The sequence below is a fragment of the Tiliqua scincoides genome, chromosome 5 (assembly GCF_035046505.1).
Source record: "Tiliqua scincoides isolate rTilSci1 chromosome 5, rTilSci1.hap2, whole genome shotgun sequence".
NCBI classification, from domain to species: domain Eukaryota; kingdom Metazoa; phylum Chordata; class Lepidosauria; order Squamata; family Scincidae; genus Tiliqua; species Tiliqua scincoides.
In genome coordinates this window covers 137,942,622-138,082,217 of record NC_089825.1, presented here as the reverse complement: position 1 = coordinate 138,082,217, position 139,596 = coordinate 137,942,622, and the positions used below count along the sequence as shown (strand labels likewise).

General features: G+C 46.3%; 5 protein-coding genes and 1 pseudogene across 9 annotated transcripts; 4 read left to right on the top strand and 2 right to left on the bottom strand.

Annotated features, from left to right (window-relative positions):
* Positions 1–12,758: 12,758 nt before the first annotated feature.
* On the top strand, positions 12,759–42,490 carry LPCAT4 (lysophosphatidylcholine acyltransferase 4). Its single transcript, XM_066631131.1, has 14 exons — positions 12,759–13,000; positions 29,328–29,470; positions 29,575–29,795; positions 33,196–33,308; positions 33,412–33,472; positions 34,784–34,842; positions 34,983–35,017; positions 35,146–35,200; positions 35,345–35,427; positions 36,734–36,859; positions 37,566–37,707; positions 38,700–38,798; positions 39,288–39,444; positions 41,867–42,490. The coding sequence occupies exons 1-14, from the start codon at positions 12,896–12,898 to the stop codon at positions 42,022–42,024; spliced, it is 1,557 nt and encodes a 518-aa protein (XP_066487228.1). The 5' UTR covers positions 12,759–12,895; the 3' UTR covers positions 42,025–42,490.
* A 13,817-nt stretch (positions 42,491–56,307) lies between these two features.
* Positions 56,308–58,887, top strand: NOP10 (NOP10 ribonucleoprotein). The gene is made up of 2 exons (XM_066631087.1): positions 56,308–56,432; positions 58,491–58,887. Exons 1-2 carry the CDS (start codon positions 56,379–56,381, stop codon positions 58,629–58,631), a joined length of 195 nt encoding a protein of 64 aa, XP_066487184.1. The 5' UTR covers positions 56,308–56,378; the 3' UTR covers positions 58,632–58,887.
* Positions 58,888–65,157: 6,270 nt separating this feature from the next.
* SLC12A6 (solute carrier family 12 member 6) lies at positions 65,158–123,464 on the top strand. Of its 2 annotated transcripts, XM_066626924.1 has the most exons (26): positions 65,158–65,349; positions 66,735–67,710; positions 102,317–102,361; positions 110,497–110,591; positions 111,278–111,409; positions 112,451–112,597; positions 113,093–113,147; positions 113,549–113,679; positions 113,901–114,142; positions 114,444–114,658; positions 114,792–114,950; positions 115,365–115,463; positions 115,644–115,701; positions 116,354–116,528; positions 116,663–116,781; positions 116,858–116,956; positions 117,861–117,980; positions 118,979–119,083; positions 119,252–119,420; positions 119,843–120,038; positions 120,145–120,314; positions 120,410–120,541; positions 120,958–121,065; positions 121,163–121,347; positions 121,769–121,902; positions 122,011–123,464. In XM_066626924.1, the coding sequence occupies exons 2-26, from the start codon at positions 67,464–67,466 to the stop codon at positions 122,100–122,102; spliced, it is 3,429 nt and encodes a 1,142-aa protein (XP_066483021.1). In that variant the 5' UTR covers positions 65,158–65,349; positions 66,735–67,463; the 3' UTR covers positions 122,103–123,464. The 2 variants fall into 2 exon arrangements, with proteins under 2 accessions (XP_066483021.1, XP_066483022.1); XM_066626925.1 differs by lacking the exon at positions 102,317–102,361.
* Positions 103,630–103,746, bottom strand: LOC136654781 (5S ribosomal RNA; annotated as a pseudogene).
* A 743-nt stretch (positions 123,465–124,207) lies between the features above and the next one.
* Positions 124,208–130,181, bottom strand: EMC4 (ER membrane protein complex subunit 4). Of its 4 annotated transcripts, none has more exons than XM_066627586.1 (6): positions 130,120–130,181; positions 127,881–127,972; positions 126,892–127,006; positions 126,559–126,712; positions 124,907–125,067; positions 124,208–124,494 (listed from the first exon to the last, which is right to left on the bottom strand). In XM_066627586.1, the coding sequence occupies exons 1-6, from the start codon at positions 130,123–130,125 to the stop codon at positions 124,459–124,461; spliced, it is 564 nt and encodes a 187-aa protein (XP_066483683.1). In that variant the 5' UTR covers positions 130,126–130,181; the 3' UTR covers positions 124,208–124,458. The 4 variants fall into 4 exon arrangements, with proteins under 4 accessions (XP_066483683.1, XP_066483685.1, XP_066483684.1 ...); XM_066627588.1 differs by having other exon boundaries at positions 130,140–130,158; XM_066627587.1 differs by lacking the exon at positions 130,120–130,181 and adding an exon at positions 130,015–130,110.
* Positions 130,179–137,646, top strand: SDR39U1 (short chain dehydrogenase/reductase family 39U member 1). The gene is made up of 6 exons (XM_066627585.1): positions 130,179–130,306; positions 132,246–132,352; positions 133,596–133,678; positions 134,770–134,891; positions 135,340–135,483; positions 136,974–137,646. The coding sequence occupies exons 1-6, from the start codon at positions 130,291–130,293 to the stop codon at positions 137,387–137,389; spliced, it is 888 nt and encodes a 295-aa protein (XP_066483682.1). The 5' UTR covers positions 130,179–130,290; the 3' UTR covers positions 137,390–137,646.
* The last annotated feature ends 1,950 nt before the right edge of the window (positions 137,647–139,596 follow it).

Genomic DNA, 139,596 nt, shown 5'->3' with positions numbered 1-139,596 from the left:
CTTCTTCTTGGCCAACCTAGCCTTCCTGGACATCTGCTATTGCTCCATCACCTCTCCAAAGATGCTGGCAGACTTCTTCTCCGGTTGCAAGACCATCTCCTACCATGGCTGCATGGCCCAGATCTTCTTCATACACTTCCTTGGGAGCGCCGAGCTTCTCCTCATCAACATGGCTTTTGACCATTTATGGCCAACTGTCAGCCCTTACGCTACACCAGACTGGTGAACAGGAAGCTCTGCTGGGCTTTGGTAGTGGCAGCCTGGGCAGCTGGCTTGGTCCATGCAGTGACCTTAACAGACTTCATTGTACGGCTCCCATTCTGCAGCCCGAATGTCCTGAACAGCTTCTACTGTGACATCCCCCAAGTGCTTGCGTTGGCCTGTGTCGACATTCATGCAATGGGAATCTTGACCTTTGCCAACAATGTGGGAGTCATCCTTCCCTGTTTCTTCCTGCTCCTTGCCTCTTACTGCTTCCTTTTATTCAAGCTCAGGAACAGCTCCTCGAAGGGAAGGAATAAGGTTGCTTCCAGCTGCATCACCCACATGTATTGGCAACCTTCAGTCTCGAAAGACTATGGTATCGGGCTCTGAAAGGTGGTTCTGGCACAGCGTCTAGTGTGGCTGAAAAGGCCAATCCAGGAGTGACAATCCCTTCCACACCGGGAGCAAGTGCAGTCTGTCCCTGGTCTATCTCCCTGGCTATGGGCCTTCCTTCTTTGCCTCTTTGCCTCAGACTGTTGGCAAAGTGTCTCTTCAAACTGGGAAAGGCCATTCTGCACAGCCTGCCTCCAAGCAGGCCGCTCAGAGGCCAGGGTTTCCCACTTGTTGAGGTCCATTCCTAAGGCCTTCAGATCCCTCTTGCAGATGTCCTTGTATCGCAGCTGTGGTCTACCTGTAGGGCGCTTTCCTTGTACGAGTTCACCATAGAGGAGATCCTTTGGGATCCACCCATCATCCAATCTCACGACATGACCAAGCCAACTCAGGCGTCTCTGTTTCAGCAGTGCATACATGCTAGGGATTCCAGCACGTTCCAGGACTGTGTTGTTAGGAACTTTGTCCTGCCAGGTGATGCCGAGAATGTGTTGGAGGCAGCGCATGTGGAAAGCGTTCAGTTTCCTCTCCTATTGTGAGTGGAGAGTCCATGACTCGCTGCTATACAGAAGTGTACTCCACATGATGGTCATTGTGTTCATGTTCTGCCCAGCAATCTACATTTACTGGTACCCATTCCGCCACATCTCTGTGGACAAATCGGTTACTGTTCTACACACTCTGATCTTCCCCCTCACCAACCCTGTGATCTACACCCTGAGGAACAAGGAAGTGGCCAGCTCCATGAAGAGAATTCTCCAGAGGTGCTTTCCCTCGCAGGTGAAAGACTTGGGCAGACAGAAACAGCCTCTGGAATCCGTCCAACTTTGAATTTAAAGGAAAACTGCAAATGGTTCAGTACGCCCAAGGGGGCTTTAGGTCTGTGTTTCTCATTCAGGAGCCCCCCATTACACATGGCACACACCCCCTTTGGATACTGAGGGGTGTTATTTCAAAAGTGATTTGTGATACGGCATGGGGGAGAACTCTGTTTTCTTGGGGGGGAAAATTATATCTGATTCCTGGTGTATCTCAGAACTCCATTGTTTTAGGATGGAATTGTTTATTATTATTTATTGCCTTCCTACAAGTAGAAAGCCCCATTTTTTTCTCTTGCAACTGTCGATAAACTGGTTAATCAATTAAAAGCATTGTGATAGATTCAAACATTGCCCTAATTCAGGGGTGCCCAAACACCAGCCCTGGGGCCATTTGTGGCCCTTGGAGATCCCCAATCTGGCCCACAGGGAGACCCCAGTCTCTAATGAGCCTCTGGCCCTCTGGAGACTTGCTGGAACCCATGCCGACTCAACGCTCTCAGCTTGAAGGCAACTCATATGAGCTGAAGGTTGAGGGCTCCCTCCACTGCTTGCTGTTTCACGTCTGTGATGCAGCAGTGGCAGCAAAGGAAAGGCTGGCCTTGCTTTGTGCAAGGCCTTCTATAGGCCTTGAGCTAGTGTGAGACCTTCAGTGCCATCCCTAATATAGTCATTTATGTAAATTTATTCAAATTTTAAATATAAATTATTTTTTTCCCCCGGACCTTGACAGAATGTCAGAGAGATGATGTGGCCCTCCTGTCAAACAGTTTGGACACCCTTGTCCTAATTAGTCAGGTGACAGACTTAATTTTAATAGAAATGCTTATTAAAAATGGGGGGGGGGGTAAAAAGTGTCATTTTAGAAGAGGCACCCCCTCCCATCTGTGAGAGGAAAGGCAATGCCTCTTCTCTGTGACATGTGAGTGTATCATCTAAAACCAATTAACAGGACGATCATATGCATGTCTATTCAGATGTAAGCGCTATTGAGTTCAATGGGATGTAGCCCCAGGCCAGCTTGAATAAGTTTGCAGCCTAAGGGCCCAATCCTATCCAACTTCTAGTGCCAATGCAGCCTTGATGCAGCCCCAAGGTAAGTGAACAAATGCTCCTTCTCCCTGAGGTTACTGCCCCCTCACCACCGGATGCAGCACATACCCCATTGGCATGGACAGATCAGTGCTGGAAAGTTGGATAGGATTGAAGCCTAAGCCTTCTTGTAACAGGTGGGTTTTAAAAAGGAACTCAAATTGAAAAAAGTGAAAAAAACAGATGCTTCAGGAGGCAATGTCAAGCAGAAGGGGCAACAAGGGAGGAAGGATGGATTCATCACAGAGAACAGGAGTCCTTTGGATAGCTATTGGTCTGCAATCACCTTCCAAGCAACCCTGAGCAAAACTGTCACCAAAAAGGAATGCAGAGATAGCAGCATTGCTTGGGGGCAGAAACCTGGAAGCAAGTGTTTTATTTATCAAGCATTATTGTCATCACTGAAAGATTTTTTTAAAAATCAAACATTACAAAGAAATCTTAAGAACATAAGAACAGCCCCACTGGATCAGGCCATAGGCCCATCTAGTCCAGCTTCCTGTATCTCACAGCGGCCCACCAAATGCCCCAGGGAGCACACCAGATAACAAGAGACCTCATTCTGGTGCCCTCCCTTGCATCTGGCATTCTGACATAGCCCATTTCTAAAATCAGAAGCTTGCACATACACATCATGGCTTGTAACCCGTAATTCTATAATCTTCAGAATGCAAGTATGCCTTGCCTTAATTCCAGGAAATAATTGATTTATTTCAGGAATTTAAAAGAAAAATGTTGATACACAGTTCTTTGAGGCAGGGGTGCCCAAACCCCGGCCCGTGGGCCATTTGTGGCACTTAGGGACTCATAATCCGTCCCGCGGGGAACCCCTAGTCTTCAATGAGCCTCTGGCCCTCCAGAGATTTGCTGGAGTCCTTGTTGGCCAAACGCAACTGCTCTTAGCATGAGGGCCACTGTTCAACCTCTCACATGAGTTGTGGGATGAGGGCTCCCTCCATTGCTTGCTGTTTCACGTCTGTGATGCAGCAGCAATAGTGACGGAAAGGCCGACCTTGCTTTGTGCAAGGCCTTTTATAGACCTTGAACCATTGCAAGATCTTCATTCATTCAAATAAATTCCATCTCTAATATATTCGTGTATGTAAATTTATTCAAATTTGAAATGTTAATTAATTCTTTTTCCCCCAGGCCCCGACACAGTGTCAGAGGGATGATGTGGCCCTCCTGCCAAAAAGTTTGGACACCGCTGCTTTAAGGCAGCAGAAAGATGCACCTGGTACCACTTGGGCAATAGCAACAGGAGCAGTGCACTGTAAGAATTGTAGAGACATGGCATATAATGGACACCAGAGGGCAGCAAATTACCTTGCAACATATTTTGAAATCAAAAATGAAAAAAAATCTGCATACTGTGACCTTCCAAGATTTTTTGTTTGGGCATTTGGAGATCCTGACATCTCCAAGGAGGAAAAGTTCTCATCTGAAATCCTGGAGAGGGGCATTGTCCGTGTAGTCAACGTTGAGCAACAACCCTATTCAAAGATAGAACAGACAAGGGGCAAAGAAGGTCAGGCAGAGAAGAAAACCAGGCGGGGGGGGGGGATTCCCAACTGTCCCTGGATTCGGAAGCCCAGAACCAGAATAAGCTTGAGGCTGACATTATCTTGCCTTACTGCAGATACTGCTCTCAAAGAAGACAGTGAGCTCAGCGCAGAAGCTCCCCATGGTTTATTAAAAAAATAAGCAATCTTTCCTTTATTCATGGGTAAAGTGCTGTATAAGTTGAGACATAGGTTCAAATCGCATAAACCTTAGGCCAGCCACTATCTCTAGGCAGTGGCATAGCTAGAAGGGGTGCAAAGCGCTAAGTTTTGCAGCCGCCTGAATGGGCCATGCAAGAGGCCCCTCCCCTTCAGAGCCACTCTGGGTGGTGGGTGCAAAATAGAGGTGTGACATCATCAAGCAGGAAAATAACAACCCTAGGCTACAATCCTACCCCTACTTACCCAGGAGTATGTCCCATTGACTATCATGGTTAAAAGCATGCTTGGTTGCATAGTTAAAAGCATGCAAGCATAGAGGTTACAGAGTAGCCTGTTAAAAGTACAGATGTGTCACATTTCCCCAAGTGCAGTCACGTACCATTGGAGTATCAAATCTGATATATTAAAAATACAATATTGAAATGAATGGGGACCCACCTGGACTTGGCTCACGACCCACCTAGTTTGAGAAACACTGCCCTAGGCTTCTTTAGGAGGCTGTTTGTTTTTGACATAGGGCCAAACTATACATTAGCAAAGGCCCATCTAGTCCAGCTTCCTGCATCTCACAGTGGCCCACCAGATTCTTCAAGGAACACATAAGACTAGAGACCTGCATCCTGGTGCCACTGCCTTGCATCTGGCATTCAGAAGTTGGCAACTTCTAGAACCCAGAAGTTGCACACAGTCATCATGGCTAGTAACCTGGGATGGAATTTTCCTCCATAAAATTGTCCAATCCTGTTTTAAAGGAATCTAGGCTAGGTGCTATCATCACATCCTGTGGCAAGGAGTTCCACAGATTAATTGCATGCTGGGAAAAGAAATATTTTCTAAGGACATGGATGAGAGTAGCCTTTCCACCCTCACGTCCGTCCACCTTACCTCACTTTCCCCGCCTATGTATACATAAAACACAAATAATATTGGAATGGAAGATGGGACAATGGACTCAACCCAACGACCAGATGTTGCCCAGCAGGAAAAACCAGTTGCTCCGGTTAGAATAACCAAAGTCCAACTGCAAGTCGTCATGCCGCCCCTCCCATCCTCCACCCAGGAAGGTGCTCCAATGTCAAGAATTGGGCTCAGCCCCTGTACAGAATAGCAATAACAAACAGGCATGCCCACAGAGCCTGGCCCTTCCTGCTGAGTCATGTGCCATGCTTATAGATTCCCATACAGATCAAAGAGAGGGAATCTCTCACCCCATCTGCCATGCATTTGGGATTGTCCTGTTTGATGATGGGCATATAACAGGGTGACACACTGAGGCAAGCATGCAAATCAACTATATCCCTTTTGAATGTGGTTTTGAAGAGCAGGCGCTGACTGCCCCTGGGGCTCCAGAACAGGGCGCTTGAATAAATAAAGAAGCATTTAGTCCTCATATTTCCTCCTGCTACTGCATCAGCAATGCCCACATGCAAAAACAGGCAGGCTTGTTCACATTCCTATTCCCATAACAAGGGAGGTTGCCTGAGAGCCCCTCACCCTTATAATGTGTTGCCCACAGCTCTGTTATACCTGATGTACTCTGTTCCTGGGCAATACTCCGTCCTCCGCTAATTAAAAGGAGGATTTTTGTTCTCTTTCTCTTCAAGAATAGTTTTTGGACATTAGGCGAATTCATGGAGGTCATTCTAACACTGGACATTAGTCATGGTGGCTGTGTGGAACCTCCATGATCAAAGGCAGTGTACCTTTGGATACTGGGTGCTGGAGGGGAAAACAGCAAGACAGGATTGCTACCCATCTCCGCTTGTGGACTTTCAGAGGCATCTATTGGACTGCTGCAGGAACAAGATGGTGGGCTGGATAGCAGGGCAGTAAGACGCTTCTTATGCTATATTCTTAATTATGATGTAGGTCAGGGGTGGGCAACCTATGGCCTGCCGTCAGGATCCAGCCTGCGATCCAGTCTGTGCAGAGCTCAGCTTGGGAGGTGCCTCCCGCCCAATTTGCAGCATGTTGGACAGGAATGGCAGAGCTGCCTGCCTAGGTTTGCAAAGTCCCTGTGCCACAGTGATAGGCACTTCCAGGAGCTTGGCAACCTGAAAGTCCGGTGATTATGTGATGACATCATCATTGCCCAAAAAGGCTGCCGACCCCTGGTGTAGGCAAAATGGTTCAGCAAAATGTCTGAACCTTGATTGAACAGAACCTTGGTATTTATGGCTCCTAACAAAAAAAAGATTTGACCATTATGAAGATGGCTTGTGTGGGATCAAACCCAAAGGTTAATCTCAGTCCACATTCTGCTTCCAGCAGTGACCAATGTCCCCTGGAAAACTTGTTTGATCTGCCATCTTATCCTGGAGACTGTTTGCCTTCTGTGACCTCCAGGGCCATTTTTCCAGGGAAACCCTTTTTTCATATATCATCTGTAATAAAACAACAACAATTAATGGGAGCAATAGCCATCAAGTTCAGATTATTTTTAACTTGGATGAGAATTCTTGTATAACTTTGTTAACTGCCAGGGATGCTCCTCTGGGGCCAGAAAGGGAGATGTCTCTCTAACATGAATTATATTTAAATTGCTGTTTATTAAGGGCCAGGGGAGGTTTTGTTCCAGATCTCACTTGTGGCTGCTTTATAAATAGGTCCACATTTGGCCCAAACCAGCATTTAGAATGTCTTTGTGTGTGTGTGTGTGGGGGGGGGGGTTCTCTAAAGTTAACCCTTTGCTGTCTTACTTGGGGAGTAAGCACCACTGAAATGTGTAGGGTTTTCTTCTGAGTAAACATGCCTAGGCTCCTCTAGCTGCAGGGTTCTAGGCCAGATACATTAATAGCTTGGGTTGAGCAGTACTCATAAAACTTAATGTATATTTATAAGCTCTTCCTCCAGGACATTCATCGTGATTTCCTGTTAGTCTCGAACACTCTGTAGTTGCATCACGTGCCCTCAGGCCATTCCTGGAAGACTCCTTTTTATTCCTGTATTGATCCAACAATACTTCCTCTCTGTATGTGCAAAAAAGATGCTTTCATTCCATTATGCCTTTTGTCTGAGACAACACAGTTAACAGTATCATTTGGGTGACCCCAAGGAGCAGCATCAAGAGAGAGCAGTCTTGAGGTACAGTCTTGAGACTGTGGATCACACCAGTTTAACTTAAAGATGGGAGCTGCCATTTTTAACTGCTACTTCTTATAAGAACAAAAACATACCTCCTTACAAGTAAAACCCTAGCCTCTCAAGGAAAAAGATCTCAGGTCTCTGCAGTGCTAGTTTTCTACCTGTGGGGATATTTTAAAGCAAGGGGCCATTTAAACAAAACAAAATAATTTCCCCACCATGCAGGTGGTGCAGTCCATTCTGTACATGCTGACTGATGTCTGAAGTGGTTTGAGAGAGGAAAAGGATCTAGTGGCAAGGGCAATGCATAAAAAGGTGTGCATAAAATCATTGCTTAATTTCTAAAAAGAGAAATGAATGACCCTGAAAGTTCCTGATCTGCTGATGAAAAAGGTCAGGCTGCCACCACTGTGACTGATGGACATTCACTCTGCATGTGCACAGAGACACAGTCGTGGTTGTTTTTTTTACTGCTTCACACATTTGTCTCAGGGCTGAGTCCTGCTATGAAAACAGCCTCTGGCTCTCGTGTGGACAGAAACAAACCAAATCCTGACCAGAACAGGAGATATGACTCACTTAGGGGTTTGAACAGGCTTCCTGTTCAAGCAGAAGGGTAATGGGGTGGAAGTGAGATGCAGACCAACCAGGGAGGAGACCTGGGTGTTGTAAGAAAGAATTTAATTTGAAACCAGGGCTCATCAGCACTTTGCCCAGAAACCTGTCCAAGCGCCAAGGCTAGGCCAATTGTGATGAAGGTACCTCAGAGTGTGTGACAAGTGTTTTTCTTAATTAATCACATCTACTCCCTTCTTCATGTACATACACAGATTTAAACTCAGGGGTCAGTCTTTCTTCCAAGAAAGAATGAGCCTTCCTGTTAGTCTTCTTTGGGGGAGGGGACACTGCCACTTGCTTTGAAGCGGGCGGTGGTTCGCCCCCTCCTGAAGAAGCCCTCCCTGGATTCCAATGTGTTGAACAACTATCGACCAGTCTCCAACATCCCGTTTCTGGGCAAGGTAATTGAGCGGGTGGTGGCGGCCCAACTCCAGAGGGTCTTGGATGAAGCGGATTATCTGGATCCTTTTCAATCTGGTTTCAGGCCGGTCTTTGGGATGGAAACTGCCTTGGTCGCCTTGGTGGATGACCTACGCCGGGGACTGGACAGGGGGAGTGCATCCCTGTTGGTCCTGCTGGACCTCTCGGCGGCTTTCGATACCATCGACCATGGTATCCTTCTGGGCCGATTGGCCGAGTTGGGAGTTGGAGGCACTGTTTTGCGGTGGTTCCGCTCCTACTTGGAAGGTCGGTCCCAGATGGTGGTGCTGGGGGATGCCTGTTCGACACCCTGGCCATTGAGGTGCGGGGTGCTGCAGGGCTCAATTCTGTCCCCCATGCTATTTAATATCTACATGAAACTGCTGGGAGAGGTCATCCGGGGGTTTGGAGTGGGGTGTCATCAATATGCTGATGACACCCAGCTTTATCTCTCCTTTCCTCCAGACTCCAGGGTGGCGGTTGAGGGCCTGGAGTGCTGTCTGGAAGCAGTGAGGATCTGGATGGGGGCTAACAAGCTGAAATTAAATCCAGATAAGACAGAGGCTCTCCTGGTTCGGAAATCCTCGATGCAGGTGCTGGATTATCAGCTTGCTCTGAATGGGGTTGCACTTCCTCTGAAGGAGCAGGTCCGCAGCTTGGGGGTCCACCTAGACTCGCAGCTGCTCCTGGATTCCCAGGTGGCGGCTGTGGCTAGGGGGGCCTTTGCTCAGCTTCGGCTGGTGTGCCAGCTGCGTCCGTACTTGGATCGTGCAGACCTGGCCACGGTGATCCATGCTACGGTGACATCGAGGTTAGATTATTGTAACGCGCTTTATGTGGGGCTGCCCCTGAAGACAGTTCGGAAACTGCAATTAGTGCAGAATGCGGCGGCCCGTGTGGTCACTGGAGCTAGGCGGTTCGACTCTGTCAGCCCGCTTCTCTGGGGGCTACATTGGCTGCCCATTCGTTTCCGGGCCCAATTCAAGGTGCTGGTTTTGACCTTTAAAGCCCTATACTGCTCTGGGCCAGGTTATCTTAGAGATCGCCTACTCCCGTACAATCCGGCTCGTCCTCTCAGGTCATCAGAGAAGGCCTTTTTACAAGTGCCGCCGCCTAAGGAGGTACGTGGGGCGGCGGCAAGAAATAGGGCCTTCTCAGTAGTGGCACCAACGTTGTGGAACTCCCTTCCCCTTGACTTGAGAATGGCTCCCTCTCTTGAGTCCTTTCAGCGAGGCCTGAAGACCTTGTTGTTTAACCAAGCCTTCTGACGTTCTGGCCTTTTTAACATCTTTTATATATCTTTTAGTTGCTTTTTTACAGGCCCGATTCCTCTAAGAACTGCTGTTTTATGCTCTTTTATTCTGACTCTTCTGACTACTGTTTTTATGGGTTCTGCTAATGTGTTTTTTTAATATGTTTTTATCTGTGAAATTATGTTTTAATTTGTTTTATATGTTGTTAGCCGCCCTGGGTCCCTTTTTGGGAGAAGGGCGGGATAAAAATAAAGTTTTATTATTATTATTATTATTAGTCCTGCTGCTTCTCAGCTTAGAACAGGGGTGCCCAAACCCTGACCCTGGGGCCACTTGTGGCCCTCGAGGACTCCTAAGCTGGCCCGCAGGGAGCCCCTAGTCTCCAAGGAGCCACTGGCCCTCTAGAAACTTGCTGGAGCCCACACTGGCCTGATACAACTGCTCTCAGCGTGACGGACAACTGTTCGACTTCCTGTGTGAGCTGCGGGACGAGGGCTCCCTCTGCTGCTTACTGTTTCACATCTGTGATGCAGCAGTGGCAGCAAAGGAAAGGCTGGCCTTCCTTTGTGCAACTCCTTTTATAGGCCTTGATCTATTGCAAGATTTCATATAAGTTCCATCTCTAATATATTCATTTATGTAAATTTATTCAAATTTGAAATGTGAATTAATTCTTTTTTCCCCTAAGAAAAAAATCTTTTTTTTTTTTTTCAGAGAGATGATGTGGCCCTCCTGCCAAAATGTTTGGACACCCCTGGTTTAGAACATAAACAATGACGGTCACTTGTTAAGAAAATTGCTATAAAAAATTATCTAGAATCTAGATATTTCTATGACTTTAGAACCATTTACAGGTATTACTATACAGCAGTGTTTCTCACACTGTGGGTCAGGACCCACTAGGTGGGCCATGAGCCAATTTCAGGTGGGTCCCCATTCATTTCAATATTTTATTTTTAATATATTAGACTTGATGCTACCAAGGTATTTGACTGCATTTGGGGAAATGTTACAGACTTGTACTTTTAACAAGCTACTATGTATATTCTTTTAACAATGATAGTAAAAGGACTTCTGGGTAATTGTGAGTAGGATTGCAGCCTAGGATTGTTAAAAATTTTCCTGCTTGATGATGTCACTTCCGATCATGACATCACTTCCAGTGGGTCCTGAAAGATTCTCATTCTACAAAGTGGGTCCCGCTGCTAACTTGTGAGAACCACAGCTGTACAGCATTTGCAATACAATCAATAAAAATCACAAATAATGGCAGGGTCATTATCCATCTAGCACATACTAGCTCCAGTGGGGGGGGGGGATTTTGTTTTGTCCAGTAAAGTAAATCAGATTAACAACCTTAAAACAATCCCCCCCCCCCAAAAAAAAGAACTTCATATAACATCCCTCAGCCTCAGTTCTCCCATCTGGAAATAGGACCAATAATTAAACTTAACTGCAATTGATGCATAATTCAGCAAGCTAACAGCAAGCTAATCATTTGCTCACTGTAAGTAAGGACATTGGTACGGCAATCCTATCGCACTTACCTAAGAGTAAGCCCCATTGACTTGCTTCTGAATAGACTTGCGCAGGATTGGGCTGTCAGTAACATGTTCTTCTTTTTTAAGAGTCTAGCTCTCAAGACCCAGCCGCAATGCGGCTTGTCCGTTCTGCGGGCCAAGGCCTCCCAAAAATCTGAGAAGCCAAAGGGGTGGGGTGGGAGCTTCAGCACCCTTCCCCATCACTAGACTCAGCAGAATGAAGGCCACCCGTGCACAGATCTAGGCGTTCAGCATCCCTTGGCCCAGAATTTTAAGCTACCAGCTGCCAAGGAATGCCTCTGGTTTTAACAGAGGCATCAGAGCTTCACTTTGCAGTGGCATAGCTAGAGGGGAGGCAAAGCACTAAGCTTTGCAGGGAACCTCACTGTGGTGTACAAGCAGCCCTCCCTCCCCTTAGGAGCCATTCCGGGTGGGGGAGCAAAACGGAGGCATACACCTCCTTTTTGGTCCCCCACCCAGAATGGCTCTGAAGGGGAGGGGCCGCTTGGAGGCTCCCTGCAGAACTTAGTGCTTTGCCCCCCCTCTAGCTACGCCACTGTCACTTAGCATCATATATCCTGTATGACATTATGCTTCCTGTCTGCAATTATGATTTACTATGTTGACTAATCACAAGATAGACATCATTATTATTTCTAATTACTTAAACATCTATTCTTCTCGAACAAAGGGCAAGCGGTTCTGCTCAGCCTACCTCATAGGGCTGTTGTGAGAGTGGTGGGGTGTATATTATTATTGTTGTTGTTTTTGTTGTTGTTGTTGTTAAACATGCAGGCTGCTGTGGCAAAATAACCCACAGTGACGACACACTTCTGTGTTGTGCCTGAGCATCTCTGAAGCCACAGTGGGCAGATCTCTGCAGCGTAGGGATGTCAAGCAGGAATCTCCTGAGTCACCCAGCAGCGGTGGTGCTCAGTCCCATCCGTCCGTGTGTCCCCCCCCCCCACCCCACAGACCCCTCCCGCCCTGATCTCCTTCTCTGCATCGTACCATGTAAGGCGCGAAGCCAAGCCTGGGTGCGAGACTGCAGTGCCCGGTGGCGTAGCTAGAGGGGGAAATGCTAAGTTTGGCAGGGAGCCTCCAAGCAGCGCCCCCCCCCCTCTTCGGAGCTATTCCGGGCGAGGGGGAGCCAAAGGGAGGCGGATGGCTCCGAAGGGGCGGGACCGCTTGGAGGATCCCTGCAGAACTTAGTGCTTTTCCCCCCTTCAGCTACGCCACTGGCAGTGCCAGAGAATGATGGAGAGAGGCAGGGAGGGAGGCAGGGGGGTGCTTTGCCCCCCAGCTACGCCACTGGCAGTGCCAGAGAATGATGGAGGGAGGCAGGGCGGGGGGAGGCAGGGGGATGCTTTGCCCCCCAGCTGCGCCACTGGCAGCCTCAGAGAATGATGGAGAGGACAGGGATGGGGGGAGGGAGGCAGAGCCAGGCGCTCCGGCCGGGTGGACCGACGGCTGCGGGCAGGGCCGGCTGGCTGCTCAGCCTCGCCCCTCCTGCCTCGGCGGCTCCTCCGAAGCGCCAGCCCGCCCCCCGCCCTGGTGTCGCCGTGACGACCGCGCCGTGATCCCGCCTCCGCCTCCCTCCCTGCCCGAGCCCAGCAGCATCCTGGCTGCCTCCCGCCGCGGTCCGCTGCCGGCCCGTCCGTCCAGCCCGCGCCTCCCCGCCCAGCGCCTCGCCTCTCCTTCTCGCGCCCCGGGCTGGAAGGAGGGCAGCCTGGAAGGGGGGCACGGCCATGGAGGGGGGCTGCAGCCGGGGGGGCCTGGAGGAGGAGGAGGCTGCCGCCGCCCCCAACCCCTTCGTCCACCAGCTGCAGCTGTCCCGCCTGCAGAAAGTCAAGGTGAGCCGCCTGCGGGGGGCGGGAGCTCTGGATGGACTCAAGAACTGGGGGGCTCCAGCCCTAGGGAGTGGAGGGGGCCCTGGAGCAAGAGGCAGGGGTTTCTGTAGGGTGGCCTTGGGAGGCAGAGGGGGCAGCTCTGCACTGGGGGGCTCCAGCCCTAGGGAGTGGAGGGGGCCCTGGAGCAAGAGGCAGGGGTTTCTGTAGGGTGGCCTTGGGAGGCAGAGGGGGCAGCTCTGCACTGGGGGGCTTCAGCCCTAGGGGGTGGAGGGGGCCCTGGGGCAAGAGGCAGGGGTTTATGTAGGGTGGCCTTGAGAGGCAGAGGGGGCAGCTCTGCACTGGGGGGCTTCAGCCCTAGGGGGTGGAGGGGGCCCTGGGGCAAGAGGCAGGGGTTTATGTAGGGTGGCCTTGAGAGGCAGAGGGGGCAGCTCTGCACTTGGGGGGGCTCCAGCCCTAGAAGGTGGAGGGGGGCCCTGCAGCAAGTTCTGGGGGTTTCTGTAGGGGCCTTGGGAAGCAGGGTGGGTCTTTTCTGGGTTGGGGGTTTCTGAGCAGCCAAGGGGGGCTGTAAGGGGGCTGCTGGAGGGGCCTGGATGGAGTCCTGCTGGGGTTTCTGGAAGAGTTTGGGGGCAATGCATGGGGAGGGGGCTGGGATTTCTGGACCGCTGAAGCTCTCTTGACTTGTCTCCCAGGGGGGCTTTTGTAAGGCTCTGTGGTTTTAGCAGGACTAAAGGGGTTGAAGTGTGTGTATGGGGGGCAGCGGCTTTATGTCTCTGGGCTTCAATGGAAAGGATGAGTGGGTTTTGTTGTCAAGCTGTAGGTTGCCTGATCTGGGCTTGGAATGCATCGATGGGATTCTGGGAATGGGGGGGGCAGTCTGGGGTGTGATGGGTGACATACTTATTGGTGGGCTGTGGATTTTTTGTCATTGGGCCTGCATGGGGCATGGCACTTCAGGGGAAAGCTGTAGGGTGGGTTGGGGGGAGGACTCCATATGTTGTGGGGTTTTTGCAGAAGCTGTGATGTTCCAGCAGAACTGGATTTTCCTTTGAGTTGTGGGCTTCTGCAGGTCCCCTAGACAGCCTCTATAGGCCTTAGAAATTCTTCAGGAGCTTCTGTAAGGGGAAGCTATCAAGAAGTGGGTGACCAATGTGACTCCTAGAGGTAGAGGAGTTTCTGCATGGCCAGACTGGAGGAGGATGTGGGAGGGGGCGGGGGGGGAATATTGGGTTTGTATGGCCAGGGAGTGTCAGGACTGAATGGGAGGTCCTGGAAGGATCAAGAGTATTACAAGGTCTTTCTGAACCTCTTGAATTTCTGCAGAGGCTATAGGGTTTCAGACAGCATTTGAAAGTTGCCGTTGATGGAGGGTGTTGCAAGATTTATAGGATCAGTGTGGGGCAGGAGCCCTGTAGGGCCCCACTGCAGTGTATTGTAGGTTCTTCTGCAGTCCTTGGTGAGTGGTGATATTTCTGGAGGTTCTGTGGGGTTTCAATAGGGCAGAATGAGTAAAAAGAGGGACTACAAACTGGATGCTTGTAGGGTGGATGCAAATGCCCTGTTTGGCAAGGGTCACTTGAGGAGAGTTTGCTGAGAAGGTCCCCCTTGGCCTCCAGTTTGAGGAAGGCTTTGTAGTGTGGCAAAGGGGGGGGGAAGTGAGGCTAATGAGTCTGTAATACTTTTGCGTTAGCCATGCTGCAGTGCTCAGTGTTGTGGGGGGGGGGGGGAGAGCAGCACAGGCCAGTCAATGCAAAGCCAATGTGTGTTTCCAGGTTGATTGTGCCTGGTCCTGGGGTCTATGGGAAGGGAAGCCTAGTGGTTAGAACAAGAGCTGGCATTGGCGAAGCTACAGAGCAGAGGGCTGGCTCAGAAGACTGGGCTGTCAGTTGCTCATGCTGTATGGCTCTCTGCTTCCTTCCCCCTGTGTTTGGTCTTGCGGTTGCTAGACTCTCCCTCTCTGTGGCAACGGCAGAGGACAAAGGTGCCTCTTTGACACTTCCAACCCAGTGGCTTTCACTTCATCATGGCATGCAAACCACTGCCACCCTGGCCCTGGGACCTTCTCCCCAATTCACCGGGTCCCCACCATCCTGCCCTGCAGTAACTGTGCTTTCTAAATCCTCCCTTCCTCTCCCTCCCCTCTGCACTTCATGCTGAATATTTTTGTTTATGTTTCTCAGCTCCATGGATCTCAGCTGAGCACTTTGCTCTTGCCCTGCTGGGGATGGAAGCAGCTCAGGTTGGAAGCAACAGAGATTTCAGTGTGCATCCATGTTTTGTCCCAAATGACAATCAATGTATTTATTGATGAGCGATCTGTTTATGATGATGAATGGGAACAGAGAGATCTCTTGGCTTTCAAAATCTGGCTTGACTAAGTTGCATAAGGAATACACGGACATTTCCTGATTAGTCACAGCCAGTTTAGATCCCATTCCAGAGGGGCAGCTGTGGTGTGACCTGGAAGCAACCCTCCAGGAAAGAGATGTTGGGGTTATCTTCTGAATTGCTCTATGAAAACTTGGACACAGTGTGGAGCAGCAGTGAAAAGGGCAAATTCCATGCTAGGGATTATTAGAGAAGGGATTGGAAATAAAATGGGCAGTGTCCTAATGCCCTTATGTAAATTTGTGGTGAGGTTGCATTTGAAACATTGCAATCCGCAATTTTGGTTGCCCCCAACCCCAAAGGAATGTCATAGCAGTGGTGTAGCTAGAGGGGGTGCAAAGTACTAAGTTTTGCAGGGAGCCTCACTGCAGCATGCAAGGGGCCTCTCCCCTTCCCCTTAGGAGTCATTCCAGGCAGTGAGAGCAAAACAGAGGTGTACACCTGGAATGGCTCCGAGGGCGAGGGGCCCCTTGATGCAGTGAGGCTCCCTGAAAAACTTAGTGCTTTGCACCCCCTCTAGCTATGCCACTGTGTCACAGAGCTGAGAAAGGCAGAGGAAAGGCAAACCTAAAGGCTGGAGCACCTTCCTTTTGAGAAAAGGCTTGAGTTATGGGGCTATTCCATTTTTACAGAAAAAATAACTGGCTAAAGGGGTGAAAGCTTTCCTCCTTCTGAACAGCTAAATAAAGTCCTTCTATGTGCCTAAGGAATCATTAAGTGGTGGAGTTCACTGCTGTAAGATGTGGGTATGACTCCTGACTTAGGTAGTATTGAGAGGGGACTAGGCAAATTCATGGAGCAAAGGCCGACCACTGGCTGTTAGTCCTGATGGTTGTGTAGAACCTCCATGTTCAGTGGCATTGTATTGCTGAAATGTCTATCACTTGGGATAAAACAACCATGAAAAACTGCTGCATTCCTGTCCTGCTTGCGGGTTTCCCTGGAGGCATCTGGTTGGGAAGCAGGAGGCAGGACTAGGTGGTCTGACCCAACTGGGCTCTTCCTAAGGATCAAGAACTGTTGTATTTCTCACCTACCCTATCTCAAGAATCTGTTAACATGGTTTAATTTCCCCAGTGAGAGCATACTGCCACTCAGATCTGCTTGGAGGCCAAACATTCTGCCCTGCGAGGTTTACATCCAAAGCCCCAATGGCTCAGGTCCAGTTTTAGCAGTGAGTGGTAGTATGATGGCCTGATCTAAACCAGGGCTTGAAATCATGATGTGAAGAAAGCAAGGTCAAATAAGTCCAGTGAAAATCTACTGGTGCTTTGCATATTTTCAAGACATGATGCATCCTCTAGCCCCCTAAGCACGATGGCATCACAGCTATACAGTTCCACAAGCTAGAAAGCTCCTTCCACTGTTGCAGCTATTTCTTTTACCTCTCTTGCCTTGTGCCAATCCCGCCACCACCACCACCAGAAATACCAAGTATCAAACAAATGAAAACTTTCCTCGCTGCGGCCGTTGGGTCTTTTGTCTGTTTGGAGACGACTAAGATGTTCCAGAGACAAGAATCAAACTGTTTCTTTTTGATACAGGGAAAGAGACGTGGCCTCATTTGCTTAGAGTGAGAGTAAATATTCATAATTGGATTGCTTGGCAGGCAGGACAGAAACAGGAGCATGCAAGATTACTCCAGGCGGCATCTCATAAGAACAGAACATAAGAACAGCCCCACTGGATCAGGCCATAGGCCCATCTAGTCCAGCTTCCTGTATCCCACAGCGGCCCACCAAATGCTCCAGGGAGCACACCAGATAACAAGAGACCTCATCCTGGTGCCCTCCCTTGCATCTGGCATTCTGACATAACCCATTTCTAAAATCAGGAGGTTGCGCATACACATCATGGCTTGTAACCCGTAATGGATTTTTCCTCCAGAAACTTGTCCAATCCCCTTTTAAAGGCGTCCAGGCTAGATGCCATCACCACATACTGTGGCAAGGAGTTCCACAGACCAACCACACGCTGAGTAAAGAAATATTTTCTTTTGTCTGTCCTAACTCTCCCAACACTCAATTTTAGTGGATGTCCCCTGGTTCTGGTGTTATGTGAGAGTGTAAAGAGCATCTCCCTATCCACTCTGTGTAAAGAGCATCTCCCTATCCATCTCCCTATCCACTCATAGCTAAGGCAAGATCCCAGTCGCTATGATGGCTTGCCAACCCCTGGCACCTAGTATCGAGCTCAGAAGAGCAATATATTCGATGACCTATTATGTATTGTGCTACATTTATAACGCTTGTCCTCCAAAATGTGTGTTTTGTGAGATTTTTTTTGTTCCTGTCCAGTGTTTCTTAACTTTCACTGAAAAAGCAGCTCCCAGTACAATTCAGTTTGAAGAGATCATAAATCTCTTGGTTTGACGTGCTGGTAGTGAGATGAAAGTCCCAATCCTATCCAATTTTCCAGCACCGGTGCAACCACAATGCAGCCCCAAGGCCCTCTGTGACCACCTCCCCACCACAGGATGCAGTGCATTCCCTACTGGCATGGCATTGTAGGCCCTAAGTCTACAATCCTATCCACACTGTCCTGGGAGTAAGCCACCCACCCACCAACTCACCCCCCCCCCCACACACACAGAATCTTAAGGAGTTGTATCCAAAGAAAGTTAGTCATGACTAAATCCCACTGAAATGAATGGGCTTGTCAGGACGAGCTTATCATGACTGACTTCATTGGAGCTTAACCCTAACTTTTAGCCCAGTCCTAACCAACTTCCCAGGGCTGATGTAGCCATGCCAGTGGGGCAGGTTTGCCGGGAGGGCAGCAGTCATATAGGCCTCCTCAAGGTAAGGGAAAGTTAGTTCCCTTACCTCAGGGCTGCAGTGAGGCTGCATCAGCCCAGGAAAGCTGGTTAGGATTGGGCTGTAGAGTTCTTGGCATACATCCCAAAATCTGCATTAAACAGTTGAAGAAATACAGTTTAAATAAAAAAAAAATCTGATTAAAAAAATTCTTAAATAAATTTTAAACAGAATTCAAGATCTCGTGAATTGTCAGCCTGTCCGTTTTGTAGCTAAACCTTCTGTTACGCTTCACTGAAGGATTAGTCACACAATTCGGATGTGGTGGCTACAGGAAGTCTTGGGTTGGTTCTCAGTTATTTCCACTCATTGTAGTCTGTTATCTATACCTGCCACTGGCTGCAGCATTAGGCCCTGGGCATGCTCCTGCAAATGGAGGTTTGAGCCACGAGGCTATTTTCAAGGTCTGATTCTTTTAAATAAGTGGAACTTCCAAGCTTGGAGATAGCAGGACACTGAATGCCCACTTCCGGGGACAAGCAAGGGAGAGCTCTTACCCACTTTTGCTGCTAAGTTGTAGTGATGGACTTCTTGGGCTCTTCATAAATGATGTGATTTTATTTCTGAAAGGTCTTCTGATCTGATTGGAGCAATGGCTTCCTGAACATCTGTTGACAGGGCAGATGCAAAATCCAAAATCCTTGCATGGATGAGCAGTCACAAAGGCATTTCAGACTGAAGGGTGACTTCTGACTGTCAGTGTTGCTGATATCAGCCAGTACTGTGATGAGGGGCACAGTCAAACAGCAGCAAACAACATCAATGAATTTAAATAAGTTCATGTTTAAAGCCTGATGAAAAGATGAGAAGTGTTGTGAATTTGGGTGTTGAGTGTGTGTGTGTGTGTCCCCTTAACTTTTAAAATAAAACTTTAGAATAATTTCATGTGATAAATATGTCATACTTCAGTACATTGACATTCCATTTTGTTGCAGTTATTCCTGTCTAGATGTTATGTGAACAGTGCTGTATTTTATACCATACTAGAGAACACTTTCCATGTGGAGTTTGGATATCCTTTCCATATTGCAAAGGATTCTGGGGCATGCTGTAGGAGCCACACTCAGTTCATGCAGGGCACTGACCTAGCATCTTGAACCTCAGTATTCCTGAGTGTACACCCTACAGCAGCGATTTTCAACCAGTGTACCGTGGCACATTGCTGTGTCGTGTAAGGTCCACATGTGTGCTGTGGGAATTTGGGGGGGGGATCATCCAGAGGTGGATGTGAGCCCCCCACCAGCAGCATGGTGTGCCTTGTCAATTATCAAAAAAACTAATGGTGTGCCTTGACAATTTTAGTGCCTTGTCAGTGAGATATAAAAGGTTGAAAATCGTTGTCCTACAGCATGCTCCAAGGTGTTTCAGGCATGCACGAATCTGGATGCATTGATCTCAGACTTGTGCAGAGCAATTCTAAGCCAGGATTTGAGCTTGATTTGCTGTTCTGATTTGCAGGACAAGCAGAAACCTTGGTGTTGTCACTTGAACTAGCAAACTGTAGTTTGCCCCAAACAAGGCAAAAAGGTGGGGAATTGTCGTGCATGAGGAAGGAGCGTGCAAGCTGGGGCCCACTCCAGGTTCACACACGTGATTCCAAATCCTGCATTGTGTTTATGGAACCTGACGCTTGCTGAGACTCCTGACAATGGGAATTTGAATCCAGCTCTCCCTGGTCTTAATTTGAGCCTCTACTCACCACTCCAGCCTGTTTATTTCACTATCCCTCCCCTTTGTCATCTTACATCATGCACATGTGCTGATGTGGTTACAGCCTCCCTCGATCTCTTCGTTTCTCCTGTTCCTGACTTGCGTGCAGAGGAGGAAACAGTCAATGCAAAGGCATGCAGAAGCCAAAGATGGAGGTTGTGTCCTGCCTCCTCTTTTGACCTCTCTGCAATCCAAACAGAAATAGGATCTCCCCGGCCTTCTCTCTGCCCCACCCCCATTCATCTTTTGCCAGGGCCTCGGAGACCACATACAATGCTATCTGAGCTCAGGATCTGTGCAGCGCCAGAAGGCAGGAGAGGACACGTTCTTTGCCACTGGGAAGCCGCTCGAGTCCCGGTTTTCAGGCTGTTCTGACATTTTCAGCTTAGAGACGGAGGGCAAAGCAAGGTCATGCCATGCTTAGCTCATTATAGGACTGAGCCAACAGTGCCCCCTCTCCGTTTTTGCCACCCTGTTTTCAGGTGGCATCAATGAAGGGGGGCATTTCAGAGATTTGGAGGGGGGTGCGGGGTATTACCGGCAACTGTAACAACTGTGGTCCTCCCATAGCTGCTGGTCTGCAGCCAACGTTTTTTCTTGTTCTTGCCGTAATCCTGGATCACTGGGATTTTTTATTATTGAAATGAAATTATATACAAATATTCTTAATATTATGATCTTAGGAATTAATGTTGGAGGCCTCCTTTTTTAGAGTAAGAGTGTTGGTCCATCTATGGGAAAGCATCCTCCTTGCACCTGTAGGCTATCCCAGGTAATATTTGTCTATCAGAGCTCAGGAACTTGCCTGTGTTTTCTTGGGATGTTTCTGGAACTCTCCTGTACCTCTCTGCCTAAATTGCATCAAGCAGACCCTGGCTATCCTTAGGTCCGCCGTAGGATGTTGTCCCTGCTCATGTATTTGGCAGAGAGAGGGGGATTAATGTGCAGCAGGGTATCCCCACCCCCCAGTGATCACAGCTGAATGACCCACTCTCAGAAGAGGCTGCTTGTTGCTACCCTTCCTGAGTCACTAGGAAACCCACTCAGGACGCAGACTCATTCAGAAGCCCGTTAGGCATGCTCCTCTGCAAGAGATCTAGCAGGAAAAAAAGGACTTCTCTAGGTTGTGTGTGATTGCCCTGCTCCCTCTTCTTCCCGCATTCCATGTTTACCTGCAGAGGCAGATCTGTTTGTCCCATGATGCAGGCTTATTTGTGATAGGGAATGGGGCTGCAGTTCAGGAGCAGAACACGTGCACAAGGTTAATCTGACATCTCCAGGTAGGGATGAGAAAGACCCCTGCGTGGAGCCCTGGAGAGATGCTGTTGACCAGTGTAGACAATCCTCAGCTAGCTGGCCCAAGAGTTATACTCAATATAAAGCAACCATCTCTCCACCTCTCTTTCACACACACACACACATGAGGGTCCACTGAGTTTCTCACCAGGTTTACCACTGCAGTTTTCCACCCTGCAATACTGGCAGTGTTCCAAGGTTATTGATATCAATATGCCCAGCTCACAATATGGAAATATCCCAAGATGCTCAGTTCACCCATAAGGCTCTTCTCTGACCAAAAGCCAGCATCTAAAATCCCTCTTAGAGAACAAGCTAGCTGTAGGTATGGGTTCACAAGGGTAAGACAGAAAGTCATAAATAAGAGCCATAAACAAATAAAAGGGATGCATAGAGTACCAGATCCTTTGTAACGGATATCTCTGTAAACAAATTGCCGATGCGAATCGAATTGCCCTCCAAGATGTTGATCTGATAACAATGCCAATTGTTGTTTGTGGGCCTGTTGGTCTGTTATCCTGTTCTCCTTCCCATGAATGCTATACTCTTTGTGTCCTCTCGCCCCCCCTACCTAGACTACCCTATAAAACCTGCACCATTGTAATTGTTCGGGGTCCCCCAAGTGTGTGGGGGTCCCGTTTGCAAACGAGTAAACGTAAGACGTCCTTTGAATTCTCCTGTCGCCTGTTTGTTTGCCTCTCCAAAAATCCAAAGAATCGTGTGTGTGTTCATTCGGGATCGTTATCTTCCCCAGAGCCTTTCCCCATAGCTCCCGTTTAGCATCCCCTCACTCCCCCTCCCTCCCCGCACTGCATCCTGAGGCCCTCCCTTGTCTCAGGGATTGGTCCCTCCTCCCTTTCCTCCCATAAACAGTGCAGGCGTCTCCAGGCCAGCCACTTCCCAGGGGAAGGGTTACTACCGGTCAATGCCCACGCTACTTCATGGGGTATTTATGGCCAGAGAGGCCCTTCAGGGGAGTCCCAAGCGGACCCAGCATCTCGCCAGCAGGCATTCCAGGGCAGCAGCCAGCAGATCATGACAACGGGTTGCTTCCTTCTGGTGCTGGCTAAGATGGAGCCAGCAACTCTGGAGGAGACAGAACAACAGCTGCTGCTTTTGAGACACAAGACTAGCTTCATTGTTTCAGTGTCGGGTGGTGAGCTCGGATCAATGCAAGTGAATAATCAGTCCATGCATCCATCAGTCTGTGGCATGTTTTAAATGGTGGGGCTGCCAGTTAAGGCTCTCCCTCTTGTTGCTTTTACAATTTTCTCTTTTTTGGGGGGCGGGGGGGTGGTAATCACGATTGCACAGCCCTGTAATAAGGAATGAAAGAAGATATTGCTAACTCAGTCTTTTCCTATAACAGTGGCACAATGAAATGATGACCTTCTGCACAAAACCAGCCCAAAGGCAGATGTACTGAGACTTTGTTATTATGTACAATGAATTTATCCAAAAGAAAAAGAGAAACAACCCAAGTGATTCATCAACTTAAAAAAAACTTCAGTCGCAAACAATTCTGCATTCATTCTTTCTCACAAACAATAGGGGAGAGCAGATGGAGAAAGTATCAGTGGGCATGGGGGCAGTGCCCAGCTGGGCTCTTGCTGGGCACACAGAGCCATGGTCCATGACCCACATTCATGCAAGGACCCATGCAGGGCTGGATCTGGCCATGTAGCTACCGTAGGAGCCATAGTAGCGGAGATCTAGTCTGTAGGCCATGTGGTGACTCTGTTTTCTTGTCTCTCTGTGTGACTCAGGATCCCATATGGGGTACGAAAATGTAGAGTTGCTATTCAGCTTTTGATTTTCATATGGATTATTATTATAGGTACATTTCATCCCAGCCTATGCTGGACTAGTTATAGTCTGCAATTCAGGATCTAGCCAAGATCCTGGGAATCACAGAGATATCGCTGTAGGATTCATGCTGTTCTAAGCAATGTTTTCTGTTGTTATTTTTAAGAATATTTACATGCTGCTTTTCAACAAGAGTAATTCACAAAGTGGTTTACCTAGTAAAATCAATCAAATGGTTCCCTGTCCCCAAAGGATTCACATTATGCCTGGGGAAGGGCACTTGGAAAGTGTACAGGCCCTTCTTCTTCCCTCTTGTACACCATCACTAGTCATGTTCTCCAAAGTAGCATAGGAAGACCTGAGACAGGAGGCACATGCACCTACCAGGTAGGGAGGGAGTGGGGGAGAAGCTGCACCATGGAGAAGTGTCCGTGTGCTCTGTGCTCAAAGACCCTAACCCAACCACTGTGTCAGGACCTGGTGCAACATGACTCTGGCCCTATATACACATGTTGAAAGTGAGTCGTCGTCCCCCAAGGAGCTCAAAGCAGCAGGTATGATTAGTGGCATAGCTAGAGGGGCTACAAAACACTTAAGTTTTCAGGTGCCTTAACGGGCCATGCAAGCAGTCCCTCCCCCTCCGCCTCGGAGCCATTCCAGGTGCAGGGAGCAAAACGGAGGCAAATACCTCTGTTTTGCTCCCACTGCCTGGAATGGCTCCGAAGCAGAGGGGAAGGGACTGCTTGCATGGCCCGTTAAGGAACCTGAAAAACTTAGTTCTTTGCACCCCCTCTAGTTATGCCATTGAGTATGATTCTTCCCCCACTTTTATCCTGATGGCAGCCCTCTTCAGTCGGCTAGGCTGACAGCACAAGAGGTCCAAGCTTGCTCAGAGAGCATCATGGCGAGGCCAGAATTTGAACCTGTGCTTCCCTATTCCTAATTCAGAACCCTACCCATTACACCATACAGGCAGGCATGGGGGGGGGAGCAATAAGATGGGCTGGATTCAGTAGCAATGGCATACTCTGGATCCTATCCTCTTTTTCAAACCCTTCTTGGATTTGCACCAGCTAAAGAGCTGGTGCAGGTCCGAGGAGACCCATTGCAGAGCGGGATTCATGAATCCTTTAATTGTGCCATGGAATTGTGGTATGGAATTTGCTCTTTTTCTTGGCACACCTTTTGGATTCATTGATTTTTTTTTTTGAGTGTCAGCTAGACACAGTCCTGACTATGTGGTTGAAAGCGACTGGACAGCGCTGTCGTCAGCAGGCCCTGAATCACATCAAAGGTGAGCAAGGCTCTGAATGCATCGTTAGGTTGTACAAGGGCAGATGGCAACAGGACTGTGCATTTTGCTAACAATCAGGGAGGCTGTAATAAGCCTACAGTGTGCCTTGGCAGATGCTCGACTCACACCCAGGCTATAATCTGGGTAAATAGGGGCTGTGGCCCTTTTGAGTACACGTGACTGACCTAATGTGATGCCAACTGTCTGCCCTGGCCAATTGTCGAAGCCTAATTTTGTTTGGCACTCCGACCACAGAAGGTTTGCAAACTGAACACAGTGATGATTTAGCAGGCGAGCTACTGAGCATTGACCATGTAGCAGCTATATTGATTTCTGATCACAGTGGGACCATTGCTCTTTATCGCCTCTCCGATTCTCCAGTTTCATTTCTCGGACTGTCTCACTTGGACCACCTCTAGCAAGCGGCATAGCTAGAAGGGGTGCAAAGTTTGGCACGGAGCCTCACCGCAGCATGCAGGGGGCCCCACTCCCTGATCCGTGTATGCCTCCGTTTTGCTCCCTCCTCCTGGAATGGCTCCGAAGGGGAGGGAAACAGGCCCCTTGCACGCTTCAGTGCAGCCCCTGCAAACCTTAGTGCTTTGCACCCCCTCTAGCTACACCACTGCCTCCAGCCATCCTTTCTTGGGCTGTTTTGCTTCCTGTGATTTTCTCAGCCTGCTGCCTTATCTTTACCCAGACTATGAACCTCCCTGCCTTCCCTTTCAGCCTATCTTGCTTCTCTCTAGGAATTCAATCAATGGCAAAGAATTACTTTAAATGTATCTTGCAATGTTTCACAGTAACATTTAACTGATGGGCAGACCAGTCCCACTGAAATTCCGCTGTGCTGATGTAAGTGGGGCCAGCGTGGCTCGTGCTGTATCCTGCAGGAGGAATTTGCAATCTGGAGGTCTCCTCAGGTTAAGGGGACCCTTTGCCCTGGGGAACGTCCAGCCACTAGAACTGGGGTCGGCAACCTGTGTTTTCAGAGCCTCATGCGGCTCTTTCAGTGGTCTGATGCGGCTCTCGAGTGGGGGCTGGAAGCGGGGCGCCTTCCCCCGCGGCCGCCGCCCAGCCAGCTCAGCCCCAAGGTTGAGCTCGCTGCAGGGCGAAGGAAGGGCGCAAGGAAGAGGGGGGTGGAGAGCAGGTCTGGGAGAGCCGCTGGTGGTGGGCGCGGGGGTGCCTTGCATCTCTTCCCTGTGCCCTTCCTTCGCCCTACAGCGAGCTCAACCTCGGGACAGAGCCTCTGGTGGCGGGGGCGGGCAGGCGGGGGGTGCCTTGCAGCGATGTGCTGCGGGCGCTGGCTGCTGAGTGCGGGGCTGGGCGCTGCCTTCACCCACAGCAGCTCCTTCCTTGGCAGGCAGGGGCAGCGGTGCTCTCCCGGACCTGCTCTCCACCCCCCACTGTGAGCAAGCACCCTGCTGGGCAAGGGGGCAGAGACCCTGCCGCACAGGGCAGCCGGGCATCTCTTCCTTGCGCCCTTCCTTCCTTCGCCCTGCAGCGAGCTCAACCTCGGGGCTGAGCTGGCTGGGCGGCGGCCGCAGGGGAAGGCGCCCTGCTTCCAGCCCCCACTCGAGAGCCGCGTTGTGAAAAAACCGCAGATGGCCAGATGAACAGTGGGATGCGTTCACCGAGTAGCACTGGTGAGGCCCATGACTGGTGAACATTTGGGAACTGGCTGGCAACATCGCACATGCTGTCCAAACGTCCCTGTGCAGACCGATGGCCATGTGCCAAACTCATATTCCTGTGAAGCTGGAGCCTTCTAAGGAACTTCCTCACATGTGAAAAATGGAATTGTGAAATGGCCCATAAACTTCTTTATGACTCACCAAGATCAACCTGCATGTTAGTGAGTTTTATGCTGGCTAAATGCCAGTGTGCAGCTGAGCACAGCTGATAACCACACCATGCCACAGACCATGCGCCGCCTTCGCCCACAGCAGCTCCTTCCTTGGCAGGAAGATCCAGGGACCGGGACAACAGTAGAGCAAAGGTAAGTAAATAGTAAATAAAAAAAATATTTTCTTGGTGCTGCATAATAAAAGGACATAAGAACAGCCCCACTGGATCAGGCCATAGGCCCATCTAGTCCAGCTTCCTGTATCCCACAGCGGCCCACCGAATGCCCCAGGGAGCACACAAGATAATAAGAGACCTCATCCTGGTGCCCTCCCCTGCATCTGGCATTCTGACATAGCCCATTTCTAAAATCAGGAGGTTGCATATACACATCATGGCTTGTTTCCCGTAATGGATTTTTCCTCCAGAAACTTGTCCAATCCCTTTTTAAAGGCGTCCAGGCCAGATGCCATCACCACATCCTGTGGCAAGGAGTTCCACAGACCAACCACACGCTGAGTAAAGAAATATTTTCTTTTGTCTGTCCTAACTCTCCCAGCACTCAACTTTAGTGTATGTCCCCTGGTTCTGGTGTTATACGAGAGTGTAAAGAGCATCTCTAGTCTATCCACTCTGTCCATCCCCTGCATAATTTTTTATGTCTCAATCATGTCCCCCCTCAGGCGCCTCTTTTCTAGGCTGAAGAGGCCCAAACGCCATGGCCTTTCCTCATAAGGAAGGTGCCCCAGCACCTACAAGGGACCTACAAGAGGGGGCTACATTATAAAAATGGGACTTATAAGAGCATAAAGGTAAAAAAAAACAAAAAACTATATATGCAGTGTTATCTTCATTTTAGATGTCAAAAGGGTTTTGTGGCTCCCAAGGTTTGCTTTTCTCCGGAAAACGGGTCCAAATGGCTCTTTGAATTTTTAAGGTTGCCGACCCCTGCACTAGAACGAGACCACTCAGACCCGCACCTGCCAAACTGCCGGCGCAAGTCTGTGTGGATCTGCATCAGCATGCCTTGCACTGCTGCCACAGATCCTGCCCAGTGATCTGCCCACCCTCTGCGCCACCCTCCCCCAGCCCCTACACCCTTCCCTGCCCTTCCCCCACCCCTGTGCTGCTCGGAGCACCTCTTATCTGCTGCGGCACACTTCTGGCCTTCCTGCTAACTCCTATGCTATCATAATATGCTTTATGGCACATTCGCTGCAGCTGGTGTTGGTCATAGGATTGCGCTGTTATTTTTGCATCAGTATCAAAGCTGTTAATGGTTACTTTGGTGTTTTCCTTTTTTATAAATAGCAATAATAAACAATGTTTTTAAAATACTTGGCCTCTATTTAACAACATTTGATTGGTCAATGGAATGAATAATTTTTGATTGGTTAACAGCCCAATTCTATCTGGGGCCAATACTGACGGATCCCGTGATCCGTCAGCCTAAGGGCACAATCCTAACCAGGTCTACTCAGAAGTAAGTCCTAGTTTGTTCAATGGGGCTTACTCTCAGGAATGTGTGGTTAGGATTGCAGCCTTAGTCTTGGGAAAGCTGCTTTACCATTTGGTGGGCCGCCACCACCAAGGCAAATGACCAGAGGCCATATGCCAGCAACAGCAGCCTGCTGAACTTCCTCCATTGCTGTCATCGCTGGTCAGTCGGCAGTGGGGTAGATCCAGGGTGGGTCAGGGAAGGGAGTGGGCCAGGCAGGAGGGGAGAATCTCAGCAGTAGCCATGCATACCTAGATCCTATCCCCCCTTTTTCAAGTAGTCTCTTCAGCTAAGAAGCTGGTGTAGGTCAGGAGACCTATTGGAGGCCAAGCGGCCTATTGAGAAGTAGGTAAAAACCATTTTTACATACCTGTCATGTGCCATCTGGTTCCCCCCTGCCACACATAGCATGCTGTGCATGCTCCATCATGATTGCCGCTGGAGGGCGATAGGGTTGGGCCCTAAATGTCCAACCCCATACTTAGGTTGCAATCCTATACACAATTACCTGTGCGTTGGCCCTATTGAACTCAGTGGGACTTTTGAATAGACATGCATAGGATTGGGTTGCTAGAACTTTTTTTAAAAAAAGCAGTGCTAGATCTGGGGCATTGGAGTTCACCAGTGTGAGGTAGTGTGCCTTTGAGTATGTGTCTATGTCAGTGATTTTCAACCTTTTTCATCTCGTGGCACACTGGCAAGGCACTAAAATGGTCAAGGCACACCATCAGCTCTTTGACAATTGACAAGGCACACTGTGCTATCAATGGGGGCTCACATCCCCCAATGGTCCTACTGATAAATGACCCTCTCCCAAATTCCCGCGGCATACCTGGGGACCATTCCCGGCACACCAGTGTGCCACAGCCCAGTGGTTGAAAATGGCTGGTCTATGTGCACATTCATGTGTACTTTTGCTGCTCTCCGTTGCCCTCTGGTGGACAGTTGGAAGTTCCACAGTACAAAGCACACAAGAGAACTTGGAAGTAGTCAGCAGTTCTCTCACTCATGTTTCTGGAATGCATGAAACATGCTCCACCGTCAGATTTATTGTGGAGTTTTGATTTTCATTTTTCAAATAAAGTGTGTGTGTGTATGTGTGTGTGTGTGTGTGTGTGTGTGTGTGTGTTTTCAAATTGTTTCATGTGTTTGTTCCATTGCTTTACTCAATACCAGTGACATAGCTGGAGGGGGTGCAAAGCACTAAGTTTTGCAGGGAGCCTCACCACATCATGCAAGGCACCCCTTCCCCTCCCCTTCGGAACCATTCCAGGTGGGGGGAGCAAAACGGAGGCGTACGCCTCCGTTTTGCACCCCCCGCCTGGAATGGCTCCGAAGGGGAGGGGCCCCTTGCATGCTGTGGTGAGCCACCTGCACAGCAAGTGGTTTGCACACTGCAGTAAGGCTCCCTGCACGACTTAGTGCCTTGCACCCCCCTCTAGCTACACCACTACCCACAACAGTTGATGAAGCTATTTTTTATAGCCATCTAGGTTCTCTCATCCCCAGATTAAGACACAGATGTGAGTTCTGCTTGTGGAAAGAGACTCTGATGTGGCTTTGCTCCTCTGTGTCTTCCAGCTCTGTGGTTTTATATTGGCCTTCCAAAATAAAGCACAGGACCTGAGTTAACGGGTTGGGCTGCGTTCTTACGACCGTCTCTCCCATTGTGTTTGCTTGCAGTTTTACATGCTGGGGGTTGTGTTGGCCCCAATCCGCGTTGCGTTGGCCTTTGTGGTTCTGTTCCTCATCTGGCCCTTTGCGCTGCTTCAAGTGGTGGGGCTGCCTGACGAGTCCCTGCAGGAGCCATTCTCAGGATGGAGAAAGTAAGTGGTGGGGGTGGCTCTCCGGGTGCCTTCCAAGCTCCCTGCCTCCAGCTTTTCTTCAAGTGCCCCTTCTGTTTCTCCTGTTTTTGTTTTTCTTTCTCCAGCACGGTTTCTCATGGTTCTGTCTACTTGCTGAGCCGCCTGATGTTCTTCCTGCTGGGCTTCATGCGGATACGGGTACGCGGACAAAGGGCGTCGCGGCTCGAGGCGCCCATCCTGGTGGCTGCTCCACACTCTACCTTCTTTGATCCTATTATCCTGCTGCCCTGTGACCTCCCCAAGGTGGTGTCTCGCACTGAGAACCTCCATGTGCCAGTCATCGGAGGTGAGAAGATCTAGTATTGGGGGTGAGATGGGGGAAGGATAAACTACCCCAGATCACCACTAGGTAAAACTTGCTTTGTGGGCTGCTCAAAGTGCTGTGTCTCCTTTGCTTCTGCATGCTGAGATGGGTGCATGATTGCTTGCCTTATACAAGTATCTCACAAGCACATAATTTTGCACCTGCTACCCAGTTTTGAGCACCATACTTTTCATTTATTCTTTTTAAGCATAAGTATCTAGGTCTCCTGGCGTCAAAGTCAGGTTGGAAGTAGGTGGGCTGTACTTCCTACTGGTAAAAACTCAGAAGCCACTGCAGGGGCTGACTAAGATAGGTGTAGGTGGTGGGAAGGGGGAACATCAATCAGGGTAGGTGGGGGAAGGGGGGACAACACAGTGCTTGAGTTCTTCACCTAGTTCCTTGCCCCTGTGTCACCAGCAGCAGAAAAAAGTATGCAAATTAAACAAATATGTATCTAATCAGTATAATTTATGTTGGTTTCAGAATTCTGATTCAGAAATTCTGATTTTTCTTCTTCACTCAGAGTATACACAGACCTGATTGTGTTTTTTCGTCAGTGGAGGGCTGGAGCATCGATTCCATCAGTCTGGAGCTCCCTGTTTAGCAAATGGGCTTACAGAATAACTTTCTCTTTCGGAAAAATTAGGAGAAGAGGCCCTGTAGCTCAGGGCTAGAGGAAAACAGCCAATGTGCATATGGTCCCTGGTTCAATACCAGCAATACAATAAAGACTTTCTAGGAGTGCAGTAAGAACAACCTTCACCAGAGCTCTTGAAGAGCTGCTACTGCTTGAAACAGTTGTCTCTGGATAGTCCCATTAAAAGCCAAGCAAAGTCTTAATAGGCAACTCCGCACCCTCCAGGCATCTGTCCCACTGATATACCAAGTGGGGAGGTTTCTGTGTTTTACATGAAATGGAGTGTCCAGTAGGGTTGATTCAAAATGCTCCCCTTTTTGGCCTCCATTCCCAGGAGACAAAAATAAGGAGGACATTTTTTAGTGGTTTTGTAGAGATGAGACCCAAATGTATAGGTGCAAAACTCACCAGGACTCTTCTCACAGTTCCCCCTCCAAGCAAAGCTATGTCATCATACAGTGGTATCCCTAGGGGGGTTTGGGAAAAATGTGGGGGGGCTGCCATTTTCCCCAGACCCCTCCCTTAGAATGACATTATGACATATATTACATGTTTATTAGGTTGATCAGCACATAAGCCATACACCTATTTATCTAAAATCTTAAAACCAGAGTTTAAAACCACATAGAAACAGAATTTAGCTATATCCACAACACACTCTTTGCAAAGACTACTTAACAGTAATTTCAGTCTTAAAGAATTCGAAAACATAGAAAACGTATGTATCCATTTCTTTAAGAATTGATCTCTCCCTGCTGCATATTTTGGGCATCGGAAAAAGATATGCACCGGGATGTCTAATTCAGTTAAGGGACAATCACAAAAACGCTGTTCAGGAGGAGTCCTTTGAAAACGACCTTTCATTTGTGCCATTGGTAAAGCATTGCATCATGCAATCATATAAGCGGGCCTCAACTTGGGAACCGTCAGTACATAAAAATAAATGGGTAAAGAAAATTTAGTGGGAAATTTAATTCCAAAATAAGAAGAGGAGCATTTACGCTTAGCCTCCCTTAGAAGGCAACCCCAATCTTGAATTAATAGCTTTTCAACAAGCAGCGAATGGCTTCTTCCACTGAATTTTTCTAGTGACTGTAGGCCCAGCTCACATATTTTCATATCAACGTTGTTACTCCATTTTACCCAGCAGCGTTCTTGTGCTGCTAGTTTTGTGAAAATAGGAAGATTTTCAGCAATTGTAAGTCTGTATTTAAATCCAATAGTAGCTTTCCAAATCAAGGTTGAAATCTTTGGAAGTCCCAATTCCAACCATATAACTTCAGAGGCTATGCAATGGGGGTAGGGCTAAAAGCTTCAGAAAAAAAGACTTGCTGGAGTCGCTCAAGCTGTTCTGTTGGTCCCAAAAACCAGATCGGTGGGCCATATAACATATGTGGCAATACCATTACTTTATATGCCTTTAGCAGTGCTGGCACGTACTGTCCTCCTTTGATGTAAAAAAATTTTCTCAATGCTAGTAGCGTCAATTCAATTTTCCCTTTAAGATACTGTATATGTTTGGACCATGCAAGGTTAGATTAGAACACTACTCCAAGATAACTAAATTCATTAACCAGTTGCAACTTATATGGGCCATTATCCCAAAGGATCTCCTCTATGGAGAACTCGTGCAAGGAAAGCACCCTACATGTAGACCACAGCTGTGATACAAGGACATCTGCAAGAGGGATCTGAAGGCCTTAGGAGTGGACCTCAACAGGTGGGAAACCCTGGCCTCTGAGTGGCCCGCTTGGAGGCAGGCTGTGCAGCATGGCCTCTCCCAGTTTGAAGAGACACTTTGCCAACAGTCTGAGGCAAAGAGGCAAAGAAGGAAGGCCCATAGCCAGGGAGACAGACCAGGGACAGACTGCACTTGCTCCCGGTGTGGAAGGGATTGTCACTCCCGAATCGGCCTTTTCAGTCACACTAGACGCTGTTCCAGAACCACCTTTCAGAGCGCGATACCATAGTCTTTCGAGACTGAAGGTTGCCAACTAACTAATCCATTTCTGCCCAGCGTTGCATATACGCAGCAGGGACCAAAAGTATATACCTGTGGGCTGGGCAAAAATGGGTTAAAAAAGATCCCCACTCATCCTCTCTTTACATGTAAACGCATCATATGTAACTTGTTCCATGTTGGTTTTGTATGTTCACTGATCGTACCCAAGATTCTAGAACAGGGGTGCCCAAACCCCGGCCCTGGGGCCACTTGCGGCCCTCAAGGCCTCTCAATGCGGCCCTCAGGGAGCCCCCAGTATCCAATGAGCCTCTGGCCCTCCGGAGATTTGTTGGAGCCTGCAGTGGCCCGACGCAATTGCTCTCAGTGTGAGGGCGACTGTTTGACCTCTCACGTGAGCTGTGGGATGAAGGCTCCCTCCACTGCTTGCTGTTTCATGTCTGTGATGTGGTAGTGGCAGCAAAGGAAAGGCCAGCCTTGCTTTGTGCAAGGCCTTTTATAGGCCTTGAGCTATTGCAAGACCTTCATTCATTCATATAAGTTCATCTTTAATATATTCATTTATGTAAACTTATGTAAATTTATTCAAATTTTAAATGTAAATTAATTCTTTTTTCCCCCGGCCCCCGACATAGTGTCAGAGAGCTGATGTGGCCCTCCTGCCAAAAACTTTGGACACCCCTGTTCTAGAACATTCCAGTTTGAGGGCATGGATTTTGAAGGAATAATGTAATAGCAAATAAATCTTCTTTTCTCGTGGCTCTCTTTCCTGCTATCTGCTCCAGCCCTGCTGAGGTTCAACCAGGCTATCCTGGTGTCCCGCAGTGATCCAGCATCTCGCAAGAAGGTGGTAGAAGAAGTTAAAAAACGGGCAACATCCCAGGGAAAATGGCCGCAGGTAGGACTGATGCTCCTGCTCCCCCACCACCATGACTTTGGCTGGTGTTTGGGTGCTTCAGTCCTTCCCCCTCTTTGCTTAATTTCCCTTCTCTCTTTTCCAGGTACTTTTTTTCCCAGAGGGAACCTGCTCAAACAAGAAAGCCTTACTGAAGTTTAAACCAGGTAGGAGACCCATGAGTCTGGTTGTATGGCATTTCATGCAGATGTGCCTGTGGATACAACTAGGTGTGGATCTTACTTGCCTGTGTTCAGCTTTCACCACCACCTCTTTGCTTATGTAAAGTCACATAGACAGCCTGTGGGTTGAATCCTGATTGCCGCTTCCTGCTCCCCCCTCCCCCCTGTGCTTCATGTGGTCTTTCCATTTTTTCCCCTTCAAAATAATAATAATAATAATAATAATAATAATAATAATAATAATAATAATAATAATAATAATAATAATAATAATAATACAGGTATTTATATACCGCCTTTCTTGGTCTTTATTCAGACTTTATTCAAGGCGGTTTACATAGGCAGGCTATTTTAATCCCCTTAGGGATTTTTACAATTGAAAGAAGGTTCTATCTTTCAAGAACCACAACATTCAGATGTTTCTTTCTGATCTGGTTTCACATTCTGGCCTCCATCCTCCCACGCTCAGAGCAGATGGAATAACTCGGAATAACTTGGCTCAGCTTATCAGCTGCTTCAAGGTCACACAGTGCCGGTGGCCTTGAACTGGTGACCTTGTGGATGTTATCTCCAGGCAAATGGAGGCTCTACCCTCTAGACCAGACCTCCTGCCGTATTTATTTGATGAAGTATTTTTGGAGTTGTTTACACTGTTTTTAAATGCTGTAAAAACTGAAGAAGTTGTCTTTGTGGTTGTCAGAACTCCAAGCTAATCAGGGTTATGCATCTTCCTGCTCTGAGAGGTGAGGAGGATAGTAGCATAATAGAATATTAGAGCTGGAAGGTATTGTAAAGATCATCTAGTCCAACTCCCTGCCCAGCACAGGCAACTACAGCATCCCTGACAGATGGTCACACATCCTCTGCTTTAAAACCTCCAATGGAGGAGACCCCACAACTGGATGAGGTGAGCTGTTGCAGTGTCAGGCAGCTCTTATAGTCAGGAACTTCTTGCTCATGTTTCGCCTAAGTCTACTTCCCTGTAGTTTCAAACCATTGGTTATAGTGCTACCTCAGGAACCAACAAAAGCAAGCCCTCCTCCTCTTCTGCATGAGGACCCTTCAGATACTTGGAGATGGCTTCAGTGATTATCACAAGGACTAACCAATCAGGGCTGTGCATATCCAACTTTCACTTGTACGTGTGTGTAACAACTACACTTCCACAGTCAGAGCATCACTGAAGCCTTAATAGTCTAGATTGACCTAGATTGAACAGCCTAGATTGACCTTCAGTGTCACATCTTGAGATTGTACAAGCTACATCTGAACCTTTTCATATATATCTGTCCTCAGGTGCCTTCATATCTGGTGTACCCATCCAGCCAGTCCTCATCCGGTACCCCAACTCGCTGGTAAGTCAACAAGAATGGGAATGGAGACCCAACTGAAAACACTGTTTAGTACCTGACTCTTCCCCACACTTTTGCATCCCCCTTGGGAACTAAACAAGTCACCTAAATATTAATTTGTTGGTTTCTTTTTCTCTTTGCAGGATTCAACCACCTGGGCATGGAGAGGTCCTGGAGTGTGAGTAGCTGGGAGAATCAGGGATAGTGGCCTGTGTGCATTTTCATAAGTGGTTGGGTGTGTTTCTTCTTCAAAATGGCAGCAACTCAATTTGCATCCAGGATGTCATCTTCAATTTGTCCTTTCAGGTTAAAAGTCATATGGTTAACAGCATCCCAGCCCTGCACTACTGTAGAAGTAGAGGTAAAAAAAATTTTTTATTTGTTGTATCACAGAGCCCCTTACTGAATTGTCCTGCCACACTTGCTGATTCTCCAAAATTTCTGCTGTTGCAGGATGTAAGTGCCTTTCACAGATCCCACTCTGAAGTCTTCCTTTCACTTTCAGTTCCTTCCAGTATACCAGCCCAGTGCTGAAGAGGAGGTCAACCCCACACTCTATGCTAACAATGTCCAGAAAGTAATGGCCCGGTGAGTGGCGAGCATGTCCAGAGGTTAAAGGGTGATGGATGGTGGGAGGCAGCTCCACTCAGAAAGGCAGGGCAGAGGTGCCAGTCTGCCTCCAGGACCAATGCATGGGGGTGCATGCGCAGGAATGCGCACCCTGTCAAAGGCATCTCTAGTACTATGGTCCCATAGGTCTCCACTGCCATTTTGTCCATAACTTGCAATACCTCAGGGTAGTTGGTTGAAAGGTGACAAGGCCAGGTTGAGATCATATGCAAAGGACTGATCCAGACTGGGACTATGCCATAAGGTGGGGGCCCCTACTGCCCCCCCATGCAGCATGGTCCTGCTGTAGCTCCCCCCTTCACACTCCATTCAAACACTAAAAAAGCCCAGTGATATAATTAAAGTCATATCTTGTTTAGCTGTAGATTGGGGGTAGGCAACCTACAGCCTATGGGCCAAATTGAGCCCACCACCCAAAATCATTCAGCCCATACTCCCAAAGAGATATATCCATTCAGCCCGTGGAGACCTTAAAAATGAATTTATGTTTGTAATTCTATCTCTGTAAGGCCTACAGTGTAAGCAGACCAAGGACAGAAGCTTCCTTTAAGTGTCCTTCTCTGTCCCGGCATGGCTCTTTCTATGCTCTATCTTTTTTTTTTTTCTTTCAAGTTCTATAGGGAGGTTCGTGCATGGGTATCAAACGTGCATCAAATTCTGATGTCTGGCCCCTATGTGGAAGAAGTTTGCCAACCCCTGCTCTAGATGTTGGGTCTTGAGGGAGAAACGGGAAAAGGGAAAAACTTGGTGTTGTAGCCTGATGCACAGCAAACAGAAGCTCCTGCTCTGTGGAACCCCCCAAAGGCAGGCAGCCAGGCTCCTAGCTTTTATACCCAGTTTTGGACTGCCTGGTGGTCACAGAGGCTACTGTGATATACCTCTGTTCCTTTCTCTGCCTGAAGAGGATTCTGAGGCCTGAATGTAGGAAGGTTCAGCCAAAAGCTTTATGCTTGAGAACATTTGACTCAAGGCAGGGAGGGGGGATTTCAGTGAGTGCATGGTGACTCACAAGGTCAAGTCACAGCCTCAGATCTCAAAACTCCCACTCCAAGTTCCAAAGTCCTGACCAAGGGATTAGGAATGAAGGAAACAGTATTTGAAGACAATGACCCAGATGTTTGTAGCCTGGGGGCAGGGGTTTGTCTGTTTATACAAGTTGGTAGAGAATGGCTCCTTTGTTCGGTAGATTGCAATAATTTGCTTTGCAATTTATTTGTCTCCTCTTCCCTCTTGAGCTTGTCTCCCTCTTTCTGCTTTCAACCAGAGCCCTGGGGATCCCTGCCACGGATTGTGAGTTTGTGGGCAACCTTCCAGTCACTGTAGTGGGACACCTGAGGGTAGCACTGGAGCCACGCATCTGGGAACTGGGCAAGGTACTCCGAAAGAACAGGTGAGGACTGGGCGGGAGGGGAAGACAGAAACCTGATTAGCATAGGAACAGATGGTGTCTTTGGAGTGTTCCCTCCAGTCTCCTTTCAGTACTGGCAGCACATGGAACCAGTGGCTAGCGGGGGGGGGGGCGGCAAAGCACTAAGTTTTGAAGGGAGCTTCACCACAGCATGCAAGTGGCCCATCCCCGTCCCCTTCACACCCATTCTGGGCAGTGGGAGCAAAAGGGAGGCATTCACCTGTTTTGCTCCCACCTCCTGGAATTGCTCTGAAGGGGAGGGGGAGGGGCCGCTTGCACACCACAGTGAAGATCCCTGCAAAACTTAGTACTTTGCACCCCCTCTAGCTATGCCACTGCATGGCACAGTTCTTTTCTCACCTGGGTACCAACACAGCAGCCGTCAATACCATTGACACAACATCACAAAAAAGTAACCAGGTGCTTTATTTGACCAAAGGAAGACAAGTGGGAAAATCGAAAAAGGGCAGAGTTGAGGGGAATGTGATCATATTGCTCCTTTACCCTTCACTTATCTCTTTAACCCTGACCAAGGAGTAATGTAACAAATGTGTTCTTGGGAGAGCTGCCTCCATTCAGAAATAATGTATGATGTGAAGAGTGGACCAGAGGAATATCTGCTTCTGCACTGGGAACGAATCTGATAGGTTCAACCTTCTCAGTCTTGTGGTGTCTGCTCTTTCTGCAGGTGTCTAACGGGGGACCTGAGGTGTCGGTCGGACTCATTATCTGTTTGTGCATCAGGGCGGCTAAAGCCAACAGAGCTGGCTCGCTGGCTGGGGCTGGCCTGCCCAGAGGCTGCTGAAGAACTCTGCATCTATTTCCAGAAGGTATGTTAGGGTAAAAGGCAGAGCGTGGGAGGAGTTTGCAAGATTAGGGTCACATGTAGCACTGAGCCAAAATGAGAGGGCATGTTCTACAAATGTTTACAACGTCTTGCTGCAAAAAAGTGCTTAGATAGTCCCTGATTGGCTATGATCCTGTGGCATGCATGGGAAGCATGGCCCTTGTTGTAAATGGGCTTCATTTGCTCTTAGGGATATTGGCACATAGCTAAATATGTAGCATCATGACATCAAGTGCATGGTCCCGGATTACTGGGATCACTTGAAGAAGAATGCAGTGGAGGAAGAGATTGACATTGGAGTAACAACAGAGAGTGGAAAAACAGGATTGCAGACTTGCAGGGCATTTTTAAAAAGTACATTAGCAACCCAATCCTTTTCTTCCCCTTCCCCTGCTGATGTAGCTGAACCCAAACAGCTTATGCTGCATTCTGGGGGAGGGGGGGTGGAATCCCAAATATCTCATCTCGGTAAGGGAACATTTTTTCTCCCTACCTGGGAGTAAGTCTCCAAGACATGGAGGGGCCTATTCAGACTTGCGCCAGGATCAGGTCCAGGAAGGAGGTTTGGATTCAGTAACCATGGCCTTCCTGGACCACATACACCTTCTGCCCCATCACCACCCCATTCTGCCCTCCCCTGCCCCATTCTGCCCTCCCCTCACCCCACCCCACCCCACCCTCACACTGATTTCATTGGCAGGCCTCCTAGCCATAGCTCCGCGTGGAGCTGCTCTGGCCTTGCCAGTGTTGCTCTGGTGGTACATGGTGCCATGCCAACAGACCCTTAGCAACAGCTGTAAAGCACATTCCATCATCAGAACACTAGTTGGGCTGTAAGGGTCTTTCTGTGGAGCAGCTGTTCTTCCCAAGCTCAGTTTTTACATGGCAAAAAGTGAACCAGGGGAATATGCAACTCAGTGCCTGGAAGGATTCTGATATAATCAACCTCCTCATCCTTGTCACATCTGTTTGCAGGACAGTGATGGCAACATGGACTCCCGGGAAGTGATCCTGGCATTGGAAACACTAGAGGGAGAGCATGACCCGCAGGCGCTGACACGTTGTGCCTTTGAGGTGAGCACTGTGGTCACTGCAGAGGAGGATCAAGCTGAGCAGAGCTGGGCTCCATCAAACAAGGGGCATGTGATTTGGAGAGGAGAGGTGGTGGGTGGGGGAGGGAAGAAGGGTTCAAAGTGGGTCTCTGCTACTGCCAGTCTGTGTTGACAAGACTGATTAAAGTGGACCAACGGTCTGGTTCATTAAAAGACAACTTCCTCGGCAGGTCACTTAACACTTCCCCTGTTTCTGCTCTTCTGCGTTCCCCATGTGGCAAACCTGAACCTGTCCAGTGAAAAGTGTAGAAGGGGGGTACAGAATGGGTGGAATAGAGGAAGGGTGGATGTTGGTCTGGGTGAGTGGCAGAATGAAAGGGCTGGAGCCTGGGGCTCTGTGGGCAGGCCAAAGGTTGTAAGGGGGTGGAATGTAAGGGTCACTATAGGTGGGGGGATGTGATTACAAATGTGCATGGATGGGTTTGTGTATTTATCCTGTGCATCTTTCCAGCTGTTCTCAGAGACAGATGCTGGGACAGGGGACCGCCAACTGTTCAAGGACGGCTTCTGCGCCATTTTGCGTCTCTTGCTGGGCACACCCGCTGCAGATGGTGCAGAACTCTATAGCTGGCTCTGTGGGAATGACAGTCGGGATGGACTGGCTCTTGGTGAGCATCTTCAGGCCTGTGTGGGAAAATGGGGCATGGAGTGGGGGAAAAGGAGGCTTGTGGGGGTAGGCAAAGGGCTGGTAATGGGGGAATTGGAGGAAGGAAGTCGGAGTTCTCCCTCCCTTGTGCATCCCAGCAATTGCATGTTGTTCAGAAGGTGTTCAGCAGGTATGATGAGGAGGTGCAAACAGTCAGAAGTGAGACAAAATTTGGGGGTTGGAGGACACATTTCCAGCCAGATGGGAAAAAATGACATGTGGCTCAAGAAAATAGTGAGGTTTTGGGTGATCATGGAAGTGGAGAGTGGTAGGGAGAAGAACATAAAGAGGGCCCTGCTGGATCAGGTATTCTCCAGCATCTTGTACCCACAGCAGCCAACTAGGTGCCTCCAGGAACCCCACAAGGAGGGGACGGAAGCAACAGCCCTCTGGTTAGTAGGCAAACGACTACTAAATGTAGGAGAACATTTGAGGTTGTTGAAAAGCAGTTTATAAATATTCTGAACAGTAGTTTAAAAAATAAGCGCTCATCTTTTTGTTGTTTGGTCCCCAGAAACTGGTACTTAGAACCGCTGCTCCTGAACAGAGAGGCTGCATATATAGTCAGGACCATGCAATAGGCTTACTGAGATAGCAGCTTGGCAGAGGGCACCCAGCTCCCATCTGCCTACTCACCTCCACTGCTCCTCCTCATCTCACTTGCTGGATTAGAAAAGGAAGAGGAGAATGATAGGGAAGAGGAAATGTAGTGGAGAAGAGAGTGGTGGGCTAGAGCGGTTCTGCTGCCTTAGCCCACCATTCCCCGCATTTCCTCTTCCCTTTTATTCTCCTCTTCCATTTCCAATCCAGCAGGTGCAAGGAGCAGAGACAGGTGCATCATCAGGTAAGCCAGTAATAGGCCCACCTGCTTTCATGCCTGTGTCCAGTTCTTTTTAAAGCCACCATAGCCAGTTGTTAGTACCACAAGGTGTAGTGAATGCCACACATTATGTGTTGTATAGCAGTGGCTGGGGCAGGAAGGCAGGGCATAACTGTGAAGTCCCATAGGCAGCAAACGAACACTGCAATCCTATATACCCTTTCCTGGGAGTCGCTCAGAGGCCAGGGTTTCCCACCTGTTGAGGTCCACTCCTAAGGCCTTCAGATCCCTCTTGCAGATGTCCTTGTATCACAGCTGTGGTCTACCTGTAGGGCGCTTTCCTTGCACAAGTTCTCCATAGAGGAGATCCTTTGGGATCCGGCCATCATCCATTCTCACAACATGACCGAGCCAACGCAGGCGCTTGGAGGCAGGCTGTGCAGCGTGGCCTTTCCCAGTTTGAAGAGACACTTGGCCAACAGTCTGAGGCAAAGAGGCATAGAAGGAAGGCCCATAGCCAGGGAGACAGACCAGGGACAGACTGCACTTGCTCCCAGTGTGGAAGGGATTGTCACTCCCGAATTGGCCTTTTCAGCCATACTAGACGCTGTTCCAGAACCACCATTCAGAGCGCGATACCATAGTCTTTCGAGACTGAAGGTTGCCAAAATGAACATGATTTCCTGGGAGTAAACCTCAGTTAATACAATGAGACTGGGTTCTGAGTAGATGTGCATAGGATTGTGCTGTGAGTGTGTATTGAGACAAAACACCAAAGCGTGGTTGTTACGGTGGCAGAATCAACATCATCCAAGATGTGGCCACCAAACCAAGATCTGAAGCGAATGTTAAAGCTGGTTTGCAAATCCCAGGTAGAACAAACAGTAGTGTCATCTATTTTGTCATCGGAGGCCCCTGTTTGGGTTGGCATCTAGAGCAGGGGTGCTCACACTTTTTTGGCTCGAGAGCTACTTTGAAACCCAGCAAGGCCCGGAGATCTACCAGAGTTTTTTTTACAATGTTCGTGCCATCATAACATATAACATTTATGTGTACAATGTATGTTGGTGTACCTTGAGCCCCACTGAGTATAACAGGACTTACTCCTGAGTAGACATGCCTAGGATTAGGCTGTGAGGCTGCAATCCTAGCCACACTTACCTGGGAGTAAGCCCCATTGAGTACAATGGGCCTTACTCCCGGCGTTTCCTCCCAGAGGCACCTGAAGGGGGGGTTGGCACTCCACGATCTACTCATTTTGCCTCGCGATCTACCGGTAGATCGCGATCCACCTATTGAGCACCCCTGATCTAGAGATTCTCAATGAAGGTGGGGGAAGAGGGAAACTGCAGAAATCTTTGTCTGTGCACCCGGGGTACAAATCCCAGTGTAGTTTCAACTACGGATAGCAAAAATCATGGTTTGATGTTACATGTGAATGCATCTCAACTGTTTATGCTGGGATGAAGTCTTGACCTTTGGGGCTTCTGTGGTCCTACCCATGGATCAGTTTTTATACTGACATTGCTTGTTCCCCAATTTCCCTCTCTCTTTTTTTATCCAGATGAGTTCCAGGATTTTTCTCTCCGACACCCTGACTATGCCCGCCTCTTCAGCACGTACCTGCGCCCCCCTGTGGCCTGCACTTTGTCCAAGGCTGGCCTCTCACCCACCTATGCTAATGGCATCCCCGCTGCCTCTCCCAGGAGCAAGGCAGACTGAAACACCCGAATCTCTTTAGCCATGTGTATACAACAACAACAACAACACACAAACAGAGACACACACTCACAGCCATGCCACACCCTTGGCCACGCAGACCCCTCCCTCCTGCTTGCTTGCTCAGTCCCTGCTGCCATGGTGGCTGGCAGAGGGGGGCGGAGACACCCCCATCTCAGGGCAGTCGTATCCGGGGAATCACAGCCGCAAGTTCTTTGGGGATTGGGGCTTCTCTCCGTTTATTTTAAAGTTTTATTTTTGTTATGTTTAATTATATCATTTATTTTATTTTGTGTCGTCGTTGATTTCTTTCCTTTTTTGGGCTAGGAGAAGGAAGAATGGAAGGGTAAGAGAATATTGCTTTTGGGTTCATTTTCTGTTTTGTAAAATATAAAAGTGCTATTTTATATATGAAATAAATATCTATATATCTATAATAAAAGATATATGTATTAAGTTTTAAAACAAAGGTGCTTCCCGATGGTTTTTGCTTTTATTTTTTTTTAAATGGAAGTTTGGGGAATTGGGGGAGAAAAGAAGGTCCACGGGTGGCGGGAGGCAGATGAAGGAGACAACATCTGAAATTCAAGGCTTTGTTTCAAATGCATTTTGCTCGTTGCAAAAGAGGGAGGCTGTTTCTTAGAGAAGGATTGCTTCCACGCTGCTGCCCTTTGGTGTTACAGTGATGTAGCCGTTCCACAATTGTCTGGAAGTCAAATTAAAACAGCCATGCTGGATATAGTGGTATATCATCCAACCCTTCTCAAAGTCGCAAGAGCCTTCCATAAAGTTTATTCAGAAGAGGCACAACTTCCCTAGTGCTGATCCAGCCGCACCAACACGGCACAGTTAGCATCCAATGGGGGAGGTTCAAGCCACAAAATGCCACCTCAAGGTAAGAGAACATTTGTTACCTTGCCTTGGGTAAACCTTTGCTGCCCCGCAGGATCTACTTGGACCTGCACCATCTATTCTGCTGGCACAAGTCCAAGTGAACCCAGATTTCTGGGTGAATTGAGGCCGGGAAGGGAGACAGGATATTGGCAGCAATACCAACTCCTTCCAATACGAACTCCTTCCTGGCCTCAACACAGCCCCTACCTGCCCTGGTCATCCCATTCCTTCCCTCCCTCCAAGTTCCTCCCGTTCCCTGTCTACCACCCCCCACCCATGCTGACATACCAGCACCAGGGCTTCTCCATTGGGAGCTGGTTGCTCAACATTTGTGTCTGGCTGCACAGAATGACGGGTCATGTTGTGCAACTGCTGTAATGCACACAGTGCTGCTAGAACACATGTTTTGGTGGAGCAGTGGCTCAACAGGGTTGGGCTCTCTGTCACATTCAAAAAAAGTTCCCTGTAGCTCTAGTTACTCCCTTGAGGCTTCTGCCCCGTTAATTGATTCCTATTCAGTGCAGCTGGGAGATTAGTTATGAATTGCCCCTTAATTAGAAGGCTAAAGTTACCTGCAGGGGGTGGCCTTAATGACTAGTTAACTTCTAGTAGCTTTTGTGCTATTTCAATATGAAAGAAAACAATCCTATATGCACTTACCTAGGTGCAATGATCTGTTGATCTCAATGAGGCTTACTTCAGAGTAGATATGCCCAGGATTGTGCTGTAAAGGGCATAAGTAATTGAGGGCCCAAACCTATCCAATTTTTCAGGACTGGGGCAGTCATGTTAGTGGGACATGCACTGCATCTTGTAGTTGGGGGATAGTCACAGAGGCATCCTCCAGGCAGGAGGACATTTGTTCCCTTACTTCGGGGCTGCATTGTGGCTGCACTGGTGCTGGAAAGTTGGATAGGATTGGGCCCTAAAGTTCCCGTCCACCCTTGTAGGAAACAGAAGCAATTAACAGGCAATTCATCACTAATGCCTGCCTCTTGCTGACCAAGGAACAACAACTGGGGAACAGGAGCAAGCAGGAAGTTTTTAAGAATATATAAGAGAATACCTTAAAAGTCCTAATTGCGCTTTGCCAACTGCAATCGTGTTTGATTGGAAACCAATTTTTGCAAATCAAGTCTGAAAAACCATGAAAGGACAACACAAAAAGCACTGAAAGAGTTTGGCCACAACTCCGGATTCTCAATAAAAACTGAGAGAGAGCAGAGGGTGGCAATTCCACAGGAAGGAGGTGGTGTGGAAACAACCAAGAATTCTACTGTACAAGAAAGCGAAGTGGGCCTTTTGGAATCATTACAATCAATTCAGTGTGGTTCCAAATATCTTTAATCTGCTAAGAACAAGTAGTGACCTCTCCTATGCCACAAAAGGCTTGTCATCGCCAACCCCTGTCTTTCATGTTCTTCTGTTTCATCCGTAGGATTCTGAGTAGGGAATCTTTAAATATCAGGATCATGGAGACGACAAAGCCAGAACAGGGACTCCGAAGAGTTTGCCAGAGAGATGTCACTTCCCGTTGGCGTTGGCCTCAATCAAGAAGAGAGCCAGTTACTGATTGCGCAGACGCTTGCTCCTCCGAGTGCCTGTGCCGTTGCCTTTTCTCTTGTGGCTACGGCAGACGGTTTGATTGGTATCCAAGTTCTTGCTTAGCTGGACAATAGAATTCTGGAACACCTGTACTCGGGTGGAGTGCCTTGTCTTTGCCCCTTGCTTTCCAGTATCAGTGAGTGAGGAGAGCAACAGGTCTCTTTGTTCCCTTGCTGGAGGAATATGACCACTGTGGGGTGAGAGGTTGAGCTTGGAAGCAAGCAAGGAGGAGAAAGTGGCCAGCTCTTCGTCCTCCTCCTCTTCATCCTCCTTTCCTTCTTTAGTGCCATATTTACAACTGTCTTTCATGCTCCCTCCAGGGAATTCTGGAAGCATAAGGCTGGTCTTAGTGACCATGTCCAGCAAACCTCCTTCTTCTACCTCACCCAGGTTCGCCATGTCACTCTCTGAACTGAATGTTCCACTGTGAACTTTGAAAGAGGGTGGATCATTAGATTCAAATCTTTGTTTGGGTTCATCATTTTCATAGCTGCTGCTGCAGCCTTGGGTACTGGGTTGTGGTGCAAGCATGGTTATTGCTTTGCCAGGGCTGGTGGGGACAGGCACGTGATCTCCACCAGGACCACAGCTACCCCCTTCAGTCTCAAAAGTGTTGGCACAGCCTGAAGGATTCAGAGTAAGTTTTAGGGTCTGCTTGCCAGCTGATGGGCTGCCCATCCAAAGAGTGGCCTCACCCTGCTCTGCTGGTGGCCTCTCAGACTCTTGGGATCTCCCAGGGCCCGGTTGGATAGTCAAAAATGACGGCTCCTGCACTACACAGCTGAAATATGATGGGTGCTCAGAAGCAGTGCTTGGTGGTTGACTTTCAAGCACCCCCGCACCACTAGAACCAGTTGAAGACAACTGCTGTCCATTGTCACTGCTGGGTTCAGCATGTGGATTGAGGAGAGGATAGTTAATTTCTTGATCCATTTCCAACACTAGTGGCTGTTGGCCGTCTTGTCTAGTGCTAGTTGACTGCTTTTGTAAAGCTGCACTGTCTGCAAATAATCTCATGCTTTTGACAGGGCTGTTGGCCTCGACTACAGTCGCCTTTGTTTGCTCCCAACCAATCTGTGGCTTCATTTGAAGTTTGGCTTTTGTTTTTTGACCATCAAACTCTTTTCCAGGTTCAGCAGGGACCAGTGTTGGACTTTCCAAGTTTTGGCCAGACGGGCTTGTGCCTTCAAACTTGGTTTCATTGGCATCTGTGGTAGATTTAGGCCCTTTCCGAGTATTCTGAGACTTGCGATGATCTTTAAACACCTCTCTTTGGCAGCCATCCTGTTTGTTGCCTTCAGGCTGAGTGAGTTCCTGACCAACTTGTTTTAACAGATTATCCCACTGACATGTCATACCCCGACCACTAAGTTGTATGGTACTTGAAGTATCTTTGGCCTCCCTCTTATCTCGATCTAGAGATTGACCTGTTACTTTTTCTGTACAGTCAGCATTTTGTTCTTCTTGTCTACTCACAGTCAACTTTGGTGTTCTTTCTTGTGCAGTAGTGTCTGCCAACAAGATATATTTTGTGTCGTGACTAGCATGGTCAGACCATCTTGGATCATCTCCAGTTCCTTCCCCGATAACCCGAGCCTTTTTCAGACATTTCACTCTCCATCGTTGGACACCATCTTGTTTACCGCAGCTGCTGCTGGCTGTTTCTCTGTTTTTCCAAACTAACTGGGTTCCGTTTTGGGACTGTGCTCTTCCAGCATGGCTGTCCTGCTCTGTGGTCCTTGGGACTTCCGGCTGACCCTTGACATTTGCTTCTTGGTTGTCAGCTTCCTTTGAATACTTGGTGGTATGCGGTTTTTGAAACCCTTGTCCTGCCTTATTGTCACCTCGTGATGTTAAGTTCTCATTGTGGCTGTTCTTTCCTGTTATGTTTGGAGTAGTTTCCAATTTAACCCTTTGGGCATGAAGTGGGTCACTGTTGGCCTGCCCTGGGTGACCTCCAGCTTGGTCCCATCCCTGTGAATTCTGGGTTTCCCCTTCATCTGTGTTCTTCAGAGAAGGTAGCAGTCTTCCTTCCTGAGAGTCATGGCTGCTACATTTGGGAGGAAACAAACCGGCTGAAGCTCTGACTTCCTTTGGTGGAAAATGCCTCTCTCTCAGTCGTTGGTGTGAATGAGGTGCCAGTGGGGGACCGATTAACTGTGTTGGCCATTCTGACTGACTGGCTCTAATGCCCTCATTAGGGGGAGGCCTCTTCATAGCCTGGCATGAAGCACCTTCTCCTTTACCATTGCCGCTGACCTCATCCTCTTCTTCAGACTGGGAGGGGGTAGAGTCAGAATGGGAGGTGGGGCAGACCGACGGCTCCCGTTCTTCTTCTGACAGTGCCAAGAGTCTCTTTTCTATCAGCTGGAGAACAAAAAGAAAAAGGGACCTATGTACATGATCTCTACATACATGCAGAGTGGCTGGAGGGAATGCTTTGCCTGCATTGACTCTCAGCCACGTCTGCCATGGTGAGCCATTCTTGTGCATGAGCAGACATGTGAGATTCAGTCTTTTTAGGCCAACACTAATGTCACTTCAGGAGCATTCGCAGTTATGTTGCAAGAGTTGAATCCTGTTTGTGGCAGAAAATGCACAATGTCCCAACCACTATTCAATCACTTCCTGTTTGCAATATGGTCATTTAGGTGGTGATAAGAATCAAATTGAACTAAATTGTTAGAAAGTCTCTGTGTTTGTATCATGGTCCTGCAACCCAAACTGGTTACTTTCAAATTGGAACAGAAAGTCAGGGCCATATGTTACTCTTGTCTTTCCCTCTTCTCCATCTCTGTGCATAAGACAGCCTCACCATGTAGTCAGAATAAATAACCATAGTCCTCATGACCACTACCCTCTGAACTGGCCATATGAACAGACCCAAACTATGACACCAAAGTGCCCTTAATTCCTACACAGGCCTACTTCCCACACTTGTGACCTCATTCTCAATGTTACCTGGCTAGGTGTTAAGTTTAGTTCATCCACCAGTTCTTCAACCAGATCCAGGGGATCTTGAGTTTTCTCAGGAGATAGTAAGTCAGCCATAAACTGTGGATGGATGATGGCTTCAACCTTCCAGAGAGAGAAAAAGGAAATATCAAAACTTGTGGTATTGAGCTTGGATGAAGGTATCTCCATGCCCCACTCTTAAGAACATAAGAACATAAGAACAGTCCCACTGGATCAGGCCATAGGCCCATCTAGTCCAGCTTCCTGTATCTCACAGCGGCCCACCAAATGCCCCAGGGAGCACACCAGATAACAAGAGACCTCATCCTGGTGCTCTCCCCTACATCTGGCATTCTGACTTAACCCATTCCTAAACTCAGGAGGTTGCGCATACACATCATGGCTTGTACCCCATAATGGATTTTTCCTCCAGAAACTCGTCCAATCCCCTTTTAAAGGTGTCTAGGCTAGACGCCAGCACCACATCCTGTGGCAAGGAGTTCCACAGACCAACCACGCGCTGAGTAAAGAAATATTTTCTTTTGTCTGTCCTAACCCCCCCAACACTCAATTTTAGTGGATGTCCCCTGGTTCTGGTATTATGTGAGTGGTAATGTAATATTTAGTGACATTCTAGCTGTGGTCCATTCTATGAAAACGGCTGAATGATTTCCAAGTGCTATAACTGATCGAGATTTGGGGAGGGGGGGAGGCTAGAGAATACTAAATAATTAGCAGGAAGGTGACATAAAGGAGAGTCAGAAATAAAGAGAAATGAGAAGCACAAAAGGGAAAGGTGAAAAGAAACGGGGGTGATGGATAAGGAAGACCGCCATCTTGTAGAACACCATGGTCCAACTCATGGATGTGATATTATACTACTGGGCAAAAACGAGGAAGTCTTATGAGCTGCATGGACCTTTTCTTGGCATCCTGAAGTAGGAAAGAGAGCAAAGACTATGTGCATCCCAGACACAAAAGAAAGGATTAGATCTGGGGAAAAACAGAATTCAACCCCAAATGATGCATGATATAAACCATGAGTCTCCTGCCACAAACAGCAGCTGTGCATTTAGCTCCCTTTCCCATTTTGCAACACAAATGGGTTCTGTGTTTCCCGGTTCCACACCAGTTAGGTCAGTAAGGTGGTGCAGAGGTGGAATGATAGCAAGTGCCATGACATCATGAAAAACCTAGAATATTATGAAGGGAGTGCTAAATGTGTGTCTCCCACTTTTGAGAAAGGGCATGTATTTGGGACCAAGTGCATTTTCAGCCTCATATCCTTGCGCAGCTAGGAAGCAAACTAGGTAGTTTGGGGCAAATTCTTTTCGCTTATAGGTTAATGTGCTTTGTAAAGCTGAAGTGAGAATAAAATGGAGTATATGCCCACCCATCCATGTATGACATCCTGAAATCCTTGGTGGAGAAGTGAGATACTAATATGGAAAGATAATTTTTAAAGGTGACAGGGCTCAACGAGCCCAACAAAATAAAAAACAATTTCAACCAACACTGATGTTTGGCCATGGGATCCTGAGAACTGCACTTTTGTGAGGGTGCTGAGAATTTGCTGGCTGGTCTGTGATGGGGTTAAGGATTGCTCGCAAAGAAGCCCCAGGCCTCCACAAAACAAGGTACCAGGCTACTCAAGAAGGAGCACCAAGACTGAACTGATTGCAATGCACAGGTTCTCTCCCATAGTGCCACACAATTCCCCCCCCCCTTGCAGATTACTCTCACCTTACAGACAAATTCTTCATCATCACACAACTGATCAATGTATGGCAGCAGGCTGGGGTCTGGGAAGACTCTGTCCTCCTGATCTTGGGGGATTCCGCACTCCCCCTGCTCCTTCTTTTCGTCCTCTTCTTCCTCCCAGCTTGTATCCAGGCCTTCCATGATCTCAGCATACTGGTGGACTGCCTCAGCAGGGATCTCCCTGGGAGCTCCTGGGGTGGAAGTGCTGGGTGGACGTCGCTGGCGACGCCGTGGTTGGCGGCTCTTGGAGGCTGACTTCTTGGGAATGTAAACTTCAGAGAAGGAAGAGACCCCTAAATCAGTCTCAAAAAGGTTCTTTCCACCATCTAGAACAGGGTGCCCAAACCCCGGCCCTGGGGCCGCAAACGGCCCTCGAGGCCTCTCAATGCAGCCCTCAGGGAGCCCACAATCTCCAATGAGACTCTGGCCCTCCAGAGATTTGTTGAAGCCCGCACTGGCCCAACACAACTGCTCTCAGTGTGACTGTTTGACCTCTCACGTGAGCTGTGGGATGAGGGCTTCCTCCACTGCTTGTTGTTTCACGTCTGTGATGCAGTAGCTGCTGCAAAGGAAAGGCTAGCCTTGCTTTGTGCAAGGCCTTTTATAGGCCTTGAGCTATTGCAAGACCTTCATTCATTCATACAAGTTCATCTTTAATATATTCATTTATGTAAACTTATGTACATTTATTCAAATTTTAAATGTAAATTAATTCTTTTTTTCCCCTGGCCCCCAACACAGTGTCAGAGAGATGATGTGGCCCTCCTGCCAAAAACTTTGGACACCCCTGATCTAGAACAAAGCCCCACTGCCAATCACTCCATGGGTTAAAGGCATACAGCAGCTTAGGGTAAATCCTGGCCACACGGCAAAACAATGTGGGGAGGAAGGAAGGTGAGCCAATTCAAAAACTTGGTACCCATTCCCACTGCACCCTTTTTATAGCATGGCCTCTTGGCTAATGGTTGGTTTGGGCAGGTGAAGCTTCTGCTCAAGCTGCAGAGGATTGTGGGAAAACACTACCTTGCTGTTGCCCAGACTCAGGGACAGGTGATGCAGGCGACTTGGTGGCTTTGGGGGCTGGAGCCTGGAACTGGGAGCAGCTTGCCAAGAGTTTCATCTTCTGAATCTGTTGCTCTTCTTCTGCTTCAAACTCCATAAACCTGATAAAAGAAGATGCTAGAGGTGTGGGTGAAGCCAGACTGGGGCAACTTTCTATCTCCCTCCACCAAATGCACACGTGAGACCTATTGGAATGGTACCAAAAGGGGGGGAGGGGGCCAACTCTCACTTTTCTGCCATTTCATAGAAGATCATGCGCTCAAAGTTGCTACTGTGCTCCCACTCCTGCACCGCGCGCGGGACCCCATCCTCCAGAGTCATGTCGGGGCGCAGACGAGCCAATGAACGGAGGACAGGGCTGCAGAAGCAGGACAAGAGCATCATATCGGAGACAGCAAAACAACCAGATTCTTTGTCAAACGTGCCACCCTCTACCATCATAGTCATGACCCAAAGTACTTCAAATCTAGAGCCTTCTTCCAACTTTGCTTAAGTTACTAGGCTTCACTTGACTGTATAGTTCAGTGGTTAGAGGGCCCTGATGGAATGTTAGTTTGCTGAATCAGCAGAATTAAGTGGTAAAGCTTTTCTAGACTGTACCATTTCAGGTTTCAGGAGCAGAGTTATATATTTGAATGCTTTGTGGGGGAGGGGAAGAAACTGTCCATAGAAAAATTGGATATCATAAACAAGCGTTCAATTTAGCCTGAAATAATATTTTTCTACATGCAGGGTGGATAATTTTTTGCTCCAGGGTGGGGGAGAGCAATCAAACATATATCCTCCTATTTACACCTGTATCTAGTCCTAGGAATGCATTTCCCTTTGATTCTGCCAAGCAAACCGGTCCTTAGGCTTGAGAGGCATGGGTTCAGACCCCAGCTCAGCCACTCCTCAAGTGTGTAAACTGGAAAACACAACGAGCAAAATTAGTGTTCAATTGTCAGCACAGGTTCCAGGAGCAGAAACGAGAAATTCAGGGCTCCCCAGCCTACATTTTGCTTGAAGAGTTTGACCATCCAAACCTTCATTTTGCTTCGCTCAAGAAGACCATCCACCTGAATTAAATAATTTTAAATGTGTTTAATCCAGATTTTTTTTTGGGACATGGCAGGACTTTTACTCTTAGCCCTCTTGGCTGTCCCAAACAAGAGTAAGCAAAGTGTGCCTAATATCCCTTACTCCTTTCTCACAACCTGAGGGCTCAGTCCTATGCTTTGTGCACCATCTCACTGCCGGTGCGCACTGTCACAAATGTGCCATAAGGCACGTTTGCGGGCCCTAGCGCCAGTGCTCTGTCAGTGCTAGCCCAGCACTGGCCAACTTCTCCAGAAAGTTCCCTTCTCCCAAGGAGTTGGCGGCTGCTGCTTGCAGCGCACAGGATGTAGTGGCAGCCATTTTCGGTGCTGCTGCAGCCCCGCACGCCGGGCAGCTCAGGACTGGGCTGGCCATTACTGAGGCGGGGTGTAAAACACGTTTCCTATAGTGGGCCAAAGTTGGCATTCATGGTGCCTGCTGAGGGCCGGAAGTGACATCATTTAGCAGAAAATGACATCATAAGGCAGATGATGGCTAGAAATAAGCACTTCGCTCTCACATAGAAACTCATTAATTTCAAATGAGAGAAAAAGTTAAAATCTTGTTCATATTTTCAGGATATGAGAGGGCCCAATTATAACAGGGACCAGATAAACTGCTTCTGGGGGCTTCATCTGGCCCGCAGACCTTAAGTTTAACACCCCTGCTCTGAAGTATTCCAACCCGAGATCACCCTTGTCTCCCAGTCTGTGGTTCCCACCACTGCGACCCTCACATGAAGAAACAGGCAAGAGCCTCAGCATCAGGTGTGGCAGGGAAGTGGCGCCTGGCTAGGGCCTTGTAGCGTTGCCAGCGCCGGTAATTCTCATATACCCCTTTGGAGGTGCAGGCAAAGGAGGCATCTCCGGGAGGCGGTGCCCGGCCTGCCGGAACAGTCTCAGGCATTCTTGGTTTCCTATTGATTAACTCGTCACCGGCTTTTGTCAGCAGCACAGTGCGAACACAAGGAGCCGTTGGCCCGTCCCGGCGTGGGGCAGCCCAGCCCAGTGGCATCCCTGTCAGGAAGAACGTCTGTGTACGGGGCATTTCTTCAGCACCCCCCACCATGGGTCCTTCTCTTTTTAGCTTGATGATCAGCTTGCTTCCTGGGGCATCAGATGAGGTCACCAACAGTGCGGCTCCCGGGAAGGCAGGCAAGAGCAATGAGGGTGTGCTGGGGGGGCAGGTAGGAGGGGTAGGGCCAGGGGTGTGGGCCTGGGAGGTCATGGCTCTAAGGGAAAGGGAATTTGAACCAAAGAGAACAGTCAAAGGAAGCAGTGGCCTGTCTCTATGTTCAGGGAAGTCCTGTTCTGAGGTCGTTGGCAGAAATTGTTAAAAAAACAAGGCCTGCTGGGAAATTCACAACATCGCCATTCGGTTTCCAAGAAGATCTACATTGTTGACTCAGCTCTTGGTGGGGGGGGGGGGAAAGGTTGAAAGATAACAATTCCAGAACCTGGGTGTCTTGAGTGTTCCATTGTTGGCAAGGAGGTTGATGTTCTTCTACCTGCAGACCCAATCCTAATTCTTCACATTCCCCTTTGCCCATCTCCATACTTTTTTCCTGATTATCCACATATGGAGTTAGTGATCTGCAAGGTAATAGGTTGTGGCTCTTAGCTATCACAGTGTGTTCCTTTACTCTTAGCATTGGCAGGCCAACTTTTCCATTGTTGCTTCCTGCTCTTGAGCCTCCAACACCAGCTTGGCAATCAAGATGTGAGCAAGGGATGCCGTTTGTTTCCATACCTCAAAAAATCACACCCAAAAGTTCCTGTGTGGCAAGCTATTGTTCTAAAGGCACTGGAGCAGTCCAGTCACTTTCTTCTGCTCAGCTGGCAACCTTACCTTCCACTGCTGGGCTATGTGAAATAGACACAAACAACCCACCAGCATCAGAAATACATACCTCTTCCAACCCAGCTCCCCAGAAATGATGCAAAAGGTGACATATGCCATGGACACCCCTTGCCAAAAACCAAAGAGCAAAGTGTTGACTATTGTAGTTGTTTGTGAGGTGCACTTGACCCGTGGGGTCTGCTCTGACATTGAGCAATGTCACCACCCCTGAGGGCAACAAGCATGTACACTGCAAGCTTAACCCAGCTGGAAACTGTTTAACTGCCATGGCTTCCTCCATGGAACCTTGAGAAATGTGGGTTTATGAAGACCCTGAGACAGAAAGATGACAGTTGTGTGATCAGACTTGTGAATCTCTGTGCCCTGTTTTATTTTCCTGGGCTGAGACTAGAGCAGTGATTCATCTCAACCTTTTTCATCTCATGGCACACTGACAAGGCACTAAAATTGTCAAGGCACCCCATAAGTTTTTTTGACAATTGACAAGGCACACCATTCTGTTGGTGGGGGGCTGACATCCCCCAATGGTCCTACTAATAAATGACCCTCCCCCAAACTCCCATGGAACATCTGTGGACCATTTGTGGCACACCAATGTGCCGTGGCACACTAGTTGAAAATTGAAAATTGCTGGACTAGAGATTGAGGCTAGTTTGAGACTTGGGTATCTGGTCACTTCTGAGAGATCTCTGATCTGGCCTAGAAATCTGATCATTGCTCCTAGAAATCTGATTTTAGGAGGGGTGCCCCTAAATTTGATGCTGGCTGGCACCTGGCCTTCATTATTATTATTATTAATTTATATACCGCTTTTCAACTAAAAGTTCACAAAGCGGTTTACAGAGAAAAATCAAATAACTAAATGGCTCCCTGTCCCAAAAGGGCTCACAATCTAAAAAGATGCAACACCAGCAGACAGCCACTAGAACAGACACTGCTGGGGTGAGGTGGGCCAGTTACTCTCCCCCTGCTAAAAAAAGGAGCACCCACTTGAAAAAGTGCCTCTTAGCCATACATGGGTATGTATTCCATGTATGTAGCATTTTGCAAAGAATAAAGACACAGGTTCCTTTGCTGAAGGGGCTCACACAGGAGAAAACAGGAAAAGGAAAGCAAAATGGAGATGGCATAAATGCAGGTAGGGAATATGCAATTATTTCAGGTGTATATACAGTGCTTGGACAGTTCCAGTAGGGTACAGAGATTTCAAGCCCAGTTCTATCCATCAGAAGTAAATCTCATTGTAGCCAATGGGGCTTACTCTCAGGTAAGTATGAACAGGATTGCAGCCTTAGGGCCCAGTCCTATACAGCGGTGCCAGCTGGGTGTGCCCTGTGTCTTGCAAAGAGAGGTCAGCCATGGAGGCCTCAAGGTAAGGCAGTATTTGTTCCCTTACCACAGGGCTGCACTGTGGCTACATCGGCACTGGAAAGTTGGATAGGATTGGGCTCTAAGAGTTGCTGCAAAGAACCAGTGGAAAAGGTGAATTGGGGAGGAGAATTTGAATGAAGTGTGGGAGTGATGGCTTGGGGGAATTCATCTGAGGGAGCAGATCTTTGGATGGTTGAAGGGGGTGGACAGGGATGACACCACTGGTCATCAGCTGGGGAAACTGCCCCACTTAGCATGTTTACTCCAGAATCCTCAGTACAACAGTGATACTGTCCAACACACCATGGAGAGGAAGGCAGAGGGTTGGTACGGTGGGCCCAGTGCAGTGTTTTGCCCCAATGTCCCCTGCAATCTGGCCACAGCTTGGGTTGGAGCTGGACCAATGAAGATCACAGGCAGAAAAGTGTCAGGAATTAAGTTGTCAGGATTTTAGCAAAGCTTCAGCAATTTGGCTGGGCAAAATATGAAATGCTTGCCTCTTCTGTTCTCGCTCTTATCAGGGCCTCCTTCACGCACAGCCATTGCACATGGCCCTCTCCTTTGCACATCCGTGACCATGACTTATTCTGGACATTTGTGGACTCCTGCTGATGCACCTTTGCTTTCAGTCCTGCTTCCAGGCCCTCTGAACTCCTCATCTGTCCTTGCCTCCTGAGTTCTATGCCTCCCAGTCTTCCTTCACCCTTTTTCTGTTCCTGAGCAGCAGAAACTGTTGCACTGAAATAAAAATGGAGAAAGGGACGCTTTCTCAACTGCTGCAGCAAAAATGCTGTTCCCTACAAAGTCCTGACCTGTCCTAGGCAGTCCCTGAGGCGTTTGGGTTGCTACCTGTTCGGTTTATCAGCCAAACTTCCTGTGCCATCCAGCTCGCCTCTCTTCTTTCATAAACTCTCCCTCTCTGTCTCTGTCTCTCTCTCTCTGTGTGAGTGTCCATGTGTTGGAATGAATGACAAAGTCATGAAACATTTTTAGAGCTTTGCTCTACATTATCATATCGGTACCTGTAGGCAGTTCTGTAAACATTCTTGGTAAACAGTTTGGTATGTTGTAAAATAAATGCTATATTTATTTGTGTTGACTTATACTAGTTTTTATAAAATATCAGCAAGCAACAACAACAAAACACACACACGCAACTCCCCAAAACGTATGTGTGTGCACATGGGTGTGTGTGTAGAAATTTGTGTATAGATAAACATTGTTAAGTGTTGTTATTTTCGCACAGTCAGGTACATGTTATTGACTGGTTTGTTTATCCAGACATCGAGTCCTTCCAAATTCTTCTTCTTCTTATTATTATTATATTTTAAAATTTAATATTATTAATTTATTATTATTAAAAAATTGGTAGAAGAGTCCTGGAATCTGCATCAATTGGGTGAAAGCCAACACTTCATTCCCAGTGGGGCTCTTGTGTCTTTAAAGACCTGCACATGCCACTTTCCATAGGGGATATGCCTCCCCCATCACTGTATCTCCAGGTCATTACAGGACCCGCAAGATAATAACGCAGTTCTCAGAATGCACTCGATGTTCAAAGACTATGACACCTGCAGGTGGTTTAAGCTGCAAGACTACAACTCCCAGAATGCACGGAAAAGAGCGTGATTCCTTTGCTGCTCATTCATTGGATGATTGAGGGAACTCTGTTGCCCAGGGAGCACTGCGAGCTGATGCTCACGCGACTTGCTTGCAAGCGCGTGGAGAGGAGGCTGAGGAGTGAGTGAGTTTCAGCATCAGGATCTGCAGTAATGTTCCTGCAATACTATCTCAATGAGGATGGGGACAGGGTCTATACTCTCAAGGTGAGCAGCCTGCCTGTGGCTTGGGGGAGGGGGTCCATCTCTGTTTTTTATGGCACCCATAGTCTTGGCCTCTCTGTCTTTCTGTTACAGCTCATTCTCATTGAGTGCACCCATATCTAGCTTCACTCAGTCTCTTTTCCTTCCTCCTTGAGCTTTCTCTGGGCAGAAGGAGGTGGAGTTGTTGGTTTCTCTGTGGGATACTCCCCTGTTCCTTTATATCCTGCCAGACTTAAGCGTTCAGAAACAATTCAGTTTTCTTTTACGTTAAACAAAATTTAGAGATGTTTCTAGTCCTCATGGGTGTGGGCAAAATAGCTTGGAAAAGGTGTGAGCCTTGTCTGAGGAAGGCTAAGAAAAGAAGGAAGGGCAAGACATGGGATGCTTGGGCTGCAAGCATGCTTTCCTGGGAGAAAGCCCTGTTGAACTCAATGGGACTTACTTCTGAGTAGGCATGCATAGGATTGTGCTCTTAGCTTCCTGAGACATTTTTTTTATTACTACATTTTTTCTTATTTTTCTTAACAGATGTAACCTTTTCTACCTAAATTGTTGGGGCAGTCTAAAATGGTAAAAATGAAATATATATACACTTAGTGACCAAACCTGATAAAAATGCTTTAAAATTGATCAAAATATTAATTTGGTATAATTTAATTAATTAAAATGTTAATTTGGAATAAACACACATAACACCGCTTTCACCAATTTTTATTTTTGGATAACACCAATATTCCCCCCCCCCCCAAAAAAAAAAAAAAAATAAAGCTGTTTTAGACTGCCTCTAGTGTTTATAGATTCAAAATGCAGAACTAATGATTGCAGTGCAGTCAAGAACTAAAGGTATAATCAAGTGTAAGACATGCACACTCTGCCTCTGGCTAGTGAAGATAGAAAAAGTATTTGAGAGATGGAAGGATTTTGTCTTGGGTAAATTGCCAAAGGATTAGTACTGTACTCAGAGTGCTAGGCTTGGGACAAGGGTGGCACTGTTAAGAAAGCACACTGGGAAGATGTTGGTAATGTTGCTAGTAAACAAAGCAACTGGTGGAAGTTGCTTCTGAGCCCTGTCAGGACACCGGAAATCTTGGAAGATAGTTCAACGTCTCCCCTGAATGTGTCTTAGCCACCCCATTGCTAAGAGAAGATGCAGGAGCTATATTTTGTCTGTGCTAGTGTTTCTTGTACTGCTTTGGAGATAATTTTATTAATGGGTGGGCTATGCATCTTTAATATAAATAAATATGGGACGATGTGGGACCCTATATATATATATATATATATATATATATATATATATATATATATATATATATATATATATATTAAACCAAAGCCAGTTTAATAGAAGATGCAGACATTATGGGTTCATTAATACTATCTATCTACAAAATACCATCACTGTAATGTACTGTATATTGTTTATTTTTTAAAATATTTATAATTCACCGTTCTAGCTATTTTTTGGAAGCACCCAAGGGGGTACACATCATGGCAATATAGAACAAGTATAACATCATGCATATTACAAGCAGCCATCAAAAACCTTGCATGTAAAACCAGAGGAAATAATTGGAGATGATATATAGCCAGTAAGGTCAAAGACCTACTAAAATAGGGAGCTTAGTTCTAGTATGTGAACCTTTCCTTCCTATCTAAGGGCCCAATCCTGTCCAACTTTAGAGCGCTGATGCAGTCCTGCCAATGGGGTGTGCACTGCATCCTGTGGTGGTGGATTGCAGTCATGCAGGTCTACTCAAGATGTGGGAAAGTTTGTTTCCTTTCCTTGGGGCTGCATTGTGGCTGCATTCGAGATGGAAAATTGAATAGGATTGGGCCCTAAATTAGTCTACTTGCAGCATGATCCTATGCAGGGTTGTGTGTGCATAAGCCCATTGAAATCAATGGGCAATTGTTGTGTTGTGGGGCAAGGTTAATATTTGTGTATGTGTGGAGACTAGCTGGGAATATTGGGGAGGCTATAAGGGACTTTGTGGCTTTTGATACTGGAATAATATTAGATTTACTCACAACTTGCTCTGCCTCATTCTTGTTTTGCAGAAGGTCAGTCCCTCTGGCCAGCCAACATGTTCAGCCCATCCTGCTCGCTTCTCCCCAGATGACAAATATTCCCGACATAGGATCACCATCAAGAAACGCTTTGGTGTCCTAATGACCCAGCAGCCTCGGCCTGTTGTGTAAATAGCCTCTGATGCCAGCTGATGCACCTTATTAGGACTTGGCAAGCATAATCCAAAGCAGGCTTGAAGAACCTAATACAAGGACAGTGCACGAATTTCCTGCATTCTGCTTGATCCCTCGGGCTTTTAGAGTGTCTACTAATGTTGTGAAGCTCACTTTGCTTCCGTGAGAGCTTGAATTTCTTCAGTTGCATCTGTTTGAAATCAGCGGTGTCATTTTTATGGCTGCAAATAAAGTGACATCTTTTTTTGTCTAATGGCTTTTAATGGGAGACTGCTAGGGATGGTGTTGAAGCAGGGAATCCACGGTTTTGCTAAAGCCTTGAGCACGCTGGAGGTGTGTCTTATCTAGAATTAGAATAGTGTATCACACAGGAAGGGTACTGCTGATTTCAGGAGGAGAGTAGCAAAAGATGCATGTAATCTGATACAGAACAGAAGGTGTTAATAGAGATGGTCTGAGTGCTGGAAGGTTGGCTCTCAAAGCAGCTTACAACAATGTAAAATCTATCACAGAGCTACTATATACTAGGGGTACATGACATGTGTATGGCAGTTGATGACATAGTCCCTGCTGCTTCCAGGCTGTTTGCTCCAGAGTGAAAGAAGCAGGAGGAATTTGGGTGTGGCTGGTAAGAACATAAGAACAACCCTGCTGGATCAGGCTGTAGATCAGATCAGATCTAGTTCAGCTTCCTGTATCTCACAGTGGCCCACCAAATGCCCCAGGGAATGGTAAAAATGGCAACTCATGGAAGCAGTGGTGCTTGAGGTGGTGTCTGTTGGTACTTGCAGGACTCCTGCTGAATGTCAGCAAGACCAAGAATGTGATGCAACAAAAAGTGGTAGTAGGCTCAGCTTGCTGGGCAGAGCTGCAAAGCATTATTTTTCATGCTCAGAAAAATCCACCCATCCACCCTGAGCCTCTTACTGGTATTTGTTATATCGCATCTGGCCTCCCAACTCAGAAGTAATTGACAATGATGTTACTACCAGTTACTTCCAGTGGTACTTTGAGTAGGTGAACCATGTGAAGTGGTACAGTGGAGGACAAACCTTGAGAAACACTGGTCTAGGCCAGCCCAAAAACTTTGTGAACCACTCTACCAAACAGAGTTCACCAGCCATGTACAGTGGTCCATCAGTTCCTTGAGAAACCTAGTTTTGGTACCGGCCTGGGCCTGAAAACAGGCTTTATGAAGCAATGATGCAACTGTTTGTGGCTGCTAGTCAGCGTTCATTTTGGTTGCTCGTAAGTGATGCAATTTGTTTTCTACTAAGTCAGGTCTTTTTCCCATGTATTATTATACCAACTCCATATATGATGTTTTACAACAGTTGGTGACAAGTCTCTGGAGGGAGGCGAATGGAGGCAGGGTAAAGGAAAAAAAATACAGTTACTGTATCTCATGTACACATACTGTACTTAGGCAGAATGTCCTTAGGATATGTCTGGTAGCATTTTTCCAGAGTTTCAGCTGGGAATCTGAAAACCCTGCCTGCAGCTGCCAGATAATGAACCTGGGAGGGAACAGTCTGCAGGAGAAGCATGTGCCCTCTGGGCCTTTCCCATCAAGGAGATCCTGCCCTACATTTTTTCTGTTTTGCCTGCCTCATCACAGGATAGGACCTAATAATTTTCAATCTTAATACATTTTCCTGAATTAAAAAAAGGAAAGAAAAAGCAAAGGCACTTGGGCTCTGCTAGACCTCTAGAGAAAGGGAATTTCAGCTAGGCAACTGCTGTTCAGAATACCTGTGTGCCATCAACATTTGCATCTAAAAGGCATAACTAAATTGTTCTCTGGTTCCCATAGAGATTGTGGTCTCCAAGGTTTGTAGGGAAATTGCATTGCAATGTATCCTGTGAGTGGAAAAAGCTTTACAATCGTTCTCTCATTGTTTGGTGCACTTGTCATGACATGATTACTTGATTATGACATGCAAGGATGAAGTAAGGTTCTTTTGTTCTTTAAAGTCCCAGATGGGCTAGGCCAGGCTGCTTTAAGAACTGCTTGCCCGCAAATGACCCTTGCACAAACCCTGAGGGAATTAGAGGTCTTGTTCTGTGTCCTGCCACCAAAGGTTTGGCAAATGGGCACAAAGGACAGGGCATTTTCTCTTGTGGCATCAACATTATGAAATGCCCCTCTGCTCACGTTCTGCTTGTGTCTGTCTTGGCTCACATTTTGGTGAGCAGCCAAAATATGTTTACACCATACTTTATAGTTGTGCTGGACTTCAGTATATAAGTCATATTGAACATATTTTAAATAGAAATGCGGAGTAACACACACAAAATAATTTGAACAAACAAGAAGATGGAAAAACCCACAGAAGAAGTAGGTCTTTCACTTTGTGTACTCTGGTTAATGCTGGGAAATCATTTGTGGAATAGATGTGAGAGCAGTAGCCTGAAGGTGCTTTGGGAAACAAATCATTGGCTATGTACTTTAGTTTGCTGTTCCTGGTTAGCAGACATACAGTAGGGAAGGGAGTATTAGGCTGCAATCCTAACCACACTTTCCTGAGAGTAAGCCCCATTGAACAAAATAGGACTTACTTCTGAGTAGACCTGGTTAGGCTTGTGCCCTTAAGCTTACTCGCTCATCATAAGCAACAATGCACTCTGCTATTTCTTAGCTCACCCTGCTTCACTTCCTGCCTGAAGTCACATACGTTTATGGCCGATATGAGCCAAGGGCAGCTCTTTAAAATGCCTCTTGCTTGCTCACATCCTGCCACCAAAACCACAACAGAAACAAGGGAAACCAAATTAAAGGACAATAAATGGGGACGCAGTGCCATCAGAACCTGAGCTGTGGAAGTCAGAGGGGAGACCACTCATGGAACAAGTTAACAATTCTTGAATTGATGCACAGCTTCCTCATTCTTTTGGGCTGTAGGGCTGGGATGGGTGTGACAATTAAAGGGGGAAATAGCGCTTTCGAGCTTTTGAGTGCTACTTGTGATATGTCAGCAGCTGAATCTAGCACATGGTGCATACTCGTGACTGGCTGACTGTGCTGCAGTGGCCACCTGATCCAGATCTCTTTCCCCTTATGGACAGGCCCAAAGGTTGCCTGCAAATGCCCAAGCCAAAGCTGCCAATATGCAAAGGAAGTGGCACCAGGACTTGAGGTTGACCTGTGCTGCTGTGGCACAGATGCTCTGCCTCTTATCTGTTCCTGGTAGGTGTTTGTACAGCCTGTATGTTTACTCAGGCACTTGGTCAGAGGCATTCAACACCCTCCATATTTGCCCCTCACTTTCAACTGCTTCTATATTCCTCCCATCAGCAGTGCCTGCTTTCTCCTCATAGGAGCGATGTGCACTGAGTGAGGCAGGTGAGGCAGAGTCCTTTGAAAAGTGCCACCACCATGTGAGGCGCTATGTGGGGAGGCAGGTGAGGCAGAGCCAGCCCCAGTGGAGTTCTTTGAAAGGCGCCGCCACACTCACAAGCCATGCACTCTGCACTCACAAGCATGAGCTCAAGCATTCACAACCCATGCGCTCTTCATAGTAGGGATGTGCGGTAGGTGGTGAAGCAGAGCCACTCCACTGGAGTCCTTTGAAAAGCGCCACTGCCAAGTGAGGTGCTCAAGCACTCATAAACCATGTGATCTGCACTCACAACCCATGTGCTTTTCATAGCAGGGACGTGCAGTGGGTGGGCAGGCTGGTGAGGCAGAGCCACCCCACTGGAGTTTTTTGAAAAGCACTGCTGCCGTGTGAGGTGTTCACAACCCATGCGCTCTGCACTCACAACCATGTGCTCAAGCACTTCATAACAGGTGAGACAGCCATCCCCACTGGAGTTCTTTGAAAAGCACCACCGCACTCACAACCTGTACACTCTGCACTCACAAGCATGAGCTCAAACACAACCCATGCGCTCTTCATAGCAGGGAAGTGTGGTGGGTGGGCAGGCAGGTGAGGCAGAGCCACCCCACTAGAGTCTTTTGAAAAGCACGCCGCCATGTGAGGTGCTCAAGCACTCACAACCCATGTGCATTGCCCTCACAACTATGCGCACAAACACTCAGCTCATTTGCTCCTCACAGCAGGGACGGGTTCTTTGAAAAGTGCCACTGCTGTGTGAGGCGCTATGTGGGGAGGCAGGTGAGGCAGAGCCATCCCCACCGGAGTCCTTTGAAAAGTACCACCGCTGCCATATGAGGTACACAAGCACTCATAACCCATGTGCTCTGCATTCATGAACATGTGCTCAAGCACTCACAACCCATGTGCTCTTCATAGCAGGGACTTGCGGTGGGTGGGGAGGCAGGTGAGGCAGAGCCACCCTACTGGAGTCTTTTGAAAAGCACTGCCGACGTGTGAGGTGCTCAAGCACTCACAACCCATGTGCTTTGCCCTCACAACTATGCGCTCAAGCACTCACAACTCATGTGCTCCTCACAGCAGGGATGGGTCCTTTGAAGAGTGCCACCGCCCTGTGAGGTGCTATGTGGGGAGGCAGGTGAGGCAGTGCCATTCGTACTGGAGTCCTTTGAAAAGCATCACTGCTGTGTGGTGCTCAAGCACTCACAACCCATGTGCTCTGCACTCACAACCATGTGCTCAAGTGCTAACGTTGATATGGGCTTGGGCTCAGTTGACTGCTGTAACTTGGCCTGATAGGATCTTAGCTGTGCCTTTCATAAGCCAATAAACAGCCTGTCTGAGTTTGTCTGAGCCAATAGTTACAAAGTTTTGTCTGAGCCAATGGGCTCACTGTTGAGGAACGTAAACTGTGTTTGACCTTGTACCAAGCCCTTGAGAGTTGGAGGACCAAATGGAAAACTGCTGCATTGGAGAGACAGAAGGAGGACTGGGAGGGGCTGAGCAGGAGGCCTGAGTGCAAAAGTGCAAAAAGGCTGCAGTACCATCAAAAGAAAGGTAGAGGGCCGCTGTGTGCAGAGCCACTGAGGGTATAAAAGGGGCTGCACTAGCACAGAGAGCTCAGAGACCACCAGGGAAGAGCTGCTGAGAGAAGATTTAGGACTGGGCTCTGGAGAAGGAGAGACCAAACCACAGAGCTGCTGTGAGGAGCTTTGGGGAGTGTCTGCAGAGAAGGAGCTGGAAGAGCAAGCTGCGGAGACCTCCAGGAAGAGAAGCTGCAAGGAGTGAGCTGAGAGAGACCAAGCTGCAGAGTGGAACTGAAACCTGGGCTCTGAGGGAGAGCTGAGCTGCTGGAAGGAGCCCCTGGGAGATTCTCTGAAAACCAGAGAAGGGAACAACCCTCCCAGCCTTTGCCTGGCTTGCCTCAAGTCCTGCTGCCTTGTGCCTGCCTCAGGTCCTCAGGGAATTTGGAACAAGGTCATTTTGAATAAAAAGCCTTAAACTTAGTGCCAGTGGTCTTTTTTTGTTCCTGTACAACAGGGGTCTCCAAACCCCGGCCCAGGGGCCAGATGCGGCCTGTGGTGAGCCTCTATCCGGCCCGTAGCCAGCCTCTTGTCCCCTGGAAGCCCCGGCCCTCTTTGCCGAACATGACTGGAACTATGCTCTGGTTGCATCTGGAGGGTGTTCTAAGGGTCAGAGAGGTTGAATGAATGGGCACCTCATTCACTGCAAGGGAGGGCACCAGGGTGAGGTCTCTTGTTATCTGGTGTGCTCCCTGGGGCATTTGGTGGGCCGCTGTGAGATACAGGAAGCTGGACTAGATGGGCCTATGGCCTGATCCAGTGGGGCTGTTCTTATGTTCTTAATGTGTTCACTCATTTATTCACATATCTAAGTTCCATCTCTAATTTTTAATACAAATTTTATATTTAATTTTTTTTTCCAGCCCTCAAAACCATGCCAGACATTTCATGTGGTCCTCTGGCCTAAATGTTTGGAGACCCCCTGCTGTACAACAATGTGTTCTTCATAGCAGGGATGGGTGGTGGGTGGGGAGGCAGGTGAGGCAGAGCCACCCCATGGGAGGCCTTTGAAAAGTGCTGCCACCATGTGAGGCACTCAAGCACAACGCAACCATGTGCTCTGCCCTCACAACCATGCGCTCGTCACAGTAGCCAAAGCAGCCACTGAGTGAAGGACTGTAAAGGAGAGCCTCTGAGAGGATGACGAAGGCTGCACATGTGTGTGTTTTATGTGTTTCTGAGGGATGCGGTGCCACAGAGTGGCTCATATTTGTGAGGCGTGTCGGTGCTTGTGCCTCTTCACGTCATGTGTCTGTACTGTCATGACTCATGGTCACTGCAGGGAAACATGAGCTCAGCCTGCTGAGGCAGCGCCTGAGAAGCTTCCCTCCCCCACTTTGCCTAGCAAATCCTTCTTCCCTCCCCCATTTACTTCTCTCCTCAGCCCACCTCAGGACCCTATGTCCCCCTCAGGAAATAAAAACTACATCTCCCAGAACACCCCGCGCTTTGGTAGCCCCCTCAAACACTTCACCCTCCCCCCTCTCTTGTCCCTCAAGCCGTTCTCGGACGAGAAGAAAGCCCAGCAACAGTAGCCGCGCGGCTTGCTTCTGCGCATGCGCTTACAAGCCGGGCGCGGGGAGGGGGGAGGATGAAGACAACTGAGAAGAGTTGTGCTCTTCCCCCCTCCCACACCGGAGCCGGCATTTGAGGCAGCGGCACTAGCCGCGCGGACAGTCGCTGCAGTAGCAGCAGCAACGAGCGAGCATCAGCTGAGCGCGCGCCTCAGGGGAGGGGGGAGCGCGCGCGGGATCCTTCAGAACGTTGAGCGAGCAGCCGCAGCGCGAGCCTCAGGTACGCAATTAACGGTCACTAACGGCTGCCTTTACTTTCTCAGGAGCTGCGGGGGGGGGGGAGGAGGGAGAGGAGACAGTGCTGCGCAGGCGCAGTTTCACACCTCCACCTACTGCATAGTGAATGGGGCAAGGTGTCCTAACACACTTGTGCCCATTTCTTTCTCTCACCCTCTTGTGCGCTCCCCTCACAACAACTCACACTTGGGTCTTTCTAGGTGCCAGACTTGCTAGCTAAAAGTGGGGGACTTGTTTCCCACCTTGTGGGTGTCAGCTGACAGGGTCTTGCACGCCTTGCACGAAGGACAGCACTGTTGCTTTGCATGCCTTGCACATCCCTGTGGTCTGGTGTGTGCCCTCAGCTCTGAGAGACCTGTGCACGGCTTGCACGTCACTGTGGTCTGGTGTGTGCCCTCAGCTCTGAGAGACCTGTGCACGGCTTGCACGTCACTGTGGTCTTGAGTATGCCCTCAGCTCTGAGAGACCTGCGCATGTCTTGCATGTCACTGTGGTCTTGAGTGTGCCCTCAGCTCTGAGAGACTTGCGCACGTCTTGCACATCACTGTGGTCTTGAGTGTGCCCTCAGCTCTGAGAGATCTGCGCATGTCTTGCACGTCACTGTGGTCTTGTGTGTGCCCTCAGTTCTGAGAGACCTGTGCACGTCTTGCATGTCACTGTGGTCTTGAGTGTGCCCTCAGCTCTGAGAGACCTGTGCACACCTTGCATGTCACTGTGGTCTTGTGTGTGCCTTCCACTCTGAGAGTCCCGCACACACCTCGCACCATGGTCTTCCTGCCTGCTGCCCTTGGTCTTGCTCAGCCTTGCATTGGTCATTGTCTTGCTTGCAACTATCTTGTGCAGCCCTTGTGTTCTCCTCACCCTGCCACTTATTCCCACCCCCCTGTCACCTTCCAGGAATTGCTCACACACCTTTGCACTCTTGATGGAGTTACCAAAAAGCATTCCTTGTATGCTTACTTGCTTTCTGTGCTTGTCTTGATGTGAACTCCCTTGCCTGTATGCACCCCAGTGCCTCATGGGATAACAGATGTGTACCCAAGTATAGGGACTTTATGGCACGTTGCATACCGGGCAGCCCCGTGCAGAAATGACTCATCCTTGCAGTTTGGTGTAAGATAGTAGAGTTACGTATCTCTATATTCACTCTGTTTGTCCAGGACCTTGTAGGGAACATGCATTCATTTTCTTATGCTGTCAGAAGACTGGTACAATAACTCCCTTGAACTAGGCCCCTTCTAATAGTTATCTTCTTATGCCAGGAGCTTTCAAAAACCACCAAAAGACTGTGGAGTAATTATGCATCCTTTTCCCTGACAGCATCTTAAAGAATAACCACATTTCTGTTTTTTAACATTCTTGTACCAGGACGCTGTGAAACTTCTCCTTGGTCCAGGATACAAAGCATCGTTTAATCATCGTTTCTGCACCAGAATCATAAGGGATTTTTGCTACAAAGAATACCTTCTTTCCTTGAATTGTTACACTGGAAACAAGTGGATTATGATCTTCCTTTCTCCAAGAACCCTGTAGCCTTTTCATGCTCCTTGCAGATATTTGCACTGAGAATTTCCTTGGTAGGAAGAAATTACCTCTATGCATTTTGCTGTGCCAAAAAATATTTGCCTAGTAAACAGATACTTTCACCAGGATCTGTGACACATCTTTTCGTGGGTGCATGTTGTGGCCAGAAGTTTGCCATATGGCCCTTTGTCAAACAAATATTGCAACCACCTTTTTTTGGATCTATAGTCTGCTTCTTTGGGAACATAAAACTAACCTATTTGCCTGATAAATGAGAATCTTTGGACTAATCATCAGTGAAAAATTAGTCAGCAGAATCATGGGGTATCATTCTCGCTGCATCATTGGCCTTACTTGTGGAAAATACACCTGGTAACCATTGATGTCTAGATACCACATTGCACCAAATAGTAATAAATCAATGGTAGACATGAATCTTTCTCTTGAGAGAACATTTGGCAACACTGTCAGCATCTGTGCCCTCGTGAGTGGTGATCTTCCTCTTATTTCTTAGCACTCCAAGCAAGTCTTGTTTTAAGTAATTATTTTTTTCCTTCCATTTCTGCTGCCAAGATGGCTTCTGTCCGGTTCATGGTTACCCCCACTAAAATTGATGATATCCCAGGTCTGTCTGACACAAGCCCAGATCTCAGCTCCCGCTCCAGCTCCCGTGTCCGCTTCAGCTCTCGGGAAAGTGTCCCTGAAACAAGCCGCAGTGAGGGTGCCAGTGACTTTTCCAGAGCAACCACATCACTGGCCACTGAAGCAGCTGAGCCAGCTACTGACAAGACAGCCAATCCCCGCCCAGATGTGGCTGAAGGTACGTTGCCTCTGGTGTACTGGGTAGGGGGGGAGACCAGTGTTAACATTGTAAATGGAGAATGCCAACATACAGGTGCCTTGATGGGAGGATTAGAAATGTGTTGGAAATGTACTATTTTTGTGTAGTTTATGTTTAGAAGTTGGTTGAAGGACCTTTTGACTCTTGGAATGTGCTGCAGGAATAAGGCATATTTTTCCAAGGTAGCTTGGGAAATGCAAGATTGAAGGTGGAGGGGATCCTGAATGAGTCTTTTTGTTTCAGTTTGCACGTCTTTGGCAGATGGTATATGGCAGAGGTGTTTTTCTGACATAACTGGATTTTCCTAACTTTCCAAAATACCTCGATGTGCTCCATTTTTTAATGTCTTGACTAAATTTATTTCAGTGGAAGACTGACAGATGAGTTCAGTTCACAGATTTCCTTTTCTGGGAAGAACTCTGGTGGCATGGTTTTTATAACAGGGCAGACGGTGTCTTCCCTCTAAGTTGTTAGTATTGCTGATCTATTTAGTTTTTCAGATCTTTCCTCTAATTTTTTTTTCCTCTTGTGCTAGAAAATGCTGAGCAAGTCTCATGGGAAATGACTTGGGAGAATCTTAGTTCCCTTAAACCTGTTGATTCCCTTGTCTAATGCATTTTTTAAAACATGGGGGGGGGGAGAAGCTTATTGAGGTCAGTCCAGGCTTTGCTCAATCACTGCTGACTCAAAGTCATATCTTCCTTTGTGGGGCTTATGAATGGCAGCACTGAACCAGCAACAGGCTTTTTAGATCCAGCCAAACTGTGATCTGTACAGTATGTGCTCTTATTAACTGCCTTCTTATAGTCTCTTCTCAAGTGCATGAATTTTCCTTTTTGTGTCAAAAGAAGAATGTAGAAATGTGTGTCTCTCTCTGTTTAGAAATGTGTCTCGGATAATCCACATATTCTGAGATAAACACATTCTGTCATACCATCAGTTGGCTATGGGATATCCCACAGGATGACCCCCAAAATGCTCAGGATGAGAATGAAGAAACAAAGGAATGGGTTACAAAGGGTGTAAATGGATATCCAGCAAGTACTAACAACTTGCTTATTTGTTTTGTGTTTCACCCTTCAGTGTGGTAGTTGTAGCATTTGGTGGCATTTGTGTTACATCACCAACGTAAATGCCAGTGGTATACTGTTAGTGTTAGAACAATGGTGAATACTTTAATACTTGTTGGTATGAAAGAAAAGTTCAGATTACCGAGAACACCTGGTTTTTTGCACCATGTCTTCATAAAGTCATTCTCATATCTTTCTTCTTCCCCATCTCCCAAGGAATGAATAAACAGGTTCTGTCTATATGTATAATTGATCTATCAAATACAATAATGACCAGAGGATGAAATATCTCATATTGCATTTGTTCTAACGTTGGTAGTGACCAAAGGAGCCTACCAACAAAACTTCCATTCTGGTAAATCAGAATTACTGGTGTACACTGCAAACATATCTTTGCACCCATAACCCCATTGCTAAAATAACCATATATTCACAGCCGTCGGTTGCCTGCCTGTATACAATGTTCTTTTACCATGTCGGCAGAATTGTAAAGCTGTGGTTTTAGTTGACCTCTAGACCAGCCATTTTCAACCACTGTGCCGTGGCACACTGGTGTGCTGCAAATGGTCCTCAGGTGTGCCGTGAGAGTGTGGGGGAAGGGTCATTTGTTAATAGGGCCAACAGGGATCTGAGCTCCCTACCAACAGCATGATGTGTCTTGTCAGTTGTCAAAAAACTGATGGTGTGCCATGACAATTTTAGTACCTTGTCAGTGTGTCATGAGACGAAAAAGGTTGAAAATCACTGCTCTAGACAAAGGGCATTCAGGAAGTTTGCTCTGCATGCTTTCATTGTGTGGTTCTGCTTGGTATTCCACATAATCAGTACAGTGGTTTACATTGATTATGATGGAAAATAAGTGAGGTGGCAGGATGCAACTGAATTTCAGTTTTGTTCAGTTCTGTTATGCCCAGTTCTCAGTACCAGAGCGCAAGCCGAATCCAGGCCCTGTGGCTGAAGATGCCGCAGATAATTGACACAGAGGAGGCAGGGTCCAGAATTGGGTTTGTTATCAGGACAAAAAGGCCTTCTTCAATTTTATAGTGGCAAGTAGGTAGGTCAATTGGTTAGTCTAGATTTTATGGCACAGCTGCACCTAGGCCATATCGCATGATATGTCAGATGACAGTTCAAGAAGCGTGGCAGGTCAAGCAGCCTGACCAGGAGACAGTCCAGAAGTACTGAAAGTAAACTGGTAACTTCTATCAGCAAGTAGGCAGGCCTTGGTATAGATAGCAAGCAGGGGAATGGGATTAGCTTTCTTGGATCACCTGACTTACAGAATCAGAAGGATTCTTGTGTTTATATTATGTCTTGAGCTACCTTAATTTTCTCTGTCAATCTAACAAGTGTTTGTGATATTAGAGGAGTACCATATTGGTATTGGGCTCTCTGAGCTCCTGCTTTGAGACATTCACTACCTAGCAAATTGTCTCCTATCAGGCTTGTTTCTTTCTCCCCCCCCCCCCACAGATATACTTCTGTGGTTTGTTTGTTTCTGTTTTAGTTTCTGTTCCCTAGTTATTTGTGCTGTTTAGTTCCGTTTCTTTCTCCTCCCTGATATACTTCCTCTCCACCACCCTACTAGTTTGTCCTATTCTTCCCTTGATGTCAGAAGGTGCAGTGTGAATCACAAAAAATAATCATTCTTGAAAACAGAGGCTAGACTCATTTCCATGAAATCTTACTATAGGTTTCAAGTCATGCAATTCAAATGGTAGTGGGGGTTTCTGCTCTTATTTAGGTTTCAAGGCACTACAGGTTGAGCCTCATTATTCAGGTGGGTTCCCTTCCAAGCACTCACTTGGGTGGCAAAAAAATGCACTATAGCAAATCAATTTAAAAAACAAAGTTTCTTTGCTCCAGTTATTTAAAAACAGCCTTGCTGACCTTTGTGGTGTAAGATAAGAGACATTAAGAAGACAATCCATCAATCAGTAGTCCTCCAAGTGCTTCACTCAGCCCCTCCCTTTACCAATGCAAAGGGATCACCAGGGGGAAGGGAGGGGTTGCCTGGAGAGAGAAGTATTGATGGATTGTCAGCCAGCTGCCCCCCCCTCTCTCATTAAGGAGGCTATTTTTAAAGGACTGTTCAGTTTTTTAAACTGATTTTAAAGGGGTGCATTTTTCCCCTTCTCCAGGGATCAGCACATTCCTTCTCATTTGCAGGGACCATTCGTGTTGAGTCAAATCCGTGTATAAAAATCCGTATATAAATAGGCTGGACCTGTACTTTAAAACCCTAATTTGTGCATGTGAGTATCCCTGTGTATTCAAATCTTTAGTAGATCTTCTGTCACAAATGATGCAGTTTTAATTCTAAGCTGGGCCTGCTGAACTTGTGACCCATGAAGCCAGAATTTACTAAGGCTTACCATATGCTTTATACCTACACTGTCCTCCCCTCCCCATGTGGCTTTTGACTCAGGATCTCAGTATTTGTCATGCAAAGTAATAAAAGGGCTTAGGGTCCAATCCTGAATGTTCAGCGTGGCCCTCTGCTGGCCCTGAGTGTTGCAAACATGCTATCTGTGCTGAGCCAGCACCAGCTGGAGGCCTGCTGCATGTCAACTGGAGCAAGGGATGAGCTCCGTGTAGCAGGGAGCTCCCGGGTGGGGAGGGGAGAACATAAGAAGAGCCCCACTGGATCAGGTCAAAGGCCATCTAGTCCAGCTTCTTGTATCTTTCAGAGGCCCACCAGATGCCTCAGGTAGCACACTGTATCCTGGTGCCCTTCCTTTGTATCCTAGTGCCCTCCTTTGCAAGGGGAGGAACTGGAGAGGGAGGGGTTGGGATCAGCACAACTCTGATCCACCAAATCCAGAACCCTTTGTCAGGCCTTCTGGCCTGACATGGGACCTCTCAACTCTGCACTGGCAAAATTGCTGGTGCAGACTTGAGTAGCCCCATTTCGGGGCTTGGACCTTCCCCCAAAGAGATGCCAGTGGCTGCCCAAAGCCTATAGGATGCAGCAGCAGCTATTTTGGTGCCACTGCTCCTCTGGGCACCAGGCAGCTCAGCATTGGGCTGCCTGTGAGTCCCTGACAGGTTACAGTATATAATTGGTGGGCCGTACTCAGCTTGGTGGTGTCCTAAGTTGTCCAGTATATAATTGGTGGGTCCTAAGTTGTGCAGATCTATTCTAAACACAATGAAATGGATTTAAGTTTTGTTGCTTGCTCATAGCAGTCCACTACAGTTTGTTTTGCAGAAACTCCTGTTGCCATGTACCATGTTGCTCTTCTTTCTCTGTTAAAAATTGCCATGGGTTGCATGGGAATTAACTTTAGGGCAGTGTTTTTCAAACTGTGGATTGGGACCCACTAGGTAGGTCATGAGTCAATTTCAGGTGGGTCCCCATTCATTTCAATATTTTATTTTTAATATATTAGACTTGATGCTACCATGGTATATGACTGCATTTGGGAAATGTTACAGACCTGTACTTTTAACAAGTTACTATGTTTATTCTTTTAACAATGATAGTCAATGGGACTTACTCCTGGGTAAGTGTGGGTAGAATTGCAGCCTAGGTTTGTTAAAAATGTTCCTGCTTAATGATGTCACTTCCAGTGGGTCCTGACAGATTCTGATTCTAAAAAGTGGGTCCCAGTGCTAAATGTGTGAGAACCACTGTTTTAGGGCAGTGTTGCTCAGATGTTTAGTGCTGGGACCCACGTTTTTAGAATGAGAATCTGTCAGGACCCACCAGAAGTGATGTAATGACCGGAAGTGACATCACCAAGCAGGAAAATTTTGAACAATCCTAGGCTGCAATCCTGCCCACACTTACCCAGGAGTAAGTTCCATTTACTATCATTGTTAAAAGCATACGCATAGTAGCCTGTTAAAAGTACAGAGCTGTAACATTTCCCCAGATGCAGGCACATACCATGGTAGCATCAAGTCTAATATATTAAAATAAAATATTGAAATGAATGGGTATGCACCTGAAATTGGCTTGTGACCCACAGTTTGAGAAACACTGCTTTAGGGGATTGGATGGGTGCTTTTCTGGTGCATTCCTGCTGCATTGTTTTATACTATCCATGAGCTGTGTTTCTAAGTGTCTCCAGATTTGTAAATAGTTTTTGACATCTCAAATTGAAAAAGTTGGCATTTCTACTCTGTGGCTTGCTCAGTTCTTTCCAAACTAAACTGTATGTTCTTGTGCTCCTCTTTCCCTCCCTTTAGACTGTTAATGTCTGAATATACTGTAGTTCTTCAGGGCAAGGAAGTATTTCTCATCTTCTACAGGTGCTACTGACTCTCCAATTTTTTTCTCATATTGGCTACTCCCCCCTTGCTTAAACCCTAGTTTACACCAATCATTTACACTTCCTACCCTGTCATCCTTCTTCTAGGTCATGTTGACATATGCCAACCCACTCTACAAATATAGGCTGTTTCACGATCACCATATCTCTCTCTAGTTACAATATTTTTCTAATGGTCCAATATGGCTGTCTGCATTTTTGTCATGTTTTTCTGATGGTTGAATGCATTGTCATTGGAGATCCAACCCCTCTGAGTTACCCAGTGGAGCTAGGAAGCCTGTCACCCTTCCCATCCCACCCATCTCCACATGCACAAATATCAGAGAAGATAGATTGTGCAGCCAGCCAGCCATTGCCTCAGGGACTCTGTGTCCCAGCTGCCTTGCCTGGTTTATCTCCTGAGAGATGCTGTCTGTTTTCAGTGGGAAACTGTGAAAAAGGTGCACACTGTTGGATGTTTCTGTCATGAACACAAACCTTAGTCTGTACTACTCCTTGTCTCTGTATGTCTCTGTGTACCTTCCCCATTATTCTATACAAGGACCATCCAGTGTTCTCCACTGTGCCTCTAGAGAGGAAGCACTTAATTCTTTCTCTTGTGAATATCTTAGAAAGCAGTGGAAAGGAATCGTTTTCCAGTAATAATTAAATGCAGCAGATAGGTACACATATCTTCAAAAGTGCTAGAAATTTTCTTAATTAAATATGTAGGTTAAAATTATTGGGATTCTGCTTAATCTCCTGGTTTATGTTAATTTCATGTTGTTTGTGATCAGATCACTACCACACAGATTTTCTGGACAATAGCATCTGGTCTGCTGAGCTTCCTCTGTTCTCTTGTTTATGTCAGATAAAAATCTGCTCTCTTCCCCCCCCCCCTTTGATCCTGTAACAAGCAGTTCTTTTGCTCTCCTTGCCTACGCCTGTTTCATTTTAAATGCTCAGCACAACCTGGGGGTGGGGGGAGAGTTTCTAACTCTTTGTTTCTCTGATGTGTAGTGCCACCCCCAATTTTACCATCATTTTTAATAATGTATTTAAAGCATTGGTATGTCACTATTCAGTTTACCAAATCTCCTAGGGAGGAGTATTCAGAGTCTCAGTATTTTACCTCATATAAAGGAAGTGAGGAAAATTCCCACTTTCTTCTGTGTGGATGGAAAGAAGTTCACAACACATTAAAGTCATGCACTTTTTGGGGGCAAAAAATCAAAACTTCACATATAGGCTAATGGGTTCTGAGCTGTCTGTGACAGATCAGGAGAGAGATCTTGGGGTGGTGGTGGACAGGTCGATGAAAGTGTCGACCCAATGTGCGGCGACAGTAAAGAAGGCCAATTCTATGCTTGGTATTATTAGAAAAGGAATTGAGAACAAAACAGCTAATATTATAATGCCGTTGTACAAATCTATGGTAAGGCCACACCTGGAGTATTGTGTCCAGTTCTGGTCACCACATCTCAAAAAGGACATAGTGGAAATGGAAAAGGTGCAAAAGAGAGCGACTGAGATGATTACGGGGCTGGGGCATCTTCCTTATGAGGAAAGGCTACGGCGTTTGGGCCTCTTCAGCCTAGAAAAGAGACACCTGAGGGGGGACATGATTGAGACATACAAAATTATGCATGGGAAGGATAAAGTGAATAGAGAGATGCTCTTTACACTCTCACATAACACCAGAACCAGGGGACATGCACTAAAATTGAGTGTTGGGAGGGTTAGGACAGACAAAAGAAAATATTTCTTTACTCAGCGTGTGGTTGGTCTGTGGAACTCCTTGCCATAGGATGTGGTGACGGCATCTGGACTGGATGCCTTTAAAAGGGGATTGGACAAGTTTCTGGAGGAAAAATCCATTATGGGTTACAAGCCATGATGTGTATGTGCAAGCTCCTGATTTTAGAAATGGGCTATGTCAGAATGCCAATGCAAGGGAGGGCACCAGGATGCAGGTCTCTTGTTATCTGGTGTGCTCCCTGGGGCATTTGGTGGGCCACTGTGAAATACAGGAAGCTGGACTAGATGGGCCTATGGCCTGATCCAGTGGGGCTGTTCTTATGTTCTTATAAGGATTAACTCATTTACCTTCAGTAACTTTGGTAATACAGTATATTCTTAGATTCATATATTCTTGGTTCATTGTGCCCTTCTGTTAGATACTTTGCAGCTCTTCTAGATGAATGGATAGCTCTTGTGGAATACAAATGTTGTGGTGTTAGGTAACCACACACTAGTTGTGACATAACATCACCTCCCCATATGTCATCAACAGCCATATGCCTTGACATTTCTGCAAAAGACCTGAAACCAAAATGGTGGAATTGGAAGAGACCCAATGAACTATGTAGTTATTAAAGCTCTCTCTGAGAACAGGCAGCATATCTTCTTTCCTCCCAATTATATAATCTTCATTTCTAAGTTAAATGCTTTATTATCCTATTACACAGGCCTACAAAACAAAGGGTCAGAAAAGTTTTTCCCAAACTTTATGGTGGTTTGATGTGAATTTGGGGTGCCGATTCCAAAAATGGCATCCGTTTTGCCCTATCACATTAGTTTTGGAGCTATAGTATAGCCTCATTAGTGAATGGTTCAAGCAGCTTCCTCATGAGGAAGTCATGGTGTAGGTTTCCTCATGAGGAAGCTGCCTGAACCATTCACTAAAGAGGCTATACTGTATCTCCAAAACTAGATGTGAAAGGTCAAAACGGATGCCATTTTTGGAGTCGGCACCCCAAATATACCCAGGAATTGGTGTAACGTTTAAGGAAGCAATATGTGTGTTGGCCTGTTGTCATATACTCCAGGGGTTTGGGGTGCTCAGAGTTCTTGGTCCTGGAACCCTAGAGCCCTCAAGGACCCTTGTTCAGTAGTACTGCCACCACCCTGTACGTGCCAGTGTCTCAGTCCAGGGACACGGAGACCCTCTAGGCTTAATTCTATCCCTTGCAGGCACTGAGCACTTTCTTTAATTAAAGCCTCAGTCCTCAAGTTACTAGTCCTCAGTGAGTATTTGGTAGCTTGCTGAACGGCTAGGCAGGCTTCTGAACCTTTGTCCCCAACAGACAATGAATAACTTAGTAAAAGGATTTTTACTTTATTAAATGCATAGAGTTACATAAAGTTACAAAAGGCAGCAAATGCTAGAGGCATAAAACTTCTAGGAAACATATCAGTATAAAAATAACAAAGCTAACTGGCTATCTCTAATACTCCATAACTCTCACCTGGGTCAGCTTTCTTTTGTAGATCTTTCAGCTCCAGGTTACCTAGGAGGCCACATGGCCCTGGTGGACCAGGCTCTCAACCTGCAGGATGTTGCACCCACAACCTTTTCCACCAAAAAGACACTGACACACCCCTTGGGCTTTGTTCTTATACTTCTCCGGCTAACAAGATGGAGGTGACTCTGTACTTATTTAAACTGTCCAATCAGAAACTCTTGGGGACAGAATCTTCCTGAAGTGGGCCTGGATGTTAGCCCCCTTAGTTCTCCCCTCCCCACTGGAGGTCCACAGCTGCATTCCATCCTTGATGGGTTCCTTTCTGTCTGCATAGGTGCTACATTATTACCTCCCATTGAGTTGTTAATTTTGTTGGCTGCTGTTACTCACATCCTTGCAGCTAGGAACTGCAAGCCACTTCTCTGTTACTGGTTTAGTTTGGTTCTGGCTGTACATGCTACTAGGCCTAAACTGTACATATTCACGACACCTGTGTTATACAATTTGCCTTCTCTTCATCTACTAGCTCTCTTTTGAACCGTTTTAAGTGTCAGCACTCTTCTTGAAACATGGTACTCACAAATGAGCACACCAATTGTCATCTTAACACTAATAAATCTGACTTTGTATCCATGGTCTGTGCCTTACTCAGAATTTTCTCCTTAGGGGTTAAGGCCAGATGCTGTCTCAGCTGGCTTTATTTCTCTATCCTAATAATTTTATCAGCATAACTGTCTGCAATGTCATCAGTACATCATTCTGAGACCAGGATAGAAAAATAAAATGAGTTAGAGGGTGAAATTTCCCCACCCAGCAGATGCTCAGGTCCCACATTTATAATTCTCCCTCTATTTCAATTTGGCGAACATTATTCCCAAAACTCCTCTTTCTAATAATCATGACCCACTACAGATTTTCCCAGTTTTGGAATGCATCCTGAACAGGGAATGCAGTGACAGGAGGATAGGAAAAAAGGCTTTAAAGAGAATCCATTATAAAAATCCATTTCCGAATGTCTTCCATCTTTGTTCGTCTATCCAATGCTGGGAATGTAGGCCTACTGCAATATGGTCTCAAAACATATAAGGTACTTTAACTGAAATCATTTCAGCAGTTAATCTCCTTGCAAGTGTGCCAGTTTTACATACGTGGTTTTCTGGTTCTGAAAATAATTGAATTGGGTGAAGTGCATTTATGCTGCCATGGGTTGCATTGGAGATTTGACAGCCTAAAATTTGCCACTTGTACTCTACTATATGTGCAATGCAGCAGTTGATGCAATTAAGTCAGGTCGGTCTGAGTGAATCACTCTGGACATCTCCTGCAAGAATCAAAGTTAAATTTTGTCTTAATGCTTCTGTGTTTATCCAAAAAGTGAGCATTTGGATGACACTGTGCATTCTGAGCATTATGTCCATTAACTCCAGGGAACTGAAATGCTGGAAGATCCATTGCTGTTCATTATGATTCCTGTGGGTCAGAATGCAGCCATGACAGCAGGGCGTGTTGCATCCCTGTGGTAGGGGTGCAGTCACGGAGGCCTTCTCAAGGTAAGGGAACATTTGTTCCCTTGTTTCGGGGCGACATTGCAGCTGCATCAGTTCTGGAAAATTGGATAGGATTGGACCCTTAGTAGGTAAGGCAACAATTTTTTTGTATATAAAAATGTGGAAGTATTGCTTTAACCATTCATAAATAGCAAGCTCACATTCTAGCATCATAACTGAAGATAACTATACCTGCAGTGCTGGAATAACTTGGGCTGGAGTTGGCAAAGCAGTTGGCATACAAGAGTCTGCATAGTGATGCAGTAGCTAGAGTGTTACATGTGGATGTGAGAAATTTCTGTTTGAAAATGAAACTCCTTGTTGTGGCCTTGGGAAGAAACTGCCTCTCATCCTAACATATCTCACAGGATTGTTGTGAGGACTGTTCCATATTCCTTGGAGGGAAGGCATTTTACAAATGTAACTAATAAACCAATGTAACTAATAAAATGATACCTTGAGGAGTTGCATGCCAGAGCAGATGGTTTTAGGGCTGGGCTCTAACTAGGGCAGTGCAGCTTGAGCAAGCATGCATTGCAGCTAGATGGGTGGTAGAGAAGCAGCTGTGCAAGTGTTGTCATGGTTCAGCATGCAGTAAGTGGAATAATTTTCCTCACTGGGCTTGCATGACAACCTAATTTCTTTGTCAAATGACTTCTATGCCACATACACAGCAGTAGCACTTGAATATATCTATTTTAAAAAGTGCCTTTCTTATGTGCAAATGTTCCTGTGGATAGGCCTGAGACAAAATGAATGGGTGGAGGGGAAAATGACAAAGGAAAGGTTTAAGCTCTCATCAATGATTAACTGTTTTGATGTTGTAGTTTCCATATAAATTCCAATGGATGATTTGAGCCACTGAATTATGTCTAAATTTATAATCAGTCTGTGCAGTCTTCTTGAAGGAACTGAGAATGTAATCAATATTTTCTTCGGCTTTTATGCGCAATCTGCGTTTTGCATCATTTGATGATTTTTCAATTCTGGCTTTTATCACATTTGTTCAAATAGCCTGCTCTTAGGCTGCTAATATTAATGATTCTGTTTCTTTCTTCAGAGTTCCAGATGTTAACCATAGCCAGGTTTTTTTCATTATCTATTTTGTCTTTGATCTTTTCTATATATTGGCCATGCAATGGCTTATTGTGCCAGCTTTTAGTTCTTATATTTATAGTGTTTTTCTTATACTCTTGTTTGGTTTGCTTAGCTTTTAATAGGTTCCTATTCTTTACCTCATCAAGTTGTTAATAATAATAATAATAACAACAACATTGTTATTGTTATTGTTATTGTTATTAACAACAGTATTTATATCCTGCTTTTAAAAAAAAGTTCACAAGTGGTTTACAGACAAAGTCAACCAAACAGCTCCCAGTCCCAAAAGGGCTTACACTCTAAAAAGATGCAGAGAAGCATCAGCAAACAGCTGCTAAAAAAGACCCTGTGCTCGGGTGAAGTTTTGTGATGCAATTTTGTCTAAACTTTTGCCTCTGTGACTTTTTTCTGAAGTTTTGTTTTTCAAGGTTGATATCTAAGACAAACTGCCCTAAGAAAGAGAAGCAGGGAGACAGGTAAAGAGGCCTGATTTGCCTGGACTGTCTCCTTTTCCTCCCCTAACTTCTCTGGGTCATCTAGCATCTGTGAAGAACCTGGATTGGATTTCTAGATGCCTCTGGTTTAAAGTGGAATATGAATGTAGCTATTCCATATTACCAGTTTTATGTACTGCAGTTTTACATTAGCAGTTTTACATTGTGAGAAGCTTTGGGGACTCCAGATGAAGAGGATGGAAATATACAAAATAAATATCTGTGGCTGCAGTGTTCCCTCTAGAGCTGCAATTCTTAAGCATTTCAGTCTCTTGAGTCCTGTATACTCTTAAAAGGGTCTGGGGGAGCCCTGCTGGATTACATGTAGAGTCTAGTGGAGCCCTGGTGCAGGCAGATGGTGGTCATTTATGGTGTGCTTGTGGAGCCCCAGGAGCTCTCTCTCTCAGCTGAGTTCTCAGTGAGAGCAGTCTAACACAGCAGTTGCTTCATCCAGCTGGAGGAAGAAGGTGTGTGGTGTCAGTGGGGTGGGGAAAGAAGGGAGGGTGCACATAATTGTCACAGGGGTTAATTATCTGGTCAAAATGAGTTGATGGACCTGATGTGGGCTATAGTTTGAGGACCCTTGCTCTAGCACAGCAGTGAAAAGAAACTAGACTTGCCTTTGTGAAGCTGCCCTCCCATCTCTACTTTGGGATCATGCTTAGCACATACAACCTGTGCTGACATGATTTGATGTCCATGATTTGGTACCCTCTGTACTGGCAATATGAATTTAAGACCACTTTGAAAGACTTTGCTCTCAGCTGAGGTGGATGGTGGAGAATGTGCATGTTGGTTAGCTGACAGCTTGCCTGAGCTATCTGAGCAAAAGGAAGCAGAACAGAAATTCTGGGGGAAGTTGACCAACTTTTCCACTTTGTTTCTCGCCCTCTCTCATACACATTTCAATTCGCTTTCGTCAACCTCTGTGAATAGCAGCTAAGGCTGAAGAACTGTGGAAGCCAATTGTTCTTTAGGTAAAGATTTAGGCAGATTTGTTTAATCAAAATAACAGGAAAATGTTTACTGGAAATAAAAATGGGAGCAAGTTAGAAACAGACACACAAGCAGTCAAATTCTATACTTGAGATCAGAAGCAATGGTAAGAATGAATAAAAAGACCCATTTCTGAGTAAAGCTTTCCTGACTGATACAGACTTACCAGTCGAATTGCATCTTGAGCAGCATCTACACTGAAGAGGGACATGCATCTGAGGAATTTATTCTGCCCTGGCTGGATAGCACCAACAGTCCTACTCACTCGGCTGGCACCTCATAAGAAAATAAGAACATAAGAACAGCCCCACTGGATCAGGCCATAGGCCCATCTAGTCCAGCTTCCTGTATCTCACAGCGGCCCACCAAATGCCCCAGGGAGCACACCAGATAACAAGAGACCTCATCCTGGTGCCCTCCCTTGCATCTGGCATTCTGACATAACCCATTTCTAAAATCAGGAGGTTGCGCATACACATCATGGCTTGTACCCCGTAATGGCTTTTTCCTCCAGAAACTTGTCCAATCCCCTTTTAAAGGCGTCTAGGGTAGACGCCATCACCACATCCTGTGGCAAGGAGTTCCACAGACCGACCACACGCTGAGTAAAGAAATATTTTCTTTTGTCTGTCCTAACCCCCCCAACACTCAATTTTAGTGGATGTCCCCTGGTTCTGGTATTATGTGAAAGTGTAAAGAGCATCTCCCTATCGACTCTGTCCATCCCCTGCATAATTTTGTATGTCTCAATCATGTCCCCCCTCAGGCGTCTCTTTTCTAGGCTGAAGAGGCCCAAACGCCATAGCCTTTCCTCATAAGGAAGATGCCCCAGCCCCGTAATCATCTTAGTCGCTCTCTTTTGCACCTTTTCCATTTCCACTATGACTTTTTTGAGATGCGGCGACCAGAACTGGACACAATACTCCAGGTGTGGCCTTACCATAGATTTGTACAACGGCATTATAATACTAGCCGTTTTGTTCTCAATACCCTTCCTAATGATCCCAAGCATAGAATTGGCCTTCTTCACTGCCGCCGCACATTGGGTCGACACTTTCATCGACCTGTCCACCACCACCCCAAGATCTCTCTCCTGATCTATCACAGACAGCTCAGAACCCATCAGCCTATATCTAAAGTTTTGATTTTTTGCCCCAATGTGCATGACTTTACACTTACTGACATTGAAGCGCATCTGCCATTTTGCTGCCCATTCTGCCAGTCTGGAGAGATCCTTCTGGAGCTCCTCACAATCACTTCTGATCTTCACCACTCGGAAAAGTTTGGTGTTGTCCGCAAACTTAGCCACTTCACTGCTCAACCCTGTCTCCAGGTCATTTATGAAGAGGTTGAAAAGCACCGGTCCCAGGACAGATCCTTGGGGCACACCGCTTTTCACCTCTCTCCATTGTGAAAATTGCCCATTGACACCCACTCTCTGCTTCCTGGCCTCCAACCAGTTCTCAATCCATGAGAGGACCTGTCCTCTAATTCCCTGACTGTGGAGTTTTTTCAGTAGCCTTTGGTGAGGGACCGTGTCAAACACCTTCTGAAAGTCCAGATATATAATGCCCATGGGTTCTCCCGCATCCACATGCCTATTGACCTTTTCAAAGAATTCTATAAGGTTCGTGAGGCAAGACTTACCCTTACAGAAGCCATGCTGACTCTCCCTCAGCAAGGCCTGTTCATCTATGTGTTTTGAGATCCTATCTTTGATGAGGCATTCCACCATCTTACCCGGTATGGATGTTAGGCTGACCGGCCTATAGTTTCCCGGGTCCCCCCTCTTTCCCTTTTTAAAAATAGGCATGACATTTGCTATCCTCCAATCTTCTGGCACCGTGGCCGATTTGAGGGACAAGTTGCATACCTTAGTCAAGAGATCTGCAACTTCATTCTTCAATTCCTTAATAACTCTTGGGTGGATGCCATCAGGGCCCAGTGACTTATTGATCTTTAATTTATCAATGAGGTCTGAAACATCTTCTCTTTTAACCTCTATCTGACTTAACTCCTCGGTCAGGAGGGGCTGTTCGGGCAGCGGTATCTGCCCGAGGTCTTCTGCCGTGAAGACAGATGCAAAGAACTCATTTAATTTCTCTGCCATCTCTAAGTCTCCTTTAATCTCCCCTTTCCCTCCCTCACCATCCAGAGGGCCAACCGCTTCTCTGGTGGGTTTCCTGCTTCTAACATATTTGAAGAAGCTTTTATTATTCCCCTTAATGTTGCTGGCCATGCGTTCCTCATAGTCTCGCTTGGCCTCCCGTATCACCTTCTTACATTTCTTTTGCCACAGTTTATGTTCCTTTTTATTCTCCTCATTAGGGCAAGACTTCCATTTACGGAAGGAAGCTTCCTTGCCCTTCATAGCCTCTCTAACTTGGCTGGTTAGCCATGCGGGCACTCTCCTGGATTTAGTGGAACCCTTCTTTCTTTGCGGTATACACCTCTGCTGGGCCTCTATTACTGTTGTTTTAAGCAGCCTCCATGCACTCTGGAGAGATTGGACTCTTTTTACCCTCCCTTTCAACCTCCTTCTAACCAGCCTCCTCATTTGAGGGAAGTCTGCCCGTCGGAAGTCAAGGGTTTTTGTTAGAGATTTGCCTGGTATTCTTCCCCCAACGTGCATGTCAAAACGGATAGCAGCATGATCACTGTTCCCCAATGGCTCAGTAACTTTTACATCTCTAACCAGGTCCCGCATACCGCACAATATTAAATCCAGAGTCACCTGTCCTCTGGTGGGCTCCGTGACTAGCTGCTCTAAGCCACAGTCATTTAGCACGTCAAGAAATCCGTGGAAAACCTCCCAACCGACTACTCAGATCTCTGGGAAGAGTGCCCCCAGAGATCTAATAAGCGTATTTAAAATTGACAGACCTACCCCTCCCCCAATATTCTGTGTAGACTTGGATCAATGACCATGTATGAGCTCAGCCATGGGTCCAGGGTTCTTTTTGGCCAGGGCTCTTTGCTGCTCAAAATAAGGTATTTTGACAACTGCAAAAGACATTTTAGGCATAACAAGCCTAAATATATGTGACAGCAACTCTTGACAGAATGGAGAAGGTAACAGACTGGTTTCTAGGTTAGCTAGCATTAGTGAACTTGGGATGGATATCATGGCTGGGAAGAGTTCCTGTTTACTGCAGTGGCACTACGAACTCTAGTTGCAGTCTTCCCAGTAAGACTTACCCCAATAATTATAGTCACTGACTTACTTGCCTGAGGAAAGTAAAAATCCTGCATCGATGAATAGTTTGTCAGACACTCAGAGTATGCCAAGCATGGTGTATGTACATGTGGGAGGTGAAGGTCAGTGGAGAGGTTGGAAAGTCATGAGAAAGGAGGAAGTGAACATTAATAAAATGACACTAATCTTTTTTTAAGTGTGTCATACGGTACTTGCATTGGGCTGTTGTATAGTTCACCTCTAGCAAGTGTTAAATGGACAGCTACTGAAAACTTGTTTATTTAAACAAGGCAAGGATGCCATCTTTCACCAGTGCTGTTTAATTTTATGCAGATATGCTGACTGCCTCTGCTGTCTCTGATATGAATATGTAAGGAGTGAAAGTAATAGAAAATGAGCATAAAATAAATCTGTACACTGGGGGGGGGGGAGAGAGAGATGATCAAAGGAAAAAAGGGTACTGCATATTGTAAGATTTAGAAATGTGTTTGGGATGATATAAGGTTAATCAGAGCTGTTAAGTGTTCACATAAATCAAATGATAAGCAAGATTTTTCAGGGAAATATGGAAAGATCTTGGTAATTAATACTTCTAGATAACATTGATTTACTGATAAATATGATGCGGCAAAAAATGAATTGAATTGTCCAAGTTAAAGCTGTCATGCATGGAAGTACCTGCTGTAATAAAATGAATATTTTTTGCCTAAAATTCTGTTTTTTTCCTAAATATTGAAACAAGTGGAGCTTGTTTAATCTGATGTAGTAAATATTTCATATGGAACAACAAACTGTTACAATTGAAACAAGTTTAATGCAGAAATTGTTAAGCATTAGTAAATATTACCATCTGCTCTATTACCTGCACTGTGTTTAACAAATGGTGGCAATCAAGGGACATTGCTGAGAAGGGGGAAAAATCCCAATAATGGAAATATAGAAAAGTTTGCCTCTTTTAAGAGAATGGGTTTTGGCAGGGAAAAAAGGCTCTGTCTTTGGTTTAACTACTAGCATATGCCTTAGTAAATACCTTTACTATCACAAATTTTATTGTAGTTGGATACATTAGTGGTTTTAGCTGCTTGGAAAGAGCTAGTATGACTAGATTTACAGCATGTGTATAGAATATTGATTAAAGACACTTTGCTCCAGGACTTGCAAATTAAGAATTTTATTATTAAGAGTACAAAGAACTATAAAGGAATTGGAATTTTGCTAGTTTTGAGCAAGTTCTAGTGAGGGAAGGCCCTGGAAGTTACAAGTTGTATGTAGCCATTATGCTGAACCAAAATATTTTAGATGCAAATACATCTCACAAAGAAGACTCATGAGAGAGAGCATTTGGGATATCAGAATTTATATGAATCAAATGTTATGTTATGTTAGAGAGAAATATGTATGTTAGCATGTTCACAAGCACAGTTGCCAAGAAGAGTTTAGATCCATTTTACCCAGAAGCCTTAGAGGAAGGACTACAAGCTGGGAGTCCTCAAGGGAAAGTCTGTTAGGAAGGAATCAAGGATACTTCCTAATTGCTCTTTTATAAGAACAAAAATTAAATGAGAAGTATAATAAGTAAAGGAAATGGGTAAATAAGAAATAAAAGAATAAATTAGGAAATGTTAGGAAATAAATAGGGAATATCAAATGAACTCTGTGTCACCCTTCAGAGTCAGAGCTAGCCTAACACAGAGAGGTCCCAGATAGATAAACAGAGGTAGTTAATTGCTTAAGCAATAAACCAATTTGACACAATCAAGATAACAGCAATTTGTTGTCAAGCTAACTAGTAAAATTTATAGATTCAAGCTGAAGCTTCAAAGAATCCCCTTGACAGATTTATGACATCTGAGTTCAAACTGCTTGCTGCTGGAATCCCCCCCCCCCTCAAACCTATGGGCTGCCTTTAAACAGAGGAAAAGCAGTTTCAAAGCTGCTTTCAGAACAAAGGGGAAAATAAGATTTTAGAAGAATTTTAAGGGAAGTTTAATGTGAGAATTAGATATCAATGAGAGATTAACAAATATATGGATTTAAAGAGAGGCTTAGCAGTGCTTAAACAGGTCATTCTATAGACTGAGACAAGCAGAAAAGTAGCTAGACAGATTCTGCTACTGAACCAATAAAACTTAATGCCTCAGGTCATAAAGTCATTATCTGGGAGCTGACAGCCCTCACAGGCAAGAGAGAAGCAATTTGGATTTCTAAATTGTATTCATTCAGGGCTTAAAATAAAGTTTCTTTTAACCAAACAACACAGAAGCTGCACAGCTTCAGGAATTGGAGAGCAAAAGCTTCTAACCATAGGAGCCCATGTTCCCTAATGTCTTAGTTTAACAAAAGCCAGCAGCACTGTAACTTCATTACCAGATCTAGATATTTCAATTAAAACTTCTAATTGAGAAATAAGAATAGCACCAAAAGCACAATGCAATATGTTTGCATGCATTCTTTAATCAATAATAAGAAAAGACTTGGGTCTGCCTTAAAGTGAAGCTTGAAAAATAAAGGCAACACAGCTAATGTGGAATGTGGAATCCTTATCTAAGCAGGAGTATTTCAAACTTGACAACTAACTAAAATGCCCAGACTTTCCTAGGCGCCAGAATAGATAGTGAATTTAAGAATATTTCTAATAATAAGGAAGAATAATTAATCTTGGTAGGCACAGACTCATTAACAGGGAGTCTGTTCAAACTCAAAGTTGACAGAACAGATATGAAACTAGTGAAGACTACACATATCAAAAGTTGGCAGAATCTGATAAGGAAGCCTCAGGAATGAGGGAGGAAGGCCTCCAGCTAGAGATTTCTCTTGAAAATGCTACTTATATCAGAGAAGAGAGAGATTTTATAGAAATCAGAGATTTCTATATAACTTCTTGTAGGAAAAAGTTACAAAATAATTAAAATTAGATTAGAAGAGAAGATAAAAAGGTGGTTAAAATAAGTATAAACACGGATTTAAATAAATGGATTATTACAAGATTAGTGTAATTGGGAAAATTAGGATAGAGGCACACTGCCCCCTTTTGAAATAGTATTGACATTACAGAAAGGGGAGGAGTTCTCCAAAATGGCGAATACAGTAACCGGAGATATTTAATGTATGCTCCAGATATGGCAATAGCCAATGGAAAAATCCCCATATCCAACATCATAGGCTCTAACAAATATGATTGGAGTTTTCTTGAGACAAAGAACCTACAGGTATAAATGGTCACACCCAGAAGGGAATGTTGCTTTTTCTCTGGGACACTGAGAGACCACAGCTCTCTGTGTTCCCCATTTTGAACCACCGAGAGAAGCCCATTGCTGGCAATGAATAAAGACTTGGAAATCACCACAATTTCAGTCTGCTGAGTTTGTTTTGAACCCTAAAGACACCGTGCAACACTAGTATGAGTGAAAATATATCAGACTCTTCAGAGTCTGTTGGATTTTTCTGTTTATGTAGATACAGAAGTCAAGGGAAGAGAAACTTGTAGGTCACCATCCCTGCTGTATTGTGGATATGTATTTGTATGGCAGCAACCTACAATTTCAACAAATGGTGGCAATCAAGGGACTTGTTTATAAAACAGAAAATAGGAAGCGTAACTGGATGACTAAAAAAAAATAATTTCAGATCGTTTCTTTGAAACCCAGTATTTTAATTTTAGTTGGTTGTGTGCTTTGAGATTAATGATATGATGCTTGGGAGTGGCTCACTGTGTTTAGTATGGTGATTCTGACCTGTGTTTCCTTGAGCTCTTCTCCCCCCCCCCCCCGTTAAGAAACCAATGCAGTGGAGTGGTCAGATTTACTGAGACACATATTGTTTATTTTCCCTCAGCATGTGCCATGCTGACCTCAGTCTCTTTTCTTTCCACTCTAGGGCATTAGCTTAGAGACCCATGCTTAATAGAGCTGGGGCAAAGACCAATGGCAGAAAAACTGGAACAGTCAGGACTGAAATAGTAGATGTTGATGCAGGCAGATTACAACTGAAGGGTATTCATAGTCATTTCTAAGTGATGGGTCTGAAGATGCCAGTGGGTCACAGGAATCTTATGAGTTCTGATTAATAGCAACCCTTCTGTGGAGGTATGATTTGGGTGCCAGTGCCCTCTAAGAATGCTGCAGCATTGACTCTGTACCTTCCAGCATTTATGGGGTAACATTTTCTCTGACTCTACTCAGACCTCTGTGTTGTCTGCAACTAGCACTTACTTTTGCAAACAATGCGAATTCATAGGACTCAAAGTTACCTGGGATCTCTGAAATCTGAACTGTGAGCCAATGTGGTGTAATCTGACTGTGGAGTCCCACATACAAATTGCCATTGAGTCATAAAGCTCACTGGTTAAACTTGGGTCAGTCTCTCTATTAGCATAATTTCATAAAGTTGTTGAGAAGATGAAAGCAAGGAGGGATGGAACCATGCACATGGCCCTGAGCTCCTTGGAATAAGGGTGGTATAAAAATGTAATAAATAAAATAAATATTATAACGTGAGAGTAAGGGAAGGGTATCCTTGGAGTCACCCTAGATTCCAGCAGGGAATGAAGAGGGGCTAACCTGAGTAAATGCATAATAACAACTGAGTCAGTTTCTATGTTAATATCAACTATGGGAATTAATTTTGAAGTCCTTCACTAGCAGTCCTTGACTCAAGCAGGATCTCTCAACTACTTGCTCATGGTCCCAGGCTGAATCTCATTTACCTCTGTCACCTCCCTCACAGTTGTTGCTAGTTGGGGAAAAAGTACTTTATCATATGCACTGTTTATTCTAATAATCAGTACTTTATTTTTAAGTAACAAAGAAAACCTTTAAAGATATAAATTGTCTAGTACTGTAGTAGCATAAGGCCTGCTTACGAAACCATTCTGACACTTTACTCAGTGTGATCCTTATGACAAATTCATCACACGCCTAACAGTTAAGTTTGGATGTTCCCCTCTGAAAATTGCTTTGGACCATTCACATTTTTTTCCATGTGGCCCCCTAGAAGTATGGTGTGGCTCCTGGGGGATGGGGTCATATGGTCCACATTAAGAACCATTGCTCTAAAGTATGCTAATTCTGTTCTCCACATTGGTCTCTCCTTTGTGGAGAAAGCTTTGGCATGTAAGGGAGCTACATACTGTATAGTACTCTTGTGACTGGTAATAGTACAGGGCTCGCAGTGCTTGTCTGGTTCCAGCAGGACTTGGCAGTGAATGCGGGAGTTGCCCTCCTCAGGCTGGTGATTCTGGTATTAATTAATCATATATTTTTGACGTTCCACCATGGAATTCCAGCAGTGAAAAGGAATTCTAGGACCAAGCCCAGATCCAAATTAAATTCTGTCCACAGTGTGTTGTGCATCCTACCCCAAGTTCTCAGTGCATGTTTTGCAAACTCATTGCTAAGAGTTGGTTATGGGTCTTGTTAGAATTCTCTGTGGTATTCCAGTAATGTAAGCTCCGTGGCAAAATGGGGGAGGGGGGATGTCTTTCTGAAACACCATTCCAGGCTGTTTTTTTCCCCCTTTTCTTATCATTCTATCTCCTTTCCCCCTTCCCTTGGTTAGCAAGATGCAGTGTACTATTTGGACCACTGGGGGCAGCACAAATTAAATCTGAACTTTTATATTGACATTTAAATGGTATTAAACAAGATGTTTTTGTTCTGCTTCATTATTATTTATAGCTTTGTTATGATGTATTAGGCTTTAAATACTGGCAGTTCAACAAGCACTCCCAAGACTCTTTGAACTGGCAGTAGTCAACAGGTGCTTCAAGCATTTTGCAGTTCTTTTAGCGCTGTCATTGGTCAGCAGCTGCACAAGAGCAGAGAGTGGTCATAGATTTGAAAAAAAAGATTGTGCTCTGTTTTACCCCTGTGGGATGGCATTCCTCCAGAACAGACTTTTGCTGGAGTTTCAGTGTGCTTGGCTAGAAGTATCCTAATTGCCCAAAGTGGCGGAGATGCTTGCAGCCTTGTAGATCTCAGCATGTGCAGCATATGTGCTTGACTGAGTTTTTGCTTGCTGGCATTAGGTTTCTAGTTCAGCTTCCTTTAAGTTGATTATGGGCTTGGTCCTAATCTCTGCATTTTATGATTATAAATAACCTGGGTGGGATTGCTAGAAGTAGAACTAGAGCAACTGGAGGTTTCTAGATTTGGCTCTCTGCCTGTACTCCTCTAACCAAGTAGACTGTTTGCGCCTTTTACCAAAATGGTATTGCTAAAAGCTTTACAAAGATGTAGAAGTTGTGCCATCTCTATCCAAGAGATTTGGAATCCGTGGTAGGTGTAAGCAAGTAGATGCACAAGCTACACAGCTGATCAAGGAGCAGTTGTATGAATTTAGTGAAAATCCTTAGCTACAGATGTGGGTCTTCAGAAAGGACTTTACTAGAGATAAAAGTGATCTATTGAAAGAGACCATTTCAGGCACAGTCCTACATGCATTCCCTTAGCACACTTCTTTCTCTCCCCTATTGTCCCTTCCCCTCTCTTGCCAGAGTCAGGTCAAACCCCAGAGTCCCAACTCTTAGCTGCCTTTTCTTTTCTCACCATCTGAATCTTGTTTGTCAATACATGGTGACTGAACATGGAAATGCTGATTCCTATTCTCCCTGTCCAATGAAGTTCTCCTCTGTTCAACATTTCTCCTCTGAGAGCAAGGAATAAAACCGAGTTGGCCCTACTCTGACTCCAGCTATTGTTTTTAACCATATAATATTCTTTTAAAGCATCTGGGAAGATTTCAAAACATTTTGTGCCCCTCTGCTGTCAGTTGTCTGTATGCACTAACAGTTGAATTCTTCTTCCTAGTCTTTGTGCAGTCACACATCATAGAGATTTGCACGTGTTCAGAGCTAACCTCTGAAGCTTCAAGGATTCTGTGGGCTGTTCTGCCGCTGCTCTTTAGTGGAGGAAACTGTGTGAACACAATGTGCCTTGAGGATAGGAAGAATAGCTGATCCAGCAGCTTCTTTTCAACCGCTGCTGAAGCAGAATTGTGAAAAATGCTTTTTTTTTTGTCTTTTGTCCCTCAGAGAAAAATTAAGAAAAATAAAAAAATAAGGAAAATTAAGAGTTTTACTCAATTTTCATCTTTATTATATTCCTTGTTAGTATTTTTCAACCCCCCCCCCCATAGTACTTTAGGTTAATTAAACCTGCCTTGACATATGATAGCAGTGTCACCTTTAAAAAGTGCCATTGCTGTGGCTCAGACCTTCTCTCTGTTGACAAACATGACACTTGTTTCTTCTGTTTGGGAGAGTGTCATGTTTTGGACCCCTGCATGCACCTTTCCATCTTCCAATCCTTCCACCTTCTGTAGAATTTACAGACTTTCCACCTAGAATGTGTTCCCAGTCTCCCAGACTCTACTAGATGAAATATACTGGCTCCAAAGTTACAGATAGCTGAGTTGGAACTTTCACACAGGCTCAGCCCATCCTTTGGTGGCACTTTCACGCAGGTGCAATAGCAAGACCAGCAAGAACAAGACGCTTCAGTGTACTTTTTGACAGGTACTGGCCCCTGGAACCTAGCCTGTACTTAGTAGGGGACAGTGTAGACACACTTCTTAGGAAGGGAGCCAATACCTCACAGTCAGTATCATTGAGAGTTGTACTTGAGCTCCTTCATGGAACCATAAAGAGATGGTGGATTGAACATTTCATAGGTATCTTGCTGGACTCTATGCATTAACATGCCTGTCTCTCAGACCTGAGGGGGTCAGACCATAATGTTGTATTGTTATGAAATTCCAACCTGCACTTCTGTTTCAATGACTTTTAGGTCACATGGCATTGACCAAGAGTAGTAGTCTCATCTGCACATTTGCCCATGAAGTCTCTACAGAGATGGTTCCTGCGTGCCTCAAGTACATTGTCAGCTCAATCTACTAATCATTCCTGGCCAAATGATTCCTTCAGTGATGGACTCTCTCAACCAATTTGTTCAAGGGTATGTCCTTCCATCACAATAGATCATTCAGAACAATAACCACTGATTGATTATATGGGAATGGTAAGTTTACTATACCTCCCTTGAAATAAGTAGAGTAGGCGACAAAGTGATTGTCCACAAAGTCACATAACACCAGAACCAGGGGACATCCACTAAAATTGAGTGTTGGGAGAGTTAGAACAGACAAGAGAAAATATTTCTTTACTCACCGTGTGTTTGGTCTGTGGAACTCCTTGCCACAGGATGTGGTGACAGCATCTGGCCTGGACGCCTTTAAAAGGGGATTGGACAAGTTTCTGGAGGAAAAATCCATTATGGGCTACAAGCCATGATGTGTATGCGCAACCTCCTGATTTTAGAAATGGGCTATGTCAGAATGCCAGATGCAAGGGAGGGCACCAGGATGAGGTCTCGTTATCTGGTGTGCTCCCTGGGGCATTTGGTGGGCCGCTGTGAGATACAGGAAGCTGGACTAGATGGGCCTATGGCCTGATCCGGTGGGGCTGTTCTTATGTTCTTAAAGTAAGCCTTGATATGAAGTTCTTCCAATTCTGCCAGGGAAGACTCCATCCCTGAGGTTAACCTGCAGTGAATCTGCATGCCACCAATCAGATTACCAAGTGTCACAGGTTCTGCAACCAAGCAGACATAATCTCTGTTCCAAAGGGATATGTTCCCTAGCCCCTGATAAGGGGTCCTCTTCTACATATCTTCCCTCCCTTCCCACTAATCACTAAGGTCATCAACAGGATTCACAGGCTCAGCATTGACTGCATCCCAGTAACACTATGGTGGCCAAGGCAGATTCAGTTGTGCCTGTACTCAGAGTGGCAAGGGAAAATATCTTACCAGCTTTCCTGCCTCAAATCTGCTACTGCACGACAACCTTCAAATGCTGAAGCTGACAACATGGAGGATTATTACTGAGTGGAAGGCAGACTTATTCAGCAAAGTGGAAGTGCCTGTGCAGGATCTCACAACTTTCAACTAAGGGATGCCTCTATCCTGGATATCCTATAGTATGGTATCTACCTTTTATCTGAGGGTTTGGCTAACACTTACATGAGACTTCCTTTTTCTGTTAGTTTTGCCTTCTGTCTGGCAGTAGACAGCAGTGGGTCCCTCTTTTCTTGCACCCACAGATCCGAAAGGTTCTTCAAGGGTGTATCTAATTTGTACCTGGCTATGAAACCTCCAGTTACATCATGGTGTGCTTTTTGTCTCAGCTTCTGGGTAAACCATGTGAACATATGCTACCATAAATCTATGCCTACTTGCATTCAACACAATGTTTCTGATAACCCATTACTTTGGCATGTAGGGCCAGTGAGTGAATGGTGTGCTCTGCGCTCTGACTGTCCATTCATCGGTTTTCATCCAGATAAACTGGTGTTGAGACCAGACATTGCCTTTTGCCCAGGGAGTTCCAATGTTCCACATCAAGGAAGACTTAATATTGCTAGTGTTATTTTAAAACTTGGCTTCAAAGGGAGAAAGAGCTCTGAACATTTTATATATTAATCAATACCTGTTTTTCTGTGTTAATAGAACTGCATCATTCTGGGTAGACAACAGGCTGGTTATCTGTTACCAGGGGCCACACAAGGGCAAAAATATTTCTGTCCGGCATCTGGCTTGCTGGATGATGACGGATCAATCCTATGCATTCTTATTGGGGGGTAAATCCCATTTAACTTACATATGAGTAGACAGGATTGCACTGGAAAATTATTTCCCTGGCTTATCAGTTGACTAAGAGCCACAAGCCTCCTTTTTAAGAGCACAGTCCACTAGACTGTCTTCATCCTCTGCTGCAAGCCTGAGTCCTGCTCCCAGAGCTTCACAGAACAGCAGTGTGGACTACATCAGGTCTTGACATATTTTTTTAATTTGGATTTTAGGAACCAGAAATCACAAAGCAAACCTACAGGAAAGTATGGTCTTTTAATGTTGCTGTTAAGAACAAGCATGCTCATTACACAATCTATTCCTTGGGTACCATAAACAAATTATTATAAATCATAGGTGATGATGATGATGATTAGGAGGTGCAGTAAAACTAATCCTTGTAAAATACTAAATACAGGAAGGTTGCACCAATGCAAGTTCCAGCTTGAATATATAGTTTAAAACTGCCTCTACCACGAAGAAATGTTTTATAGAAAACAGTACATTGACTCAAGGCCAGATTATTTAGTATAAGCCCTTTTGGGAGAAGTTGCTGCCCAGCCTCTTGGCTTTCCTTCACTGTTTCCTTCCCTGCCTCCTACCGGGGCCTCAGAATCAAGTTGGGGAGAAGGTTGGTCTTGCCCAGTCACCGACCATCCACTGGGGCTGTGTCCACTTTAGCTTGGAGGGACTTTCCTCAGTGGCTGAACTTGCATATACAGTCTACCTGACCTCATCACAGGCATCCCTTTTGCCCCTTCCTAGGGCCTCATGAGGCCCCTTAAGCTTCCCCACCCAGGCCATATCCTCCCACTTCTGCCCACCATGGACTATCTCTCAGAGGCCGCACAACCCTGGTTACCAAGGAATTTATAGCTGGGATTGCCTGCCATAGGTGGAAGTAAGTCCAAGCTTGGACACCTAGGAAATAACTTCCTTCTCTAAATCTTGTCACACCATCTGAGAAAGCGATCCAAATGTTCACATGTAAAGGAGTATGCTTAAAAAAACAATCTTTCATTAAGATCCACGTGCGCATGCCCATCCCACTCCAATCCTTATACAACACCCACTCTAAACTTCAGCCCACAATTAGTTACTATACTAATGTACATTAGTATACATTAGTTATTCTACTAATGGTCTCCCTCAACAAGGAGTGGGATGAATAAATTGACATATATAAAGGAGTGGGAGGCTCTTCTCTGATTAGTTCTGCTTGTCTTCATTGTGCAAGAGAGAGCTCTCGTGGTTCCCCTGGGGTGGCGACAGAAGCGTTGAGTTGGTTGGTAGATTCTGCTTCAATAAGTTCCACAGTGTGTGAGGAAGAGCTGAGAGAGGCAAAGCTGTGTTGAAGCAGTTGGGACTTCTGGTGTTTCTGTTTGCAGAACTTAAGATAAGCACAAACTATAATCCTCACACACCTGCATGCTTGGCGAGGTGGGCTGGCCTGCTGTCTATCACACACCTTCCCTGCTTTGCAGTGGGGTTGAACTTTGGCAAATTCTGCACATCAAGGAAACTGCAGTGGGTAGGATTGACTGGGCTTCCTTATTTCAAGTTATGGGGGGAGGGGTGTGGAAGAGAGCGAGAGTGAGCACAGGTAGCAGTAAGCCATCTGTGCAGCACTTGGAAGTGTGAAGGACCCTTACTGGAATGACCTCTGATGATCACTGGAAGATGTGGTTCCAGCAGAGCACAGAACTAATGTGTACTTGCTCAGTGCATCCTTCTTGTTTATCTGGCATGCAGCCTGGAGTGCCAAAGAAGATGGGCAGCAAAAAGTCTCAGATGCTCTCTGAACCTGGGTGGAGTAAGCTACTTCCTGTGACAGGAAGTGAGGGACGGTCCTGAAGCTCACCTTTGGCCATGAATATTTTCAATATTACTCTCTGCCTAACCTTCCCTGTGAGTAGTTGCTATTATGCCCTGGAAGACTTGGCTCCAGAATGTCTTTCTTTCAAACTCCCATGAATGGTAGACACCACAATGTAATTTCCATTTGTCATGGCCACCTGTCTACTACACCATTGACCTTTGTTAAGCTTATGTCCTGGATGCAAGTTGCAAACATGATGCCTCATTTGGGCACAGTGTTCCTCAGGACATCTTCTCTTGATTGACCTGTACTCACTTCTAGGTAAGGGAGAAGTTAGCTACTCTTTGCTACGTGTGACTGCACAAAGACCACTAAGAAGGACAGGTTTCTAATCTGTAACTATAGTTATTTGAGTGGTCTTCTTTGCAAACATGTGACCCACCCAACCATCCCTTCAGTAGGTCTGCTTTTAAATATAGTACTGGATCTCTCTTCAGATGCTACAGTATGAACTTAGAGGGTGGTCCTTAATACTCCATTCTTCAGTTTCTTTCTTTCCAACCTCAAGGCATATGGTATGTATGGGGTGTCCCCACTTGAGAGCAAGAGCAGAGCATTTAACATTGAAAGCTGCTTCGGTTCACTTTGCACATGTGCAGATCACCACTGTGTGTGTCTGCACAAGTGTCTGCTCAAAAAACAATAGTTACAGGTAACTAATCTGTCTTTTCAGCTTTGGGAAAAGGCACGGTGCCCAGATTGGGGTGTCTTCTAATTTGGAGTTGCTTTGCTATGTTCTGGTTTGTTGAGTTTGTTTTACAGAACACATTTCTTGTCCACAGGCACCACTACTATGGCTGCACCTTAGTCACTCCTGTTCTTTGTTTATAATTTCCATTACTCATAACTTGTATTTTTCAATTATCTGCTGGTTCCCTGCCCTCAGGTATGTGGCCTTCACTGCTCCTCCCATCCTTATAGCTTTTTGCTTCCCAGGTGACCCTTGCATAGTGAGATAAAGCCATTAATGAGGCGTTCTACCTGCAGGCCAGCTGAATTTCAGCCCCAAATGGAAAGGCTTCTTGGTGGTCCATCTCAAAGGTAGCTGCAGATCAGTGCTGCGCAGCTGTTTAGTCTCTCTTTTTGCTGTCCTGATGAACTGGAAGTAGCAGTAAGCAGGGGGGAATAATCCTCTTAGAGCCAGTGTGGTAAATTTGCTTCCTTGCTGGCATGCGTACCCTTGGACTCACGTGCGTGCACGCAGAGACTGCTGAAGGCGTGTCTCACCAACACAACTTACACACACACACACACCTATCCCTCCCCTTCCCTGGGGGCTGCTTGTCACCTGATCCACTAACGCTTTCAGTTCTTCCTTTCCTGGCCTGAGAGAAAGTTTTGCTTCAGACATGCCTCAGTTCATTGTGACCAAGGTGGAAGATGACGAAGAGAGTGAAGTGGAGGAAAACGGGCAGAAAAGAGGTAGCACAGGGCAGATCTGGAATCCTTGTGAGACCACAGTGTCAGGTGAGTAACTTAGAGGTAGACCAGAAAGTTTCCCTTGAGGTGGAGAGGATTCCTCTTCCTGCTTACCTGCAACTTGAGGTAGAACAAAAGGTTTCCCCTGTGGTGGGAGGATTCCTCCCCCTTCTCACTTGGAAACTTTTCCGTTCAGAAGCATTGGTATGAAGGAATAAAATTTAATCATATTTAAAAAGGTTTCAGGTTCTCATCTGCTGGTGTGCTGCCTTCATGTGTCTCCTCTCCTTTTGTTTCCACTCTCCTCTATCACCAGGTTTTTCCCTTGCCATCAGCCCTGGTGCCTGGTACTGGCATGCCTGGTGCCTTGCTTACATTGATTCCTTTGCTTCCTAGTCCCTTTTTTCTAGCCTCGCCACTAGAATTCTCTGATTTGACCTTTAGTCCATCAGCAACTGAATGCAAGGGGGACTAACTGCGTTTCTGACCCAGTTCAGTAAGCTAGTGGTTAGAGCCTAATGGGGCTGGAAGCCAAGGCTTCAGAGTTTAGCTGCTTAGGCTTAGAAGGGAAAGGGGTCCACATAGTTAAGGCAGCCCAGCCCAAGCAGCTAGGACCCATGGGGTCTATTTTCTGCTCTGGGGGAGAAAAGGAGCTGAGGAAAGCTGTGAATTGCAATTCCTAGGTTTTCTGGGACTGTGACTTAGGGATAAAAGCAAGGTAGAAGTATAGAACTTCCTGATACTATAAAATAATCCAAAACTGATACTTTTTGCCTTTTTGAGTCTTGCCTTCTGTATATATTAGGCACAGAAGCTGTTGACTGAGAAAGTTTTAAGTTAGGCACCAGAATGTCCCCTCCTTTCCTCTCTGGATTTCTAGCATCTTCATTCATTACATCCAAAAACATGTCCCCTTAGTCTGCCCCATGTCTCCACCCTAGTAGTGGCTGCATGTCAGTCCAAACAGGTAATACCTGTGCATAGAGTAGTGTACGGTTTGACAAAACAGCTTGCTTTTCTCTGATCTGTGCTGCCTTTTTGTTCTACGATTGCCATTTTCTCATGATTCCTGTTCAACTGTCTTGTCAGCAACAGCATGCAAGCTACATATAGTAGAGTTGAACTTCAGTGATAATTTCTGTTTTGATTCTGAGGGGACAGTTCAGAGGGCTGGAAGGAGGAACTGGATCTCAGAAGAAATGGCACTTGCCAATGCATGTCTTTCTACTTGGTTTTCCCCCCATTATCTCTACCTGTCCCACTCCTAACCAGTTTTTGCTGGTGGGAAAAGCAGGTAATCTTCAAACTGTCCTCCTGTCAAAACCAGCTGGACCTTGAATTTGTCAAGCTGAATGGTTTCCCTTGGGACTTTGTTTGCTCCTGTAGATTAAAACTACTTTTTAGTTGTCACCCCTGCTAACTGGTTAAGAGGCGCTTTTTCAAGTGGGTGCTCCTCTTTTATTTAGCAGGGGGAGAGTAACTGGCCCACCTCACCCCAGCAGTGTCTTTTCTAGTGGCTGTCTGCTGGAGTTGCATCTTTTTAGATTGTGAGCCCTTTGGGGACAGGGAGCCATTAGATATTTGATTTTCTCTGTAAACCGCTTTGTGAACTTTTTGTTGAAAAGCGGTATATAAATACTGTTGTTGTTGTTCATGAAAGTCCCCTGATGCTGCCCATTGCTCGCTTCAGTCCTCTTGTGCTGTGTTTAGGGTAGCATGGGTATACAATCTTACACTAAACAGATGGACTAGAGTTAATGAAAACTTGCAATTGTTGGCCTAGAAATTGTTAGAATTGTGCATTGTGCTTTGTCGCAGTCATCCTCACAACCATTCAGAATTGTAATTTACTATTCCCATTTTAGAGATAGGGTAGCTGAGAGACATTGACTTGCTTAAAATCAATGAAAGTGTAAGAGTATTGCTGGCTTAGATAAGAGGATATATTGAAAGAACATAAGACGAGTACCACTGGATCAGGCCATAGGCCCATCTAGTCCAGCTTCCTGTATCTCACAGCAGCCCCACCAAATGCCCCAGGGAGCACACCTGATAACAAGAGACCTGCATCCTGTTGCCCTCCCTTGCATCTGACATAGCCCATTTCTAAAATCAGGAGGTTGCACATACACATCATGGCTTGTAACCCATAATGGATTTTTCCTCCAATCCCCTTTTAGATAGAACTTTGGATAGAACTTGTCCAATCCCCTTTTAAAGGCATCCAGTCCAGATGCCGTCACCACATCCTATGGCAAGGAGTTCCACAGACCAACCACACGCTGAGTAAATAAATATTTTCTTTTGTCTGTCCTAACTCTCCCAACACTCAATTTTAGTGGATGTCCCCTGGTTCTGGTGTTATGTGAGAGTGTAAAGAGCATCTCTCTATCCACTTTATCCTTCCCATGCATAATTTTGTTTGTCTCAATCATGTCCCCCCTCAGGCATCTCTTTTCTAGACTGAAGAGGCCCAAACGCCATAGCCTTTCCTCATAAGGAAATGAGGAATAGCCCAGTAATCATCTTAGTTGCCCTCTTTTGCACCTTTTCCATTTCCACTATATCCTTTTTGAGATGTGGCGACCAGAACTGGACACAGTACTCCAGGTGTGGCCTTACCATAGAAAGGTAGGATTTTGACTCAGGAGAGAGATATGATTGGGCACAGCAAATGGATTTGTAAGCTAAGGATTTCTTTCGTGCAAGGTGGACAACATGCATCTCCTTTGGATGTTTTTAATAACCTTGTTGATTGAATCCAGATTTTCCTGGCATTCATATTTCAAAAAAAATGTAGTAAGGACTGGTCCATATGTACAGCAACAAACTTCTTGTGTGTACCTATGACTGTTCAGAAAAAGCAGGTGCTATATGAGAGGCCTTGTGCTGGCAGGTGTTTGTGTGTGCTCTGAGTAGTGACAGGTGGGTAAAGGTCTGATGTCATGCAGCACCCCAGATAATTTGATTTTAGCTTCTGTTCTCACTGTGGTCTAGCAGAATGGATTATACACTGTATATATATATCCAAAGCATAGCCCTTAGTATCTTGCCAGTTTGTGTGCCTCAGTTTGGGTAGTTTAAATGGAATTGGTCCTCTCCTTTCCATCCTGCCCCAGATAGAACTATAATTGAGGACCATTACTAAATGTGTATTTTTAAGTGTACCCTCTTATTCAGGATTGCTATTGCTGGAATAATTTCTTCTCATTTTGAGCTCCTGTCCCTAACATAGATCACATGCTGTGCATAGACAGCAGTTGACTGAGTCCAGCTTTGTGGCACACTTTAAAGCAATCTCATGATACGTGGACTACTTGGTGAAACTTAGTGTTTCGAGTTTATTCCAGAGCAATGAATCCTCACTGAATGCAATCATTACAGATGGCTACTTTATGGCCTCAGCCAGGGTCTGAACCTTAGAATGACATCTGAATGGCAGGAACAAATCTCATAATACTAGAACTGCAATCCATTACACACTTACCTGGAAATAAATCTCACTGAATGTAGTGGAATTTACTTTTGAACCAATAGTACTAGACTGTGGAGTAAATCAGGGTGAATAATGTTTTTAGGCCCTCAGCATGACAATCCTGAACTCAGATTTTTTTTATGTGACTCTCTGTATCCCCGCCATCCCTGAGGAGGAATTTGTTATCTTGCAGCTGAAAATGTGGAAGAGAAACTCATTTCCGAATCAGACATAGAGTCTGTTCTTGGTCGGAAATGCACAAATCCCTGTAGTCCCCATATAATCTCTATTTATCCCTGATAGTTTGAATCCCTTTATTCAGACAATGAACAGAGACAATACCCTCTCTGTTGGGTATTGGGTACTGAGTCAACAAACAAAAGATACGTTTGCTGATTCTGGGTAGCTAGCAACCAAACTGGCAACAGAGCAAGGGAAACTGCCATGACTGGGTGTTAGCAGGAGTGAAGAAGTTTGATGAATGGAAGCACATTATATTTATTTGATTCTTATCAGCAGATCATGTTCCCATCTTCTACAAATGACATCGTGGGTGGGGTTGTGCGTGTGTGTTTAACTTTTTTATGACTTCATCAATATTTTTGATGTAGCCAGAAGCTAAATTAAGACTTATTAGGATGAAAAGTGACAATTTTGATTTTTTAAAATATAAGCTTGTTAGGAGTTCATGTTTGGGATAAAAACCTGGGGTATATGAAAAAATTAGATTAGGATGTGAAGACAAGATTTCAAATTACTCAGGTATGTGACCAAAACTTTGGTCATTTGGTTGGTTCCATTCTGGCGTGCATATGAGCTCTTTGTCCAGACCCTTGATGGCTGTGACATAATTGATTTAGCTGAAGCAAGATGGCTCTAACTTCAGTCTGCTCCTTTGCCATCCTCACTGCCTGTTGCTACCCAGCAAAGAAGCATTTCGTGCATCTGACTTTCCCATGCACTGTCAGATATCTCCCAGACAACTGGGGGCCATCTGAAAAAGGGATAGATACCACCCCCAGAAAGGGAAAGCATCCTAAGTGGGGTGCCTTTCCTCACCCTGTTTTCCATCTGAGGAGGGAGTCCAATTATATTGGTGTTCTCTCACCATAGAAGTCAGCTGCTAAGCAAGAGATCCAGGAATTACATTAATTTTGCTGTTCCCACTCTTCTGTCCCCCTTGCCCTTTGTAGTTTAGCCCTGAGCAATCTATCTGGGAGTGAGGCGCTATAGTTCTGGTCAGAAAGAAACAGGTAGGTAATCTGTAAAAATAGTTAGTTTGTTAAGAAAGACAAATAGGGGAATGGGAAAAAAACCAGACATTTTAGCTTAGGGCAAAGTGAAAACAATTAAATTTAACGCGACTACCCAGACTTAAACCTTGTGTAGAAAGCAGCTCTTTGTTCACTCCTAGGAAGTGAAGGGAGTGTCATTAAAGCAAATTCAGGTAATCTTTGCAAGTGCTGTAACAAAACATGCTGTTTTTCAAATTAGCAAATTTAATTTTGGAATTTGGAGTGACTGAGATTTTACTGTACCAGTTGGCTAACCAAAAGTAGAAATCTTGGGATTAGAACTTTGATCCTCCCCTTGGCCAATAGTCAGGTGTTTTCAAAATCCAGTAGGGTGCTGGTGACTTCTGCCTGATGCGTATCACCTTGTTTAAGGCTAGACAGGCCCAATATAAACCCAGGATTTAGCTTTTCTGGTACATGTGCAATAACAGAAGTCAAAATGGACACACTATCCAAGCTAACTCATTCAGGCCAGCACCATGGTAAACATCCATCATGGCTTGTTTGTGTGGCTGATGTTCCTATTCACCATGGATGTCAATCTTTCTGTTTCCTTGAACTTGATGGTTCTTTGCCCTGCACAAAAGGCACAGGTCTCTGGAACAAAAGAACTGTACCCTTTTCTTTTGGCTGTCCATTGCCTTCGAACCTGAACCAACTGATGAAATTCTCATTATCTCTGCCCCTTTGGATTACTGACTACTTTCAACTATGTGTGAGAGGGAGGGGAGAGATAAATTATTATTTGTGGAGCTTGATAGGCCTCTGAGTATTCTTGGTTCCCTCTTCTCTGATTGCAGCTATTTTTGGTTTTGAAATTTCAGCATAAAAGTCTATTATCTTTTTACCCCATTCTTTTGTTGTTGTTGATTGAGAGGGAGGAAAGATATTTTTGAGATGTGTGGGGGTGGGAGAACCTGATATATTGTTTTATTTCCACCTTCTTTCTTTTGCAATTCATTTTCTTTCCCATCTTCTGTTTGATTTTTCAGATGTGAGTCAAACCTCCATCACAGGGGAACAGTATCGGCTCTTAGGTACAGTATTGCAGAGGAGTCCTGATGTGTGTTTGTGTGTGTGCGAGTGTTGTCCATCTTTAGACAATCAAAGTGTGTGCATGCGTGCATGTAAACATGTCCCCTTGTTGTCTGCAGCTATGTTAGTATGAAGAGAACCATTTAATACTCTGTGTGTGTGGGTGTGTGGTGGTGGTGTGTGGTTAACTCCTAATCAGGAAAACGAGATGTGTATAGCCAACCTCAGCTGAGGGCAGCATTCTTCAATATGTGTGTATGTCTTTAGGAATGACTTGTAAATAGCCCCGTTCCTGGTTGTCTAAGGCAGGGAACTTCACAAAAGTTGTTTCTTTCTTGCTAGCTTTTTAGGCCATAAATGATTAATGTAGATTTGTGAGGGCAGGCCAGCTAATAATTTTTTAGACCAATGGTATTCAAACTTCTCGAGAGTAAAACTCCCATGCTAAGTTTTTTCAGGGGCGTGGAAAATAGCAGCAATGCAATCCCCAGGATTGTGTCACTGTGGGGAATGGGGGGGGGGGATTTTTAAAACTTGCCTTACCTGCTGCTGGGGTCTGGGGTGGTGGTGCAGGGAGCCCCTTGGAGCCCCTTACTAAAGATAGAGTAACAACCCAATTCCATCTAACTCCCCACACAGCGATGCAGTGGCACCATTATGACTTTGGGGGGGGGGGGTTTGGCCTCCTCAGGTTGATATTTGTTCCCTTACCCATGGGTAAGTCACTGTGGATATGGTGGCTCAACTCGGACCTGTGCCAGCTCAGTAGTTGGCACAAGTCCAAGGTGATCTGTGAAGGTGAGTCAGGCCTGGGAAGAAAGTTTTGATGTGTGCTGCCGCCACCCCCAAACCCACCCTCCTCCTTCAGTCTGTCCTCTCCCTGCCCATTCCACCCCCATATGACCTTACCTCTTCTGGTGGGTGACCCTAGTCCGTCAAACCACGGTCCTGGCCACTTGAGGTGGCAGCCAGGCTCCCCTGCAGTGGCCTAGTCACATTTGCAGTGGCCATAAAGGAGTTTATGCTGTCAGAATGTGCATTCCGCCAGCATAAATCTTCATTAGGATTTAGTGCCAGGACTTTGATTTGTGCTGGATTAGTAGCTAGTGAAGTTGTTTAAATACTGCAGAGATGTGTCACCGATGACTAACCCCAGCTAGTAGCCTAGCGGCTGTGTTTTTGAGCAGCTTTCCAAGACGGGTCCATGCACAATGCATTGCTTTAGGCTTGTACTGGTTGGCAACCTTCAGTCTCGAAAGACTATGGTGTAAGCCTACAGCACCCAGTATTCCCAAGCGGTCTCCCATCCAAGTACTAACCAGGCTTGACCCTGCTTAGCTTCCAAGATCAGATGAGATTGGGCATGTGCAGGGTAACAGTTGCATTCACTAGATATTTCTTGCAGCATTCTGCTTCAGTGTAAATTATTTTCCTCACCAGCTAGAACACGATACCTGGTGAAAGAGAGTAAAAGTCTGCAAGGCAAGAAAAGGCACACACCAACAACATTTGGAAGAGGACAAAATATATATAAATACTGATATGTAAATGTACATTGAAGCTTATTCAGAGAAACCTCTGAGCCTAGATAGGGGAGCTGGAGTATTTCACTGTAAGAGAGAACACAGATACAGTAGGCGTAATAGACGTTGGGTGGAAAGGAAGGAATTGGTGTGATACAGTTATTTCAGGATACAAACTCCAGGGAGGACAGGGAGGGATGCATTGGGGTTGGTGTGTCTTTGTATGTCCAAGAGGGCTTAGAGTCCAACAAATTAGAAAACCTACAAGGACTAGGTTCCTCGACAGAATAATTGTGGGCGAAAATCAACATGGTTTCTGCAAAGGTAAGTTTGACATCGCTAACCTCCTTGAATTCTCTGAGACTGGTAACAAGGCATGTCAGTAGAGGCATTGTATACTTAGACTTACAAAAAGCTTTTGGCAGAGTTCCTCATCAAAAGCTGTTGAATAAACTTAGCAGTCCTAGAAGAAGAGGACAGTTCCTCTTATGGATTGGTAACCACTTAAAGACCAGGAAGTAGAAAGTAGGAATAAATGGGCAATTTTCGTAGTGGAAGGAGGTAAAAAGTGGGGTCTCCCAAAGATCAGCATTTGTACCAGTGCTTTCTAATATTCATAAATGATCTGAAACTTAGGGCGCAATCCTAACCCACTTTCCAGCAATGACATAAGGGCAATACAGCTCCTAGGTAAGGAAACAAACATTCTCTTACTTTGAGGAGACCTCCATGATTGCCCCCCAACTGCAGGATGCAGCACATGTCTCATTGGCACAGCTTTGCCAGTACTGGAAAGTGAGTTAGGATTTGGGCCTTAGTGGGTAAACAATGAGGTGGTGAAGTTTGTAGATTACATCAGACTATTCACAGTGGTAAAAACCAATGCTGCAAAAGGACATCTCCAAATTGGATGACTGGACAAACTGTGTGGCAAATGTGATTCAGTGTCAATGAGTGAAGAGATGCACTGTGAAGCAAAAAAAAAAAAAGTCTCAATTCACATTTATTATTCACATTTTTATACCGCCGTTCCTCCAAAGAGCTCAGGGCAGTGTACACAGCTGCTCCCCTCCTTTTGTCCTCACAACAACCCTGTGAGGTTGGTGAGGCTGAAAGTAAGTGGCCCAAGGTCACCCAGGAAGCTTCATGGCTGAGGGGGGATTCAAACCTGGATCTTCCAGGTCTAAGTCCACCTCCCAAAGCACTACACCACCCTGGCTCATCAACATATATATTGATGGGCTTGATCTGTCTTCGACAAGGCAGGAAAGAGATCTTGGGGATCATTAGTAAAGGAATGGAGAATAAATCTGCTAATTTTATATAACCATTTATGATGCAGTCACATTTTGGACTGCATGCACTTCTGGTTGCTACACTTCAAGGAGGATATCATAGAGCTCGGAAAAGGATGGCCAATGTGATCAGAGGCCTGGAGGACTTCCTTTTATGTGAAAAGGCTATAACGGGTGTCAAACATAAGGCCTGGGGTCCGGATGTGGCCCGCAGAAGCTTTTTTATCTAGCCCTCAGGCTCTCATCTGCTGAGCAGTGCTGTGGTGTTACTGCTGAAAGGGCAGCCCACATGAAAATTGGGCTCTCCCATATCTTGAAATAGGATCAAGATTTGCATATTTTCTCTTCTGTCATTTGCAGTTAATGAGCTCCTAAGTGAGAAAAAGTGCTTATTTGTGGTTATGACCTGTTTAATGGCATCACTTCCTACCTAATGACACCAGCTTTCAGCAGGCATCATGAATGCTATTTGGCCCTTGGTATGAAACAAGTTTGACACCCCTGGGCTATAATGTTTGGGTCTTCTTAGCTTGGGAAAAAGATGATTGGGTAGGATGATAGAGACATATAAAATTGTGCAAAGGGTGGAGAGAGAGAAAACTTCCTCTCTCACAATTTTAGAACTGAGGTCATCCAGTGAAGCTGAATGGCAGGAGATTGAGGATGTACAAAGGGAAGTAATTCTTCACACAGTACTGTACGTAATTAGTCTGGAATTCATTGTCAGAAAATGTGATGATGACCACTAGCTTAGATGGATTTAAGAGGGGATTGGACAAATTCAGGGAGGACAGGTCTGTCAGTGGCTGCTAGTCATGATAACCATACTTTACATGCAGATTCAATGGCAGTGCCTCTGAATACCAGTTGCAAGGGAATAATGCTGGGAAAGAAATATGCCTTTGCTCCTATTTATGAATTTCCCAGAAGCATTTGATGGCCTACTGTTAGGATTAGGGATGTTAGGCTATACGGGCCTTTTGCCTCACAGCAGAGTTTGTCTTATGTGGCTGCATCTGACCCCATGTTAGATAGAGGTTAGGTAGTATTTGGATGTTTTCCCTTGTGAAACAAAATGATCTTGAATTCAACCCCACATCTCATATTAGGCATTGAGGAGCTTTGCATTTGCTAAGGGTCTGCTTATATCTTCTATTCCAAACGACTGCCCCTAAGTTCAGCCCTTTACACACTTGGGAAAGTAAATCAAAGACTCAGCTGAGGTGAAAGAGCAATAACAACCCTTTGCAAAGGGACGCAGGATTTGCCTTTTCTTTCGCTTGGAATAGCCAATTGCATAAACAGTAGCAGAATTATTATCTCTGGTCTGCCAACAAAGTGAGTGCATTTAGACACATGGTCAGCAGAGGAAATGTGGGTGAAACACTCAGGAAGTCTTTGCTCACACAAGTCTGAGGATGTGATCTAGGGATAACAGTCCAGAAAAGCCTCATATCTAATTTACGTAACAGAATTTGCATTTTCTGGTACAGTTTGGATCATGGACATAAGACACTTATTACTTCCCCCTACACCTCCAAAATCATTTCTGATTTGTCATTTGGTCCATTTGCTTGTTCCCTTACATAGGTGGTTTGCTAACATGATAATATATCTGTGCTGTCTCTTTCATGCAATCAGTATGAAAAGGATCATGTTCCTGACTGTATTATCTCCTTTATTGTGGACATTTGCCTGGTGTTAATTCAGCCCAGACTCAGATACCATGCCTCAGGGTTATTTTGCAGGACCCAGCATTAAATACTGCCATTGTTGCTTAGGGCCATGCCTGTCTCTATAATTTCCTTCAATTTAGAAGGGCACCCAGCCCTACCCAGAGTCTACTCACTTACATGCCTCTTGGGAGGCAGTGATGTGGAGAGAAAAGGTTGTTCTCCCATATAAAGCATGCACATACAGGTAGTTGGCATGTGGTCATATCTGAACTTTGGAGACAAAGCATCTGATCTTTGGAGTTTTGTCTGGACTTGTGAGCGGAATGGGGGAAGAGAAATGCAGGACAACTAGTGGGGATGCAAGAAAGGATTGAGTCTCCTGGGTTCTCTTTGGAGCAAGGCGTGCCGATCTGCAGTTGCTTATGTAAAAGATAATGTCTAGTAGAAGGCAAAAAAAAATTATTCTCGTCAAACTTGTTGAGATGACAGTAATTGATTAACTTGCTATCTCCCATGGTTATAGAGAAAAGTGTGGAAAAGGTTATAAAATTGCAAAGAGATTAAAAATGACTGAAAAGGAGTCCAGCCTCATGAGCATCCTGTAACATTTGTGTCCCGTGTTTTAAGCCTCCCCCTCTACCCCAAGCTGCTGTTTTTTCACGCCTGAAGCACTTCAACAATAGAAGCTTGTCAGAGGGGTGCAAAGTGCCATTCAGCCTTAATTTGGCATGAGTCAGGTTCATGAAAATCATATGCAAATTTCTTTTAAGTACCTGCAGTTTAGGTATACAAGTTAGCTACAGCCCTGAAGCTCATTCATTTCCAGCATGGCCTTTATGGTGAACTTGTAGGTAACTGATTATGTGTTGGGGAAGTTTGTTTTTATGCAAGAAGGAAGAAATGGCAGCCTTGCAGACAAGTTTTCAAAACTGGGCTGCTTGTTTGTCTGCTCATTTTTCCAGTTATGAGAAACAAGAAGATACAGAATAAGAAAGCTGTGTAATACTTCTCACTTGTTCTGTCTGCCTTGGCCGTCCTGTTATGTAGGGTTGGCATGCCAGTCAAATATTGTTGAGCATTTCATGAAACCAAGAATGCCACTGTGTGTAGATGGCAACCTTCTTTTAGCTTCATCATGGTGTGATTTGTCATTACAGGTGGAAATGAAGACTGTTTTCCTATAGCCCTGATCATACAAGTAAAAGTGAAAAATCAGTTGGAGAGAAAGGCGCAAAAGTGCTGTGTGATTGAACTGTGATCTGTGAACCTTTAGATTGCTTTGGCTCATGAGCAAAATAGTCAATGCAGACTTGAGAAGCCCCATTGCAGGACTTGGGGTTTTCCCTAGGGGAAGGGGACAAAAGTCCTCCGAAGAGACCTTCGGCTGCTTCCCAGTGCCCGCTAGATACAGTTGGTTTGGCGCTGGGTGCTGGAAGCTCAGGATTGGACTGTAATATTTCTGTGCATATTTGAGGGGCTGCACAATTCCCCTCCTGCATGCATGTCTGCTAATAGGTGTTTTGTGTGTATAAATATTTGTTGCCATTGTGGACTGTATTAATCACACCAATGAAGACTGTTTTTGGACACAGTACTAATCAGAACAGGTTTTTGAAAATAAACCCTTATTCCCCCCCCCCCCGTCCCATGTCTTAGTTTGTGGCACCTGCTACTCCAGCCCCTGATTACTAGTGAAGTCACAGAGCATGACCCTGAACCTTTTGGCAGCCTCCTCATGTCTCTCAAGCATGGTCTGGGTGGGGAGGGTACAGCAGATCTCATCCCTTTCTGCTACAGTTTCTGCTCCACTTCTGGAGAGGCAGAAATTGTGCAAGACGCAGCACATCATCACCACTATCATGACCAGCTGCTCATCACAGTCCAAGCTTTTCAGTAAAATCCTCCATTGTCCCTTCAATGGTCCAAAGCAGGAGTCTCTAAACCCCAGCCTGGGGGCCCAGTGCAGCCCATGACAAGCCTCTATCCAGCCCACAGCCAGCCTCTTGTCCCCTGAAAGCCTCTGGCCCACTCAACTGTACATGACCAGAGCTGTGCTCTGGTTGTGTCTGGAGGGTGTTCTGAGGGCCAGAGAGGTTGAATGAATGAGCCCATTTATTCATTTATTCACCCATCTAAGTTCCATCTCTTATTTATTTAAATTTTATATTTACATTTTTTTCCGGCCCTCAGCACCACACCAGACACTTGATGCGGCCCTCTGGCCAAAAAGTTTGGAGACCCCTGGTCCAAAGGGTCTCTCCACTGCATACTTCACCAGTTCAGGATGTAGTTGAAGTGTTTGTGCTCTGGGATGGGGGAGGAGAAGTAGGGTTGGCGGTACATCAGCCACAGGCCTAGTGGGTAGGTGGTACCCTCAATCATCGGTGGTGGGATGGTGACTTCATTGATGTCCTCTAGCACAGGGGTGGGCAAACGTTTTGGCAGGAGGGCCACATGATCTGACACTGTCGGGGCTGAAAAAAAGAATCAATTTACATTTCAAATTTGAATAAATTTACATAAATGAATTCATTAGAGACAGAACATATGTATGAATGAATTTTACTGAACTTTTATAATACACATGAGAACTATAATGTAGAACCACATGAGAACTATGAACTGTTTGTCTCACACCTCTTACACAGTGAAAACATACAGACTAAGCCAGAAACATATGGAGACATAAGCATTCATGGACGAGTGCGGGCTCCAGCAGGCCAGAGGCCAGACTGGCGAGAGGCCCTTTGGAGACAGAGGGCTCCCTGCAGGCTGGATTGGGGGTGCCTGAGGGCTTCAAATGGCCCGCGGGCCAGAGTTTGCCCACCCCTGCTCTAGCACATTGCGTGCCCAAGAGCACTCCTCCACTTTCCTGAACAGAGGGAATATTTGCAGAACCCTTGCATCATGGCATCTGCTAGGTGCCCCGAAAGAAACATCCGGGAACACTGCCCTGGGGTCCACCACCACCTGAAGCATTATGGAGTGATACCTGCTATGGTTGAGGTAACTGTCGGCCCTCATTCAGACACAGGATCAGGATGTGGCTTCCTTGCCAGGTGCCAGTGCAGTTCATGAAGCTCTTTTGCATGGAAACTTTCAGTGACCAACAGTTTGTAGCCAAGCCCAATGACCGATACATTTCATGGTTTCACAGTTAACTAATTTTATGTGTGCATAAATGTCAAACTTGTTGATTATTACAATATTTTTTTTGTTGATCTGCTAAAATTAGTGCTTGAAATAAAAAGCTGTTACCTGATTGATCAATTGAGTACATCTTTTGGAAATGGTCAAATGCCCAATTCTACCTGCAAAGCAAGGAAAGGCAGCACACTTGACAGCAGTATTGGCCAGGTAGTCTTTTTGACTTTGTGCTTCTTTTCTTTCTGCTCTCATTCCTTCCCATCGCTCACTTCAGATCCTGCTCTTCTGGTGTCAGTAACAATTGCCCCTTGGTGAGTCCCTGTTATCTGCTGAGCAAGCTAATGTCTGATGGTGATTCCTGAGAATACCTGGGATCTTCCTCTTGCTTTACAATCGGATACAGTTCTGATTGCCATTTTTGGAAGAGATTTAAGATCCTTTTCCTGGATGTGGAGTACTCCTTCCCTTCATTTGATCTTCTTCTCTCTTCTTACAGATCCTGGGCACAAGAAGGATCCCCATGCCTATCTCAACAATACCAACTATGAAGATGGCGATGAGTTCTTTGACAAGAATCTGGCACTCTTTGAGGTGAGATTGTTTTCTGAGCTGCTGCCCTTATTTTTTCTTCTTTGTTACCATGTCTGTATGCATCCAGGCTTTCCTTATACACTTTGGTGATTTCTGTTGAGAGTTCTAACCTTCTTTATTCACAATGCAACATACATTCTTTAGTTCTGTGCAAGCAGAAAAATGTGTAGGATCAGCAATTGGATGTGGAATTATGGATCTTAAAAATCTATCAACTTTTTTGTGTATGTGTGTGTTTTAAAGTATCATTGACTGCCCTCTCTTTTATGAAGAGAGCCTGAAAGTTCAAGATTGAGAGGAGTGGATGGAAATTTTCTCTATGAAAATATTAGAACATTTCCAAATTCAGGAGGGGGTTTGGTCAGATTTCCAGTGGTCAGTCTCCAGTGCCCTGCATCACTCTTTCCACAGTAAAAGCATAATAAATTATGCAACTTAAGCATAATTTGGCAAATTTGTTTAATTTGAGAAGATGGTAAAATTCCTTTTTGTCTTAGCTTTTTTTTTTTAAAAAGGTACAGGTTTCTTATAGCTATCTCCTGGTGTGTGTGTGTTTTTTTTTCTTTGTTATTTTGTCTTCCATAGCATTCCTTCTAGCATCATGACAGCTGTTTAGCAAATTGTCCTTCTGAAGAGTTTCCATACAAATTGTAGTTACTCTCATTGCTTTCCTTCTTATTTGGTAGGAGGAGATGGATACCCGTCCCAAAGTATCCTCCCTGCTCAATCGTATGGCCAACTACACCAACCTGACCCAAGGAGCACGCGAGCATGAGGAGGCCGAGAACAACCCCCCAGGCAAGAAAAAACCCACCAAGGTGAGATGCTGGACAGCTGAGGATGGGATAACTTGTTAACAATAAAGAATATGGACAACCAGAGGTGGGAAACTTCTTGAGCTGAGATAGTGGAAGATTTGAAAGTTAGAACTGAGAGGAGTGGATATTTTCTTAATAATACCTTGCAACTATAACTATAAAACTTCTTTTTCATAGAGTATTCCAGAATCAAACTGGGCTTCATTTGGATGTTTTGAAAGATCTTTTCATTTGGCCTGGATTTTATCTGCTGAGACTAAGGGCCCAATCCTATCCAATTTTCCAGTGCCGGTGCAGCTGTGCCAATGGAGTGTGCATTGCATCCTTTGGTGGGAAGGCAGTCACAGAAACCTCCTCAAGGTATGGGAACAGTTGTTCCCTTATTTCAGGGCTGCATTGCTGCTGCACAGGTGCCAGAAATTTGGATAGGATTGGGCCATAAGGCTGCAATCCTATGCACACTTTCCTGGGAGTAAGCTCCACTGAAGAAAACAGAACTTACTCCTAAATAGAAATACATAGGATTGTGCTATAAAGCAGCTTCAGGTAAAGCTTGATCAGTGTATACCTGCCTCAGATTTGTGGGAACTAGTGAAGAATAACTGCAATTCTGTTCAGATCTGTGCAAAATGTTCCAATTTCTGTGTCTTAGCAATCTAGATGTCTGACCCACAGGCTCAGGCCCTGAGAAGCCTGAATGCTGGGGGGGGGGGGGGGTAGGTGTTACCTCTTCAGTCAATCTTAATTGTTCTGCCTGTATTGGTCAGGGGATGGACAATAATCTTGTAGGTCCCCTCCAACTATTAGATTTTATGATCTTCCCTTATTTCACATTGTTGTTTATCCTGAACTTGGTGTTTAAGTTGGCCTGAAAGTTAACAAATAAAAGTTGGGGTGGTGGGGTGGTGAAAAAAGTGAGAAAAGGAAGGAGGTTCAGGGTGTTGTTCCAAAGATGATGACAGGGCCATGGGATAGAAGGAGAAGCTAGGGCAGCAAAGTGGAGAGAATTAGTCTTGAAATTCTGCCTGTTCTCTCTCCAAGACTCCACAGATGGGCACATTCATGGGAGTTTACCTGCCCTGCCTGCAGAACATCTTTGGAGTGATTCTTTTTCTGCGTCTCACCTGGGTGGTGGGTACAGCTGGTGTGTTGCAAGCCTTTGCCATTGTCCTCATCTGCTGCTGTTGTGTGAGTTCTCCTTCCCTGCCTCTTCTTAATCAGGTCCAGTGATAGTGGTCTTTGATGTCCTAGAAAAGAAGATTGGAGGAAGGGGAGACTGTAGATCATAGGTGGGGTGAGGTGGGGAGAAAAGCGGTGCTTTCCCCAACTATTACAGAGGTCTTGTTCCAGATTCTTATTGGCTGAAATGTAGCTGTTATCTTTTGAAATGTCTCCTACGTTCTCAATCTAATGAAGGAGAGAAGCACTTACTCCCTGTCATCTGATCTTAAGTTAGGAAAACTTTATGAAGATACAAAACACTTTGACTGATTTTTATATGAAACTGACCAGAAAGAAATGCAAAACAAGAGTCACTCAAATAAGACGCAGACACTATAAGAAAGTTCACTAGCCTTGAATACAGTAGCCTTTGCATATCACAAGATGAGATTTAGCAAACCTCTGTATATTTTTGCATGTTTCTTCTTAACTTCTCCTGTTAATTTCTCATCCCTTCCTCAGACACTGCTAACAGCCATCTCCATGAGTGCTATTGCCACCAATGGGGTGGTTCCTGGTGAGTACCTGATATCTAAAGATATTTTTTCACCATCACTGACACCAGTTAAGGTTGCCTTCAGAGGCCTTTTTCCAGGAGTCACCTAGGCAGTGGGTGGCTAGTGGAGAAATGACTTTCTCTGTGTTGGTGCTCAAACTATGCAGCTCTTCCCTCCGAGTTCTTTGCTTTATGCCACCACTATTATCTTTAATGATTTTAATGACACTTGCTGGTATTTGAGGTCTTTTTACTATTCTGCCATTATCTTTGATTGTATTTTATTATTTTGGTGTAAACCGACTTAAGTCCATCTTGGTGAAAACTGGGCTGCGTAGACAGTGCAGATGGCCAGATTTCAAACCCCGCATCCCTGCCCAGTCTACTGGTCACCTAGTCACTTTCTTGTGTCCCCTCTGCAGCTGGAGGCTCGTACTTCATGATCTCACGAGCGCTGGGTCCTGAGTTTGGAGGAGCTGTGGGACTCTGCTTCTATCTGGGCACTACCTTTGCTGCTGCAATGTATATCTTGGGAGCCATTGAAATCTTCCTGGTAAGTATTCAGCACTCTGATCCATTCAACCCAAGGAAGCTTCCTGGTTGTAATTTGGTGCTATGCTGTAGAGCTGTGGCGTCTTTCAGCAGACATGAGTCAGCCCTGATCAGAGTGAATGCCTCCAGCTCTGAAAATGTCTCTTTATCACTCTTCTGACTAGGCTGTAACGTACTGATTCTCTTAGAGGTGATGTATACCTGAATTTCATCCTCTTTCAGATGTACATTGCTCCCGAGGCAGCCATCTTCCACAGCAATGATCCTTTGAAAGAACCAGCAGCCATGCTGAACAACATGCGGGTGTATGGTTCGGCCTTCCTGGTACTGATGGTGCTGGTGGTGTTTGTGGGTGTACGTTACGTGAACAAGTTTGCCTCTCTCTTCCTCGCCTGTGTCATCGTCTCCATCCTGGCCATCTACGCTGGTGCCATCAAATCCTCCTTTGCACCTCCCAGCTTCCCGTAGGTTGCCAGCATGCTATGAGAGGGCTGGTCATTGTTTCTCTATATCAGACTCAGGGTCATAGCTGTCCCCAAATAATGTTGGCAAAGGTAGTTCTGAGAATGTGCTTATGAGTTCATTTTTCTGTGAAGGGCTTAGGGATCTTTGTCAGCACATCTGCAAAGCTGCACCCTTCTTGGCACACTCTCAGAACTATAACACCTTGTGTTTTTGGCTAGTGGGAGTTGTGATTCTGACTGCATTTATGGATCTCAGTGCCTTGGCACCTTAAGCTCTAACTAGTGTGTTCTTTCCATGTAGTGTGTGCATGCTGGGGAACCGCTCACTCTCCCAGCATGGCATCGACATCTGTGCCAAGACTCAGGAAAGTGACAACGTCACTGTAACAACTAAACTCTGGAGTACCTTTTGTAACTCTAGCAGGCACCTCAATGCTTCCTGCGATGAATATTTTCAACACAACAACATCACCATTATTGAGGGCATCCCAGGGCTGGCCAGTGGTGTTATTACTGGTGAGAAAGACCTCCTTTTTCTTTCCTATCAACAGTACATGTGGTTTTCCTATGTTGAGACAGCTCAACGTATTTCCCATGCAGTGCACTGCTAAGCAGTCTCTCCTTTGTCCCTGTTCTTCCTTAATTATAGAGAATCTTTGGAGCACCTACTTGATGAAAGGCGAGATTATTGAGAAGCCATCATTACACTCTGCTGATGTACTGGGAGCTCTGAACCAGCAATATGTGCTGGCTGACATTACCACTTCTTTCACTCTCCTTGTGGGCATTTTCTTCCCTTCAGTTACTGGTAAGAGCTATGCTGCTCCTGGGCATTGCTGGTCTTCAGTTTAGGAGATTTGTATTCAAATTTTCCTGGAGTCTAATAATGGCTTTGGGCAAGTCACAGTCTCAACCTGAGGAAAGGAGCTTAATTCTTGTTGTTCTTAAACCCATAGTTACGAGGGGGTCTGGATTTATTCTGATTGTCTGGCCCAGGTTGGCCCACAGCTGCAAAGTCCACACTGATCACCATAAAATGAAACATTTTATTTCCATGTCAAGATAGTGAATCATCTGCAGAAAAAATGTCCCATTCATCACAGAATTTGGGTTCTTTACTAGCTGAAATGTTTGTTGTGTATTATGAAGTTTGTCATTGGGCCCTTTCAACAGAGAGACATCAGAGCTCCCACATACGGGTTCTGTATCTTTGTTTCCACAGGTATTATGGCTGGATCAAACCGTTCTGGTGACCTGAAGGATGCTCAGAAATCTATCCCCATTGGTACCATCCTGGCTATTCTCACCACCTCCTTTGTGTGTATCCTTCCTGGTAAAGGGGAAGACAAGATAAGGGTCAGTTATGCTGGGGAGCAGTAGAGCTGAAATTACTTTCACATGTGAGGGAAGGATGGCTGGTCTTTTGTACCTTGTGCTTTCTTGCACCATTGTTCTTTCTGATATTGACTTTTTATAGCTCCTTAACTATTTAACACACCAGATCTTAGCAATGTGGTTCTGTTTGGGGCCTGTGTTGAAGGTGTTGTGCTCAGAGACAAGTAAGTCTAGTGCCCTAGGGCCACAATTCTCTAAATGTAAGGTAGGGCTCTAGCATCAGAATTGCTAGAAGTTTCCCTTGGACATCTTGCTATCTACCATTTGATCGGTATTCTGCAAAATATAAGCATCACAGGGTGCAATCCTAACCCCTTATGTCAGTGCTTTCCAGCACTGACATAAGGGCAATGCAGTTCCAATATAAGGGAACAAACATTCCCTTACTTTGAGGAGGCCTCCGTGAGTGACACCCAACTGCAGGATGCAGCACATGTTCCATTGGCACCACTATGCCAGTGCTGGAAAGCACTGACATAAGGAGTTAGGATTGCGCCCACATTCACTCAATTATATAACATGCCTCTGTCATGCATTTTATTCTGGGTGCAAAGTTTAGATTCTCTTTGCTTAAATAACTCCCCTGTCCCTGGGTTAATCTGGGTTCTTTGGCATACATTTCTGACCTCCTTCCTTTAGCTTGGCAATATGCTATTCATTATTTTTCACTTGTTCTTCTGTGCTGTGTTGCCTAAATTTTCATCTATGTGTTAGAGGGCTTGTCACCATTGGATCCCTGTATTTTTCACCATTATCTGTGAATACATTATATGTAGGCACTTTGTGGTCTTAAACTTCTGCTCCCTTTTTGGCTAGGTTTGGTGACACAGTGAAGGGGACCCTCGTGGTGGGGTCACTGTCATGGCCCTCTCCTTGGGTCATTGTCATTGGTTCATTCTTCTCCACATGTGGAGCTGGGCTGCAGAGCCTCACTGGTGCACCCCGACTCTTGCAAGCCATAGCCAAGGACAATATTATACCGTTCTTGCGGGTAAGAGTGATAGTAATTTAATTTCTTCTCATTGGATATAGAGCTTATTGTGTCTTGTGTATCTCTTTGCTCTCATTAATTGACAAACAGTGGTGTGCATGATGTTTCCTTCCTTCTTTAATCACCCTGTCTAGGTATTTGGCCATGGGAAAGCCAATGGGGAGCCCACCTGGGCCTTACTCCTGACAGCAGGCATTGCAGAATTGGGGATTCTGATTGCCTCTTTGGACATGGTTGCTCCGATCCTCTCTATGTAAGTGCCATATTTATCTTTAGGCGTGGGTCCTTAGGAAGTACACACCACTTAACCTCACTTTCTTTTCTCTAAGGTTCTTCTTGATGTGTTACCTCTTTGTCAACCTGGCCTGCGCCTTACAAACCCTACTCCGCACCCCCAACTGGAGACCACGATTCCGGTACTACCACTGGTAAGAATAATAATAAATAATACATGTATTTATAGTCCGCCTTTCTTGGTTGTCAGATTTCTCCTCAGACTTTATTCAAGGTGGTTTAAATAGGCAGGCTATTTAAATCCCTGTAGGGATTTTTTACAATTGAAAGAAGGTTCTATCTTTCAAGAACCACAACATTCAGATGTTTCTTTCTGATCTGGTTTCACATTCTGGCCTCCATCCTCCCACGCTCAGAGCAGATGGAATAACTCGGCTCAGCTTGTCAGCTGCTTTAAGGTCGCACGGTGCCGGGTGGCCTCAAACTGGCGACCTGTGGATGTTATCTTCAGGCAAAGGGAGGCTCTACCCTCTAGACCAGACCTCCTGCCCTAAGAACACCAGGTTTAACTGGTGTCTGATGAGAGGAAGAGGGGCATCAGAAGATGCAAACAGAAAGTGGGGAGTGGGGGACTCCTGAATTATGTGTCCAACTTTGCAAGAGGAAAGGAGTCCGCAGATGCTACCTTGGGGAAATTGAGAATCGTGAAGATTGGGATTGAGATTTGGACTTTTGGGTTTGTTTCTAGGACTGTGTGTCTGGCATGTTTGCTGACAAGTGCAAGGAAATAGAATTCAGCACTGGGGATCTTGTCGCTTTTTTTTTTTTTAAGTGATGTTGAAAAATAATGCTGGCTTCAATGCCTTTCCCTCGCTTCCTTGCTAAAAGTGAAACACCAGCATCTGAATTAATTGACTGCTAGAATCCATAGAAGAAGAATAAACCATAGGGAACCAAATAAATTCCGTTTTGATAATTTCATGGGATTGCCGAACTTTGAGTTTCCTTCTCCTTAAGTTTATATTCCTGGTTTCAGAAAGAGTTTGGGACTGGATAGTATTGAGAATGATACATGACTTTTATGTTGTCTTCTTGCAGGGCACTTTCTTTCATGGGCATGAGTATCTGTGTGGCACTCATGTTCATTTCCTCCTGGTATTATGCCATTGTTGCCATGGTAATAGCTGGAATGATCTACAAGTACATTGAGTATCAGGGGTGAGTACTCCAATCTTCAGGTGCTCAGGGATAGGGCTGCTGAGAGCTGGCTTTGGGCCCAGGGAAAGATGCATGATTGCCCCCCCCCCCTTCCTAAATGCATGGCGTAATAGATGTGCATTGAAAGTGGGTTAAAGCTGTTGTAGAATCGCAACTCTGGATAGGCAGAGATTGAGGTAATGAAATTTATTTTGTAATAATATATTTTTTTAACTGTGTAGTTTGTTTTGCATGGCCTGGGATCCTTGGAAGCCCAGACCCTGGGGATTTTGCCCCCTGGTTCACCCCAAGCCTGCTTGGAGAATCTGATCCCCTTTATGCAGCTCCCTCCACCACTCCACTTTGACATCAGAGAGTATTCTATAGCTACTCCAAACAGAAGTATTTGTTTGTCTCTTTGAGGCTTTAGCACTCCTCTTTCTGAGTTGGAGGAGAAGAGTGGCTTGAGTTTTTCTGGAACTCTGCACTTGGGAGTAGACTGTTGCGGCTACAAATTCTTAGATCTTTTATATTCAGTTACAGGACACAGGGGCAGGATGTCAAGATTCATGCCTTCTTTATCTCTACTCAGAAAAACATCCCTTTGTTGGGGGGGGGGAATGCCATAGTCAAAAAAAGTGGACCTCTGTCTTAACTGTATTAAGAACTTTTAGAATGGATTGGGGATGAGCATAGGAGTCGCAACACCTGACAGGACCCACTGCTATCCAACTTTCCAGCACTGGGGCATGTGCTGCATCTTGCAGTGGAGGGGCAGTCACAGAGATCTCCTCACGGTAAGGGAACATCTGTTCCCTTTCCTCGGGGCTGCATTGCAGCTGCATTGGCACTGGAAAGTTGGATAGGATTGGGCCCTCATTTTCCTGTGGCGGATGGCCACCGTATTGTATTTCCTTCTCCCCTTCTCTTTTCCTCAGCGCTTCTGGAAAAGAGAGGTGCTGAGCAACATGACTCTCCCAAGCTTCTCTTGTTACTGAACTCTTTGTGCATCCCCATAGGGCTGAGAAGGAGTGGGGAGATGGCATCCGGGGCCTGTCCCTGAGTGCAGCTCGCTTTGCCTTGCTGCGCCTTGAGGAGGGGCCACCACACACCAAGAACTGGAGGTAAGGAAGAGAGTTGCAGCTCCTTGATTCTGCTGTGTCATCATGGGTTGTGTGTACAAGATGTGTGTGTGTTTGCATTTTATGCTGCAGATTGCTCTGTGTACGAGAGTATGCATTTCTTTCATAACCAGTTGCGCTTTCACCCCTGTATTTGTATTTCTTCCTCAGACCACAACTGCTGGTGCTGCTAAAGCTGGATGAGGATCTTCATGTGAAGCATCCACACCTGCTCACTTTTGCCTCCCAGCTGAAAGCAGGCAAAGGCCTTACCATTGTAGGCTCTGTTATGGTGGGCAATTTCCTGGAGTGCTACAGTGAGGCACTGGCTGCCGAGCAGGTGAGCCTCTGCCAAGGTGCATTTCGTTGGTTGAATGAGAGGTGCAGGGGCTCAAGCTTTCTAGGAGCTACGCCATCTGCCCTGCAAGCCCTGCCTCCTGGTTCCAAGTGCAGAGGCCATATTTAGGTTTTCAGGCCAAAGAGTGTTCCTTTCCCATTAATCAAAAGGTGCAAAGCCTTATAGTATGTATAGCTGCTGGAAACAGATACCTGTGCTCTGTTCTCAGATTAAGTCCTGCCACAGATATCTCCGGCAAGAGCCATCTTGGAGGCTCTTCTTCCCTCCCATTCTTAGCAATAAGACATAAGAGAGACCCTTCTCACTCAGTTTCACTGCGCAATGCGTTCTTTGGGCTGGGAGATCAAGGAGAGCACTTTGCCGGCTAGTGCCCTCTAGCAACCTTGTGTTGTCTCTTGTTTTAGACTATCAAGCACCTTATGGAGGCGGAGAGGGTGAAGGGCTTCTGCCAGATCGTGGTGGCTGCCAAGGTGCGCGAGGGCATCTCCCACCTCATTCAGTCGTGCGGGCTGGGTGGTATGAAGCACAACACAGTGGTGATGGGTTGGCCCAGTGCTTGGCGCCAGAGCGAGGATGCCCGTGCTTGGAAGACCTTTATTGGTATGGTCTTGCTCAAGGGAATCTGGTGGGGTGGGGGGTGTAAAGGGGCTTCATCATGGTCAGGTGAATGTGATATAGTGTGGTTTTATGTTCTCTTTCCCTACAGGCACTGTACGAGTAACCACAGCTGCCCGCCTAGCCTTGCTTGTGGCAAAGAACGTGGCCTTTTTCCCTAGCAATGCAGAGCCCTTCTCTGAGGGGAACATTGACGTCTGGTGGATTGTGCATGATGGCGGGATGCTTATGCTACTCCCTTTCCTTATCAAGCAGCACAAGGTGCTGGAGCAGTGGGTGGGCATTCTTGGAGAGGCTAATCGGGGGAAAGTAGACTGGCAGATGGGGTCCCTGACCCTCCCTCTTTCCAATCAAAGGTGTGGCGCAAATGTAAAATCCGCATCTTCACGGTTGCACAGCTGGAAGACAACAGCATCCAGATGAAGAAGGACCTGGCAACCTTTCTCTATCACTTGCGCATTGAGGCAGAGGTGGAAGTGGTGGAAATGGTAAGAGGGAAGTAACATGGAGTATTGGCAACAGCTGGGGTCACAGGCTGAGACGTCAATAGGAGATTAGTTGGAGAACTGAGAAATAAAGTAATAAGGAACTGGAGGTATACTGAATATAAGAATCCTAGGCACACCTATGGGAAGTCTTACTTATATCCCCCCTTTTAAACAGTACCTGCCCATAGGTGATCAGGCTTTCCCCCCATAGCTTCTTGTATCTTTGTTTTGACATGCTTCTTGCTTTACAAGATGACTGTTCTGCTTTTTAGGCTGTCCAACTCCATTTTTGACCATGGAAAAATTTTAGGAAAAATCTGGGCATGGTCAGATGTAGGACGGGTTCAGATGTGTGCTGGGCATGGTCAGATGTAGGATGGGTTCAGATTTTTAGCTTTCCTTTCTTGCCTCTGCAGCACGACAGTGACATCTCTGCCTACACATATGAGCGCACCCTGATGATGGAGCAGCGCTCCCAGATGTTGCGGCAGATGCGCCTCTCTAAGACAGAGCGGGAACGAGAGGTGAGCAGGGCTGGAACAGACTATGTTAGGGCCAAGCAACAGGTTGGACATAGAAACTTGCTCCTTGACTAATGCACCCGGAATACCTTCCTCACAGGCTCAGTTGGTGAAAGACAGAAACTCTATGCTGCGACTGACCAGCATCGGCTCAGATGATGATGAAGAAACAGAGACTTATCAGGAGAAGGTGCACATGACATGGACCAAGGACAAGTACTTGGCATCCCGCGGATATAAGCCCAAGACACTGGAAGGGTTCCAGGACCTGCTCAACATGCGGCCGTAAGGACCAGTGCTCCTGGGACACCTCAGGTGTTACTCAGCCTTTCCCTGTTCATTTAACTCATTCCCCAAGATCTGCCCTTCATGCTGTGACTTCCAGAACTCTCTGGGATAGTTGCACAGGGACCTTCCAATGTGTCCTGGATTCAATTCCCAGTGTTCTGTAGGGTCATGTTTCATTCTGTTCTTTAGGGCTGGGTGAGTGGTTGCCCTGCAACAATGCTGAGAGTTGGACAAGACAAACTTCCATGCTACCCTCCCAACAGCTCTTGCTTGTTCCCTATCCTTACCCTAAATCCTTTCCTATCTAAATCCTATGAGGAATGGTTGAAAGAGCTTAGTATATTTAGCCTGAAGAAGATCAAGGGGAGAAAAGATAGCCCTCTTGATGATGCTCAGTCTCTTCCTACCCTCCACACAGGGACCAGTCCAATGTGCGACGCATGCACACAGCCGTCAAGCTCAATGAGGTCATTGTCAACAAGTCCCATGAGGCCAAGCTGGTGCTGCTCAACATGCCAGGTCCACCACGTAACCCTGACGGAGATGAGAACTGTATCCTTTTCTGGAGAGGGCTTCTCTTAGGCCAAGGTGCAAGAGAGATTTGGTGTGGTGTCTAGACAATTGTGCAGTGCTGGCTCCTTGACAACCCTTCCCCTGCAGATATGGAGTTTCTCGAGGTCCTAACTGAGGGGCTGGAGCGTGTGCTGCTTGTGCGAGGTGGTGGCAGTGAGGTCATTACCATCTACTCCTAGGGGAGCCAGGAAGGCTTCCAACTAATGGGACTTGCATTTGACAGCTGCCACTTGATCTCCCAAGAACAGCAGCTACCACTGGCACTCCTCCTTTGCTTTCTTTTCCCTCTGACCATTTGGGGTTTCTGGATGAGGTGGCTTTTCCTTCTTTTGAAGGAGAGGGGTGAAATCTCCCTTTGCCATCCATGAAGGTACCTGCCAGGAACTATGTAAGTTTGTTAGAGGACAAATTGGATTTCACCAGGCAGTGGGTGGCTCTGTCTCTTTCCTTCACCATTTCAGGGTAGGGACAGAGAAGCAAGAGCTATTTTGCAGGATGTTAAAAGGGGAAGGGGCAAAAAAATCAGGGAAGTTTCCACCTTAGGGTTGATGCATCTGCCCTCTGCTGGCCATGACTAGAATAGAGCAAGGTGGTCTTGGTTGGAATGTGGTGGGTTTGGAGCAGTAGAAGAAACTGTTACATGCTGAATTGTCACTTACGCTATCAAGACGACGGGATGCAACTTGTGTTGTGCCATTCTCTTCTGGTCAGTGCCAAAGTCTTTCTGCTTTCTCTCCCTTTGAGATGGGGGGGGGGATTTGGAAAGATGGAACTGACTTCTGCAGTAATTATCCTTTGCCCTGGTCCTCTTTGGATTCTGAGATCCAACTCACTCTTTGTCAGAAGGCATGGATGGGATGGCTGAGCCAGGCTGGAAGCTACATATATTGGTGGACAAATGTATGCAGCTGGCCTCTTGCTTCCTTCCCCCTATGGCCCTTCCACTCCTATCTGGGCCAGAAGGTAGACTTCTTTTTTCAGTCTTTAACTGTAGCTCTTCTACTTGCCAGTTGGCCCTGCTGTGATGTTGACTGAGGCTGGTTAGTATGAACAGCAAGGGAAGGGAGGCAGAAGGAGCAAAAAGAGCACCTTTAGAAAAAGACGCAACAGCAATATTTTCCTTCTGACGCTTGTCACATGCACGCTTTCCTCCTGCACTCTTGTGCTTCTGAGCCTCTGTCCCTTCTCCTACATCTGCATCTTCTCCGTCTATGCCGAACAATCAAGAGTCCCCTCTTAGAACAGGTGTGTAATTGGAGGTCCCACAATGTGGTGTTTTCTGTGGGGCAATTAATCCTTCCCACCCTTCAGAAGCACAGAGGGGGAAAAGGTCCCTTGCCTGCCTTCCCTACCCACTTTCAATTATGGATATCTAATATTTTTCCTCCATGCACCCCTTGCTCAAAATGTAGTATGCAGGGACCACTCAACTTGGGGTTGCCTTAAAGCAGATCAGTCTCCAGCCTCTACTCGCATTTTATTTTCAAAGGGAATTTCACATGGCAGTTTCTCATCTCTTATGTGGGGGGAAGCTTTTAATTTATTGGGGGGGGGGTGACCTTGTTTACATAGCATCACGTTTGGGGGTATATTTTTTGCTTTCTGAATTATGTAAAAATAAACTTTTTATATATTATTTTGCCTTCTAACAGTGGCTGTTAGATGTTTCTGGTCCTTGCTGCTCACTTGTCATTTTCTCCTCTAGAGCAGGGGTGCTCAAACTTTCAACTTTAGGGATGCTGGACCTTTAACAAGTGTATAGAAGAGAGAATTGCAGCAGGTGCAACTTGTCATCCCACAGATGACAAGCTACACCTGCTGAAATTTCTCTTCTATACACTTGTTAAAGGTCCAGCATCCCTAAAGTTGAAAGTTTGAGCACCCCTGCTCTAGAGCTTACTTTCAGTCTCATTGGGTTCATTAATGGAAAAGGAACTCTGGGTATAATATTCAGCATTCCTGCCAAGATGAGCTGTAGTCATATTCTGGTGATTTTTACAGTGTTAGCATGTGGGAATACTTGCCTTACATGCAAGTTTTTCAACACTTCACAGACTACAGAGAAACCAAGAAATGTATATGCCTGTGTCAACAGCCCCATCTTATCTCCCTTTACAAAGCACACTTGCTTATTCTGAAGAACTTCACCTCACATTCAGCACAGGGAACAAGCAGAGCTCTGAAAGACAGCAGTACCTCCACCATCTTCTTTTAATCACCATATGTAAAAATGAAAACTGTTTCCCAGCATACTGAGTTTGTATCTAAGAAAACCACATAGACATACAGTGATTCAACACTTTATTTGAACTCCAACATAAAGGAGAAGGTGCAAAGAACTTGTTATCAGGGATGCTGCAGGCAAGCCTCCTGCTTCTCCTCTTCCCCTCCCCCCCTGCAGCACAGTTCAGACCTTTATATTCTGTTCTTATGTTTGTATATCTATGCCATAGAGCAGGTCTCTTAGTGAGTCAGGAAGAGGGGTGCATTTGGGAGTGGTGCAAAGTAGCAGATGGTTTCTGGGGCTCAGTGAGGTCACAACACTAAACCCCCACCTGTGAATTCCATGCGCTAAAAAGGAGAGAGAAAGAACATTACCAGCAGACACAAAAAGGTTGCCTTATAGTCAAATACTTCTTTAATACCACAATTCTAACTGCTAGGACCAAGCAAGAGAATACCCATGCCCCACCTCCTTCATGTTCTTGTAAGTTTACTTTAGCAGCTACCACGGTTTTTTTTTCCAGAAAAAAAGTACAGTTTTGGTCCAGGGAAGCAAATATGTTGCTTTTCTCAGCCCCTAGTAAACTTCCACCTGGCTTGAAAGGATATCTCCCTTAAGCCATTTCTGCCCAACACTGCATATACACAACAGGAACCAAATGTGTACACCTGTGGGCTGAGCAGAAATAGATTAAGGCAAGATTCCCCCCCCCCCTTCTGTGTCCTTTAAAAGGTCAGGTCCCAGAACCTTCACACTCACCTCAGGGGGTTCAATGAAAGCCAGCCAGTCAGAGGCATGTGTTGGCAGGAGCCCCATTGACTGGCACTTGTAAACAGCCAAGGCCAACCCCAAGAGGTTGCCAATTAAATATACCAGACCCTGCAGGAACTTCTGGCTTGAGCTCTCTAGAAGCTTGAAGGCTGTGGAGATAGCAGAAAAGAAATCAGAGACAGGCTAGTTTGCAGAGAGGGAAACCCAAAAGGTATATTTCATCTCTTGGGGTCAAAGAAGGTGCCAACTGTACAACAGCATTCTTTTGGTACATATCCTACACCTTAGCCAGAAGGTAGGGTTGGGAGAAGAAAAAGGAATCAAGAGGCAAAAAGGACCTCTTGGCCATCACATTTTTGTTCTGGAGGCTGTCGCCACAAGGCATGAGCCCAGGCAAAGCTTGGAAGAAAATTTAGTGGAGAGATGGTCTGTCAGTCTTACAGAACCTCTTCTAACAAGCGCTTTGTTTAAAGCAGAAATATAAACTGACCAGCCCTAAATATAGCAGTTAAAGATTAAATGTTCACTGCAGATGTCGTAGGAGATACTAGCGAGTAGCTCAGTGTTTACTGTGCATACCATTCTCCACTTCTACAAGGAATTGATTTTTAAAAAGCTACACTGGATTTGTGTGTAAAGCTTTATCTTGCAAATGGCAAAATTTTGAGGGACATACAAGAACGTGGGGGTGGGATGGGGGATAGTATCTGAGGTATACAATACCCCAGCATAAGCCCAGAGACAGAAACCTAATAAGAGATACTGCCTCAGCTGTTTCCAGTGTGTTCCAAGAACTGTGTTTCAGAGTGGGGTATTTTCCAGCCCTAACACAAAGTGTCAGGCTGAAACTGGGATTTTTCACATGCAGAATGCAACCACTGTTCTTCTGTTCAGATGCAGCTCTATCCCCAAAGGCTGCTAAACCCCAGCCAGCACAGCCACTCAACTACTCTTGGACTAATTACTTTGCCTGAGTTTCGAAACACAACCTATAGTATTCTGAAGTGCTCTCATCCAGGCATAGTTGTGCAAACAAGGGGTGTCTGTACTGCTGCAGATCTGAGGAATGCACCTCCTGCTCAGACTTTACTTGTTTGCTTTGTCTGATTTTGTTCATGCAAGGAAACCACCTCATCACCTAAATTGCCACAGGATGTGATGATGGCACCTGAGCTAGATGCCTTTAAATGGTGATTGGTCAGATTTATGGAGAAAGAGTCCATCACAGGTTACATGTCATGACTATATGCAACCACCTGGTTTTAGAAATAGGCTATCTCAGAATGCCAGATGCAAGGGAATAGCAACAGGATACAGGTGTATGCTATTGTATGCTGCCTGAGGCATCAAGTGGAACACTGAGATACAAACTGCACTAGATGAGCCTTTGGCCTGATCCAGTAGGGCTCCCCCCTTCCCCCATGGCCATTAACTGTACAGTCCAGGGACAGTTCTACCATCCCATCTGCAACTTGTATGAATGAGGCCATACATGGCTACATTCTAACTGAATGTTCTCAGGCTCCCAGAGAACATGCAGTCCTTCCAAACGAGATGCTGGATGATCTTACTCCAAACAAGGAAGAGTGACTACATTCAATCAGGAATTGCTGGGGATGGAGACGATAGAATATACTTACTGGCAGAGATAGACATGAGTGCTTGGATGGGCCTCCAGGCCATCATACAGACCATCATGGTGGGGAAGATGGAGATTGTGTTGCCTGCCATGTACATGATGAACAAATTCATGGGGATTTGCTTCAGGGGGCCCAGAGCAATATCCCAACAGCGCTGAAAAGGTTGAGACGGAAACAGGTAGAATCCAAGAAGCAAACTCTATACTCAGTAAGCTATTAGTGATCATACACTCTTCTCGAGTCCCATACAGAGTGGTTTTTGATTCCTTTTCTGCTCACCCACAGAGAACACCTAAGAAATTTGACTGTCATTCCAGTTTTACACTGCTCTACCTTTTCCACTAGGATGCGGTCTGTCTCCTGGACACTCGTGTCTGGCACCTGTTTGTCTGAGTAGCCCACAGGATAGAGAGTGTCCCCCTGGCCACTGCCCCGGTCACTCCGGCCCCTGAAAAGAGAAGCGTTGGATCACACCTAGGGCAAACTTATGAGATTTCTACTTTATTTAAAAGTATTTCTACCCTACCCTTTCCCTCCCTATAGGGAGGTGCCTTGGACAACTTGCAACAAAAAAGAAGTCATACACTAACAAAGTAAACCAAAGCATTAAAACATGCATAGCAACATCAAAACTTAACAGACCCTAAAGCAAAAGGTCATCAAAGCAACTGAGAACAACTGAACAAAGGAAAACCAGAGCCCCCAAATCCAAAGAAAATAAATGCCTTTGAACAACAGGCAGAGGGGTAGACAACCTGATCTCCATGGGCAAGAAGTTCCATATGTGGGATGCTACTAAGGTGAAGGTCCTACCCTGGATCACTGGCAGTCAAGCTTCTGCTGGTGGCAGAATTCAAAGGAAAAGACCTCCAACTGATCTTAGCAGGGACTGCGATCTTAAGCCATTTGGGGTGCAATCCTAACCAACTTTCCAGCACTGGCATAGCTGTGCCAGTGGGGCATGCATGTGCTGCATCCTGCAGTTGGGAGGCAGTCATAGAGACCTCCTCAAGATAAGGCAATGTTTGTTCCCTCACCTCAGAGTTGCATTGCCCTTACCTTGGTGCTGGAAAGTTGTTTAGGATTGTGCCCTTAGAGCTTTACAGGTAATAACACAAGCACCTTGAATTATGTGTGTGTCCATCTGTGTCATATACCAGTAAAGGTTCTGACTGAGTGACTGACACTTTGAATTGCATTTGGAGAACAGACTGACGCCAAGCTGGTACAATAGCAGAGTAACTCCTTCAAACAGCTACCTCTGGAGTCAGCCCCACAATATATATTGAGAGCCCCACAGAGCCTTGCCACAGGGTACCTACCGACTCCCACTGCTTGGTCCACTCAGTTCAATGGCCCATTTGAAACGCCGTCCACGATTGGTCACCAGCCCCCCAGGATTGCTCATCTTTTCCTGAAATAGACAGACTCTGAGTGTGAGTGTTGACCAGCCAGAAGAAACTTAAGCACCTTGACCTCTCTTCCTCAGTCTCTCCATTTGCCCCCAGGAAAGCAGAAGCTTCTCCGATGCCCCCTGCCATCACCACCTCCCACAAATCCAATTTTCTCAGCCTAGTGAATAGTAGTGAACATGATGCCAGATCTGGGATTGGAATCCCGCAGCAGGCACAGACTTCTCAAATGCCTTTAATGAGCTGTCAGAGCTCCCCCTCAATTTCCCATCTGCAAAAGCGATCTGTAAAGGATCTTGCACATGAAATGTGCTTGGGTGGGAGGCGGAAGAAAAGAGGTGATTATTGTTAATAGTAATCTGACCTTTAACTCCACACAAACCAAAAAGCATATGACCAACTCCTGTGTGGTGGTATTTCCAAACACTGCCGAACGTCCCCACCCCAGGCTTCCTGTTCCCACTCATTCACTTGTTCCAGATGCTTCACTAGAGGTACACACCACCTCCCAAACCCACTAAGGTTCACAACTACAGCCTCACCTGACCCCTTTTAAAGTCATAAGCATCTTCCTCTCATCCTCTCCCCCCTCCCTTTTTTAATAACAGGGATGGTCCATGGCACTGTGGCAGAGCTCCTGCAGGTTCAAACTCTGATGTCTCCAAGTATGAAGTCTCAAGTCCTCCAACCCTGGAGGACTGCTGCCAGGCTCTTTTGACAATACTAACATAGATGGATCAAGGGTCTGACTCAGGGCAAGTCCATTCATGTGGCAGGCTGGTGACAGGTGCCCTACACCCTGTGTCCACCTGCCTCTTCCCCCAGCCTGCTGCTTGCATGTTCCATCTTCTTGTGTACTAGTGTGAGAACATAAGAAAAGCCCCCAGGGATTAGGCCAAAGGCCCACTTATTCCAGCTTCCTATATTTCACAGTGGCCCACTAAATGCCTCAGGGAGCACACACAACAACAAGAGATCTGCATCCTTGTGCCCTCCCTTGTCAGTTGAACATAAGAACATCAGAAGAGCCCTGCTTGATCAGGCCAAAGGTCCATCTAGTCCAGCTTCCTATTACCGTGGCCCACCAGATGCCTCAGAGCACACAAGACAACAAGACACAACCTGAATCCTGCTGCCCTCCTTTGCATCTGGCACTCTGAAGTAGCCTACTTCTAAAATCAGGAGGTTGCACATTACACATCATGGCTTGTAACCCGTGGTGGACTTTTCCTCCAGAAATCTGTCCAAAAGGCATCCAGGCCAGATGCCACCCCCACATCCTCTGGCAAGGAGTTCCACAGACTAAGTACACACTGGGTAAAGAGATATTTCCTTTCATCTGCCCTAACTCTCCCAACACTCAATTTTAACGGATGCCCTCGATCCAGCACAATCACTGCATCCCATGGCAAGGAGTTCCACAGAGTAATTACTTTCCCAACACTCAATATTAGTGGCTGTCCCCTGGTTCTGCGGTTGTGTGAGGGGGAGAAGAGCATCTCTCTATCCACTTTATTGATCCCCTGCACAATTTTGTATGTCTCCAACATGCCCCCCCAGGCGCCTCTTTTCTAGACTGAAGAGCCTCAAACGGTGGGGGGGGGGCGGCTATGTGAGCCCCCAGAGTCAGCCCTTTTGGTGCCTGATGCAGCCTGTCAGATGGGCCCCCCTTCCCCAATGACATGGCATGTAGGCCTCTGAATGCCCAGGCCTCTGCCCCTTCCACCTTTCAAGGCTCCTGCTCAGTACTCTGCCCCCCCCCCTTCTCCAGTTCAGGGAGTGGGAGGTCAGGAGGAGCCAGTGATGGTGGCCAGGGGGCTGGCAGAGGTGGGTGCCCACCACCATCACTCTGCTGCCTAAGGCAGCCAGCTCAGCTGGCCTCATGGGTGGGCCGGCCCTGGGCACACACCCCCGCCCTGGGGCTGAAGGAGGGATAGCCTGAGGCAGCGCCAGCCAGAAAGGCAGGACCAGGAGCCCCTTCGCAGCGCCTCCAGAGAAGGCCCGGAGTCCCCCCCGGCGAGGCCTGACCCCCCCCCCTACTCACTGCTCCTCTCTCCCTCTGCTCTGCTTCTGCCGCCACAGCCACTTCCGCTCCGGCCCTTTACGTCCCTTCCTGTTCCTGCGGCAACCACGGTGATGGAGGACTTACAACCATGGAGGTGCGCGTACCTAGAGCGGCGCCACCGCCATCCCCCTAGGTGACTTTTCCACTTCCCGGAAGCGCACCCCTTCTGTCTCTAGCCGTTTCAGTGCTCTGCCGTCCCTGCAAATGTTAGAACATTGAGGGTCCTCTTGCGCAGGCGCGGTCGGCTCCTGAGCCATGAGAGTGCTAGTGGGTGAGTGGGAGTGGCTGGCTGACTTGAGGGGGCGTAGCCAGCTGCAGTCCTGCCTTGCCAATGAGCCTGGAGGTGCAGGTGGCAGCACTTGGGGAGGCTCAGGCTGCAGCCAGGGCAGGCTTGGGAGGGGGCATCCCAAGTTGGGGGCATGACTGGGAGGGGGGTGCCTAAGGGGGCATGAGCACTGCCTCAACCCCAGAGCCCAGGCCATCCAGGTGGGCTCCTGGTTGAACTTGGGCCTGTGTGGCCAAGGGTTGCTGGGCAGGTAGACCTGGGCTCCCACCCAGACTTGGAGCCCAGATCTACCTGCCTGGTAGACCTGGGCTCCCATTCCGACTGCCTCCTCTTCCAGGCACGTAGACCTGGGCTCCCATTTTGACTGCTCTGTCGGCTGACCAGGAACTTGCCAGCGCCTCACCCAGTGGGTGCCCAGCTTCGCTTCCCACCCCTGCAGGCACTCTTTCCTGCTACCGTGACAGTTTGAGGGGGGGCCATGCACCCCCCCAGACCCACCCCTGATGGGGGGGACTGCACCCCACTCCAAGGAGAGCTGTGCCCTTAAGGGATGTTAGTGGAGTGCCTGCCCTCCAAAGAGTGGAGCAGAGGATGGGCTGCATCGCCCCTATTGACGTCCTCTGCCCTTACGAATACACACAGGTATCTTTTCTGCTGGCAGCACCCAAGTGGCAAGCACAGCATTGCAATCCAAACGTATAGCATGGCTGTTTTCATCCAATATGCCATGGCACATTGGTGTGCTGCGAGTGGTCTACTGGTGTGCCACAAGAATTTGGAAGAAGGTCATTATTTAGTAGGGTCAATGTGGGATGTGACCCCCCCCCCACTGGCAGCAAGGTGTGCCTTGTCAATGGTCAAAAACCTGATGGTGTGCCTTGACAATTTTAGAGCCTTGTCAGTGTGCTGTGAGATGAAAAAGGTTGAAATTTGTCGGTATAGCATGAAACTGCTAAACAGTTATCATCTTGACCGTCTTCTCCCTTGCATGAGAAGCTACACCTGTTGCAATTCCCACCCTCTGGTTCATTTTAAAATATTTCCAGGCTGCCTTTCAGTCTCATTTTAGCAGCTATGAAAGAGCCTGGCAATAACATATATCAGCGTTTCTCAAACTGTGGGTCCCAAGCCAATTTCAGGTGGGTCTTGTAGCATCTAACTCAGGGCCCAATCCTATCCAACTTTCCAACACCAGTGCAACCATAATGCAGCCCTGAGGCAAAGGAACAAATGTTCCCATACTTTGAGGAGGCTACTGTGAATGCCTCCCCATCAGAGAATGCAGTGCATACTCCATTGGTACAACAGCACAGGGCACTGGAAAATTGGATAGAATTGGGCCCTCAGATGTCATTGAAAAGACAGAGCTGAACATACATGGTACAAAGCTTTTGGGCTATGTAAATTAACAGTATGAGCACACAGTGTAATGGGACCTTTGCCTGATCGTGGCTTAGGTTTGAAGCCTAAATTGATTATGTCACTTCCGGCCACTATGTCACTTCCAAGTTAATGACATCACTTCTAGTGGGTCCCAACAGATTGCCATTCTAAAAAGTGGGTCCTGATTCTAAAAAGTCTGAGCACCTTTATGACATTTATGAAACACCCATATAGAACTGTCTTAAAGTAGTCAATAGAAAGAAAGAAAGAAAAGGAGTGGAGCAAACGGCTAACCAAACAGCAGCTAAAATCAGAAGCTCTTACAAGAGTAACTTGTAATGAAAATGTTTTCACCTGCTCTTTAAAAGCAGGCAGCTTAGGGGCAAGCCAAGCCTCTGGGGAAAGGCAATTCTTAAAGGAGTAGGAGACCACCTACCCTTTTTGATGCATAATTGTCCAGTTGATAATTAGTAGAAAATAAAAGAGAAGTAGTGATGTCTTTGCAAATATATAACCAATTAAAAGATTGTATTTCAATTAGGTGGCGGGACTGGATTTGTCGGCAGAAACTTAACCCAACTGCTGAGGAGCCGAGGGCATGAGGTCACCCTGATTTCTCGCCATCCTGGGAAGGATAGGATCACCTGGGTACGTGACAACACCTTATCTTGAATTAGCACACTACCTGAAACAGGTGATGGGTACCTTTAAGCATGCATAGAATAAGGTTTGTTTCATGAAGACTTTGGCACCACTCCTTAGTCAGGAGGCAGGGCAGGGCAGGAGGTCTGGTCTAGAGGGTAGAGCCTCCATTTGCCTGAAGATACCATCCACGAGGTCGCCAGTTCGAGGCCACCGGTACCGTGCGACCTTGAAGCAGCTGACAAGCTGAAGCCGAGCTATTCCATCTGCTCTGAGCATGGGAGGATGGAGGCCAGAATGTGAAACCAGATCAGAGTGAAACATCTGGACTGTTGTGGTTCTTGAAAGATAGAACCTTCTTTCATTTGTAAAAATCCCTACGGGGATTTAAATAAGCCTGCCTATGTAAACCACCTTGAATAAAGTCTTGAATAAAGACCAAGAAAGGTGGTATATAAATACCTGTATTATTATTATTATTATTATTATTATTATTATTAGTCCTCGTTCCCTGCTGTAACTAAGGCCCAAATTGTAACCAGCTTTCCAGCACTGGCATAGCTGTGCCTGTGGAGTGTGTCCTGCATCCTGCTGTTGGGGGGGGGCAGTCACGGAGGACTCCTCAAGGTAAGGGAATGTTTGTTACCTCGGAGCTGCATCAGCCTTACCTCAGTGCTGGAAAGTTGGTTAGGATTGCGCCTTAAGGCTTCCATCCTGAGCATACCTTTTTGGAAGTAAGCTCCTCTTGAGCACAGTGGGATGAACTTCTGAATAAACCTGCATGGGGTTTGTGCTGTAAATTTAAGTACAGTACATGTAACCATGATAACTGCTTATTCTTCACCTGCTTATCTCTGCCTCTGTCTTTCTCCCATTCCTTTGTTGTCTCCCTTATGTATTTACTAGATTGTATACCCTTTGGGGCAAGGTTATGCCCTCTCATTCTGTGTAAAGCACCAGATCCAGTTTGTGATGCTATATAAGTAAATGAGGTTGTCCCCCCTTATTTACCTGGCCTTGCAACTGTGCCTTTTAACATGCACAGTCGCTCAGCAGCTGAAACATTATCCGTCTTTTATTTCTGTGCCAGAAATTTCCCTGTTGAATTTCAGCGTGCCAGTCTGCTGTTCCTCACAACAAACAAAATGTGTGATGTAATATATTGTATGGATTGTGATGGGGTGTTTTGATCTGGGAAGTGTAGGCATGTGGTATTAGCTCTGAAATCCATCACCTCTTTTCCCATCAGAATGACCTTTCCCATTCAGGACTTCCTCCCTGCGAAGCTGCAGTCAATCTAGCTGGGGAAAATGTCCTTAATCCCTTTCGTAGGTAAGTCCTTATGTAAGGGGAAGGTTTGCAGACAAACTTGCTTGGGATCTGTGTATGTGATTCACATGAGATTCTGTTTCATCACTTCAGCAGTGATCAGGTTGCTATGCAATGAGATGGACATGCCTAAGATACAGGTACGGTAATTGGAAGACTGAAGTATCCTTCCCTCCCAGTAGACAGTGGTTCCGAAACTATGAGCTGTGGCTTCCCTGGGAGTCACAGAAACCAACCAGAGGAGCTGCAAAATCCTTGTGAAAAACCAGCCGCATTATACAATGCATAGGATTGTAGCTCTAATGGGGATCCATGGCCAATGGCCCAGTAGGTCAAGGGTGCCACCAGTCAAAAAGGTTTGGAAACCATTGCAGTTGACCTTTGATGGGCTTCTAGTTTTAAAGGAGACTATGCCCAAAATGAAAGAGTTGGGTGGGTGTTAGTTTAGGGTGCAGGCATAAAAGCCGTGTCTGACTCAGGTATGACAGGTTGGATCAGGAAACTGAAAATAAGAAGAGCCAAGGTTGCATCTCTTATCTAGTGTCACATTTTCCCACAGAGATTCACAAAGAGACTGACGGTCACCAATCTTCGCTGGTGTCTGTCCCCTCCTCACTCTGCAACTGGTATTCAGGCATGAATCTCGGTGGCTTCTTGACAACACTTGGGAAATTGGTCCTGGGGCAGATCTGCTGAACTGAGGATCCAACAGACTAAACCCTGCCCCACCAAGCCCTGTACTGCAGCCCACCACATGCTTTGCAGTTTTTCCTTTGGCAGCTCTGGGAAGGCATCAAAAACAGGAGGTTTCTGAACCCCATGCCAGCCCCTTGATGCACAGACCTGCCTGAGACGCACATTAGACAGGGGATTCAAAAGTTGACTCTGGTTCTCACCCCAGTTTCTTTGAACGATGAGAGCTTCGAGGTCTGGGGGAAGCAGTATCTTGAATGCTGAGAACGGAACCTCTCTCCTTCCTGGATGGAAAAGTTAGCCAGCTGTGCTTTAGGCCCATGTAATAGCTAATGTGCATAGAGGGATGAGAATGGGTGTAACATACTGAAGAGGGTGTGCATGTTCTTCTGCTGCTGCAGGTGGAGTGAGTCCTTCCGCCAGGAAGTGGTTGCCAGCCGGGTAGAGACCACAAAGATTCTCGCAAAAGCCATTGCAGAGGCTGGGCGCCCACCTCGCACCTGGGTCCTCATCACCGGCGTAGGTATTTACCTCAGCACAGAAGAGTAATGTTGCTGCCCATTTTACTATCGTTGTGAGGAAACAGGTTTGGGAAGTTCCTCAGCCTTGATGGGAGCTTTCATTTGTTGGCCATAGATAGTTTCAGTGGGTGAAAACATAGTGTCCCTCCCCCAGTACATAACTGATTTCGCCCCTGTAATAGGTTAGGAAAGATGTGGGCCTGACACCCAGGCAGAGTGCTGCCTCTTGTCAGTGTGAGTGACCCTCCTGCACTAGCAGACCTGCTACAGAGTCATGGAGTGTTCCCAACATTCCAACTGCTCGGGGCTAACCTGGAAGAGGAGCCTGGGGAAAATGTTCTCTAGGACTCAGGACTGTGACGAACATAGTGTTGAAACTGGGCTGTAGAGTTGGTAGACTTCTATGCTAATGTAAAACATTGACCATCTTGTGGTGTCACTTCCTCCCAGGGTACTACAGGCCCAGCTACACCACTGAGTACACAGAAGAGAGTCCAGGTGGGGACTTTGATTTCTTTTCTCGCTTGGTAACCTGCTGGGAAGCAGCTGCCAAAATCCCAAATGATGCCACACGCCAAGTGGTGGTGAGATCTGGTAAGACTAGGGGCAGGGTGGGGCATCTCTTTTGTAGGCATGTTTTATTTATTTAATCATATGGCAAAGTGCAGCATCATTTCAATATACTATTTGTACTTTAATGTATTTATTTGAAAACATATTAAGTGAAATAGCTGTTTTCTTGCTGGGCACAATACCTAAAAATTTTAAGAACATCCCTTCTCTCCACACTGTATCATAGGCCAATGATAGATCAATGAACTATTCCACCCCCCCCCCCCCCCGCTGGAAACCATTTTCTATGTGGGAGGTTAAAGATAATACCTGGTCACAGCAGCTTCTTTATGATGAAAATCTAGCTTGTTGTAGAGGTATGTTTTCCTCAACCAGGGATTTAATTTTATTTAAAATAAGTCTCCCCAACAATTTATAAGAGATTTGGACAGCCCAATCCTGAGCTGCCCAGCGTGCAGGGCTGCAGCAGTACCAAAAATAGCAGCTGCAGCATACAGCACACCCCAGGCAGCCACTGCTGCCTCCTTGGGAGAAGGGGACTTTTCCCCAGGTAAAGTGAGCAGCCCCGCAATGGGGCTACTTGATTCTGCACCCACCCAAGGGTTGGGCCTAGAATTTAAAGCCTCCATGGCGGGTGGACGGCCAACTCCTTCTCGCCCTGCTCCCTCCCCCAGCATGCCTCCTCCCCGCCCTCCCTCCACCTCTCCCCACCCTGGAATGCTTCCTCCCCACCTCCCCCACACTCTCACCTACCTCTCCGCTGCCCAGTGGTCTGTGCAACCACTGAGCAACAGAGGTGGCCCAATGCCCCAGGGTGTAACAAACCAGTGGGAGATCATCTCTCTCACACCTGGGCGCATGGTGGGAAGCAGTGAACCTGCAGCTGAGACTGGGGCTGGGTTGAACCACTGAGAAGTGGGAGAGTAGGCAGTAATAGTTTACAAGCTAACACAGTGGTGCCTGTAAGTGCGTGGGAAGACGATTACCTGTAGTCTGTTCCAGAGTCACCCCGACAACTCTACGAAACTCATCCCAGCGCTGTAAGTATCTCAGTCAAAGTACCCAGGAGAAAATATTCACAAGGAAAGTGCACCCCTTGGGGCTGAAACACCCCACTTTGCAAGGCAGAACTTGCTGCCCTGGAAATTAGCCTGGTTCCTGCTTGAGCAAAGCTATTGCCAAAGTTGGTGCAGGTTAAGCAAGATCGTGCTCAGGCCAAAGGACTGTGTCCTATTTTGTTCTCAGAGGAGGCACTTGTTCCTGTCTGATCCATGACTCATGTTTCTCTGACCCACCTTAGTGCACAGTAATGGCTGAGGGACAGAGCTGGGAACCAGGAAGTGGCTGGCTTAAATTGTGCCTCTTTTGCGACCTCAGTAGATGGCCTTAGGCAAGCCACTTCCCTTCAGTCTCAGACCCAACATGGGGGTCATCCTGTTCTGGAGTTTGTATGTTGCCCTCCAGTAAATATTTCCTGTTTTTGTGAGACATCTTCCTTTCTTTGTCCCCAGGGGTTGTGCTGGGCAGAGATGGGGGTGCCATTGCCCAGATGTTATGGCCGTTTCGCCTTGGCCTGGGGGGGCCCATAGCTTCTGGCCGACAGCCCTTTCCCTGGATCCATGTAGCGGATTTGGCTGGCATTGTGGCGCATGCACTGGAGCGTGAAGATGTTGGTGGGATCCTGAACGGTGTTGCGCCATCTGCTGTTGCCACCACAAACGGGGGCTTTGCCCAGGCCATGGGGTCAGTACTCAGGCGGCCTGCTGTCTTGCCGCTGCCTGGCTTTGTGGTGTCTGCAGTCTTTGGGCCTGAGCGGAGCATCATGCTGCTTGAAGGACAGCGGGTGGTACCCCGACGGACCCTGGAGAGCAACTTCTGCTTTGCGTTCCCTGATCTGCCCTCTGCCCTCCAGGACATTCTGGCTTGATCCAGCAAAAATGGGTTCTGTGAAGCTGGTTCTGTGATCTCTGCATGCAGCAGAATGTGGTGGTAGAATGTCAAGATGGCTGAACAGACGGCATCCCTTCAGCTTGTGAGTGAATGATCAGGTGTTTGCAGGCCTCACCACCCTAAGAGAAAAGAGTGTTCTAGCTACAGAACTCACAGCTACTTGTGCAGCTGTGACATATAGATACATATATGGTTTAGTTCCTTTTGAAACAATAAACCATGTCTCTGGTTGAACTGGAATTGTGTGCTATAGTTTGTCCCTTGGGTGCTGAAGCTGGGAGGGGGATGTTCTGTGATAGGGTTCTTGCATTTTCTTTCAGCAGGCCCCTTGCACAGTTAAAGGCTGTGTGGCAGGCTGTAGGGAGCACTAGAGAAAGACATGTGGTGGTGGGCAGGGTGTTTGAGAAGCAGAGACCTGAAAATCTGGCCTCCCTGGTGTGCTCCCTGGGGCATTTGGTGGGCCACTGTGAGATACAGAAAGCTGGACTAGATGGATCTATGGCCTGATCCAGTGGGGCTATTCTTATGTTCTTAACAGGAACCAAGTTGGATTGTGACTCGGCAATAATGGTGGCACTTACCTGGGGAAAACCCATTTGTCACTGAAGGCCCCAACGGCATAAAGTCACAGGGTGCTGTGCTCATCTAGGATGCTGCACATGTCCAGCCATAATGCTAACCATAGTTAAGAACCAACACCGGTTTGCATTTCCAGGACACCACAGACTGGTTTGTCAGTCCCTAACAAACCACAATTTATGGGCAGGCTTGGGCTTGCACATGTTGCGCAAAAATCATGATGTAGCTAAACCTGTGGCACATGAGCATATTCTGGAGCACATAGTTGATTGGTGTGTAGTGCTGGCAAATCTGTTGGCCTTGATGAACTGAGAGCAGCCTGGTCTGCACATGTTTGGTATAATGAACAAAATCCTCAACCCATAGTTAGCAGAACAACCATGTATAAAAGGGTGGATTGGTGACAAAGGTATGTTTGCCACCTGTACGGAGAGGGGCTAGGATACTTTAAAACACACGCACTCACACACAGATGAAAAGACAAGGAAAGCCAAATATTTAGAGAGGACACTTGAAATCACCCTGAAAACACAAGGCCCCGGTAGGCCTCTTTCATGGCTATGGCCTTCCTCAGAAATAGACCACTTCTTTGAGCATCAGAGTCCCATCAGCCCCACTTTTTTCCTGCCTCCCAAACATAATTCATCACGGGGAGTTTTGCTTGATCTCATTCCCCATAGCTTAGCATTGCCCCTTTTTTTCCAGTCCCACACCTCTTCTGGACTCCTTTGGCTCTCTGACTCTTCCCCTTCCTGTACCAGTTGCCAGTGTATTTCTCACTGTACCCAGCATCACCCATCCTTAGGCCTGTGTGGATTTCCTCTCTTCGCTTGCTAGCTGAACCTGCAGTACAACAATGGTCTATTGCGAACTGTTTTCCCAGAGCAGTAGGAATGTTCTTTCGCCTTCCCCATCCCCACATGGTTTCCACAATGTAACAATGCTTGACCATCTCATTTTGGGTGATTGTGTTGATGTGGGGGTGGACGGGGTTGCCATTCTTGCTCATAGCAAAGACATAGAATAGGTGCCACAGAACTAGTATCATGAGCGAATGTGACAGCTTGGGACTAGGCAACCCTTGGGCATATCCAAGACTTACCTGGAGCCATGAGTCTTTTGAGGCAAGGAGGCGAGGAGAAGCTGAGAGGGTGGGTTGGTGTGTTTTGGTGAGCTTGGGATAGGAATGCAGGAAGGAGAGACCTCAAGAGGAGGGGAAGAGCTGTGTCTCATTGGTAGGGAATGTGTTCTGCAGGCGGCGGTTCCAGATTCAATCCCCACAAAGGGCTGGGACAGACAACTCTTGAAGCCTTGGAGAACCTGAACCAGGCAGTACAGACACACCTGAGATAGTTGGGCCAGTTTCCTGGGCCTGTGTTCAAAACCAAGCTAGAATCAACACATGGCACAATCAGAGAGGTTTGGCTCCAGCAAGAACCAGGGCAAGTTTACTGAAGGACAACAACATATTTCGTAAAAGCATATTTCGGACAGAACTCCAGCAGTTCCTGTTTTAAGCAGCCCCGCCTGCAGCACTTCTTCATGATGTTGAACGCCCTGTCTTCCTTCTCCTGACGCTCTTGCAGCAATAATTTGTCTATGCCA

Bases quoted from the DNA above. Each gene is read 5' to 3' on its own strand.
- LPCAT4 (XM_066631131.1), top strand. From the start codon at position 12,896: ATGGAGGGGGGCTGCAGCCGGGGGGGCCTGGAGGAGGAGGAGGCTGCC. The intron at 35,428-36,733 runs GTGAGTGGCGAG...GCTTTCAACCAG, and splicing joins GTCCAGAAAGTAATGGCCCG to AGCCCTGGGGATCCCTGCCA. The intron at 38,799-39,287 runs GTGAGCACTGTG...GCATCTTTCCAG, and splicing joins TGACACGTTGTGCCTTTGAG to CTGTTCTCAGAGACAGATGC.
- NOP10 (XM_066631087.1), top strand. From the start codon at position 56,379: ATGTTCCTGCAATACTATCTCAATGAGGATGGGGACAGGGTCTATACT. The intron at 56,433-58,490 runs GTGAGCAGCCTG...CTTGTTTTGCAG, and splicing joins ACAGGGTCTATACTCTCAAG to AAGGTCAGTCCCTCTGGCCA.
- SLC12A6 (XM_066626924.1), top strand. From the start codon at position 67,464: ATGGCTTCTGTCCGGTTCATGGTTACCCCCACTAAAATTGATGATATC. The intron at 120,039-120,144 runs GTATGGTCTTGC...CTTTCCCTACAG, and splicing joins TGCTTGGAAGACCTTTATTG to GCACTGTACGAGTAACCACA. The intron at 121,066-121,162 runs GTGAGCAGGGCT...CCTTCCTCACAG, and splicing joins AGACAGAGCGGGAACGAGAG to GCTCAGTTGGTGAAAGACAG.
- EMC4 (XM_066627586.1), bottom strand. The intron at 126,713-126,891 runs GTAGAGCAGTGT...CAACCTTTTCAG, and splicing joins ACCGCATCCTAGTGGAAAAG to CGCTGTTGGGATATTGCTCT. The intron at 125,068-126,558 runs GTAAGTATATTC...CTATCTCCACAG, and splicing joins ACTCATGTCTATCTCTGCCA to CCTTCAAGCTTCTAGAGAGC.
- SDR39U1 (XM_066627585.1), top strand. The intron at 132,353-133,595 runs GTACGTGACAAC...TTTTCCCATCAG, and splicing joins GGAAGGATAGGATCACCTGG to AATGACCTTTCCCATTCAGG. The intron at 134,892-135,339 runs GTATTTACCTCA...ACTTCCTCCCAG, and splicing joins GGTCCTCATCACCGGCGTAG to GGTACTACAGGCCCAGCTAC.